The sequence below is a fragment of the Parasteatoda tepidariorum genome, chromosome 9 (assembly GCF_982258835.1).
Source record: "Parasteatoda tepidariorum strain Cologne lab strain chromosome 9, Ptep-v5.0, whole genome shotgun sequence".
In the NCBI taxonomy this organism is placed as follows: Eukaryota; Metazoa; Arthropoda; class Arachnida; order Araneae; family Theridiidae; genus Parasteatoda; species Parasteatoda tepidariorum.
Window position 1 is genome coordinate 40,774,492 of NC_141763.1, and position 137,992 is coordinate 40,912,483.

The 137,992-nt window shown below is 29.5% G+C and overlaps 8 protein-coding genes across 8 annotated transcripts; 5 read left to right on the forward strand and 3 right to left on the reverse strand.

The window, feature by feature from the left end:
• The first annotated feature begins 20,175 nt into the window (after nucleotides 1-20,175).
• Nucleotides 20,176-25,188, forward strand: LOC122269826 (uncharacterized). Its single transcript, XM_043044708.3, has one exon. It carries the CDS (start codon nucleotides 20,176-20,178, stop codon nucleotides 25,186-25,188), a length of 5,013 nt encoding a protein of 1,670 aa, XP_042900642.2.
• Nucleotides 25,189-29,336: 4,148 nt separating this feature from the next.
• On the reverse strand, nucleotides 29,337-31,544 carry LOC147803995 (THAP domain-containing protein 1-like). The gene is made up of 2 exons (XM_087151644.1): nucleotides 31,102-31,544; nucleotides 29,337-29,996 (listed from the first exon to the last, which is right to left on the reverse strand). Exons 1-2 carry the CDS (start codon nucleotides 31,170-31,172, stop codon nucleotides 29,801-29,803), a joined length of 267 nt encoding a protein of 88 aa, XP_087007770.1. The 5' UTR covers nucleotides 31,173-31,544; the 3' UTR covers nucleotides 29,337-29,800.
• Nucleotides 31,545-67,737: 36,193 nt separating this feature from the next.
• Nucleotides 67,738-68,511, forward strand: LOC147803996 (uncharacterized). Its single transcript, XM_087151369.1, has one exon. It carries the CDS (start codon nucleotides 67,738-67,740, stop codon nucleotides 68,509-68,511), a length of 774 nt encoding a protein of 257 aa, XP_087007495.1.
• An 893-nt stretch (nucleotides 68,512-69,404) lies between these two features.
• LOC122273838 (protein FAM200C) lies at nucleotides 69,405-69,722 on the reverse strand. The gene has a single exon (XM_071176913.2). The coding sequence runs from the start codon at nucleotides 69,720-69,722 to the stop codon at nucleotides 69,405-69,407; it is 318 nt and encodes a 105-aa protein (XP_071033014.2).
• Nucleotides 69,723-89,830: 20,108 nt separating this feature from the next.
• Nucleotides 89,831-91,649, reverse strand: LOC107446603 (speckle-type POZ protein-like). Its single transcript, XM_016061287.2, has one exon. It carries the CDS (start codon nucleotides 91,365-91,367, stop codon nucleotides 90,243-90,245), a length of 1,125 nt encoding a protein of 374 aa, XP_015916773.1. The 5' UTR covers nucleotides 91,368-91,649; the 3' UTR covers nucleotides 89,831-90,242.
• An 8,999-nt stretch (nucleotides 91,650-100,648) lies between these two features.
• Nucleotides 100,649-105,541, forward strand: LOC147803997 (uncharacterized). Its single transcript, XM_087151370.1, has 3 exons — nucleotides 100,649-101,085; nucleotides 101,842-101,969; nucleotides 103,389-105,541. Exons 1-3 carry the CDS (start codon nucleotides 100,649-100,651, stop codon nucleotides 105,539-105,541), a joined length of 2,718 nt encoding a protein of 905 aa, XP_087007496.1.
• A 3,918-nt stretch (nucleotides 105,542-109,459) lies between these two features.
• On the forward strand, nucleotides 109,460-111,361 carry LOC107449935 (speckle-type POZ protein). The gene is made up of 2 exons (XM_016065619.4): nucleotides 109,460-109,815; nucleotides 110,062-111,361. The coding sequence occupies exon 2, from the start codon at nucleotides 110,199-110,201 to the stop codon at nucleotides 111,255-111,257; it is 1,059 nt and encodes a 352-aa protein (XP_015921105.3). The 5' UTR covers nucleotides 109,460-109,815; nucleotides 110,062-110,198; the 3' UTR covers nucleotides 111,258-111,361.
• Nucleotides 111,362-115,918: 4,557 nt separating this feature from the next.
• Nucleotides 115,919-120,096, forward strand: LOC147803998 (speckle-type POZ protein-like). Its single transcript, XM_087151645.1, has 2 exons — nucleotides 115,919-116,078; nucleotides 117,656-120,096. The coding sequence occupies exon 2, from the start codon at nucleotides 117,736-117,738 to the stop codon at nucleotides 118,801-118,803; it is 1,068 nt and encodes a 355-aa protein (XP_087007771.1). The 5' UTR covers nucleotides 115,919-116,078; nucleotides 117,656-117,735; the 3' UTR covers nucleotides 118,804-120,096.
• The last annotated feature ends 17,896 nt before the right edge of the window (nucleotides 120,097-137,992 follow it).

A 137,992-nucleotide genomic window follows, 5' to 3' on the forward strand; every position in this document is an offset into this window, starting at 1 on the left:
CAAAAGAGTTAATGGGGACAAAATAAATATCCCACTGTATCTAGTTACCCTCAAAAAATGCGAAAAAAGCAAGGAAATATGGCAAACAGAATTTCTGCTTAACTGCACAACAAAAATAGAAAGATATAAAGGAAGAGGGCAAAGGCCCACGCAGTGCCATCGCTGCCAACAATTTAAACACACTCAAAACGGCTGCAGACACGAACCAAAATGCGTGAAATGTGCAGCAAACCACCTCACTAAGGATTGCAACTTAACCAAAGATGATAAACCAACTTGCGCTAATTGCCAGGGCCCACATGTAGCATGCAATAAAGAATGCCCAGCATATCAAGCAGTAGCAAACAACAAGCAAAACAAAAGCAAAAAAAGAATTCCCCAAAGGAAATCAGTCTTCGAAAGTAAAACCTACGCAGCTGCGGTTATTGAAGAGAAAACCACGAACTCCATCAACGCAGCAGAAGACAAGCTCAAACAAGCTCAAGATGCTATAAATAAACTAACCGCCCTTACTCAAATGGCAAGAGATATCGCAGACTCCCTTATCGGTCTTGATAATAGCTACCAGGAAGCAATAAAATTAAAATATGGAATCAAATAAAAACAATAAATTTATTCCCCTAAAAATTGCGTTTTGGAACGCATGCAGCATCAACAAAAAACTGAGTGAAGTAAAAAATTTCATCTACGACCACGACCTTGATATTCTTGCAGTCAGCGAAACTCATTTAAATAATTTTAATAAATGCAATATTGCAAACTACAAACAATATAGATGTGACCGCACCATCAGTAGAGGAGGAGGAGTAGCGCTATATATCAAAAGATGTTATAACTCCACACAATACAGCCAAAGCAATACAAAAGGCTACGAAGAAGTATCCATTATTTTAACCCTCCAAAATAGCCGACAAATAAAAATAACAAGCTTATATAACCCTCCACTTAACATTATTCAAGATGACACTATCAAAGAATTATTCCCAGCTAACATGGATTCTATAGTGGTTGGAGACCTAAATTCGAAGCATAAAGATTGGGGATGCGATAGCAACAATGACTGTGGAAGGAAATTAAATGAACTTATAAACAAATTTAATCTACACCTCTACGCACCAGACGAACCGACTTATCACAATAACAAATCCATACTAGATATCCTAATCACGAATATTAACACCCCCTTCTCATTAGAAGTATTACATGAACTTAGTAGCGATCACTACCCAGTAATCGCCACAACATGCTTTAACAAAGAAGATAAGATCACCACTAGAAAAAATACGGACTGGTTACTTTACAATAATATTCTCAACCTCTCCTATATTAAGAAAAATATAAATAATACAGAAGATATAGATAATGAAATCAAGAATTTAACAAACGATATCAATAGCGCGTTCGCAGAATCAACAGAAGAAAAGAAAGTACGAGCGGACTACAAATTTATCCCAAAAGATATTAAAGAACAAATCAAAACCAAAAACAGACTTCGAAAAGAATATCAACAAACCAATGATCCCAGCATTAAAACCAATATCAACAGGCTGCAAAAAATTATAAATAAAAAACTCGCAGAACACAGACAGGAAGTATGGAACGAAAAAGTTATTAGTCTTAACACACAAGATAACTCTGTGTGGAATATGATTAAGTCATTAAAAACAAATAAAATCACAAATATGCCACTGAATAGCAGCGGCGGGAAAGTCTACTCCGATAATGAAAAGACAGATATATTTGCTGACGCAATAGAAGAACAATTCTCCCCGAATACCTCTCCAATAGATAAAGAATCTGATAAACAAATCATTACTATATACAACAACTTCATAAATAACAAATGCTATAACAACACTATGAATCCCACAAATGAAGATGAAATTAATAATATCATCAAATTTCTCAAGAGGAAAAAAGCACCGGGCTTTGACCACATAACAAACTCAATGATAAAGAATCTACCTCCCACAAGGATTACTCAACTTAGAGATATTATTAACGCCTGCATCAAAAGTTGCTATTTTCCCAAAAATTGGAAACATGCTAATATTATTCTATTCCCGAAACCGGGGAAAAATCACCTACATGCAGAGAATTATAGACCGATTAGCCTTTTATCCTCGTTATCCAAAATCATGGAAAGAATTCTTCTGAATCGTCTTAATCCCCTACTCGACTTCCTACCAACGGAGCAATATGGTTTTAGGAAAAATCTTTCCACAACAAAACAACTTATTAGGATTATTGAATTTGTTAGTGAGGGATTTTTCAAAAAGCAAGCCACTGCCCTGCTCATGTTGGACGTCGCAAAGGCGTTCGACAGAGTATGGCACATAGGGCTAATTTATAAAATGATAATGCACAAGCTACCAATTGATTACATCCATATTCTCAACGATTATCTCACCGACAGATCTTTTCAAATAAAAATAAATGATTTCTATTCCTCCAGTAGAAAAATACAAGCAGGCGTACCCCAAGGATCAATACTGGGGCCTGTATTATTTCTCATTTACTGCTCAGATTTTCCAATCAAAAAAGGAGACCTAAATTTCCAAACTGCGTTTTACGCGGACGACACTGCTATACTTAGCAGATCGCTCAACATCAACCTTGCTATTAAGAAGCTACAAAATAATATCACAGATGTGGAAAAATGGTGTAGCAAATGGAAGATAAAAATAAATAGCTCTAAATCGAACTTATTAATAATCCGAAAAAACGTTAAGAAGAAAAATATCAGAAACGAAAATATCACACTATTCGATGAAATAGTCCCAAAAGTTGATAAAGCAAACTATCTTGGCATAATAATTAACTCCAAACTTAAATGGAAACTTCATATCACTAATGTCCTCAAAAAAGCGGAAGCAGCATATCAAGCGCTAAAACCGATAATAAACCACGAAAGCAAGCTTGCACTCAACACCAAAAGACATATCTATATTGCGTGCATAAGGCCCATACTATGCTATGCCTCCCCGGCATGGGGAGCATTAACAAATACTGATAAAAAAAGACTCCGAATCTTTGAACATAAAACGATGAGAAGAATGACCGGGGCCCCCTGGTTTGTACGAAACAATACCCTTTATAATGATCTCAATATCCAAAAAATCGATGAATATCTATGTAAATTAAATTCGGCCTTTTTTAAAGGCGCAAAAAATTGCGACACCTGTAATTTTAATAAACTGTTAGATATTGATTTCATCGATAGCAATAAGAATTTTAGCCCAATTACGGCGTTCTTTCTAAGCGACTGCGTGCTTTCCAAGTACTTTAATTAATTTTTAATATTTTCCTGGATGAACTCTGCTCTCTGCACCAATGAAGCCCTTTTGGGGGGAGGCGAGGGAGTGCAGAGGAAATCCAAACCCTTGTATATTTTGTAAATAATTCTTCCCTTCATTGTTTTATTATCCTTCATTGTTTTATCATCTTTACTAATGCTTATATGTACATTGCGATTTTTTATATAACCCAGATAAATTGTTAATTCATGATTTATGCGATTTCGTAATCTTACGATTTTACGACGCTCCCCCCTTCCCTCCTCCTCCTCCCATAGAGATGAAAGAGCAGATAGCCTCATCAGGCTAGGTACTCTGAAAAAATTGATTAGTTCAGTTCAGTTCTTGCTGAAATTTGTCATAATACACGAGTACCGCTATATGAACCATTAAAAGAATAAATTATTTAAAAAAAAATATTTTTATTTTAATAATAGTTTTTACTCGTAGTAGATTATTTTTTACTCGTAGTAGATTATTTTTTAATTAATAAATGTATTCTAAAATTGTAATTAAAGACTATAATGAACCAGATGAATTTAAAGATCCAAATCAACATCCTCTATTGCCTATACATCCCTTTAGATTAATCATAAATGGTTCTTCCAACAGTGGAAAATCAAACTTATTAATCAATTTAATTTATGACTATTTACACTTTGATAGACTTTACATGTGTACAAAAGACATATTTGAATCTAAGTATGAAAAATTACAAGAAAAATACATTCAATTTACAGATGTAGAATTAGAAGATATTCAAAAATGTAAAGGCTTAAAGAATAAAAAAGAAGTTTTGAAAGAATATAAAAAATTTAAAAAAGATCAAGTTTTGTTTTCTTCCAAACTAGAGGATTTTATTACCGTAGATGACTTGGATCCTTCCTATATGAATTTAGTTGTATTTGATGATTGTATATGTGAAAAAGATCAACAATCTATAGAAGAATTTTTTATACGAGGAAGAAAGAAAAATACATCCCTTATCTATATAAGTCAGTACTATTATAAAATACCTATAACCATCAGAAGTAACAGCAATTATTTTATATTTTTCGATATGAAACAAAAAGAAATTAAACAAATAATACGAGAAATAGATGGTCAATTAACAAAAGAAGAATTTAATAAAATGTATAAGAACTGTATCAAAAAACCATATGATTTTTTAGTTTTAGATTTAGTCAATCCTAATATGAGGTACCGAAATAAAGAATTTATGTATATATAAATGGAAGAATATTTAGAGAAAAGAATTTTTATTCACAGAAAAAGTTATAATTACTATCAAAAGATTAGTATCGCACTATCTATGAGTAAGTTTTTATTTAGCGCATCTGGCTTATCTGGTTTTATTTTAATCCCTTTATCAGCTTTGAGTTTAGGAGCTGGTGTTATTGAAGTGGTTGACAGATCTTTAAATATATCCGAAAGAAAAGAAGAATATAAATATACTTACAAATTTTATAAACAACTACTGAATTTGTTTAAAGCTAATACATTAACTGAAGAAGAAATTCATAAAAAAGAGGCTGAATTTATTCAAAGTTTGAAATATTTTCCTTTAGAGAAATACGTTAAAAAAACTCAATTGAATGGCTATAAATACATATAATTTTTTATTGCCTATAAATGACGTGTAAAAGTAATATATTCAAAGTTGGAAAATTAAGTAAAGACGGAAAGTTCAAATTTTGTTGTAAAGAATGTGGTCAAAAAGGATCTGGCTTTATCAATTCAACAATTAATAATTTACCCTTTGAAATGCATTTACCAGGACATCAATTTACAGGACCTGGAACACAATTATTACATGGAAAGAAAAGATTAAACGATGATTTAACATATAAAGAATGGAGTAAGCCCATTAACAGAGTAGATGAAATAGCATATAAACATGATGTTTGTTACCTTAAAAATAAAGATACTAAAACTAGAAATGATGTATGTGATAAAAATATGATAGAAGAGTTAAATACAATTCCAAATCCTACAATCAGGGAAAGGCTAGATAGAGCAGTTGTTAAACCTATTATCAAAGCCAAAAGAACATTTGGTATGGGTATGATTTATTGTTTAAAATGTAAAAATTTTACTAATACTAAAGATGTTTATGAAGAAACTTCTAAAAATGGAAGATTGACGAGGAAAGGTATATGTGAAGTTTGTGGATCTAAAAAAAGTACTTTTTTAAAGAAAACGGGGTCATAAAAACAGTTTATTATGATCCCGAAAAAGGTTATTGTGGTATCAATGAATTAAAAAGAAAAACAGTTTTATCTCAAAAACAAATTACAGATTTTTTACATGAACAAGATGTTTATACTAGATATAAACCAATTATTCGTAAATTTAGAAGAAGGAGATGTTATGTTTCACATATTGATGATCAATGGCAAGCGGATTTATTATTTATAAAAACCATTTAGTAAATATAATAGTGGAGTTAATTATATTTTAACAGTTATTGATATGTTTAGTAAATATGCTTGGGTTATTCCAATAAAAAGAAAAACAGGCGAAGAAGTATCAAATGCTTTCAAGTTAATATTTAAAGAACGAATTCCAGAGAAACTACAAACGGATAAAGGTACGGAATTTATAAATAAAGATACTCAAAAATTATTCAAAGATAATAATATTCATTGGTTTACTACTGAAAATGTTGAAATAAAATGTTCTATTGTTGAAAGATTTAATCAAACAATTAATGGAAAAATAAGAAAATATATGGCAGCAAATAATACAAATAAATACTTAGAAGTACTAGATAAATTAGTTTATAATTATAATAATTCTTATCATCGATCTATTAAAATGACACCCTCACAAGCCAGTCGGACAGAAAATGAAAGTATCGTATACAATAATTTATTTTCTAAAAAAGAAATAAAGAAACCAAAGTTTAAAATAGGCGATAAAGTTAGAATTTCAAAATATAAAGAAACATTTACCAGAGGTTATCATCCTACATTTACAGAAGAAATTTTTATAATATCTGAAATATTGAAAACAGATCCTATAACTTATAGAGTGAAAGATTTAAATGGTGAAGAAATTAAAGGAACTTATTATGAAAAAGAATTAGTAAAATATAATAAGAAAAATGAAACATATAAGATTGAAAAAGTAATAAGAAGGAAAGGAAATAAATTATTAGTGAAATGGGTTGGTTACCCTGAAGAATTTAATAGTTGGATAGATGAAAAAAATATTATTCTAATTTAGGAATCATTTTTAAATCTTTTAATTTTAAATGATTAAATTTAGTATAATATTTTCTTTTATTCTGTTAAATAAATTAATAGTATTCGGATTATATTGAATTTCATGAGCTATTTTTATCTAAATTTTAAATCTCGTGTAGTTTTATTATATAAACCTCTAATAACATAATAATGATAATCAGAATCATTTTTATTCTTTTCTATTATTGTAAACATTGTTTTTCATTTTTTATTTTTAAGTCATTCATTTTAATTTTTATTATATCTAATTTCTTTTGAAGTTTATCATTATCATTAAATTTATTAGCATAATAATTAATTACAACATCGTTTACTTTTTTAGAAAATTCAGGTGAAATCCAACATTGTAATTAAATCCTTAGAAATCCCATTATATTTTAATTCTTCTACCTTTAATTTCATAGTCTCTAGAGGGCCCGAATTCGGGCCTTCTAGGAATTTAGTTAAATATAAAATTAACTCTTTAGATTCTTTGTTTTCTAACCACTTTTTAAATCTTTTACCTCCTGATTTACATAACTTAGAAGCATTGAAATATCCAGTATTTTTATCTATTATTAATTTAAAATCTCCAAACAATCCATAATAATAGCTATCTTTAATTTCGTAACTAAAGAGCTTATAAAGAAGATTATTATCAGATAAAAAAATCACACCACTCTGCGGTTAGAATCCCACGAAGCGGTCAATTTTTATCGCAAAGTGGCATGAAAAAAGTTTCTTCGATTTTCCTCCCGCTGATAAGGTCAGAGAGGAAAGTGTTTTAATTATTATTATGTAAATAAATGGAAAGTCATTATTTCGAAATATTTAATCAGATTAAAAGGAATAGCCATTCAAATTTAAAAATTACATTTGATAAGGAGGAAGAAAAATATTATTATGATACGAAAGACTTTGACCAATATTTAAAACAGAGATACAATTCGAGAATTAGTTTTTTTAAAAAGTTAAAAAGAAAATTGAACTTGATTTTTACAGTTGAAGCAGATGAAATGTTTTTAAACTTTTTAGATTATATGTATTTTAAAAAGAGTTTAAATTATAAATATTTTATGAAAAAGATATGTGATTATTATAATATTCCTAATAATATTAAGTTAGGTAGTCCGAAAAAACAAAACATTTATGATGAAATTTGGAATTCGTTTCTTAAAGAGACAGAAAAGTATTTATAAAAACTCCATTTAATAAATGGAAGATAAATTTTGTTGCGATTGTAAGACTTTGAAATCAGCTGACGAATTTTACAAATATAAAAAATATTTATTTAAAAGATGTATAGATTGTGATCTTAAAAGAAAATATATATATTATGAATGCGATTGTGGTAAAAATTATACTTATTCGCATAAACAAAGACATTTTAGAAGTAATTTTCATATAAAACGTATGAACTCCTTTTTATAAAAGTATTTATAAATTTTCTTCCTTATAAATGAGTAACATGACAAAGGAGTTCAAACACTTGAGTAATGTACTCTCAACTTTCAGTATTAAAAAACTAAAAGAATTGATAACTAAACTTAACATTCCTGTCCTGACTGATAAGAGATTAAAATCAAATATTATTGAATCAGTAGTTTCTTATATCAAAAGTACAGGAAATTATAAATCTGTTTTATCAGATTATTTAGGATTAGATGCTACTAACTATTTAGATCGTAAGAGGAAAATATTTATAAATCATCCAGAAAGAAGAAAGAGAATCAAGAATTTATTTGATTCTTATAATTTAAAATATAAAGATGGTCAATTTATACCAAAAGTAGAAAAAAATATAATAACTGAAACTAATTTAAATGCTTTGTATAGGCCTCAAAAAATAAAAGATAAGGTAAAAGTAGAGGTAAATCTTAAAAATTTCTTTAAACCAGATTATAAAATTATTGAATTCAGAGGTCAATATATTGAAAAATATAAAGTTTATAGAAAACAATATAGAGTGGCAGGATCTAAAATTTTACCTGAACAATATTATAATATTTTAAGAAATATATTTAAAAGGGCTATTGGAAATATTACAGGAAAAGTAGATGTAATTATACATAATCCTAAATTAAATGTACCTTTTCATGATAAAATGATGTCAACTAAAACTGCTTTTAATGAATACATTGATAAATTATCCAACCAAATTGAATATAAAGAACTCGATATAACAGAGTGTATATTTGATTTTAATGTCATCGAATTACCTCATGGTGGTAGACACAAGGCTTTAAAAATGTATTCTGAAACAGATCCAGCAAAAAAGAAAAGTATTTGTCAAATAAAAAATGATGATAATATATGTTTGGCTAGATCAATTGTAACAGCTTTAGCTATCCAAAATCCTGAACTGTTAAGTGATAAATTATGTACTGAAAAATTATCAAGTAATGAAATAATTTATATTAAAAAAGGTCGTGTTTTACAAAAAACATTAGCTATAAAATTACATGATGTATGTAAAATTCCTTTAGAAGTGTGTAGTTTAGAAGAAGTTAAAATATTTGAAAAATGTTTAGACATTCAGATCAATATAGTTTGTAGAGAAAATGGTAATGAAATTATATATAATGGTGATTATAAATCAACATGTATTTTTATATATAAGAATAGAAATCATTTCGATGTCATTACATCAATGACAGGATTTTTAGGTAAGAATAATTATTGTAATTATTGTAAAGTGGGTTATAAACGTTCAAATCAACATAAATGCCCTTTAAAATGTGATAGGTGTTTTGTTGAAGAATCTAATTGTGAAGGAGAGGAAATATTTTGTAAAAAATGTAATCGGAAATTCTTAGGAGAAAATTGTTTTGATAATCATAACAAGAAAAATTCAGAAGGTTTTACTGTTTGCAAATTACTATGGAAATGTCTAAAATGTAAAAGAAATATTAATAGAAATGAAAGGAAAACAGAAGAACATATATGTGGTGAATATCGTTGTAATAATTGTTGGAAATGGGTTATGAAAGGTCATGAGTGTTTCATGAAATATGAAAACAGTAAAGGAGGTGTATGTGAAGATAATTGTGTAAAAAATAAATGTAATAAAATAGATTGGTGTAAGAAATGTTAAACAGGAAAATACTTATTTTTTGATGTTGAAACCAAGCAAGATACAGGAATTCATGAAGTGAATCTAGTTATATGTCATGATTTTGATGGAAATGAAACAGAATTTAAAAATGAAAACGATTTTTGTGAATGGTTATTTAGCGAGGAACACGAAGGATATACAGTTATAGCTCATTATGGAAAAGGATTTGATTTTCAATTTTTAGCTAAATATTGTTTCAAAAAGCATATTAAAGTATTTACAATTTACCAAGGAAATAAACTAACATATATGAATGCTTATGGTTACTATATAAGATTTATTGATTCTATTAATTTTACAATGTGTGCACTTAAAAAATTTCCTAAAACATTTGGTTTAAATGAACTGGCCAAGGGTTATTTTCCTCATTTATTCAACAAACAAAAGAATCAAAATTATATTGGTAAATATCCAGATAAATATTACTATGGTTATAATTATATGGTTGATGAAGACAGGAAAAAATTTGATAAATGGTATGATTCCATTAAACATGAAACTTTTGATTTCCAAAAGGAATTTATAAAATACTGTAGATCTGATGTAGATATTTTAAGAAAAGGTTGTTTAGAATTAAGAAGATTATTCTTAGTAACTGTGAATATAGATCCGTTTAAATATGTAACTTTAGCTGGTCTATGTATGGCCATTTACAGAGATAAATTCTTGAAAGAAAACACAATAGCTATTGACGAAATTGTCATTCAAAAAGATCAGTACAGTAAAAAATCAATAGCTTGGTTAGATTACATATCAAAAAAGGAAAATATTAATATACGCCATGCTTTGAATGGAGGAGAGAAAAAATTACAATTTGGTGAAAAATGTTATAAGGTAGATGGATTTTATAAAAATACAGTATTTCAATTTAATGGATGTTTCTGGCATGGATGTACCAAATGTTTCACTAGAACAAAAGTAAACACGGTTAATCAATTGCTCATGGAAGATTTATATAAACGAACTAAGAAGATCAATAAAAATATAATTGAAGCAGGTTATGAATTGGTAAATATCTGGGAGTGTGATTTTGATAATAATAAGGATATGAAAAATTACATGAAAAAAGAATGGAAGAGAGATTTTATAGAACCTTTAAATCCTAGAGATGCTTTTTATGGTGGAAGATGTGAACCTGCCAAATTAAAATATGAAATGAAAAGTAATGAAAAAGGCAGATATATTGACGTATGTTCTTTATATCCTACTGTAAATTATTTTGATAACTATCCAGAAGGTCATCCAATCAAAATATTTAATCCTAAAAAATACGATGAAAATTGGTATGGATTAATAAAATGTAAAGTACTTCCACCTAGAAAATTATATCATCCAGTATTACCTTATAAAGAAGAAAAATTAATATTTTCATTATGTAGAACTTGTTCTGAAACAATAAAATGTAATCATTTCAAAACCACTTTAGAAAAGAAAAAATGTAAGCAGTGTTATGAGATAAGAAATTCTGAGTGTAAACACACTGATAACGAAAGATGTCTAATAGGAACGTGGACTACCGATGAGATCAGATTAGCTGTTAAAAAAGGATATAAAATATTGAATATATATGAGGTTTGGCATTTTGAAAATAAAGCAAATGAATTGTTTAAAGAATATGTTAAAACGTTTTTAAAGATTAAACTAGAAACATGCGATAAATGGAAAAACAATTTCAAAAATGAAGAAGAATACAGACAAATAGTTAAAGAAAAATTAGATATAGAATTAGATAAAATTGAAGAAAATCCAGGTTTGAGATTCATAGCTAAAATATGTTTAAATTCTTTATGGGGTAAGTTTGGTCAAAGAAATAACATGAAACAAACTGAATATGTGATGGAAATTGAAGATTTTTATAGAATTATTCTAAATGATACTATTAAAGATTTGAATATGAATTTTTTGAATGACGATTGTGTGGAAATGAGTTATAAAATGAAAGATATATTTGAAAAAAATAACTTCAATACTAATATATATATAGCTGCTTTTACAACTAGTTCTGCCAGAATTAGATTATATGAAATGTTAGATAAATTAGGAGATAAAGTACTTTATTATGATACAGATAGTGTAGTATATATAGACGACGGAACCAATAAAATTGAAACGGGATGCATGTTAGGAGAATGGACTGATGAATTGGGAAATGATAAATATATTACATCTTGGATAGCTGGAGCCTCTAAAGATTATGGGTATAAATTAAATGATAAATCTGTATATGGAAAAGTAAAAGGATTTAAAATGTCTTATCAGAGTGAAACCATATTAGACTTTGATAATAGGGCTAAAATAATAACAGGTGAAACAGATTATTTGGATGTAGAAATCAATCAGTTTAAAATCGAAAAAGATAGAAATATTTCAAGTATTAAAACAAATAAACGTTATACCTTTGGATACGATAAACGTAGACTTTTAGATAATTATGATACTGTACCTTTTGGCTTTTAAAAAAATGTTTCTTAATAAATGGATAAGATTACAGTCATCCTAAACATTCAGGGATTTATTTTTCCCAATCGTAAGATTGTAAGAGAGATAGGATGGGTTCATTTAAATTTACCAATCGGTGAGACGTATTTACACCTAATTGTGAATTGAATGATCAAGAATTGAAGATTGTACGTAAATGTACTTCAGAAGTACACGGATTAAGATTTAATAGAAATAAGAATAGTTTATGGATAAATCATCAAGACGTAAAAAATTATATAAATAACCTATATCAACTATATGGTTGCTTATAAAGGAGGTATTTTAGAAAAAGAGATATTAGATGAATTGAATATACCATCTATTGACATTGATGTACCTAAATGTACTAAAATTTTAGGACCTGGATGTTCATTATACAAGTGTATGTATTATAGAAATTATATTACAAAAAATGTTCTTAAATAAATGGAAGAATTTAATGACCTCAAACGATTTCCTGAAACATACAAATTAAATGAACTCGAGATAGGTAAATATAATTTAATATCATTGAGAAAAATAAATACAAAATACGGTGACTCTATTATAGCTAGATTAGAAGTAGACAATGATGAGAAAGATTTTTATCTCTCGAAATGTCATGGTGAATTATCTGATAAAGCTATAAGAAAAATTAATAGTGGAAAATATATTTTTGATTTTAAAGGTAAAAATAAATATTACGATTATGAATTACATGTAAAATAAAAAACGATATTTTCAATAAGGTTTTAATAAAATAAAAATTATTAATATAAAAATAAGAATTTTTAAATATGCTGATATTTCATATAAAAATGTAAAATATAGGCCTATTTTAATTTTTTTTTAATATAAAAAATAGGAAATCAATAGTAGTATATGGAAAGGGCAAAAGTGTCCTGTAGCCCCCCCCATATACTACTTATTTATTTTTTGGTGTAAATGTATTTTGTTTTGAAGACATGTTTAAATACAATTAAATTAGTCTCACAGTGGACTGATCGTTAAGACACGGTTCCCAGCATATCACCGAAGCCAAGCATCACTGGCTACGGTCAGTGTGCGTGTGGGTGACCACTTGGATCAGTCTGCGTAGGGACCGAGGGTGTACGGTATTGGTCCTCGTTAAACTGTGCTACCGTAAAGTGCTTGACTTCGCGCGCAGGTCGTCGAGCTACCGAAGCGGGGGTGCCATCCCCTCCGCAGAGGATCAAAATTGTGATGGCATGTCTTCGGATCATCCTCCGGGATGTTTCCCAGACCGTCGCCAATAGCCCATTGTGCAGCTCTAGTGCGACGTAAATTAACAACAACAACAATTAAATTAAAATTAATATGATGTAAATTAATATAAATATATATAATTAAAAAATTATATATTAAAATTAATATATGTCATTAAAAATTATCTAAAATATAAACAATCAACGCCCCCCCCCCTGCGGGCTGTGGTAAAATTATCAATCGTTGACAGGTCCGCGGTGATAAAAAGGTTGGGGAACACTGCTCTAGGGTCACAGTGCCCTCACTCTGAAACCGGGAAGCGATATTCCACTTTGACTAACTCTGGGGCACTCCAATTGGCACTGTTTGGCGTGCGAATTCTTAACACGCCAAATCAATGAATCTCACGCTTTCTCGAATCGTACGAGATTAAACTTCAACCGCCATTATATATTTTTTTTATACGAGTGCAAGTAGTGTTTGTTTATTTAATGATCGGTGGAACTCGTATGTACAAAAAATTGTTAATTTAAATGAACAATAAAATTACTTGAAGATATATAAATTGTATTTTTCGTATGTTTTAGTTTCACGTTAATTGTTTCATATAACGCAACTTCTTTTTTAATTCAAGTTACGTAAAAATGGAGCAGTAATTAATTATACAACTATATGTTTGTATTTACGTGGCGCAACGCAATTTCATTATATTGATAAATAAACATTTCTACCATTTATGATTTTATCTATAGAATCATATTTCCGCTTAAAACTAAATGTTGAAATTTTTTTTTTATAAATTTGCTGCAAAAATAATTAATATCTAGAAGTTTAGCACTAAACCTAAACAACAATTACCATACCTTTTATAAAAAATTACGGTTAATATATCCATATTTCAATCAGTTGTTGAAAATTATTCTTGATTTCTTTTTTGCAATTTAAAAAATAACTCATCAATTTCAAAAATAAGACCTGAATTAATACGAACAATTTTATCTATGCCAATTATTTAAATACTTACTTAGTCATATTAATAATAAAAAGTAATTAAAATCTAAATAAAAAATTTCTTCAAAATGAGTTAAATGCAATCCAATTTACTGTAATGGTGAATAAGGATAAACTAATACACTTAGCAATAATTTTTATTTTAATTTAATTTAAAACTCAATGCAGAAAAATAACGAATCATTTCGTTATGGTTGCGTTCAGTGTCTTAAATTTTGCCTAGTTTTTATTTTCATTTCCTCCAACGTTTTTTACCAGCAAGAAACAATGGTTGCCCTCGAAAAGAAAACCCAACGATTCTTAGTATAGTCTCACCGTTTTAATATGAAATTATCAACATTTCATTCCAGTTAATATCCTGTAAACAGTCACTAAACATATCTTCCTAAGGGAATTTGCTTAATAACTGATATTTTCTGTTTTGGGCAGTATGGTTCTCATATATTCAAACTTGGTCAGTCACATTTATTAAATCTTTATGTGAAACATAAAATATTGTAATTATACACTAACTAGGGTGCGATCACGTTTAATTTTGTTTAAAGAGTAAAAAATTTTGAACAGAACTTGATTCACAAATGAATATGCTTAATTATATGGTGTAGCATTTAGACAACCACAAAATGTTGAGAGAAATACTAAATATGCTGCAACTCAATGAGTACATTTTATTTTAATGATTATGCACTAAAATTTAAATGAAATGACAATTCTTTTCTTTCATGCACATGCATTTCTTTTAAAAGTGCTTTTTTTAATTGTTTTCATTAATTTAAATTATCTTGAATTTTTAATTATAAAACATTTTTGAAATCATTTATCTTTGATTATGTTCAGTTCAGTGAAACTACAATTTTTTTAAATTTATAAAGTGAAAAAGATATGGTAAATTAGAAATAATAGTAATAATGCAAAAATTATTTTGTATCTTGCTTTTTTGCCTCAAAAACCAAATATATTCGATTTGGTCGAACATAAATACATTTCGATATCAATTGATGTATTTTGAGCAACAAAATCCATGGGTTGCAGTAAAACTTGCAGGTTCTTTTCCAATTTTCATAATGTGAAATAATTTTCACACTAAACCTTTCTTGGTATAAAACAAATTTATTTAAACACCTAATTATGCTACATCACAAACATAAAATTAAGTATATAAAAATAATTGTAAATGACATCGTCAAAAATGCTTCTCTTCTTCCCACCACATTCTAATCCTCTCTACACCACACTAAAACGAGAGAGATTCTTTTTTAATTAATTCTTAAGTTTTGTTCATATCTCGTAGCGCCATCTAGTGGTGGGTAATCTTACAGTTGTATTTATGCATAATAAATTTTAAGTGTTTATTAATTTTTAAATATAAAAGCATATTAAATTAATTAAATTTTAAATATAGTTATGAATTTGATAACCATCTGATTTCCTTTTCCGAATGTAATAATAAATATTTATATATTGTGGGAAAAAATGTGCAAGAATGGAAAAAGAATTAGCATGGTAAAAAGTTGTTTCTAAGAGGTATATTCTCTTACGTTTTTAAAATTTAACATTTATAATAAAGTGGTAATTATACTTAATATCCTTTGGAAAACTTGCAAATAGAATACTTTAATTTAAAAAGCTGTTTAAACTATAATCAATGTATATTATTTTGGCCGAAATAGAATTTACCGAGTCGCAATTGGTTACCAAATATTTGCCTGCATCTTTTCTGCGTGTATCAGGTATTCAACCAAACAATTATTATTTGCATCTTTTATCAACACTAAGCTCATATGGAAGGGGAAAATTAAATAAAAATAAATACGATAGAAACGATAATCAAGTTTAAAAAGACGATGTTCCTTGTTTACAGTGAAGGGCTGCCACAGACTCTTTCGTACATATGCGCTCATAACAATTAAGCAGTTATCGCGCAGTTTGGCGAAGAAGTGCCCCAGAGTTAGTCATAGTGGAATATCGCACCGGGAAGAATAAATGTCAAATTTAAATACTTTTCTTTGGAATCTTCATTGGGGAAAATTTTATGTGTCAAAAGGAGCACACAAACAACAAATTTGAGTAATATATTTCAAAACTTTTCGGTATTTTATTGGCCAAGAAAAAAAAATTTTTTGAAGCAAAGAAAAAAAACTTTGGAAAACTTTTCATTTTTCTGAAAGGAAGACATAATCTAAGGGTAGTGGTGCTATCTAGTGATGATTCAGAAAGTTAAAATATTACAGAAATTGACCGCTGTGCGCTTAGTAATTTTTTTTTGAAAAGAGCGGTTTCGCTGTTATACCACTGTGCGCTATTAAGGGGCCAAAACTCAGTTTGCTCTCTTGACTTATCTACGGGTTGCTCATTTTCCTGTTTACGTTACCCCCATATTTTGGAGAGCGAAACTAAAAAAATATGTTCATTCCAAAAATGTAGTAGAGATCTCCATCCTCTACTTACTGAGCTCACCAGACTACAAACTGTCAGAATAATTATTTTTATCTAGCTTAGTATTAAGGTTTTACACGAAGTTTTAAAAATATGTAACATTCATTTTAAGTCATCTTCGATTTATATACAGTTTGTTCAATGTAAATATGTTGAAAGGTAACTAAAATTCAAGTACTTGCACACTGGTGACGTCATTTCTCAGGCTTATTGCAATTAGCTCTGTAAGCATATTGCAAAGTGAAATCTGCAGCTCACGAAAAGCCAGATTTTTCAAGCTAACCAGGGGAGGTTTTCGTATTTTTCCTCTCCTTGTAACGAGAATGCTGGTTAGTTCCATCAAGAAGTCCTCCAAGAAAGCAAAATTTCTGTCAATACTTACCCAGGAGTTCCCTTGTCTTCTGGATTGGGTTAAAAATTACAAGGCCACGGAGTTGAACAATGGTAACTGTAAACTCTAAAAAGTTGTGTCAACTGCTCAATAAAATTAGTAAGTTTTCAATCAGCTTGTTTTAAAATAGGAAAATTAATTGAAAACAAAATCGCTGTTTTAATTTCAATTGTTATTTTATTTCTTAAAAAAAAGCAGTAAGCATTAAAAAAATTTAAAAAGTTGAAATTTTATTCTCCAAAATATTTGTCTTTTTTAATCAATTTCTTATTCAGTCATATATATATATTTTTAATGATCTTTTAACAGAATATTCAGTAAAATAAAAGTACACATTTATTTTAGAAAATATGGATTATAATAATCCAGATTAAAAATAATAGACTCTATACACTTTAAAATTCTGTATAAAAACTAAAGCAAGAAAAAAATATTTCTTAAAAAATTAAATGAAACAAATATTACTTTCTTACACTATATTTAATTTAATGTCTTAACTTTTGAACAATTTATTAAATAGTGAAAAAATTATATTTGGACATTTTAAGTTTCTTCCATTCCCTTAGGTTTTTACAACTACCTGTATCCTATTAAAAATTAGTTTTATATTTGATGAAAGGCAAACTCTGTATTAAAGTAGTTTCATAAAATCAATTAGTGCCAAATGATTTCGTATCAAATGTAATTATAAGTAAATAGTTTAAAAAAATTACATTTTTTAATGAAAACATAACTACAGGGCGAGTAGCCAAATCTTTGAATCAAAAATAAACACCCCATTTTTCGTGAAATGCACGGGATCCACCAGATATCACTGAAGAAAAAAAAATTATTTGTGAAAAAAAAAGCACTTTTTAAAAACACCAGCTGAAAAAAGCACCTTTAAAAGCTTTTAAAAACGAAATCCCCAAAAAAGCACCTTTAAGTACTTTTTACAAACGCTACGCACCCTGAACTATAAGTATTGTATTTATTTAACAATAGCAATTCAGAATTGTTATTTTTAAAAAAATAGGCATTAAAAACATGACAAATGTAGACAAAATTTATTAGTAAATAAACAAGTTCAAAAGTTGTCAAAAGTCATCCATGCTACAAATGCAAGGAATTTATAGTTTTAGGAAATAAAGCTTTAGCTACAATAAAAACAGGAAATATTATTTGTAAAAGAATAAAACAATCAAGAAAAACATGTATTTTTTAAAAACATAATTGTTTATAGATGCAAATCTTAAAAATAATAGCACCAGGAAGATCCACAAGAATAATGGCAATAGGGTATTCAATAATAATGTGAATAAGCAGTATTAGAATCCTGTCAAAAATGAATACGCATAACTGGTTGCAAATTAACATGTAATTGATGAAAAACAAAAATGCAATCGAAAACGAACGAATCATTAACTTAAATAGACCGGATTGTAAACAACAAAACCTATTTTCTTGCCGAGAAAATAGAGCACTTGAATGAGATTATGAGAAACACTTCAAGTTTCAACAGGAAATGAAAGTACGATTGGTATTTTTTATTCCGTCTTCCTATCAATGCTTCGACAGATTTCGATAGCGTTTTTGCTTCCGTTTTTTTTCTTCCTTAAATATATAAAAACTTTGGGGAATATATTCGTTGTCATTATCGGTCGCGCAAACTACAATCGCCAAGGTGCGAAAAGGATTGTAAATTGGAATTGAAAAAAACAATGATAAATAAATAAAAAACATGTGCACGTCTGAGCAGAGGTCGGATACCAGTACCTCTGAGTTGCTTTTGTTTTTACGCACAGGCAGCTGCCCAGACTAGGCGATTATTCTGCTGCAAATCACGGAAATTTTCCTTACAAACATAAACAGGCAAAGAAATTAATTTAAAACTGTTACGCTGCATCAGGGTGTGTAGCAGTGCCGTAACTTCACCCCTCGGGGCCCTGGGGCAAAAATTTTTGGCGTAGGCCCTTTCAAAAACTTTTAGTACTCCATCTCTAAACGTCATTTTAGCTATTTATGTATTATGTTAGCGAATATGTTTATGAAAACAAGTTATTTGTTCGCATATAAATTGGATTACAAAACATTCCACATGGCAAAATACAAAATTTCAGCGAAATCGATTAATCTTGAGAAATTAAATTTTAAAAAAGTCGTACTTATGAAACTCGATTTCTAAAGAACTAATTAACCAATTACGCTCATATTTTGTATTTTCCATGTGGAATTAGATACTTTAAAATGATATTAAAAAAAAAAACTATATGCCTTAAGATTCAGACGCTTATTGTCCGAAAGTGGACTGTTACAAATTTCTGCCTGACCAGAAGAGGGCGTTGTAATCACTCACTCATATAATTCTGTAAACACTTATGTGGCAGGCAATGGATTGATTTGGAAGGCTCATTGGAGAGCCCCTTTTCGTATCATATATTTTTTATTGTTACTATTATTAAATTTGTTTGTTATTAAATATGGTTTCTTTAATTAATGCACCCATTCACCACTGAATCATTCTGCAACATGGTGCATCGGCCGGGAATATCGCTAAAATAAAAATTGGACTGTACGACAAAAGGGAAGTACAAAAAGGAATTATAATATCGGTGTATAACTACTCCCGATCTTGCAAAACTGGGACATTATTGCAGAATTGGACTATTTCATTATTGGATTTGGTACATTATTTGGATTTGGATTGCAAGGTAGGAGATTTTATCACTTATATATTACTATTTGAAAATGGATAAGATTAATAAACTTATAGAAAAAAGAAGCAGTGTAAGAAGCGGTATAACGAAATTAATTAAAAGAATAAATTTGGAAGAGCAAGCGGAAACTGATACGCCACTTGCAGAACTGCTAGAACTTTTAGAAACTAAAGAACAAATTCTTAAAAAACATGATTCGGATATAGAAGACCTCATTACGGATCCAGAAAAATTTAAAACTGAAATTAAGGTATCAGAAGAGTACGATGAAAAAATTCTTTCAACTAAAATAAAGTTAAAAAGTAAAATTAAAGAAATGAACAAGGAAATAAATCATGTAGCTGAATTAAGTCATAATACTTCTAGTGAAACTGTAGAACACACCTTTTCGGCCCTTAAATTACCTAAATTAGAAATTCCTCGTTTTTCTGGTGATTCCAATTTCACGGAGTTCCTTAACTGCTTTAATAGCGCTATAGGTACAAATGATTACCTTTCTAAAATTGAAAAATTTCAGTACCTAAAATCCCTTCTTTCTCCCCCTGCCTATAATGTTGTTGCTGGATTCGAATTAAACGATAAAAATTACGATTCTTGCATTGAACTATTAAAACAGCGTTATGGTAGAACAGATTTCATTATAAATTCATATATGACTAAATTACTAAATTTGGAGCCGGTTAGAAACGCATCTTATGTTAAAGGTTTGCGTAAACTATATGATGAAATCGAGGTAAACATAAGAAATTTACGCGCTTTAAATGTTACCGAGGGATCGTATGGTCATTTATTAAACCCATTGTTATTGAAATTATTGCCCCAAGAATTAGTTTTAGAATTTCATAGGAAACGTGATAAAAACAAAAATTGTGAAGTTTCGGAAATAATGACATTTTTAAGGAACGAGGTCGAGTCTAGAGAAATTTGTGAATCTGTAATGAGTAGCCCCAAAAATTACGAATCTAAACGTACCCCCTTTCAAAATTATCAAAGCGGACAAACTTATCAAAAGAATTACTCTAGACCTAAAAACGTAGCAACAGCCTCAACTTTGCATACTCAGTCAAAAAATATTTGTATTTTTTGTGGTTTGGTAAATTCGCATGATTCTGTTGATTGTAAAAAATTGGATGTTGAAACAAAAATTGGTAAACTTATGTCTGACGGACGATGTTGGGTTTGTTTCAAAAGAAACCATTACAGTAAATTATGTAGATCTGGAATTGTATGTAAAATATGTAATTCTAAATACCATCACGAATCAGTTTGTAGGAAAACTCTTAAACCACAAAATTATGTAAATAGAGCTAATGAAACAAAAACGAAAGATTCGGAAAACGATACTGACTCAAATAAATATCAGTCTAACTCAAAAATCAATGTAGAGAATATTTCTGTTTCACACAGTAATATATTTTGCAAAGATAAAGCTTTTCTACAAACATGTTCTGTATTAGCTTGTTCGGATAAAAATTCGATTTTGGCAAACGCCATTCTGGATAATGCGTCACATAGGAATTTTATAAGCTCGAAATTAACTAAGGAATTAAAATTAAAACCCGTACGCTATGAAAAATTAGCAATTTATTCTTTCGGCCAAACTAAAGCATGCGAAAAAGAATATCCTGTAATTTCTTTAAAGCTCATAAATAAAAGTAATAGCTCTAAGTGGATCGAAATCGAATGTTTAGTAACACATTTCATTTCGAACTTAACCTTGAACAAGCCAGATGCTCTCTTAATGAATGAGTTAAAAACTAAAGGATATGAACTCGCTGACTCATTTCACACCACGAATTGCGATTTATTGATAGGGAGTGGTATTTTTTGGAGAATTGTTTATAATGAAAGGATGAAATTAAACGAAGATGTAAGTTTAATTAATTCCCATTTCGGATGGTTACTTTCTGGGTATAATAAATTGGGTCATGACTCAGCCGAAAGTTGTGAGAATGTATGCTTAACTATGGACTCTACTTCTATTTTATTTGATCTTAAGCTATTTTGGGAAATAGAAGAGTTTCCGAATGAGAAAATATGTCTTTCTGAAAAGGATAATCTATTGATAAAAAATTTCGAGGATTCTTTGCGATTTAATGGAGAACGTTACGTATGTAAATTAATGTGGAAGGATAATTTAGGCCCCCCTTTGGAAATGGACTCTAATTATGAAGTTGCAAAAAGGCGTTTTGATTCGTTAGAGAATAAATTAAATAAAAATCCCGAGATTTTAGATCAGTATAAACAAATTGTTTCCGAACAAATAAAATGCAATATTGTTGGGAATAGTGTAAATGAAAACTTAAATTCAGGATATTTTATGCCTCATCGTGCAGTAATTAGGAATGACAAAGAAACAAGTCGAGTTCGTATTGTTTACGATTGTAGTAGTAAGGCAAATGACAATAAGAAATCTTTGAATGATTCTCTTGAATCGGGAATTAATCTTTATCCAAATTTATTGGATATAATTCTTAAATTTCGAGAAAATCAAGTCGCATTTTGCGGAGATTTGGAAAAGGCCTATCATATGATAGAAATAGCGGAAGATGATAGAAATTATCTAAAATTTTTATGGTTTTCGGATGAAACAGATAATTCAAAAAGAATACTTCAATTTAATCGCCTTCCTTTCGGATTAACTACGTCATCATTTGTTCTTGCTTGCGTATTAAAATTTCATATTAGGAAATTTAAGGTAGATCAACCGAATTGTTATGAAATGTTGAATTCTCTATACGTAGATGATTTGTATTATGGTGCTAAAACTATTCAGGATGCGTATCAATTATCTTCGTCGGCAATTGAAATATTACGCGCAGCCGGATTTAATTTAAGGAAATTAAAAACTAATTGTATGGAACTAATTGAACTTTGGCGTAAAAACGGATATGAGGAAAACACTGATTTTGGGCAAGGAGCAGGTTTCTTAGGATTAAAGTGGGATCCTATTGAAGATAAAATTAAATTAGATTTAAAGGAGTTAAGGTTTTCCTTGGAATCAGGAACCACCAAAAGACAAGTGTTGAGAATAATTTCTAAAATTTTTGATCCATGTGGATTCATTAGTCCATTTGTAGTTAGAGCTAAAATAATTATGCAGGAAATTTGGGAGCGAGGTCTAAAGTGGGACGAAGACTTACCTAGCGATTTGGTAAAAAAGTGGAAGAAATGGTGTTCTGAAATTGCTGATTTGGACAATTATGTTATAATAGAACGAAAACTATGTTCAACGGCGGATATTAGTGATGTTTCTCTTCACATATTTGTTGACGCAAGTCCTAAGGCTTACGGAGCCGTGGCATACCTTCGTTATACACCAATTGAAGGACATATTGAAGTTAAATTCATTATTTCTAAGTGCAAGGTTGCTCCATTAAAAACTTTGACTTTGGCTAGATTGGAACTGATGGCAGCTCTCGTCGGTGCTAGGTTAGGGAAATATTTACAAAACGTTTTTCCTAATTTCACTCAACAGATATACTATTGGAGTGACTCTAAAATAGTTCTCCACTGGATAAAAGGATCTTCAAAGCTTTGGAAACCATTTGTGTCTAATCGAGTGGCAGAAGTGCAGACACTTACGCTTCCAGAGTGTTGGAACCATTGCAGCGGTGTGGAAAATCCTGCTGATTTCATTACAAGAGGAGAATCTGCTTTTAAAATCGTGTCGAGTTCCCTGTGGTGGTCCGGTCCAGTTTGGTTGTCCCATCCGGTCAACTTGTGGCCTAAAGTAGATTTTTGCAACCAGCCTGATGATAAATATAGTGATGTGGTGAAGAAAGAACAACGAGCTGTTGTGGTGAACGCTTTGACTCAAAACAAGACTTCTGACATTTTTCTTACAAAGTCTATTGATATTAACAAGTACAGCAATCTTACTAGACTTTTGAGAGTAACAGCTTGGGTAAAAAGGTTTGCCCATAATGCCAAGCCAAATTCTTCGAAGTTGAAAGGACCTATTAGTGCTTTTGAACTTCAGAATGCTTTGCATTCCTGGATTAAAACTGTTCATCTCTTGCATTACGAGAGTGAAATCCAACAACTCCTCTCTCAAAATACTTTGAGTAAACATTCACAAATTTTCAATCTCAATTGTAAACTTAATGATGATAATCTTTTATTTTTACAGGGACGTTTGCAGTTCTCAAGCGATGATGTGAAAACAAAACATCCTGTACTACTTCCTTCTAATGATAAATTTGTTGAATTAGTTATATTAGATGCTCATGTTAAAATAGGTCATTTAGGTGTAGATTCTACTTTAACTCACTTAAGGGAACAATATTGGATAATCAAAGGTAAACAATTTGTCAAAAAGGTTTTGAGAAACTGTTTAATATGCAGACGTTATAAGGTAAAACCAGGTACTCAAGTGGTAGCTCCGTTACCACCTGACAGAATTAAAGAACAACCTCCTTTTGATATTTCTGGTGTAGATTTTGCTGGACCTTTTTTTGTTACTGACTCTAATAATAAGTGTTATTTGTTAATTTTTACCTGTGCAGTTACTAGAGCTGTGCATTTAGAGCTAGTTATTAATATGAATACTGATTCTTTTTTATTGGGATTTAGAAGATTTATTTCTCGTAGAGGATTGTGTTCGATTTTGTATTCAGATAATGCAAAAGCCTTTAAAAAGGCAAATAATGAACTGAAAAAATGGTGGAATCAAATTAATGATCCTCAGGTAAAAAATATGTTTGCATCTAAAAATATTGTTTGGAAATTTATTGTAGAAAAAAGTCCATGGTGGGGAGGTTTCTGGGAACGACAGATACGTACTGTTAAAACTTGTTTAAAGAAAATTATTGGTAAATCTTCTCTAACTCTTAAAGAATTAGAAACTGTCTTTTTGGAAATTGAAGCCATTATAAATTCAAGGCCTATTACGTATCTATATAATGAACCCTCAGAACCTTCTCCACTTACACCTTCTCATTTTTTAGTTGGTAAAAGATTAATGTCTTTACCTGTTGTTAAATATAAACCTAATGATTTGATTGTAAATAGAGATTCATTAACTAAAAGGTATAAATACCAACAAACACTATTGGATCATTTCTGGAATCGGTGGAGGAGGGAATATTTACTGCATCTAAGATCTGCTTATATTTCTTCACCACCAGGTAAGATAACATCATTTAAGGTAAATGATATTGTTTTAATCAATGATGAGCGTTATCCCAGAAATATGTGGATGCTGGGAAGAATTTTGGAAGTGTATCAGGGGCGAGATGGGAACATTCGTTCTCTTTTGATAAAAACCCCTAAAGGAGATATAAGACGCTCAGTTCAACTTGTAAGTAATTTAGAAATTAACCCTTAAACAAAATGTTTATTGCAATGTGTAAAATATATATTTTGATTATATGCATATGTTATAATTGATTGTTTTATGTTGTTATCTTTGTTATTGAACATTCATTTAATTATTATTATTGCGAATTTCTGCTAAGGATAAATTTTTTATATTTCAACTAATATTGTTCTTGAAAAACTTTTGTTTTGCAAATTTATGGTAAGTGAACTCAAAAGAGTTCAGGTGGGGAGTGTTACAAATTTCTGCCTGACCAGAAGAGGGCGTTGTAATCACTCACTCATATAATTCTGTAAACACTTATGTGGCAGGCAATGGATTGATTTGGAAGGCTCATTGGAGAGCCCCTTTTCGTATCATATATTTTTTATTGTTACTATTATTAAATTTGTTTGTTATTAAATATGGTTTCTTTAATTAATGCACCCATTCACCACTGAATCATTCTGCAACAGTGGACTGATCGTTAAGAATAGTTCCCAGCAGATCACCGAAGTTAAGCATCACTGACTGCGGTCAGTGTGCGGGTGGGTGACCACTTGGATCAGTCTGCGTAGGGACCGAGGGTGTGCGGTATTGGTCCTCGTTAAACTGTTCTACCATAAAGTGCTCGACCTCGCGTGCTGGTCGCCGGGCTACCGAAGCGGGGGTGCCATCCCCTCTACAGAGGATCAAACCTCAAGGGATGTTTCCCAGACCGTCGCCAATAGTCTATTGTGCAGCACTAGTGCGACGTAAATGATCAACAACATCAAACTATTATGAAGTAAAAAATGATAAATATTTACTAAAATTTATTTTTTGCATGGAATTATCTTTAGATAAAAGAATTTTATAACCGTGTGCAAAAATTTTTCAATTCCCTTAAAAAGCTCTCAATCTGTAGTGAAATACAAAAAAAAAAAAAAAAAAAAAAAAAAAAAAGAAGAAGAAAAAAATATAAAGCATATGGGGGTCCAAACTTTGGATAGCTTACCCGACCCAATTATTGGGGCAATAATTCCCAGATTACAGCTACCTCCTATAGTACGGGGGTTAGAAAATCGAATCTGTTTCCTCTAAATATAATGTTAATCATAAAATGCCAATTTTATAAGCCTGTTGAATTCGGTTACTATTCCGTTAGGAAGGTCTTTTCAAGACAAAACCATTATAAAAATGAAAATTATTTTTTATTTTCAAATCTAAAAGTTTTTGATCGCGTTATGGAAACTGAAAGAAATTATAGACTTTTTTTTTCTATCGGTACATATATCCACATTTTAAAAAGTCCTAATTGAAAAAATGTACAGAAATTTTTTCTCTATACATCGATTAACAAAAAAAAAGTTCTGCCTTACTCCAATATGGACAGGTCCCTAGAAAATATAGCTATATTTTGAAAAGAATTCGTTCTTGAATATTTGGCCTATGTATTCATGACGCCATGTAATCATATGTGGCAAAATTATGACAAAGAGTAATAGTTTTTTTTTGTTGTTTTTTTATGAAAAAAATGAGAAAAAGTCAAAGCATATTTGCTAATTAAAAAAAAAAAATTCCTTTTAATGGTTTGTCATGGCAATGAATTTTAATTGCTACGGATTTCTAAGCTGATGTTCACAGCTTTTTTATTAAATTAAATGCGTATTTTTATTAAATTAAATAAGATTTTTTTTATATAAAATAAAGATTGCATCTCATTTTTTAATAAAAAAATCCGAAAAATTCGAAGTTCCAATTTAAAAAATTTAAGGGTCTTAATAATTTAAAAATTATAAAATAAGGGCAAAATCCATGCACGCAATAAACAGTAATATTATCACATAAAGTACTATACAAGATAAATTTTATATACGAACATAAGAAAAAGCAATTTTTATGTTACCATTCTTATAAAAGAATTCTAACAGTATATAAATATAAAATTTAACTGTATTAAATGAGTTAAATGAATGCAAACATTTACTTACCTCCTTATAAATAAATTTACTTTAGGTTTTCTTGCTTTCCAAAGAAAATGTTTATTAAGAATGGGAATTATTGATATCACGATATATGTTTGAAAAAAAGGAAGTTGCAAATAATTTTAATAACTCTTAATTAAAGTTAAATTTTAATTTCAAAAATTGAACAGAACAAAAGATAACAGAAAATTTATATCTAAATTTAAAATGGTTCATTTAAATGAGTTAAAAATTGGAATTTAACTGCAACGCTTTACGTTTGTCTCAGAAAAAATCTCTTGACAAAATGACCTAAGTATATATGTCATTAAGAGTTATCCCCTTGGATGGACCTTAAAAGCTTACATCTATTTTCCTAGAACATCTAGATAATTGCTAGTTTAAGACAACTTGAGGGACATATAGATGGTACTGTAAATATAGGACATTTTACAAAAGCACAAAAGAGCCCAGGATCATAAAAATGATTAAGGCAATTTAAAGAAGCAAAAGGTTATTTTCCCATGGTGTAAAAGGAGATGGCTATTTTTTGAGGAGTCAGATAACTGTGGGTCAACTCTGTGGGTGGTATGAATGTTTTAACACCTTCATACCACCCACAGTCGAAAGATGCTTTAAAATATATTTGTTAGTCTCAGTGAAGGATGCGAAACAGTGATACTTATTTTAGTTTTCTAAACGCTTGTTATGTTTTTTTATGATGTGCTCCTCTTCTCTTTTCGTGTTTTAATTTTAATTTTTTTTTAATAAATTAAGAGTTGTAATATGTAGAAAAAAATTGAAACAAAGCCGTAGTATTTTTCTTGGCGGGGGGGGGGATTTCTATTTCAATAGCTGGTAAATTGGAAAAAAAAGTAGTTTGTTTTCCTGAAATTCTCAATTCTATTTTACTTTATTGTAGCGAATGTCAAATTTTCAGAAGGGGAAGCGCGCATTATCTTCCATCTATCTCAATTAAATTTCAGAGAAAAATAAAGTTTCGATTTGGAAAATAGCTTTAAAGTCAAAAATAAGAGTTAAATATAAATTTTACTTGACTTTATTCCTGCGAATGTCTGAAATTCAGAAGGGGTGAAGTATATTCTTCACCCCCTCACTTTAATTTAAAATTTTATTTTTGGAAAATAACTTCAAAGTTCTTTAAAAAAAAAAAAAAAAGCAATTTTACTGGACTATATTATTTCAAATGTCTAAATTTCAGAAGATACAAATTTTTTTTTAGCTCCCCTTACTTTAAATCAGAAGAAAATAAGTTTTCTATCCCCTTACCATAATTTAAGAGGAAAATGAAGTTTTCTATTTGGAAAATATCGTCGAGGTTATGAAAACAAAACAATTCTTTTCTTGTAAAATTTCCAACTTAACTTGACTTTATTCTATTAATGTCTAAATTACAGAAGATGAAAAGCAAATTTTTCAACCCCTCACTTTTTTTTCAGAAGAAAATAAAGCTTTCTATTTGGAAAATAGATTCAAAGATGACATTTTTTTAGTTATCAATTTTTATTATTTTTGAGCACTTCGAAATTTCAGAAGGGGCGAAACACTATGTTCGCCCCCTCATTACTATTTCGGAAGAAAATAGAGTGAAAATTGGAAATAAAATATTTTTTCTACTTTTACTTTACTTTTTCCAAAAGTCAAAAAACATATTAATCGCCCATAACAGAATAAAGTTTTCTACTTGATGCAAATCTTCAAAGCTGAGAAAGAATAGCTTTTTTTCCCCTCTAAAATTACCTATTTTAATAGAGTTCGTCTTGGCGAGTAACTAAATATCAGAAGAGGCAAAGCATATAAATGTTAGAGGAATATAAAGTTTTCTATTTCAAAAATAGCTTCAAAATTGAAATTTTTTTTTTTTAAATTACTGATTTTACTTTACTATTTTTGTGTCTAAATTTCAGGAGGGGTGAAACGCATCCCTCTGCCTCCCCCATAGAAACTATTATTTTTTTATTTAATGCTTAAAAAAATTTAAAAAAAAAAAGAAAAAAAAACTTCAGTTTTTTTGTTAGTTATTTTTTCATGCATTTATTAATTTTAGAAGACAAACTTTCCCTTTCATAAATTATATCCCTCAATTGAAGCAGTCATTTTTTGCTAATTGAAATATTGAATTTTAATATTTTAATAATTGAATTTTAATAATTTTAATACTTAAAAATAAATCATTTTATTTATTTTTACATTTTACACAATCAATTTCCATATTTTTTTAGAGTAAGTACTATCAGAGTTTATTAGTCAAGAATAATAATTCTTCACACACAAATATTAATAATATATGTTGGTTATTCGACAGTAAAATATTGCATTAAATGTATTACAAGTGATAAGAATTTAAAAATATACACTTATTTATACACACATTTTAAAGTACACAAAAAACAAAAATTTTAAAAAACGTAACTTTATTGTTAACAATTTTTTCATTCATTTATTAATTTTAGAAGAAAAACTTTCCCTTCATAAATTATATCCCTCTATTGAAGCATTGTCATTATTTGAAAAGAATTGAATTTTAATAGGAGTTGTAAAAAACATTTCATGCATTAGTTAAAAAATTTGAATTAATACTTTAATTTGTCACGATCTTGTAAATGGTTTTTGCAATAATATTGAAAATGATAAATAGCTTAATAATTATTAGAGTAAATTAATATTTAAATTATTTAACAATAAGAGTTTTTGTTCACTAAATTTTTTTTAATCAATGAATCTGTAAGACCATCAAGCAGATTTATTGTTCTATCAATCATATCTTCTGCGAAATGCTCATTACACAATTTACTACACGAAGAAGGTTTCCAATTAACTCGTCTCACAGCTTTGATCCATAACCGTTTACGATTTTCATCTTTAGGAAAACTGCAAATAAAATTCCAACTTAAAAGCATGAGCATAAAAATCGTTAATTACGTAAGTATTTCAAAGAACCGACTCAAAAGATTTATAATTAGCAATTATAAACAACTTTATTAAAATTTTGATAATTACAGTTAATCCAGTCGATAATTTCAAAAAAATAAATGCAGTAGCGCAAATAATCCGTTTTCAGTCTATTATGCTCAACTAAAACCCACGACTCCAATATAGATTACCCACAACTGAAACTTTTAATTTATTTCATTAAACTAAATGCATATCAATTATTAATAAAATGCACGAACTGAAGTAGTTCGCAAAATGAGAGTATGGCAGATTTTTGCCAGTTTCTATAGTTCACTGGATTTTCTATTATAAAATTTATCGAAAGGTTTCCACCAAGGTTATAAAAGTGAAAAAAAGTAACAATTTGGGTGGATTTTTTAAATTATGTTTGTGTGTTAAAAGCTCTCAAAAATTTCATGTCATTCGTCAGTGCAAGAGTGATCATAAATAAAATAGCAGTTGAATAAAAATCAAATTGTTTACAAACTAGACATTACGATCATATTTTTAAATTTCACTTAATAGCAGAGCAACTGTTCGGAATTACAATTGAAAAAGCAACAGTGCTGATTTTTAATGTTTAGATTACGAAATAATGATCAATAACAGTAAATAACAAAAAACACACACAAAGTTATTTGAGAAACTCTTCATGATAGATTAAATTTCATAAAAGCAAAAAATATTGTAGCAAATAAAATAAATACTTTTAACCATTCCCACTAATTCGAATAACACATGATACTATAATTATGCCATATTAATTGTCAATTAAGCAGTATAAAAGTAAACGAAATCACATTATCTCATCTACAATTAGTTTTATAGTTTTGATATTCTATAAGCCACTTAGAAATTCTATTTTGATTCATTTCAATAAAAATTGAAAAGAATCAAGGTTGGGTTTGAAATGAATAGCTAATAGTTAAGAAGAAGAAAAAAAATCTTTAGTCTTCTGACATTAAAGATACAGTTAATTGTAAGAACAGAATTTAAAAATACTAAATTAGAAAATGATTAAGAGAATTGAATTTACACTTACCTATGAAATGTAATTCCAGGCATTTTCTTTGTCCATCGATTCGTACAGCCGTATGCAAAGCAGTTCGTCATTTTTACAAGCAAAATATAATTAAATTCATTGTTTAAAAGGTAAGATAAAGAAAATCGTTAACGAGAAATAGAAAAAAAACGATAAAAATAACATTGATCAGCAAGTTTAACGTGCAGAAGATAGCAGCATTCGAATGTTTTGCATAAACCAATATGGCCGACCGGTTACAGTGAGCGTATTGACAAAACATACCGTAGATTGTAAACGTGGAGATTGCAGGTGGAGTTGGCGATGGATTACGCGTAAATGTGGTGGGAGAACGAAATTACATTAACCTAAGCAGTGTAATTCGATATTTTCTTCTTCTCCTCGACTAGCCATTATGAATAAAAATAACTCATTAATTCCTTTTAGCAGAGGAAATAAAAAAGAAAATAACACCTTTTTATTGTCAGGATCACTTTACAAATACACTGTATTCATATTTTATTAAGCGCTATAATTTATATTTTATAAAACGATCTAGTTTTTTGATAAAACAGATTCAATTTTTTAATTTTTTTTACAAGAATTGTGTTTGCGAAGAATGAAGAATTTATTAATGAACCAATCACAAAAAATAACGTAACATTTTAATACTATGTCTTATTGAAACGCTATTTTGAAGAATTAATTCTATTTAACTTTTATTTTAAGAAAACATAACCTGTTTTATTTTAGTGATATTTTCTATGAAATCAATATTCTCTATAAAAGAATAATGTAAGCTTTTTTATGAAGATTATTTTTTTAGAAATTAACAAAGACATATTATTTACTAGAAAAAAATAGAGTATTCAAAAATGTTATCACGCTTTAAAATAATAGTTTCTTGTAAACGAAATAATCAATATTTTTAAAATAAAGTTTGAAAGCGTTTGTTTCATTACTAGAAGCATTCATTATAAAAAAAATATATATTAAATTACTTTTTTGCATAATTTTATGAAATAACTTTTTTTTGGAATGAGATGAGATTTTAAACTTTGTGAAAAATTGATTTAATTCCTTAATATATATAAAAGTCGGTAAATACTTCATTCATTATGGAGGTCATAGATAACTTGATACCTTTTCAATATAAGAATAATAAATGCAGTTAATAGAAAATGCACAATTTTAAAAATATATTTTATTTACACGCATTGCGTACAGGTTATAATACAACTATCATACGTAACATAAATTTATAGATTCCTAAATACTGTTATATGAGTTTGGTAATTAAAAATATAATTAAAAAATAACATAATTAAAAAAAATTTCAACCTTCAATTAAAAACTTCCTGTTGTCATATATTAATAATAATTATAATTTTTAGCAACTTTTTTGGGCACAAATTTTTAATTCTCGAACTTAATACTATCCTTTATATGAAAATATCAGAAAATTTATAAAAGAAAAACTATATTTTAAAATTGAGACATTGGCGACAACAGAGGTTAGATGTATGTGCTGAGTTTAAATAAATTATATGTTATAAAACTCACATTTAAGATTTAGATCAATTTATTATCAGGTCATAAGAGTGTTTTTTAATAAATAAATGTAGTGATTGTTTGATTTACAATTGTAAGGTACTGGGTGTTTAATGTTAAGTTATACATTTCTTTAGAAATAATATTTGAAATATGCAAAGCAGGGCGGCATTCATTTCAACTTAAAAATCATCAACTTAACTTTCAATAACTATAGATAAATAAAAAACAAAAGTTTGATAAAAACTTTAAAAGAAATACTTTTAGAAAAATTCTTTCTAAATAATATTTAAATAAAACACAATCACTTCGTCTGAGTGATTCTGTAAGAAATTCTAAACTTTACAATTTTACAAGTTAGGTGAAAAGTAAATATCTACAATAGTGGTAGGGAATTAAGGAAATTCTAAATCTAAAGTTTGAGTCCTAGAACGTAAACATCTGATCATTAGATCAAAAGTTAGTTTTAGATTTTTCGTTTATTGCTCACTGTACACTAAAAGGTGATTTTTTTTTTCTTTTGAAATTTTGATTTTAATGCCCTTACTTCAACCTCCTTCGAGTTATGCTTACTTTATAAATTTAATCTCAACTTTATTTTTCTTTTCACTTTTAAACTGTAGAAGACTTTTTCTCCATTTGTAAATTATGAAAAAAGTTATTAATCTGATTGCGTAAACAGTTAATTTATTAAAATTGAACATTCTCAATTAATTCCTTTTAATAGTCATTTATATTATTAATAATAATTATTTGCACAAAATTATAATAGAGGAAAGTTTGATTAGAAATTTAAAAGTTCTTGCTACAATAATTAGGGAATTTCTATTGACAAATTCACGTAATTTTTTTTCCGGAACAAAATGCATTTTTATTTAAAATGGAACAGTACTGACTTAACATTTATACGATAAAACACTCTCTAATCGCTAACACTGATGACAGGAAAAAAATTTCGTTTTTTTTTTCTTTTCCACAAAAAGTTTAGAACTTAAAATGTTGTTCTTTCATTATAAAGCAATAGCATAATATTCTCGTATCATGTAAAACTTGATAACGAAGTTACTTATCTACCGTTTTACAGTTATAAAATGAAATGATTATTGAATTCTACTTGCATTTTAAAATGTCAATGTCTCCATCGTTCAATGAATTTTACGATTATTTTTATAAAACTGTGTATAATGAACATTTCAACTAAAATAATTAGTACAAAATAGCTGCTAATAATTCTCTTAAACATTTATAAATATTATTCATTTATAAATTTCAGCTTTTCGCATTATTGCTAAATAACCTCTACGTCGAAAAATATTTAAGGAATTCCATAATAACTGAAAATTAAATAAAATTTAAAAAAAATTGTAAATGGTTATCGAGCAGAACCATTAAGTTTAATTAATGAATATAGAATTAGTAGCAAAGTCTCTGCTGAACAATAATTTTTTTTTAATCTTTTAAGTAAACAAACTTTATTGTAATAATCATTTCATTATTAAGGATTAGAGGTTATTGTGAAATTATTAATTTTAATAAGTGGATGAGTAGGTAAAGAAGTTCACTACTCGAAATACGCGTATACATTTAATGAAAGTTATGAAAATACAGAAGGGGGCTATGGAGGTAATAATATATAATTTTTTTTATCTTATGTTTATTACGATCTTCTAAAAAACGCTAATAAACAGAATTATGTTAACAAATACAAACGATTATGTCGGAGCTATAACAAAAAAATAAGCTTTATATTTCATTTAATGCAGAAGAATCTAATGAAGATCAGCTTATTTGAAACTCTGAAATGTGACACCCATATATAACTTGGTGAATGATAGATACGTGATACCGAAAACAAAACATAAGCACACAGCTGTTTGGCGATTTGCGAGACGCTCCTTCAACGCCGATAGATATTTTCGCCAACCCCTTTACAATCTACGGTATGTTTTGTCAATACGCTTACAGTGATGGCTTCACTGTTACTTTCTCATGTCAACTCTACCTATACTCTTTACTCAATGGCCTCCCCCTGGTTGGCACGCCACTGGGTCTAACAAAATCAACTACATGCAGCTGTGGCCTTCTCTGCAAAGCGTGTTTGTTCTTTTGAGAAAGGGAAATAATTTTCGAAAAGGTGTTTTGCAGTTTCTTACCCTTCCCTTTATGTTATACTAGTAGGTACGCAATTACAAAAAAGAACATTTTCATCAACTCTATCTTAACACAATTTCTTTCCTACATATAATTAGAGTAATCTATTTTGAAAAAAACATGATGTGGTTTCTTCATTTGGGGCCCCCTTGACCATGGGGGCCCCGGCGTGGTTACGGCCCTGGTGTGTAGCCAGATTTTTTTCAACAAAAGTAAGCATGCTATCAGTACTTTTTAAGCATTCAAAAAACATTTTTAATCACTTTACAAAATCATAATTAGGATCTGCAATAAAAATTATGATCCAGCAATAAAAATTATTTTTTTCTATTGGTTAAAGTTCTTTATAAACATAAAATCAATAAATATCAAAAACATTTTCAAAAACTTTACACAACCATGATAAAATAACTAAATTGTAATAATATCGGAGAGAAAATGGTAAAAATCATGCATTTTTTGTAAATTAGAAAATCGACACAGTAAAGAAAAAAAATCTATTTTTAGAAGATAAAAAAATTAAGCACTTTTTGCCCCGAATAAAAAAAGTACTTTTATGGGCTTTCAAAGAATGTAAATAAAAAATAAGCATCTTTAAGCACTTTTTAAAAATGCTAAGCACCCTGTGCATATTAAACATAAAGCGAGGAATTAAAGATGCCTAAGAAATCCTATGAGTGCAGCATAAATAATAATCTGAAAAAGAACATATATATGTAATACAAAAATTAAATACTTTTGTATTAATAAAAGCATTAAAACTTCATTCGTTTTCATAAAATATCTTTGGTAAAGGATAAGGGTAGAAATTCTATTTTGGGACTTCAAGGCTAAAAACATGCCAATGAATAATAATTAGATTTATACTTCAAAAGAGAAGTTATTTTAAGATCTTTCACTTCCATATATGGAAAGATTAAACGATTTGCTATGAGGCGTAAGAATACATAGAAAAGGCAATATTGACTGGCCTCTTCACAACTTTTAATCATATGGACTCATTAATCATGCTGCTTTGACTGTAAATAACTAAAAAATATCGGTGTGGTTCCACCGTTATTACAAGCCGCTCAGGATTTTTGCTTTGCGGTGGAAACCTGTAAAAGAAAACTCGTGTTTATAAATTTGAATCTTAAGCCTGGCAGTGCTACGCAGTTCTTTAGAGGCCGGCAATGGCAATTTTTCATCCCATTACCCAACGGGGGTGAAAAAGAGAATCGCCGAAGGTTCCCATCCGAGTGACTTGGAAAAAATCCCATCCCTTTACAAGTGTAACCTACGGAAAGTTTAGCTATGCCAATGCTGCTCTGGATTAATCGTCGATGAAGTGTTTTCTCACCCCGGAATGGTTTACGATGGTCTACTTAGATGTTCGACATTCCCTCCCTCCTATCCTACTCAGAACTCAAAGAAAAATAAACTTCAATTTCTCCTTCACTCTCGGTGAATTTATGAATCATTTTCACGAAAAGAAAAAATTATAATTCTTTCCTATCAACTTTTATTTGAAGTTGTGGCTTTCAAGATATGTTTTGGATTAATTCGAACTTTATCCATCTGCGTATCCTTTAAATATTTTTTTTTGAAAACATTTATTTCTTTGATTTTTATTGATTAATTAGATTATGATTTTAAATTTTTTTCTCATATTTGATGTTTTAATTGAAACTATTATTTTTTATACATTGATCGTATTTACAGTTGAAAAAAAATTTTTTTCGTGAGAAATGTTTATTTTTAGTGAATTGGGTTTGATTGGCATAAAAAATGTTCGAGAAATTATTTTCATATATATTGTTTTATGTGTTACAGTTTCTAAGATTTATTGATTAGTAGAATTTAAATTTTTGTTTTACTATAGCGTTTAGGGTGAAGATAAAAATGCCATTAAAATATTCTTATTTTGAATGCAATTGCGGTGTGGTAGAAATTAGAAATTAAATCAAGAAATGATATAACTAATACAAATAGTTTAGAAAATGAATAAAATATTTGTTTTAAGAATTTGAATTAAAATGTGAAACCAGACATTAATGCTTGAGTCCAACGTTATTAATTAGTTCATAGCTCAGAGATTTCCATAAATAAACAAAGTTTCTTATATCTGAGAGTTAATTCCAACAAAAAGAAAGGAAAATGATAAAACACAAATTGAAATGTATTAGTAACTGAAGACACTCAAAATAAATACAAAAAAAAAAAAAAAAAAAAAAATGTAAAATTCTTACTTTTTAAGACTTGGTCAAAACTAAATATTCCTATTAAAAAATGTGAAAACTTAAATGTTACCCAAACAAAAGGACAGTTAACACTTAACAAAATTTGTGAGTTTCCCTTATTACGATAGGCGAAATTTTTAACTCAGTTAAGTTTTTATGCTTGATACTGATTTACCATATGCTTTAGTTGGGTTGTAGACTTGCAAAGAGTTTTGTTTGCTTATTAATTGTGTCGGGTCAGTTGTTACTTAATTTGGTAAGAGCTAATTCAGCTCTGCTAATTCAAAGAATGACAACTTAACTTTGCACATTAGACAGCAAACTTCTAAAAATGTTAAGGTTAAAAATTGTGGAAAAAAAAAAGTTTGATGTTTCAGTAAAAGTAAACATCGAAAAAATAAAAGGTTTGATGTTTCGGCAAAAGTAAACATCGGAAAAAAAAAAAGGGTGAAGGGTAACAAAAAGAAAGGAAAAAATAGGAAAAAGAAAGAATGACCAAGAAACTGATTGATTATGAATTAAAAAAAAAAAAATGTAAGAAAACGAAATTTTGAAATAGTACAGGTATCAAAACTTAGGAAATACCACAACCCACAAATGTTAAAATTAAATCATGAATAATGTCCAAAATAAATGTTTTTACTTTCTTCAAAGGAAGAAGTAATCCCTATATTTTTGAGAGATCCGAATCGCGTGTGGAGATGTTTGGCGAGGAAACTTGAATTTTTTTTTCCTCAACACAGTGAAAAAAAAGAAGAAAAAAAATTATAAACTATTTTTGTTTTATCCAGTCTGGATCTCTCAATTTCACAGTGCTTCATGAAAATCTGTTTTCCTCCATCTTAACGGGGAATACAGAATTTCATCAAGTAAATAACCCCATTAACCATACAGAATCTTAAATTCTGATTAAATGGCACTTGTTGTCCAATTCGTTTTGCATAAAAATTTTGTATATTTTTGTGTGAAAATTTTTGAGAAGTTTTTTAGAATAGTTTAGGAAAGAGGACAGTCATACCAACATAAATTTTATAAATTCATAGTATTCTATATTTTATTTTTTTTTTTTGGCTTACCAAAATTTTTTAAAATTTTTTTTGGGGGGGAGGGGGATGTAATACAAAAATTAAATACTTTTGTATTAATAAAAGCATTAAAACTTCATTCGTTTTCATAAAATATCTTTGGTAAAGGATAAGGGTAGAAATTCTATTTTGAGACTTCAAGGCTAAAAACATGCCAAAGAATAATAATTAGATTTATACTTCAAAAGAGAAGTTATTTTAAGATCTTTCACTTCCATATAAGGAAAGATTAAACGATTTGCTATGAGTAATAAATAATTTGATGAGGCGTAAGAATACATAGAAAAGGCAATATTGACTGGCCTCTTCACAACTTTTAATCATCCTATAAAATGCAGGAGCAATGTTTTTGCGTGTGCTTTTTGTTGTTTGTCATGCTTAAATAAAATCCGTTAGCTTAGACGGGACATGGGTCTCCCCCCATCTCCAGCTTGGAGAGGGCTAAGATGTATGCTTTCACCAACGCTACGAAATAAAAAAGATTATGCACAATATGGACTCGTTAATCATGCTGCTTTGACTGTAAATAACTAAAAAATAACGGTGTGGTTCCACCGTTATTACATATATATATATATATATATATATATATATATATATATATATATATATATATATATATATATATATATATATATATATATATATATATATATATATATATATATATATAAAAAAACTTTTTTACTTATTTTTCTAAGAATATGCAAAATAACTAATATTCTTGGTATTATTTTGGAAAAGGTGATTGAAATTACGTTTAGCTGAAATTGTTGGCTGGAATCCTTATAAAATTATCTATGAATTCGAAGCCTCAATAAAATATTTATTTTTAAAACAACTTCGCTAAAGTTCAAAATATATTTCTGAAGGCAAATTTTGCTAAAAATTAGGATTTTAGTGGGAAAATTCCATTGCATATTAATGAAACTTATAAAAAATTAATGTTTACTAACCTAAAAATGTAATTAATAATGAAATGAAATTAATTATTCAGAACTCAAATACTGAAATAACTGATAAATTTTACACCTAAGCAAATAACTCTTTTAACTGAGTTGATTAAATTATAATTAGTAAAAACTTCCTAAGACCATTTTCAAAATAAACAAGTTTTTAAATTTAATGCTAAAAAAAAATATGATTTGCTTTGTTTTTTTTTAAGTTCAAAATTTTTTTTTCCCAACATGAAATTTCAAGTACAAAAGGAAGGGAATAAAATTGCACTTTTAAAAGAAAAAGTATCTTCTTCGGTTTAGAGTTTCAATAAAATATAGGTAAATAATTTCTAAAAAAATTTTATATTAACAAGAGTTAAAGAAAAAAAAACATTTTTTTTTTTTATTTTTAAATTCTGCTTAGACGAAATTTCCCATCGATCTTCTAGATATTTCATTCATTAATCTTCGAAAAATTAAAAGTCAGGAAAAAAATTATTTTAATAAAGTCTTAAAACTAATGCTTAAGTATCAATTAAATAGGTCTTTCAGATTAGGGGCTTTTGATATGTGTTCTATTACTTCTAGCATGAATTCCCTACATAACTGTGTAAAACAAATACAAAGTCCTACAAATTGTGGGGTGGCTAATGTGTATAACACTAAACAATAATGGAAACATATACAGGCAATACTATATTGATAAACACTATACGTCAATGCAAACTAATAGAAAATTTAGCTATAATGACAAATAAAAAAACACATATCATTGAAAAGTGATAAAAAAATGCTTATAAAGGGAAATTAATAAAATACTATATAAGAATACAAGACTATAAAAAACTGTATACATGTTAATGAAACACTCATAAAATAATGCAAACTGATAGAAAACTACATATGAATGCAAACAAATTAACAATTGAGAGATGTAATTTAAAGAAGCAACAAAAACTAATTTTAATAAATTGAGTTTCGGAACAGAAAAACCATACTTATTTCATTGTTTCTACGGATGTCACAAAATTTCACATAGAAAATCTAAATTTTATAACATTAGTAACCATTGAACAATTCAATAAATAAAATATATTAAGCGTGATACCATGTATATAACATTGTTTAATATAGTAATAGCTAAGCAATAGAAAACAAATTTGTCTGATAAAAATTTTGAATTGAAAATTGATTCTTTTATGATACAAAATATATTTGATTCATAATTGGAGGGATAATCATCTAAATAAATTGCAATAAAAAAGAAAAAAAAAAGAGTTGAGAAAAAAAAAACATATTTCAGTAACATTAAGAACATAATGGGTAATTGATAAATTAAACTACTGAAATAACTGTTTGAACAACAAAATCCAAAAACTAAGGAAAACAAATAACCAAAAATTAAGGAAAATGCTAAATAAAATTAAGAAAGGAATATTGTATTTTCAGTGATTTATGACTGAAAAAAAAGCAGAAATTATATTATGTTTCAAAATTTATAGCAAAAATTAGAAATATTAATATTGCCCAAATTACAAATTTATTACATCGAGTCAAATATTCTTCGAAAATTTGCGACCATATATGAAATAAATTTAATTTGTTAAATAAAATAAGTAAATTTTTTAAATTACATTGTTAACTCTAACCTTGATGATAGTTATTTACTGTTTAAAAAAATATGAGATTAAAATCGATGATTAATCAATACATAAAAAAATACAGTACATTTCAAAAATAATTTTTGACCGCAGTAAAAAAAAAAAAAAAATGTGCTAGCCCAAAAAATACTTTTAAAAAAAATTTCATTTTGGTCTTACTTTTTAATTTGATTTTGACTTATAATTCGAAAAAAAAGGTAACCTCTCTCAAAACATATGATGCCACTACAGGATTACTTATGCATATTTTTATCCATTCTGGTTTTTTATTAACAGCAGAAAAATGTTGTTTAAAAAAATCAACCGCCTTTTCAGACAAAGTTTCATCTCTAAACAAATGGGACATCTCGTATAGTAAATATATTCTGTTGTAATTGTATACCATATTTTTATATACTACATACTATGTTATATTATCAAAATATTAACATACTTTAAGAATATTTATATCAATGGTTAGTATAATATAGCTGTTGTAGGCATAACCAAGATAAAAACTAAAACCTAATACATATTTTAAGTATAATTTCTTTATTTTATAAACACTATAAGTATAAAAAAAATATATACATGAAAAGAATATTGATTTTTATGTTAAAATTAAATTTTCTACTATCATTGTGAATTGTATATATATATTTCATTTTTACCTTTCTACTCAATATTTTATTTCGAGCCAAATGTTACTGCCGGATAATCATAATATCCGGCCTACTAGCCGGATCGATACTGCCTGCCAGATATCCGTTGCATCTCTACTTTTAACAGTAAAAATAGCTTCTTCATACATATACAGGCAAATAATGATAGATACTATACATCAATGCAAACTAACAGAAAATTTAGCTACAAAGACAAATAAGAAACACATATTGAAAATTTCAAACTGATAGAAAACTACATATGAATGCAAGCAAGTCAGAATATTAACAATTGAGAGATGTAAATTAATGAAGCAATAAAAACTAATTTTAATAATTTAGTCTGAGTTTTGGAACAGAAAAACCATACTTATTTCATTGGTTCTACGGATATCACAAAATTTTACATAGATAGTTCATCAATTAGGAGGTATTATTTTACCTTTATAACATTAACCATTGTATTATTCAATAAAAAATATATTAAGCGTTATATAACATTGTTTAAAAAGTAATAGTTATGCAATAGAAAACAAATTAATCTAATAATTGAAAATAATCTAATAATTGACTTGAAAATTTATTCTCTTAAATGATACGAAATATATTTGATTCATAATAGGAGGGATAATCGACTAAATAAATTGCAATAAAAAAAAAGAGTTAAGAAAAAACCTATATTTTATTAAACATCAAGAACATAATGGGTAATTGACAGGGTTTGAAAAAACCCGGGGATTTTTGAAAAAACCCAACCCGCCTGGGTTTTATTGAAAAAACCCGGGGAAAATTGGGTTTTATTTGAAAAAACCCGGGGAATTTGGGTTTTTTCATTTAGTGCTCATAAATTTCACTGTGAAAATATTTTTATTCATTAAATAGAGTTGTATAAGTAAACACTAAAATTTCATCTGACTTTTACCTGTATTAAAATTAAACTGGAATAAATATTTAATGGTCTTCCATGTTTTTATAATACGATTAATAGAAAGCAGGGTTCGCCAAGTGGGCCCACTTTGAAAAAACCCGCCCGGGTTTTATTGGGCGGGCCCACCTTGAAAAAACCCACTTGGAACGATAAGTGGGTTTTTTCAAAAAAACATTTTTTTTTTACTAAAACTTATTGTTTCGCATTTACTTTTATATAATTTATTGTGCAGCATAAATTTGTCAAATAGAGTTGCATGATTTATATGATTAAGTTTTTAATATTAGTAAAGTAAAAGAAACTCGAATCTTCATATAATTTTATAGTAGGTACCTACTATTGAAAACTTCAAGTGGGTTTTTTTCAAAAAGTAATATTTTAATGATATTAAATGAAATAAAAATTTAAATAATATACTCTGGAAAGATCAATTTTTCAAATATTGTTGCATGTTTTATATATTAATAAACAGGTTATTATTATTGATTCATATGTTTAAAAAAATTGAAAAGAAACAATTTTTTTCTTTTTTTTACCACGTGATACATTAACAAATTTAAACAGTTTTATTTTCTGGCTTTAAAAAAAAAAAAAATGCTAAAACTTTTTAAAATTATTTATCTAAAAATGAAATCATTTTCCTAGGGTTAATTACTTGAAAAAAAATGGGACAAGTAACTGATACTCTTTATAATTATACGTAGTTTTAATTTCACTTTCACCTTATTATAAAAACATGTAAGATCATTAAATATTTATTTCAGTTTTTTATTTAACTCAAGTCAGATAAAATTTTAGTTTTTACTGATTATAATTTTATAATAGGTAATATCCATATGTTTAATAAATATAGTAAATAAATGTGTGTAAAAACAAAAAGATTAATAAACTTGTTCCATTTATGTTACTGCATTTATATTTTATAATTCCTAATTTAAAAAATTATGAAACATAATGTACTTAACAATAAAGAAGATTCAAATATGTAGTGATAATGCGTTATTTAAACTTAATATAAAATACATATAACCAGGGTTCCCCAAGTGGGCCCACTTTGAAAAAACTAACTTGGTGTTTTTTTTCACAAATTGTTTTTTTTTTTTAATTTGGTTCAAAAAGAAGTATCTCCTAATACTATTATTGGACACATCATTAAAGTTAACAAATATTTTAGAAATATGCATCAAGCACATGGATGGGCAAATGAAAAAAAACTGCTTGATGACCAAATGATACTAGGTGGAATTCATATTGTGAGCACGTAAAAACTTTTGACAATAATTACCATAAATATGAAGAGATTGTTCTTGAACATCAAAATGAATCTAATAATGATATGTTGGGCTTTACCATAATAAATAATGTTTGGCTTTACCAATAAACTATCAATTGGGAAAAACAGATATCAATTGTTTCTTAAGCTTTAAAAAAGCTTCAATCAGAAAACATTTCAATTTCAGAAGCTGTTTAAACATGAATTAACTTACTATCGTGTGATGAATTAGAACCCCATAAACATTTTGTAAAAAGATTCAATCAGGCTGTTCAGCCACATCATTTATTAGCATATGCATCCTGGATCTCGAAACAAGGGGACAATTTTTAAATGATGAACAAGACCAATTAGCAGAAAACTGTCTTTCTAAGCATCATCCAGAATTTCTGCCACGTGTTATGGCATTCAAAATTTCCGATCCTGAATACTTTCCAAAATCAATGATGCTCGACACTGTTATTCAACAGTTTTCATCAAAAAATAGTGGAAAATTAGGGCAAAAAAAAAAAAAAAAGTAAATAAAATTCATTGCTTCCACAAAGTTTCTGTCAATTCTTTTTTATTTGCACTCAGCACCCTCTGTCTCTATCGAAAGACGCTTTTCAACTTTCGGTTTGGTGCAGAGTAAACTTCGAAATAGATTAGGAATAGATAAAGCTACAAAACTCGTAAAAGTGTATCACCATCTAAGAGAGAAATGTAGACTCTTTGAATCTGTTGTATGATAATAATAATAAGGGAAAAAATGGACCTTTTTTTAAGTTAACTCTTAACATCTGCTGACAATTTTTAACTATTTGGAGAAAGTTTATCACAATTAAAAAACAGTTAAAAATTAAAATATTACTTTTAAGATTTTTTAAATATTAAGATTTCATTTGAATACAATTTATTTTGTTACTTTTAATCATGTTTAAAAATATTGAAAGCAAACAAAAAAATTTTTTTATTAAGTGATACATTAAACAATAATAAACAAATTTAAAGTTTTATTTTCTGATTTTAAAAATAAGCTATAACTTTTCATGTATGCTTTTTAGTGTATGTATTTTAAGATTAATTTGTCTTTTGAAACTATAAAGTTAAAATGTATCTAAAAATGCATATATTTATCTAAATATTTGAAAAAAGGGGCAAGTAACTGATACTCTTTATAATTATACGTAATTTTAATTTCACTTTCTATCAGGGTTTGAAAAAACCCGGGGATTTTTGAAAAAACCCAACCCGCCTGGGTTTTATTGAAAAAACCCGGGGAAAATTGGGTTTTATTTTATTTGGGTTTTTTCATTTAGTGCTCATAAATTTCACTGTGAAAATATTTTTATTCATTAAATAGAGTTGTATAAGTAAACACTAAAATTTCATCTGACTTTTACCTGCATTAAAATTAAACTGGAATAAATATTTAATGGTCTTCCATGTTTTTATAATACGATTAATAGAAAGTGAAATTAAAATTACGTATAATTATAAAGAGTATGAGTTACTTGCCCCTTTTTTCAAATATTTAGATAAATATATGCATTTTTAGATACATTTTAACTTTATAGTTTCAAAAGACAAATTAATCTTAAAATACATACACTAAAAAGCATACATGAAAAGTTATAGCTTATTTTTAAAATCAGAAAATAAAACTTTAAATTTGTTTATTATTGTTTAATGTATCACTTAATAAAAAAATTTTTTTGTTTGCTTTCAATATTTTTAAACATGATTAAAAGTAACAAAATAAATTGTATTCAAATGAAATCTTAATATTTAAAAAATCTTAAAAGTAATATTTTAATTTTTAACTGTTTTTTAATTGTGATAAACTTTCTCCAAATAGTTAAAAATTGTCAGCAGATGTTAAGAGTTAACTTAAAAAAAGGTCCATTTTTTCCCTTATTATTATTATCATACAACAGATTCAAAGAGTCTACATTTCTCTCTTAGATGGTGATACACTTTTACGAGTTTTGTAGCTTTATCTATTCCTTATCTATTTCGAAGTTTACTCTGCACTGCACCAAACCGAAAGTTGAATAGCGTCTTTCGATAGAGACAGAGGATGCTGGTGCTGAGTGCAAATATAAAAGAATTGACAGAAACTTTGTGGAAGCAATGAATTTTATTTACTTATTTTTTTTTTTTTTTTTGCCATAATTTTCCACTATTTTTTGATGAAAACTGTTGAATAACAGTGTCGAGCATCATTGATTTTGGAAAGTATTCAGGATCGGAAATTTTGAATGCCATAACACGTGGCAGAAATTCTGGATGATGCTTAGAAAGACAGTTTTCTGCTAATTGGTCTTGTTCATCATTTAAAAATTGTCCCCCTTGTTTCGAGATCCAGGATGCATATGCTAATAAATGATGTGGCTGAACAGCCTGATTGAATCTTTTTACAAAATGTTTATGGGGTTCTAATTCATCACACGATAGTAAGTTAATTCATATTTAAACAGCTTCTGAAATTGAAATGTTTTCTGATTGAAGCTTTTTTAAAGCTTAAGAAACAATTGATATCTGTTTTTCCCAATTGATAGTTTATTGGTAAAGCCAAACATTATTTATTATGGTAAAGCCCAACATATCATTATTAGATTCATTTTGATGTTCAAGAACAATCTCTTCATATTTATGGTAATTATTGTCAAAAGTTTTTACGTGCTCACAATATGAATTCCACCTAGTATCATTTGGTCATCAAGCAGTTTTTTTTCATTTGCCCATCCATGTGCTTGATGCATATTTCTAAAATATTTGTTAACTTTAATGATGTGTCCAATAATAGTATTAGGAGATACTTCTTTTTGAACCAAATTAAAAAAAAAAAAAAATTTGTGAAAAAAAAACACCAAGTGGGTTTTTTCAAAGTGGGCCCACTTGGGGAACCCTGGTTATATGTATTTTATATTAAGCTTAAATAACGCATTATCACTACATATTTGAATCTTCTTTATTGTTAAGTACATTATGTTTCATAATTTTTTAAATTAGGAATTATAAAATATAAATGCAGTAACATAAATGGAACAAGTTTATTAATCTTTTTGTTTTTACACACATTTATTTACTATATTTATTAAACATATGGATATTACCTATTATAAAATTATAATCAGTAGGGTGACCTGGGGTAATTCCTGATCAAAAAATGCAAACATCTATTTTGTGAAAAAACTATTCAAAATAAAATGTTAATATTTACTGGAAGTTTGACGCTATATGAGATGAGTCCTATGCCACCTTTTTTTGTTTGAAAATCTAATTAGAATTTAAAATATTTTAAATTTTTAGTGATCAGGAATTACCCCTGGTCTTGATCATTTCTGGGGTAATTCCTGATCTCTTCTGGGGTAATTACTGATCACCAGTTTTTATTGTAAAGGGGCTGTTTAAAAATAATTATATAATGGTAATTAACAAATTAGACATCAAGATCAAACAAATAAACCAAAGAGATATATTTAAGTAGCTAATAAAATGATTTATTTAAAAGCAAGAAGAAAGATTAACACTTTAAATTTTCAAAAATCTTTGCATCGTGCAATACATTTTAGGCAATCAGCCAACTCATTCTCATGTTCGGCTGAAATATAAGAGAGTTTCTACATGAGTTACTTTTGCTGGATTTTTTAATTTCATGAAGGGAAAGTGTAAAGTTAAGTAAGGTATGTCAACAGCACTGGCAGCAGCTCTCACACTGAAATTTTAATTTTCAATCATTAAAAGAAATTCACTGATTTTGCTTTCTAGAAGCTTAGTATCCTTTTTAGGCTTATAATTTCTCACCATATTTATACTAGGCTAATTTATAAACTTAAAAATTATTCTACTAACTCTGTACACACATAAAATTAAGATAGAAGCAAGGTAAATCAGAATACAGTCTTGTATACAGTTAAAAGCAAATTTTGTGATGACAGTTAAAATATATTTTATAGTTGTTCCACTTAATAAATATGAACTGTTATTTAAGAAAAGACAATTAGCTATTTATTAGCTATTTTATATACTACAGTCGAACCCCGCTATAGTGAACCTGGGATATAGTGAACACTCGGATGTAGTGAACTTTTTTAGCGGTTCCGTCCGTATTCCTATTTAAATAATGTTATTTTTAATGTTTATAGTGAACAGCTTAGAACTTGGAAACTCGGTTATAGTGGACTCAAATTTCATTTCTTTAAATATCTTTTTCAGTCCTCCATCTTTAAACTTGTAGGTGTTGGGACTGAAAATGAATGCATTCCTATAAAATGTGTCATATTACTCTCCTTTATGCTTATCACTTTTAACTATACTGTAATAATAAATGTCAAACAGATCATTTATCTTATACTCCCCCCTCCCTGATAAGCCTCGCTTTATCTCTTTTCCCCAAGCTTGCTCTACAACTAGTTAACTTGGCCACCTGCTGAATTTTTGGAATTTTCTTATCTGTTCAAACCATATTCTTTACAAATCACCCCTTGACAATCAAGAAGGGGAACAATTTAACTCATTCTACATATTCTTACATATTCTGCTCTCTTCATATTCTTGCATTATCTATTTGAGACAAGATTTTTATTTCAAAAGCAGTGAAAGTGGCAAATTCTCTAAAGAGAAAAGCGTTTTCGATAGAGGACAAAGTTAAAATTGTAAAGCGTATTGATGATGGAACCAATCAATCGACACTGTGTAAGGAATTTTCCTTGTCAAAATCTACAGTTTCAAACATTTGGAAAAATCGAAGTGCAATTCTTGCGGCATACGACAAAAACATGGTTTCATCGAAAAAATTGCGTGGAGCTGAAAGAGAAAACGTAGAAGATGCTTTGTCAAGATGGCTCGAAATCTTGTTCAAAATGTAAAAATCTTGCATTCTTTGCACATTGTAGATAAGAAAATTGATGAACTGAATTTAAAATCCAATTGTGTTCAATCAAAAATCACAAATTTTTTTCATAAAAAGTGAAAATAAAACTAATATTTAGCGACGTAATTACTTTTTCCATCAATTTTTGCTTTATTATCTGTTAATTAGTTAATACTTTTTTAAATAACTTATGCAAAATTGCAAAGTCAATTTTCAATCATTCAACTGTCTTAAGCAAAAAATATTCTTCAAAAAATTTGGATATAGTGAACCATCTTTTATAGTGGACACATTACTGAGTCCGCAGACGGTTCACTATAGCGGGGTTCGACTGTATTTATAAGAAGAAATGACAATGATCAGGAATTACCCCAGTGATCAATAATTACCCCATCTGTAGGGGGCAATATTTGATATAGTTTCCTATAATCAATTATAATGTTTACAGTAGATGTGAAACAATTAAACAAAAGCTTACACTACTTTTATATCAAAGAAAAAGAAAGTAACTCAAAATATTTATTATTAAGAGAAGGAGGGGAATCTTTGCAGAAATGTGCACATTTTGAAGCCCATCTTTGAAATGGAAAATACAGAAAGCAGTTTAAAAGATACTTATTTTGTTAGATTAAACAAAAAACTATTATTAAGTAAATGTAGTTATACTTTAGTAAAGTGTACACGCATTCTTGTCCATGTCTCAAATTTTAAAAAAAAATGTTTTTTTAAAATAAAACTTAGGTGATCATTATTTACCCCAGAAACAGAGTGATCGTGAATTACCCCGGGTCACCCTAAATATTTATAATCAGTAAAAACTAAAATTTTATCTGACTTGAGTTAAATAAAAAACTGAAATAAATATTTAATGGTCTTACATGTTTTTATAATAAGGTGAAAGTGAAATTAAAACTACGTATAATTATAAAGAGTATCAGTTACTTGTTCCATTTTTTTTCAAGTAATTAACCATAGGAAAATGATTTCATTTTTAGACAAATAATTTTAAAAAGTTCTCTGATAAAAAGTTTTAGCATTTTTTTTTTTTTAAAGCCAGAAAATAAAACTGTTTTAATTTGTTAATGTATCACGTGGTAAAAAAAGAAAAAAATTGTTTCTTTTCAATTTTTTTAAACATATGAATCAATAATAATAACCTGTTTATTAATATATAAAGCATGCAACAATATTTGAAAAATTGATCTCTCCAGAGTATATTATTTAAATTTTTATTTCATTTAATATCATTAAAATATTACTTTTTGAAAAAAACCCACTTGAAGTTTTCAATAGTAGGTACCTACTATAAAATTATATGAAGATTCGAGTTTCTTTTACTTTACTAATATTAAAAACTTAATCATATAAATCATGCAACTCTATTTGACAAATTTATGCTGCACAATAAATTATATGAAAGTAAATGCGAAACAATAAGTTTTAGTAAAAAAAAAAAAATGTTTTTTTGAAAAAACCCACTTATCGTTCCAAGTGGGTTTTTTCAAGGTGGGCCCGCCCAATAAAACCCGGGCGGGTTTTTTCAAAGTGGGCCCACTTGGCGAACCCTGGTAATTGTTAAATTAAACTACTGAAATAACTGTTAGAGAAATAAAATTCAAAACTAAGGAAAACAAATAAAACAGCTTCCAAAAATTAAGGAAAATACTATTGTATTTTTGCGATTTATGATGGAAAAAAGGCAGAAATTGTACTATATTTCACAATTTCTAGCAAAAATTAGAAAGATTAATGTTGCCCTAATAAAAAAATATTACAAATTTATTACACTGAATCAAATATTCTTCCAAGATTTGCGACCATACATGAAATAAATTTAATTTTTTTAAATAAAATAAGTAAATCTTTTAAATTATATTATTAACATTAAAACTAACCTTGATGATAGATACTATTTACTTTTTAAAGAATATGAGATTAAAATTGATAATTAATCAATATATGAAGAAAAAAAAACAGTACATTTCAGAAAGAATTTTTGACCATGCTAAAAAAACAAAATTGCTAGTCCTAAAAATATTTAAAAAAAAAAAGTTTTCATTGAAAAACTCTCATTTTGATCTCACTTTTTTTTTTTTAGTTTTGACTTATCACCCAAAAATAAGGTAACCGTTCTCAAAACATCTGAGGCCATTTTGGGACGATCTTCGCATATTTTTAACCATTTTGGCTTTTTACTCACTGCAGAAAAATGCTGTTTAATAAATTTAACCGCATTTCCTTTCAAAGTTTCATCCATAAACAAATAGGACATCTCAAGAAGTTGACATACAGTACCTTCATTTAATTCAGACTCCAGTATGTCTCTACAATCTTTTTTAAGTGCATCAACCGCATACTTATCTGCAAGCACGTACAGATTACGAACCATATCATAACTTTTGTCACCGATTTCACTGCAGTAGAGACATCTTAAAAAATTATCAAAAATAGACGCATCTACATCAGTAATTTGGATGGTTTTCGTATTGGATTCCAAACAATCATTGTCGAACATAGCTTTAAAAATAGGAGAGTGAGTCACAAGCACTAATTTGTGGGCGAGAAAAGAGACACCATCAACAGTAATAGTTACGTCAGCCAATTCTTTCGAATCATAGAGTTTTTTAAAATCAGAGCATAAATTACAACGCCTTTTACGAGGAACATTTATTGCAAGAGTGATGGTCGGTCTTTTATGTAATACGGAATCACAGAAGAACATTTTAAAGGTAAATTCTATTGAAATATAATCATGCTCACGTGAGAACCCAAAGACTTTTGTAGCAATCCTCAAAGTTGCGCCTTTAGTAACAACAGAAAACAGCAAAACTCTGTCATGTTCTACACGTCTTTTCTCCCATGAATGCAAATTCTCCTCTACAGCATCTCCCGTTTCCCCTACAGTATTAATAGAACTGGAATATACAACTCTGAAGTCTTTCGGTAATGCACCATCAAATTTTAAATAGAATTTCCTTACTTCTTTTACGCTATAATTTCCTTCACTCTCATAAAAAACGATACAGCTTGGATTATATACTTGCCCGTAAGGATCAAATACGGGATCTCTTCCCTCAAAAGGCCAAAACTTTTTACTGTACCTATCATTTCCTACTGGTAGTAAAATCTTCTAATTCCCATTTAAATTTATATCTGAATTTCTCGACCATCTTTCACAAATTATCCGTAGAAATAAAACGAGATTGTGTTCACCTTATACTTGTTTGCCGCCAAGGGCACTGTTGCCAGATTTAAAGATTAAAAAGTAGCAAATGTGAGCTCCAAGGCTGTTGCTTGGCTGCCCGATTCTTTAATAAATAGAGGCGTATGATTGGTCGATAATACCATTGCTTTTATCTTATTTTTCAGGTTTACCTAGAATGGCAATTTTAGCATTTTTGTCTGGCACAAATTTACTAATACGCATGCTCGGTTTGATAATTTATTCAAACCAATCGAAGTACTTCGTAGACAAAGAATATAGATGCTAGTATCCCCACCTTTGCTTGTGACTGCTCTGACAAAACGTAAATCACTATGGATGGTGTTTTCTACACTAGGGAACGCTGCAAGCTCGGCACCGCCTACCTTAGCTGAGAGAAATGGCTTGCTGCGGTCTCCTCACAGTAGGAGAAAAGATATTTACTTATCCAACCATAGTTATTAGTTTGAAGCGTCTGGTTCTATTATAACTGAAGTATAGATGCTTATATTAGCATTTTTTTATATTTAAAAATATGATTTAACAGAAGGAGTTCGAAACTAAAATCCTTTGAATTTTATAAGTTTACTATTATTGTTTTAAAATCGTAATAATTAAAAATGGGCATCAATGACAGATTTTTTTAAAGCCATGCAACCGTAAATTTGTTAAAATTTCCGATGAGAATTAAAAATAAAAATCTTTTTCATGAAAATAATTATTCGTAGTATTTATTATGAACTCGACTGTATTATCTATTATATATATATATATATATATATATATATATATATATATATATATATATATATATATATATATATATATATATATATATATATATATATATATATATATATATATATATATATATATCAGTATCAAAATCTCCCAATTCATTACTTAATGTCCGCGTAAGACTATGTACCTTGCTAATTAATTGCCCACAATCAAATGCTCTTCATTTTGTTTTGATTTACAAGGAATATAGATAAAATAATTCATAATTTATGTAAATATTTAAACATTGCTGCCTTTATGAATGTTTTTTTTTTAAGAAAACAATCATATTTTGCGTTGCACGTAAAGGGAAACCACGAAAATATCTTTCAGATTGCTTGACGCTTAAGGAGTTCCAGCGAAATGCTCAGTAATCGTAATGAATTTTTTTTATATAATAAATAATTTTTTTAGCGTCTTTGACAGACAGTCAATTATTTCGGTGAATTTAGCGAGATGCTCTTCATATTTTTTGTAATTTTTAACTCATTCCAAAAATCAAAGTAACGTGCAATTTAAATATCGGCGTAAAACAATGTTTATAAAAGTTATAAAAATAATTTATTTTAACCAAGATTAAGTTGAAATTAAAGTAATAAAATTTTGCGTTACACGCAAAGGAAAACCTAGAAAATGGTTTTTCAGATTGCTTGGCGGTAATAGGATTTCAACTAAATGTTCATCTTTATCTCAATGAAATTATTTTTTTATAAGCAGCCATTTTTTATTATTAATCAGGCCTAGCCGTTGTGGTTCAGAAGATCAGGAGTCTCCTTGAAGTCAGGCTAACCGTGGGATGTTTTCCTCAAAATGTAACGTAAAGGCGGGCTAGTTCCATCAAGAAGTCCAATATGGAGGCAAATTTTTCACAATACTTCATAAAGGACTCTCCCTGTCTTTTGGATATGATTTAAAATTGAATTTACGGAGTTAAACATGAGTAGGCGTAAGCACATAATTAGATCGGCTGTTCGACGACGGTTATAAAATTATGAAATAGATAAGGTATCAACTTGCTGAATATAAACGAAAAGCTCTTCTTTTTAACTCAACCAGTAAAACAAAATAAGCCACAATTTAAGTATCGAATTACAATTATATACTTATGAAAGTTATAAAAATAATCTATTTTATTAAAGTTATAAAAGAAAGTTATAAAAATAATCTATAGTTATAAAATAATCTATTATTGATAATTTATAAAATTAAATTATCAAATTTTGCGTTACATGCTAAAGAAAACTACAAATGCGTTTTTCAGATTGTTTTTATCGGTAATAGGTATTCCAGCTAAATGTTCATTATCTAAAAGAAGTTATTTTTAAATAATCAATAATTTTTTTTCTTCCCATCCTTGATAGATGGCTTAACATCTTTGTGAATATAAGGAAACGTCCTTATTATTTTTAATTCAACCCAGAAATCAAAATTACTCATAAGTTACTTGGAGTACAATCATAATCATTAAAGTTATGAAAATAACTTATTTCAATTAAGGCTAATGTGACGGGTATATATTTAAAGAATATCCAAATTGAAAGTTAAAGTTACATTTTATTTATTACTAATCATTATACATATCAATAAGGAGAAGGAGGACCACACTTACCCATAGCTGCTCGTATTGAGAGGCAATCGGACTGAGGAGACTATTGAGAGGCAAATTCTCTTTCTGACCAACTCCTCTTTTTTTGGAGTTTATTTATATATATTATTTTAAGGGGTTAAACGTGGTCTCGTGTTCTTATCATGCATCCGAAGGTCGACAAATCAATCATCTTGTGACAAATTTCTAGAAAGTTAAAAGTTCAACTGACCATTCGATTGCGAGATGAGAGCACGGGATCTTAATCAACTGTTTAATTAACAAGTTTGACCACGAGAATTGTCACGAGGCAACGTCGTGACACTAAATAGAAATAATCAAATTTTGCGTTACATGCAAGGAAAAACCGCAAAAAAGTCTTTTAGATTGCTGAACGGTAATAGGATTCTAGCTAAATGTTCATTATCGCAATGAATTATTTTTTCAACAATTAATTTTTTTTGTCATCCTTGAGAGACTAATTGTCATATTAGTTGATGTTGTGAAACACTTTTTACTTTTAACACGACCCAGAAATCAAAGTACTTTGCAATTTAAATATCAGAGTAAAATCATGTTTATAAAAGCTTTTGTAGTAACCTATATTGTATTTAAAATTAAATTAAAATTTAGACAAATCAAATGTTGCGTTAAATGCAAAGGAAAACCACGAAAAAATCTTTTAGATAACTGAACAATAATAACATTACAGCTGTATGTTCATTATCGCAATGAATTATTTTTTTAACCATTAATTTTCTTATCATCCTTGACAGACAAATTGTCATCTTAGTGGATGTTGTGAAATACTTTTTTTATATTTTTAGCTTTTAACACGACCCAGATATCAAAGTAACTTGCAATTTAAATATCAGAGTAAAATCATGTTTATAAAAGCTTTTGTAGTAACCTATATATTATTTAAAATTAAATTAAAATTTAGACAAATCAAATGTTGCGTTAAATGCAAGGAAAACCACGAAAAAATCTTTTAGATAACTGAACAATAATAACGTTACAGCTGTATGTTCATTATCGCAATGAATTATTTTTTTAACCATTAATTTTCTTATCATCCTTGACAGACAATTTCTCATCTAAGTGGATGTTGTGAAATACTTTTCTTATATTTTTAACTTTTAACACGACCCAGATATCAAAGTAACTTGCAATTTAAATATCAGAGTAAAATCATGTTTATAAAAGCTTTTGTAGTAACCTATATATTATTTAAAATTAAATTAAAATTTAGACAAATCAAATGTTGCGTTAAATGCAAGGAAAACCACGAAAAAATCTTTTAGATAACTGAACAATATAACGTTACAGCTGCATGTTCAATATCGCAATGAATTATTTTTTTAACCATTAATTTTCTTATCATCCTTGACAGACAAATTGTCATCTTAGTGGATGTTGTGAAATACTTTTCTTATATTCTTAACTTTTAACACGACCCAGATATCAAAGTACTTTGCAATTAAATATCAGAGTAAAATCATGTTTATAAAAGCTTTTGTAGTAACCTATATTGTATTTAAAATTAAATTAAAATTTAGACAAATCAAATGTTGCGTTAAATGCAAAGGAAAACCACGAAAAAATCTTTTAGATAACTGAACAATAATAACATTACAGCTGTATGTTCATTATCGCAATGAATTATTTTTTTAACCATTAATTTTCTTATCATCCTTGACAGACAAATTGTCATCTTAGTGGATGTTGTGAAATACTTTTTTTATATTTTTAGCTTTTAACACGACCCAGATATCAAAGTAACTTGCAATTTAAATATCAGAGTAAAATCATGTTTATAAAAGCTTTTGTAGTAACCTATATATTATTTAAAATTAAATTAAAATTTAGACAAATCAAATGTTGCGTTAAATGTAAGGAAAACCACGAAAAAATCTTTTAGATAACTGAACAATAATAACGTTACAGCTGTATGTTCATTATCGCAATGAATTATTTTTTTAACCATTAATTTTCTTATCATCCTTGACAGACAATTTCTCATCTAAGTGGATGTTGTGAAATACTTTTCTTATATTTTTAACTTTTAACACGACCCAGATATCAAAGTAACTTGCAATTTAAATATCAGAGTAAAATCATGTTTATAAAAGCTTTTGTAGTAACCTATATATTATTTAAAATTAAATTAAAATTTAGACAAATCAAATGTTGCGTTAAATGCAAGGAAAACCACGAAAAAATCTTTTAGATAACTGAACAATAATAACGTTACAGCTGCATGTTCATTATCGCAATGAATTATTTTTTTAACCATTAATTTTCTTATCATCCTTGACAGACAAATTGTCATCTTAGTGGATGTTGTGAAATACTTTTCTTATATTCTTAACTTTTAACACGACCCAGATATCAAATTAACTTGCAATTTAAATATCAGAGTAAAATCATGCTTATAAAAGCTTTTGTAGTAACCTATATATTATTTAAAATTAAATTAAAATTTAGACAAATCAAATGTTGCGTTAAATGCAAAGGAAAACCACGAAAAAGTCTTTTAGATAACTGAACAATAATAACATTACAGCTGTATGTTCATTATCGCAATGAATTATTTTTTTAACCATTAATTTTTTTATCATCCTTGACAGACAATTTCTCATCTAAGTGGATGTTGTGAAGTACTTTTCTTATATTTTTAACTTTTAACACGACCCAGATATCAAAGTACCTTGTTATTGAAATAGAGGAGTAAAATCGTACTTTGAAAAACTTTTTGAATGAAAATAATTAGAATTTCCATTACACACAAATGAAAACCAAGAAAACGCTTTACTACCAAACTAATTGTACGCTAACAGGCTAGCTTGGAATGTTTACTAAAATGTTCTGTATTTTATTTATTTATTTATTTTTTGTAAGTACATAAATTGTGTGTTTTATTTTATTTCAAATATTTGAATTTCAGAATGATATAAAGAATTAAATTTTAAAAACATATTAGTATTTTTTTTTAAATTTTAAAATTTACGAATTATAAATCTTTAAAAAAATCTGGAAAAAAAATGTGTCATAAAATATGCGAATTTCAGATTTTTCTGGCAAAGAGACTGAATGTTATCAATTATTATTAATCATTACAACTTATATAAATCAAATAAAAAAAGAACAAATTATGTACAGCTGCAATAAACAAGCACCGCAGTTCACTAGAGGGCGTGGATATAGAGTACAAACTAGTTACTAGACCAGTGATGTCAACGTTCACCGTGGCGTCCGTTTGGTCGAGTCAAGGGTCGAGTGATTGGGCATGCACATTGGAGTAATTGCTTACTCCCCTACATCACTCCTCCCACATAGTAGTACTATGAAAATTTCATTCATTCATTTCATATGAGTCAGCTGCCCTTGGTATGCTCCAATTTTTAGGTTTTTGTTGATAATTTAATAAATTTAAATATTAAGTGAAACTTTGATATATATATATATATATGAGATTTCATTATTATTTTTAATATTAGATTTAATTATTATTTAATCTGGGTTATAAAATTAATTTGATAGATTTCTTATTTTGAAAAATTTATAATTCAAGAAATCCCGATCTTGTGGTTTTACAACACTGTTATTTTTATTTTAAGATTTAAAACAATTAAGATAATGATCTTAAATTAGCCCATTTTTTCCCTCTTGGAGATCTTTTTTTTTTAAATCCGTGTGGAATTTTAATTACTTTTGCGACTTTGGTGTTGTGATACATTTTATTCCACAAACCTCATATGATATTAAAATTATTGTAGTATATTTTTAACATTAATGTGCAATGTATTATTCTGTTTAACATTTATACTGAGAATACGGGATATTTCTTTTGATCCATATCGCATCTGGTAACAACTGAATCATATGATTTGTTTTTAAATTTCAGGTTTATAACTATTAAAATTATGATTGTTACAACCCACGTGGTTTTTATTTAAAGGTTTAAAACCATTAAGATCTTGAATTAGCCCATTTTTTCCTTCCTCGTGTTTTTTCTTTTATCCATGTGGAATTTTAATCACTTCTACACCTTTGGTGTTCTAATACATTTTATTCCACAAATCTCGTATGACTTTAAAATTATTGTAGTACATTTTTAATATTAATGTGCAATGTATAATTCAGTTTAAAATTTATACTGAAAATAGGGGATATTTCTGTTAATCCATGTGGTAACAACACAATATATGATAGTGTTTTTATTTATTTATTATCTGAAGTTTAGAATTATATATTAAAATTATGATACCCCATGTGGCTTTTATTTTAAGACCCGGATATAGGAGGAGGGAACTTCATGAGAAGAATTGCTGATTATTGACAATATTTTTGGTTGCTATATTTTTATTATAGTAAGAACTAAAGGTAACTAGGCCCAGAGTTAAATGTCAAGAAAACTTGACATTAGCACTTTAGGCATTTGTCTATATCTATGGGATGTCGCGATACTAAGTTTAATTAAGAGATAATTTTGTTTCAGTTTTCTTATCGACGGTAGACATCTCCATTTTGCGCTGTAGATGTGTTCTTTTTTCATTTTTTTTTTTTTTTACACTACATGCAAATTTTGCTTTTCAATTTTAGTTTACTGGACTACCGTGTTGCTGTGAATGCAGGGGTAAAATTGTTTTATATGGAGTTGTTTAGAAGGAAAAAATGGAGGCCTGATTAATAATTTTATTGAGTAAATGTGTCAATTTCGTAATTAATACAATTACCATTAAAATTGTTTGTCGGTCTATATTCAAAATGGGAAAGTTCTGGACACTGGTATATTTCTGGAGACTGGTATTAGTTCTGGTTTATTTTAACGCTGAGGCAGCTTTAATGGTTGGAAATTTCTTTGAACAATGAACACTTATGGGTAAGCAACTTAGTATATTTTGTTTAGATATTAATTATGATACGTTGAAAGTTATTATCTCATTGCCCAGATTGTAATTTTGTTAATTGTGAAATTTTGTTTCAAATATTGATGTTTTTTTGCGATGTAATGGGACATATATTTCAAATTTAAGGTCCCACTTTTTAACACTATCACAATACGGTCTTCATTTATTGATCAATTTTTAGCAGTTTTTTTTCGGCCGCCAATGAGCTATAAGTAGGGCTGCAGGTTTGTCGCGACGCGAATTTCCGCGAAATTGTCATCTTTTTTCCTAAAATCCGCGAATTTCTCAATATGTTTTGACTTGCGCGAAAATTGCTTAAAATTTGATTTTTTTAAATTTATTATTTTTATTAAACAGAATTTTCTATTTTCCTGAACCTTAAATTGAACTTGTAAAATTGATTAGATATTTAGGGGAGTGAATCAATAGCAAAATGACATGAAAATAGTTCAGAGATAAGAGATAATCACAATCTCGTCAACTAAGGTGGTCTTTCTACACCAAAGGAGGGTAATTACCTTCCTGAAGTCAGTAAGAATACAAAAGAAATTGGAATCACAAAAGAAGGAAAATGTTATAAATCAAATCTTAGACAGAAAAATTGTTATACATGCTATTGGTCTGGGCAATGAAATTTCTACTGCTTTTCTACATATCCAGTTAATTTTTCCTAGACGACTTCTTGTGATTTCTTAAATATGGATCAGTTTCTGGATGAAGGGGGGGGGGACTAGTAATTAGTATGGACTTGTATCTAGTAGTTTGAATGTAGAATGTTTGAGTTTTCACAGCAATTACTTCTTACAAAGCGACGGTCAAGGAATTGCGCGTTGGTCAAGGAAAATTGATCGAGTTTTGGAAATCAAAGACCGAAAGCTCCTAATTTGGCAAAAGTGGCAATTCGAATTTTGTCGGTGCCTAAAAACAGCTTTGACGCAGAAAGATCGTTTTCTGAGTATAAAAATGTATTAAGTGATGAAAGACGAAGGATAAATGAGAATAATTTGACAATGTACAATACTTTGTACCAAAATTCTGTTCATTTAAATAAAAATATTAATATTGCTTGAAATTCAAAGAAATACTTTTGTTGTGTATTTTTAAGCTTTTTTTATTATTCGCGCAATTTCTGTCTTTTGCATCATTTATATAATAAATTTTTTTATGTTTAGAATTTGTGTAATTATCAAAATTTCCCGCGATTTTTCCGCGAATTTGGGGTCTTTTTTCCCGCGACAAACTTGCAGCCCTAGCTATAAGCAACATATACGCTGTAAAGTCTAAAAATATTTTAAAAATAATTGGCTAGCAAAAGCATGAATAAAAGTAAAAATATTAAAAAAATAACGGGCTAGCAAAAGCATGAATAAAATAAAATAAACATATAAAGAGATAAAAAAAAAGCAGACGTTAAAATTCGGAGATTTTTTGTAGAACAACAGAGTTGTTGATTTTTTAGAGATCAGTTTTTGTTGTGGAATTTGTGGTTTCATATAGCTCGTTACGGGTTTATCTAGTTTGTTTCATAATATTTTATCTATCCCGTTACGGGTGAGTTTTCATATATCCCGTTACGGGCACTTTTTCTAGTTTGTTTTAAAAGATTTAACTATCCCGTTACGGGTACTTTATATTTGTTACTGTATTTGTTGTGATGTGAAATAAATGTTCTTTTAATAAAACTAAGAGCTGTTTCTTAATATAGCTTGATACGTTACAACGCAAATATTCTTTGCATTGATTGTCGACTTTGTAATCTCAAATTTATGTTGCTTACATATTCTGGAACAGGAAAATGGCACAATTCTTTAAACAAAACATCTGCATTTTCGAGTAACTTTACCCAGTAGTTTTTGATCATTTTTGAAAAGGAATATGTGTAGCATATGCGCCCCGTTTCGTCAATTATTTGGTATAACTATAGCAACAGTAACAAATAATCGAGAATCAATCACGATTATTGTACGATAATCATTTATAATTGTTGTAACCAGTGCTAGAAATGAGGCTTATAAACATTGTGTTTTCGTTATTGTGCCAAAAGTGAGGTTTATAGTGATATTATCATTTAACACTTAACTACAGGCACTTAATATTTTAACACAAGTACACGAGTGGCGTATCAGAAAAATAAATCGATGCAGATAAAATAAATAACATGTCAAGTGTGAAAGGATTATTACCCAACCAGGAACTTTATGTGTCTTTCAAAGTTTCACATCATGACATGCACAACACAAATCACATCATGACATACTAAATGAAGACAGCGATGGAAGGACTAAGGCTGTATATTTTTGACTGATAACCTATGATTTGTCATTATCTTTTACTATATGTCAAAATATTTGCTTTGAGAATGAAATTATCGCGGCCAATCCTGCTTAGCGGAGAAGCTCCACTAGAAGGAGATTAATGCATTTGCGCCATCTTCCGTGAGTGTAGCATCGTCGTTAAGTGAAAGCATCGAATAAGTGGGCGTTTTCGCCAAGTGAAGTTTAAATAGTGTTTTTGTTTACTTCAGATAGCAGAATAATGTGTATATAAATAAGTTACTACAAATTATTATTATTTTGAAAGTGAAAGTGGGCGTCTTCGCCAAAAGTTTCTTCGAATTGTGTTTGTGTACATTTTCGACAACAGCAAAACGAAACTGCAAAGTGTTATTATTTCATCGCCATTGGATTATACCTATCATTATGTGAACAGTTACTTCATTATAATTTATTATATGCAGTGCATGTAATTCATCAACTTTATTATTTTCTTATCACGAAGTTTGTGAACAGTGTTTTCAAATTGTGTAAATAGCATCAACAGTAAACGTACTTGGAGAACAACAGGTAGATGAAAAAACTTTATTTCAATTCTACTTTATTATTTTCGTAAACAAGTGCTTTACTCATAACTCATTATGGATAACAGAAACAGTGAACCGCCCCCCTGGGCAACCGAAATGATCAATCTACTAAACCAGCAACTAACACAACAGCGAAAGGACATGGAAGACATGAAAGAAATGTTCCAAATAGAAATGAATAAACTACAGGAAACCATAGATAAACTCCAAGCTGAAAATGAAAATCTGAAATCAACTAATAAACACTTATCCAAAGTTAGTAAACAAAATGCCGAAACACCCATCCAGATACCAGATAATACAGCCAAAGAAACAACATTATCTACAAGAAAAAGCAAAAAGAAGACAGCAAATAAAAACAAAAGTGAACAACAACCATCAAACAACCCAATTCAACCGCCAAAGCAGAAAAGAAATCATTCATCCAGCTCTGAAGACGAAGATATAACAAATAACAAGAAACTTAACACTGCAAAGATCATCTCAAAAGATGGAGCCACCAAACCTCTACAGCCAGAAAACATCATCCCACAGGCAAGTACCAGCAAGAACTACGGACCTGAGAGAAGCGGATACAACGACAAAAATGACGTCACCGACGAGGAAGAGATGGAAGGAGGAGCTGAATTCCAATACCAAAAGAGTGGGAGAAGAGGAATTCCGCCAATAATAATCAAAGACCCAAAAATCAACTGGATAAATCTAAAATCAACCTTACAAAAAGAAAAAATAACAGGATTCGAGGGAAAGTACACTGGAGAATCACTAAAACTACATTTTTTTGAAATAGACAACAGGCGTAAAGCAATAGACCTACTCGACCAGATGCAAGTAAAATATCACACATTTCAACTTAATACTGAAAAACCACTGAAAATAGTTATCAAAGGCGTTCCAGTAGAAATAACATCTGAACAAGTAAGATTAAACCTAGAAGAATACGGATATTATGCTAAAGAGGTCAAACAGATGAAAAGATACACAGAAGACGGACCAATCAACCTGCCACTCCATATCATAACCCTGGATAAAACCGAACAAAACAAAGCAATATATCACATGACTAGATTTATGGACTTAGTTGTAACAGTATCAAGCTACAGAGGACGGAGGGACTACACACAATGCCATAGATGCCAACAGTTTAATCACGTACAAGCCTCATGCAGACACACCCCCAAATGCCTAAAATGCGGAAAAGAGCACCTTACTTACCTATGCCAAAAGACAAGAGACACCCCAGCCACCTGCGCAAACTGTGGAGGACCTCATCCGGCCAACTATAAGCAATGCACCAAACATCCCATAAACCAATCAACCCGAAGAAATGAAAATCAACCCATGTTCTCCCCGTCCAATGTCAAATTCAGTTCATATGCAGATAAGTTGAAATCTAACAACCAAGCAATAAACACAGCAGAAATAAAAGAAGCAAAATCAATATTAGAAGAATTAAGAACCATAGTCAGATTCTTAAGAGAAGACCAGGGATTAAATATATTCAAAAAAGTACAAAGCATAGTATACCAAGAAGAAGAACAGGATGAATACTAAAATGAAAAATAAATTAATACTCAACATGATAAACTGGAATGCCAATGGAATCTTAGAAAAACAACATGAATTTAAAAACTTTATCCTTGAATACAATCCGGACATAATAATAATCACAGAAACCCATCTAAATCCAACTTTCAACTTCACAATAGCCAACTACCGAACATACAGATGCGACCGAAACTACCGAGGGGGAGGAGTTGCAATACTAGCAAAAAACAGTCTCACAACAACAACATATAACCAAACAAGTGACAGAGGATATGAACAGATTTCAATACTTCTAAATCACCACAACCAAGACATCAAAATAACTGGCATTTATAATCCACCTCAAAACAAGCTTACAGATCAAGATATTCAACAACTTTTTCCATCAAGCAGACCAACAATAGTAGCTGGAGATTTCAATAGTAAACACACAATCTGGGGATGTAACAAAACCAATTATAATGGAACCCATCTAAGAAATCATGTTTTAAAAAATAACCTAACAGTCATTGCTCCAACCACCCCAACATATATTTCAAACTACAACAACACCTGTGATATCCTAGACTTTGCCATATCCAATATTCAAGCTCCAATAGTTGCATACACCCACAACCAGCTATCCTCTGATCACTTGCCTGTCCAATTTCTAGTCGGCCTACCCACTCAACATTTTGAAAAACCAAAATTAAAAACAAACTGGACTCAATATCAGAATATCCTCAAAGCAAACAATAATAACCCACCTGACCTAGTAGATGAGACTGCAATAGAAAACTATATTCATCAACTTCAACAAGAAATTTTAGCAGCATACGAAACAGCAACTATAGAAACCACCAAAATAGCTCACCATTATAAACTTCCGGCAGAAATTAAAATCATCATCAGAAAAAGAAATCATCTCAGAAAACAATACCAAAGAACAGCAGACCCTGAGTATCTACAAGAAATGAAAAAACTCAACAAACAGATTAAAAAGCTCAGCAAAACTCATAAAAATCAACTATGGAAAAATAAACTAGCCTCACTATGCACAACAGACAACTCAATATGGAAAATAGCTAAATCTCTCAAAACTAAACCACAAATCAATAGGCCCATCAAAGGGCCAACAAGTCTCATCTACGATATCAAAGGAAAAGCCGAAATCTTCGCCGACTCACTACAAAACCAGTTCTCTCCAAACTCAAACTCTGATACAAACCACCATAACACAATAGTGGAAGCAGTTAATAAATTTTATGAAGACCATCCAAATAACGAAACCATCCAACCAGCTGAAAACTATGAAATCATCAATATAATCCGAAAATTAAAAAATAAAAAAGCACCTGGAGAGGACGGCATCAGAAATATAATGATCAAACTACTCCCCCCCAACTATATTAATAAAATCACTCATATCATCAACAGCTGCCTCATCCTAAACTACTTCCCTAGCATCTGGAAAAACGCATCAGTAATACTCATTCTCAAAGGAAACAAAAACCCAAGCTGCCCTGAGAACTATCGACCAATAAGCCTACTGAACATCATCGGAAAAATCTACGAAAAAATAATATACAATAGAATTAAACCTCTTTTAACAATATTACCAGACGAACAATATGGATTCCGTGAAAAACTCGACACAACAAAACAGCTACTTAGAATAATCGACTACATTGGCAGAGCACTCATTAACAAAGAAGCAATAGTTTTCCTCATGATAGACATCTCGAAGGCATTTGACAAAGTATGGCATACCGGAACAATCTACAAACTCATCCAATTAAACTTTCCTCCCGGCATCATTAAATTACTATCCTGCTACTTAACCAATAGAACCTTTCAAGTCAACCTACAAAATCAAAAATCAACTCAAAGAAAAATCACAGCTGGAGTCCCCCAGGGCAGCATACTGGGTCCGATACTATACATTCTATATACACACGACTTCCCCATAAACAAAGCAGACTACAATAGTATCACAGCCTATTATGCAGACGACACAGGAATTATAATTAAATCAAGAAATCCAAATCAAGCTTTACTTAAACTACAGGATCAACTAATAGAAGTCGAAAACTGGTGCAACCAATGGAAAATCAAAGTAAATGCAGAGAAATCACAACTCCTCATAATCCAAAAAAGAAGAATCAAAATCCAACAAAATTACAAACCCAAACTCTTTAATACCCCTATTCCAATAGTCAAGAAAGCAAAATATCTCGGTTTAATCATCAATAGCAAACTCTCCTGGTCAGATCATGTTAAACAAATCACCGACAAAGCAATGGCAGCAGCATATTCTATACAACCACTCATCCAAAATTCCAACGTCTCATTAAATCTCAGAAAACTGCTCTATACAAGCATGATCCGACCTATCCTCACCTATGCCTCTCCTGCCTGGGCAACAATTCCAGATCACTTAATGAAAAAACTTAATCAAACCCAGAATAAACTCCTCAGAAAAATCACCCGTGCCCGCTGGTTTATCCGAAATAAAAATATCCACCAAGACCTCAAAATCCCTCCTCTCTCTGAATATATCAACAAATTAAACGCAGATTTTTACAAAAAAGCCGAAGAATGCACAACAGCCAATTTCAACCAGATCCTCTCATTCGAAAACTACAAAAAAGATTCTCACCTCAGACCAATAGCAGCTTTTTATACATCAGATGCCTCCTTTCATCATTACCAACAAAAATAGTAATATATCATCACAGCCTCATTGGTAGAGTATCCGCCTACCACCACACTGATCCCAGGTTCGACCCCAGCCGACATCACTTTTCCAATAAATCTCCAGAATCATCCGAAAATCAACCTGCATCGTCTTCTTCATCCAGTATTACAACAAAGCATTTCTCACTGTAAAAAATCATCAAAGTCTTCAATCCATCATCTTGATTCCTCATCAACTTCCTCAATTCTTCATCCAGATTATTCTTCATCATGTGTCCAGATTCCTCATCAACTTCCTTCATCTAGATTATCCAGAATCCTGAAAACCAACAGTAGCAAGTGCTGCCACCTAGTAACTCCAGTGCAGTATATTATCTAAATAAACTCAGAACTTTCAAATAGAACTCTAATAAAAATTATATTATATTACAAAATACTACAATAGAATTTTCAAATATGTAAATAATCAATCTGTAAACTCTAAATCATCAACTGTAAATTTATATATTTTATTTTTTGTTTTTTGTTTTTGCCACCACAATGTAGCAAAATTTCAAAATGTTTTTAAACACAATGTATATATGTCATGATGTATGGGATAGGGGCCGCTGCGCGGCCCAGGTGCCCAGTTCTTTTTAAATAAAGCGAAGCGAAGCGAAATTATCGCTTTTAACATAAAATGATAATTCTTAATTCATTACTTTTCCCTTTCTTTATTTTTTTTGCTATCAAATTTTAAAAATAGACATTTCCAACAGCTATACCCATTTCTTGATAACGAATACCGAATAATTTTTTAGACTGTGTTGTGATAAAATCAAAAGAGTAATCTTAATCTTTTTAAAGGTTTATGGTTCTCTTGTTGGCAACACCAACCAACTTAGTGCTGTTATACATTCTTCTCTCTGCTCTGTGCAGTTGTTATATGTTCATGTCCTTTTAATTAAATAGTAACCAAGTATTTCTTTAGCTGTGTGATATTTTATTTTATACTTAGTTGTAAACTTAATTTTAACAGGTTATGGGCCCAGCGATTAATCTGTTAGTATAGTATAAGCTTTCTTAGTGAACTGATATCGGTCTTAGGCCTAACTTAGTGATAAGCGTTGACGGTATTTTGTTGAGTTTTGATTATGGAGTTTAAAACTCATATAGAAAAATTAAAAGGTTCAGTGAACTGGTCTAAGTGGAAACGACAAATTAAATTGTTGTTACGTCATAATGAAGTGTTGGACATCGTAAATGGAAGTAGGAAATTAACTGAAAATCTAAGTGAAAGTGCCACAAGTGAGGAAAGAACTGCATATGAAAAGCAAGTAAGAAGTTTTTCCAAAGATAATGCTTTGGCGCAGTTAATTTTAGTTGGTAATATGGATGATAGCAATGTAGTGCAGCGCCATCTAGATCAAGGCGTGCAACAAAAACTTTAACTGCAATTTTCTTAGGAGATATAAACTTTCACTTCCACTTCTACTCTCTCTGTGATCAATGATACAAAAAAAAACACATGTGTACGATCAACTATGCTTTTTAAGCATGTACAAATAATGTGAATATATTTATGTAGTGATTTACAATGTTGCATTTATTTATTATTGTTTATCGGATGCAGCATACCAAAACACCTCAGTGGTGACCCATGGATATTTGGATACTCAACATACCTTCCAAACGCAAGTAAGTGGAGTTAGTCTTTCTGTCTGATTTTCTGTCATACGGGCTTGAAATTTTTCAATATCATTATTTAATTAGATAGTTTTAATATTCCATTCGTTTTTATTTAACGTAATGTCTACGGAAAATAGTCCTTTGCCGGTAGAAATACCGGAAGTGCATGCGGTAGGAATTAAGTTACCCGCCTTTTGGGAGAAAGCTCCAGAATTATGGTTCGTAAACGTTGAAGCACAATTTTCCGTTTCACGAATAGTTTGTGACCGCACAAAATATTTTCACATCATTTCAACCTTAAATTCGGAAACACTATCACATGTTAGTGATATTGTATTAAATCCACCAGCAGAGGATAAGTATAGCGCCCTCAAAACTCGCCTAATTTCGGAATTTTCTGATTCGGAGCAGAAAAGGATCAAAGCTTTACTTTCAGAGCTCGTATTGGGAGATGACAAACCATCACACTTACTGCGCAATCTCGCAGACAAAAAATTATCGGACGAATTTTTAAAAACGCTATGGATTCAGCGTCTCCCTGAATCAGCTCAAGCAATCATTAGCATTTCTGAGGGTAACCTAGATAAGCTGAGTTTAATGGCTGACAAGATTTTAGATATTTCCCCCAATACATCTAAAGAGGTACACGCAGTCAAAAATGACGTATCCGAAATTGCAAAATTGAAAGGACAAATAGCCGCACTTACTGAACAAGTTAGCCGACTTACGGCAGCTAACGAACGTCAACCGCGCTATCGCTCGCGCCATTTTTCGCAAGGTAGATATCGTTCGCAAACTTCGCGTCGTGAGCAAACTGAGCTATGTTGGTATCATCAAAAATTTGGAAATAAAGCAAAGAAATGTAATCAACCATGTAAATTTTCGGAAAACTAATGAAGAAATCACATGTGGCGCAATGTGATTTCCGGAATCAGGGCTCTAGTCGTCTTTTTATACATGATCCGAAAACTCGACGTCATTATTTAATAGACAGCGGAAGCGATGTTTGCGTGCTGCCGTATTCGTCAAACCTAACATTTAATTCCTCACCCTCTATGGTTTTATATTCAGCTAATAATTCGCCTATCAAAACATATGGCACCAAAGTAATTTCTCTAGATTTAAATTTACGCCGCGATTTCAAATGGACGTTTATAATAGCTAATGTTAGCAAACCTATAATCGGTGCAGATTTTCTAAAACATTTTGGTTTATTGATAGATTTAAAAAATTCTTGCTTAAGAGATTCTATAACTAACTTAAAAAATCAAGGATCTATTATTCGTTATTCTGGAAAAAGCGTGACATTGATTTCTAAAGACATGGCATTTCATGAAATTTTAAATAAGTACAAAGAAATTTTACAACCACATCCAGGTTCAAATAAACCAAAACATAACACTGTTCATAAAATTATAACGAGAGGTCAACCTGTTTTCGCACGACCACGACGTCTTAATCCTAAACAATTAGTAATCGCAAAGAAGGAATTTCAAATTATGATGGAGCGGGGTATTTGTCGCCCCAGTAAATCTAATTGGTCGAATCCTTTGCACATGGTGCCAAAACCGAATGGAGATTTTCGACCAACGGGTGACTATAGGGCAGTGTTTCTCAACCTTTTTGGCACAATGGACCACTTTAAAAATTTTAAGTATGTCACGGACCCCTCTGTGAAAAAAACATTGCTTAAACATCATTTATTACAAAATATATTCTGTTTTATTATTTAATTATTTTAATATTTTTATTTCAATAGTATAAAAAACTTGAAGAAATAAAAATTTTTAATGTGAAGGCTGTTGCTGCTTTTCCTTGATTAACAGATTGAATTGAGGGATGGTTTTCGACAAAGCAACGCGCATATCATGTTCGACTTTCAGTCGATTTCGATGTTTTGTTTTTATTGTGACAAGTGTGGAAAATCCTGCTTCGCAAGGATATACTGTAGCAAACGGAATAATGGCTGCCATAGCTCGCTTTGCAAGCAATGGGTAGGCTTCTCTTAAAGAAGACCAAAACTCTCCAAGAGTTTTTGAATCGAAATCCATTTTTAACAAGGAATTTGCTTTCAAATCAATTATCTCATCTTTGGCAAGGTTCATGTCATCGATACAGTCAATATCACAAAGAAAAGGATTACGAATCCACAACTCATCTTTTATATTTATTCCATCCCAATTGAAATATTTTTCAAATGAAACTTGAAGTACTTCCAGGTGTTCACAGATTTCATTTTTCAAGTTATTCAATAACAAACTATCTTGCTGAGATCCATTTTCAAAAAGCACTTCGTCCAACATTTGAAAGGTTGCATACATCCCATTTTGAATTCTAATTTTCCAAACTGACATTTTCAATAAAAATGCCTGTAGTTTCTCAGTGGCATCCATAATTGTTGTATCAGGCCCTTGAATTGAAAGACATATATCGTTCATGTGGTTAAAAATGTCTGCCAGGTAAGCCAATTTCCATATAAAATCTTTTTCTCAAAATATTCGAAGAGTGAGTTATCTTTTTCTTCTAAAAAAAGTGATACTTCTGTCTTCATGAAAATTCGTTTCAAAACCTGCCCTCGTGACAGCCAGCGCACTTCCGTGTGGTACAGAAGTACCTCATGTTCTGCGTTCATTTCTTGACACAGTGTTTTAAAAAGACAATGATTAAGAGCTCTACTTCTAATAAAATTCACAGTTTTAATAACTATTGACAATACTTCTTTTAAGCTGGTTGGAAGAGTTTTTGTAGCCAGTGCATGTCTATGTAAAAAAACAATATGTAACAATAACATTAGGAGCCTCTTTTTTTACAAAATGGGCAAAACCAGATTTATTGCCAAGCATCGCAGGTGCTCTATCCGTACAAAGTGAATGAAGTTTTTGTTTCCAGTCGAAGTCGTGTTCGAAAAAGAAAACATTTAAAATCGCTAAAACATCAACTGCCTTTGTAGTTTGCAAAAGAGGCTCACAAAATAAGAGTTCTTCTTTGATAGTATCAGCATACACGTAACGAACAAAAACAAGAAGTTGACTACAATTCGAGATGTCTGTAGTTTCATCCAGTTGCATACTAAAGGGAAATGGCGATGCTTTCATTTCATCGATGATGTTTCAAGATATTGCAAGAAATTTCAACTATTCTTGAATGTAACACATCCTTGGACAATGGAATAGCCTCAAGTTTTTTTCTCTGTTCCAGTCCACAAACTAATTCAACCATTTCCAGCGTACATGGCTTAATTAATGTCTCTCTAGTATGCGGTTTCTTACTTTTGGCAATATGATATACAACTCTGAAAGATGCCTCACCAAAGGTTTTTGTGGAATACCAAATCCAAGTTTGGTTAATGTTCCAGATTTCGAAAACTGGGCTTTCTTCTTTGTAAAAAATTCTAGATCTTTAGATGCATTTTCAGGATGAAGAGATTTGAGATGCTCTAATTTTTCAATTAAATCCAACTATTTTAGATGGCTGTTGTTGTTCATTTACGTCGCACTAGAGCTGCACAATTAGCTATTGGCGACGGTCTGGGAAACACCCCTAAGACATGCCATCGCAATTTTGATCCTCTGCAGAGGGGATGGCACCCCCGCTTCGGTAGCCCGACGACCTGCACGCGAAGTCGAGCACTTTACGGTAGAACAGTTTAACGAGGACCCATACCGCACACCCTCGGTCCCTACGCAGACTGATCCAAGTGGTCACCCACCCGCACACTGACCTTAGCCAGTGATGCCTGACTTCGGTGATCTGCTGGGAACCGTGTCTTAACGATCAGTCCACTGCGGGACCTATTTTAGATGGTGTAAAGCTATCTGTATAAAAAATTGCACCCTAATATCGCTTAATAAAAATGTGGATTTGAAATAAAGTATTTTTATAATGTTGAATTTCAATGGTACCCACTGAAACATTGTTAATACTTGACGAAATTTTCTAGCTCGGAATATTTAAGATTTTTTAGTTTAATAAAAAAAAGTGTATGGTATTGCTTATAAATGATGCGTTATAAATACAAAATAACTTCGTTTTTTCATTTTTATAACTATATTAATCTTAATTTTAATGTATACTTCAAGTTATTTTCGAAGATTTAATTTCATCTTAAGTGAAGGAAATGTTGGATCAATTTTTGATGTAGAATAGATATTTTTTGATTTTAAAATGTAAGTCAGCTTAAGTTATTGATAATTTTTATTTATTTATTCTAGCATGAATTCAAAGCATGTAATTGTCTTCAGCATAGCAGTAGCCTCTTACAAAACTTGTGATCCCAGCAAAACTTTAAATTCATTCTTTCAACAAAAAATTTAAAGTTAAATACATATGTATATATATATTCCAGCAGATTTTATTAACTTTACTTTAATTGCCTTAATCTATGTTATAAGAGTATTTAAAATCAAGCATATGCATTTATTTAGTTCTTTATTACTGAAATAGGAATAATATTTTATAAATGCATATAAAAATAATTTTTCGCCATAGCAAACTATTTACTCAAAGAATAAAAATATTGAGAAAAAATATCAACATTACTGTTTATTTTTTAATAAATAATAAAGAATGTGCATAAGAATTTCTTTCCATTTTATATAAGTTAATTTTTGTTCTTTAGCTTTAGTGAAACAAAAACTTCCAGCTTGTAACGATGATGGACTGATATTTTTCAATTGACTAGATTTATGAAAATACTGATTTCTTTTAATGCAATTACGAATTATAAAATCATCCATCCCTTTATCAAAATCACAGAGGGCGCTAAGGATGAAGAAGGTCCGGGTTACCACTGCTGGCTAAATATTGATGCAAACATTTTAAAAATTAGGATCAGTCGGCGGACCCCCAAAATATGACCCATGGACCCCCAAGGGGTCCATGAACCACAGGTTAAGAAACACTGCTATAGGGCATTAAATCGCCTAACTCAAAAAGACAGATATCCATTATCGCATATACAAGACTTCTCTCAGAATTTACATAGTAAACAAATTTTTTCTAAAATTGACTTAACTCGTGCGTATAACCAAATTCCGGTTCACCCGGATGACGTCCCAAAAACCGCAATTACAACACCCTTTGGACTCTTCGAATTTTTATATATGCCATTTGAGCTTTCTTGTGCGGCGCAAACTTTCCAAAGGTTTATGAACGAAGTCTTATATGGTTTTGATTTTGCTTTTGCTTATTTGGACGACATATTAATTTTTAGTACTTCAAAAAAAGAACATTGTGAGCATTTGGAAATGGTCTGTAAAAGGCTTTCGGAATATGGCATACGAGTAAATATTGCTAAGTGTGTGCTTGGATCGAAAGAACTATCATTCTTAGGATATTTGATTAACAGTGAGGGTATTAAACCGCTTCCCGAAAGAATCAAACCTATTTTAAATTTTAAGCTACCGAGCACGGTAAAGGAATTAAGACGATATTTAGGTCCTTTAAAATACTATCGTCGAAATATACCTCAAGCAGCTAGCACACAGGCCTTATTATGCAATTATCTAAAAGGCAGTAAAAAGTCTGATAAATCAGTTATTCAGTGGACAGAGGATTCCATAAAAGCTTTCGAGGATTCAAAGCAACAGATCGCTAACGCAACTTTACTCTTTCACCCTGATCCTAACGCACAATTAGCATTACATGTTGATGCGTCAGACTTCGCGATAGGCGCAGTCTTGCATCAAGTCACTAAAACTGGTTTACAGCCTTTAAGTTTTTTCTCTAGAAAACTAACGGAAACCGAAAAGAAATATTCAGCCTATGATCGCGAACTTTTGGCAGCATATAGAGCAATAAAGCATTTTCGTTATATGGTCGAAGCTCGAACCTTTACGTTATACACGGATCATAAGCCACTCGAATTTGCTTTTATGCAGAAAAACGAAAAATGCACTCCGAGGCAGCTGCGCCAATTAGATTACATTGGCCAATTTACCACAGATATACGCCATATTAAAGGGATAGAAAATATTCCAGTCGATATGCTGTCACGTATTGAAGCAATATCATGCCCATCGCCAATCGATTTTAAAAAAATAGCACAAGAGCAGCAGCGATCCCGAACTTCAAACAATATTAACAGACCAGAATTCTTCACAAAAACTTAACAAATTAATGTTGCCAGATAGTGAGGTGGAATTATATTGCGATATCGCTACAGGAAAAATCCGCCCATATATTCCTAAATCTCAACGTAAAATTGTTTTTAATGCATTACATAATTTAGCCCACCCGGGAACTAAAAGTACAGTAAAATTAGTTACCGATCGTTTTGTTTGGTCTAATATAAATTCTGACTGTTCTAAATGGTCACAAGCATGTATACCGTGCCAGAGGTCTAAGATTTCCAAACATACAAAAAGTGAGGTTAAACGGATCCCTGTAGAAAATAAGCGTTTTTACCACATACATTTAGATTTAATCGGACCGCTACCCCCATCAGAAAATTATACATATTGCCTAACAATAATAGATAGGTTCACTCGGTGGGTAGAACTTGAGCCATTAAAAAACATCGAAGCTGAAACAGTCGCATCAGCTATTTATAAGGTATGGATTTCCCGTTTCGGAGTTCCAGAAATCATTACTACAGATCAGGGCCGACAATTTGAGTCTAGGCTTTTTCGAGCACTTGCAATTTTTTTGGGATGTAAACATGTACATGCATGTGCCTTTCACCCCCAATCTAATGGGTTAATTGAAAATTTTCATCGCACATTAAAATCAGCCATAAAAGCCCATTTGACAGATCGTTGGACGGATAGATTGCCTACTATACTCCTTGGCTTAAGAGCAACATATAAACCAGAATTACATGCTACCTCTAGTGAACTGGTGTATGGCCAATGTCTTAGGCTACCTGGTGAAATTTTTACTAAATCACCAAATGATGTCAACACACCAGAATTCATCAAAGCGCTCAAAGAGTACTTTGCTAGTATAAATCCATCTCCAACATCGAATCATGGTAGGAGACAATTATTCATTCCACAGAAGCTGAATACCTGTTCGCAAGTTTTCTTGAGATATGATGCTGTTAGAGCTCCGTTAAGACCACCTTATGATGGACCTTATCCAGTCTTATCCAGAACTGAGAAATTTTTCAAAATCTTGAAAAATGGCAAGGAACTGGTAGTAACAGTGGATAGACTAAAACCAGCATTTATCTTATCTGCAGAGGACATGACAGAACCTCAGAGATCAAAGGAACCAGAGCCGTTGCCACCAGCAATCAGCAACACACCTCCACCAGCAAACCAGCTAGTCCCGAACAGCAGGTCTCCACCAGTAGAACAACCAATCGTGGTCAGCAGGTCATCCAGATCCGGCCGACGAATCAAACTTCCAGTGAGATTTGCCTAACGCTGCTGCTGGGAAGGGGGATGCCTTCATGTGCTTTGGTGAAAGTAACACAAACAATGAAGTTTGGTTGGCAGATAGTGGAGCTACTGCTCATATGACAAAATATAAAGATTATTTTGTGGACTTTAAACAGTTTGGTGTACCAAAGAAAGTGTACATTGGAAACAATGATGCCATATTCGCCTATGGTGAAGGTACTATCAACGTTGAAATGAAAATCTGTGGTAATTGAGAACGAAATCATTTAGCTTCTGTGTGGTATGTTCCTGATATTTGTAAAAATCTTTTTCTATTGGACAAATTATAGCCAAGGGTTTTGAGCTTAAAGCAACAAGAACTGAATGCGTTTTTATTCGAAATGGAAATGTGCGGTTAAAGGGCGTCTGCACAGCTAATGGCCTATATGCTTTGAAACTGAGAGTCCGAGCACTGCTGTCTCTGCAAATGTATGCATTGCTACAAGAAATGACTTGCAATTGTGGCACCAAAGGTTGTGTCATCAGAATAAAGCGCATGTTAAAGAGACTCTTAATAGACATGATATAAAAATTACATGTAAAAATGAACTGTGTGAAGGATGTTGCTTTGGAAAACAATGCAGGAAGCCATTTGGAACTAGAGAACGCTCAACAAAAGCAGGAGAGTTGATACATGCTGATGTACTTGGACCCATGCATGAGAAATCTCTTGGTAATTCAAAATATTTTGTTTGTTTTAAAGATGATTTTTCAAAATATCGCAGAGTGTACTTCTTACAAGCTAAAAATGAAGTAACCAAGAGCTTTCAAAACTTCATGAATGAAGCCAAAAATGTAGGGCATAAAATCCAAGAATTCTTGAGTGATGGAGGAACAGAGTTTCAGAATTATGAAGTGAAGAACATTCTTGAAAGTGAAGGAGTGACCTCTCGCATATCTATGCCTTATACACCGGAGCAGAATGGTGCTGCTGAACGTGAGAATCGTACACTTGTGGAAAGTGAGAGCAGTATGCTACATTCAAAGAATCTTCCCTTAAAACTGTGGGCTGAGGCTGTAAACACAGTTGTATATGTTTTAAATAGGACTGGATCTTCATCAGTCAAGTCGAAAAGTCCCTATGAACTATGGTTTGACAAGAAAGTTCCTAGTATCAATCATCTAAAAGTTTTCGGAACAGAATGTTTTGTTCATGTACTTAAGCCAAACAGAAAGAAATGGGATAGTAAGAGTATCAAGGGTATATTTGTTGGTTATTGCGGTGAAAAAGATGGTTATAGCATATATATTAAAGAACAAGACAAAATTATACTAAGTAGAAATGTTATTTTTCGAAATGAAGAGGTAGTCTCAGTGGGTACTAATTATTCTTCTGTTGAAGATACTCAACAATTTGTAGAGGTAAGCAAACTTAAAGAAGATCTTGCTCCTGAAAATATTGAAGGAGTTAGTAACATTATAGATAATGAAAGCATCGCTGAAGGAACTGTTAATAACTCCATTAGTGAAGGCAACATTGAAATCAATATTGATGAAGTTACAGATGAAAACAATGACTCTACTTATCTGAGAGACAGAAATAAATTGAAAAAGCCTTCTAAGTTGAGAGATTTTGTTCTTTTAGCTGAACTAGCAGAGCCAGAAACTTATAAAGAAGCCATGTCTTCTGAGAATTCTGAAAAATGGCGATGTGCTGTGGAAGAAGAAATGAATTCGCTTCTGAAGAACAAGACATGGGAACTTGTTGATCTGCCACATGAAAGAAAAGCCATTGGTAGTAGGTGGGTTTTTAAAGTAAAGATGAATGCAGATGGGTCTGTACAACGTTTCAAGGCTCGTTTAGTAAAAGGATTCAGCCAAAAATATGGTGTTGATTTTTCAGAAACGTTTAGTCCTGTTGTTCGATGGGAAACAATAAGAGCAGTTTTAGGAGTTGCTTCGAGTAAGAGACTGAAACTTTCACAGTTTGATGTAAAGACGGCATTTCTTTATGGAGAATTAGCAGAAGAGATCTATATGAGTCAACCAGATGGGTTTAATGATGGAACTAATAAAGTTTGTAAGTCGCTCAAAAGTATTTATGGGCTTAAACAAGCCTCAAGGTGTTGGAATGAGCGTTTCAAAATATTTGCTGAAAGCTGTGGTTTGCAACTATCTTCTGCAGATCCTTGTTTGTTTTATAATGAAAGTAAAACACTTATTTTAATTGTCTATGTTGATGATGGTATCATAGCCACCAAAGAAGAAGAGATAGCTAATGAGTTTCTTAACAAACTTAAAGCAGAATTTTGCGTAACTGTTGAAGCTGCTGCTCCTTATTTGGGTATGCAAATTGAATATCTTCATGGTGGTAACGTTTTTATACACGAGGAAACTTATTGTAAAAAAATTCTGAATCGCTTTAATATGTTAGAATCCAATCCAGTTAGTGTACCAATAGAAAAAGGCTTCATTACAAATGAAGATTCACCATGTCTTCCTGATAATGTGCCTTACCGTGAAGCTATAGGAAGCTTAATGTTTTTGGCTATGGTCACAAGACCTGATATCGCCTATGTGGTAGGAGTCCTGTCACAAGTACTGGATAAACCAAAACAACAACACTGGAATTTAGTGAAGAGAACCTTTAAATACCTTAATGGTTCTACAAAGTGGGGGATAATGTTTAAAGCTGATTTAAAATGTAATATCCAGTGCTTTAGCGACTCAGACTATACAGGTGATCCCCTTAGTAGAAAGTCTACTTAAGGAATGGTTTTCATATGTTCATGTCCTTTTAATTAAATAGTAACCAAGTATTTCTTTAGCTGTGTGATATTTTATTTCATACTTAGTAGTACACTTAATTTTAACAGACTGCCTAAAGAAAAGAATCCAACAATTTGGAAGTAATTAAAACAATCTTTCCACAATTGACAATTTTTTTTTTTTTTTTTTTTTTTTTTGGTTTTTCGCGAAAGAGCAGATTTGTAACATTCTAACATTGACTGCTTCAATTATACTAAATTTCTCAAAAATAAATGCCTACTTTGTTAAGTAAAAATTAAAAAGGTCTATAAGTTATTTTGTGCAGCTGTTGTTGAACCCAGGATCATAATTTAGTCGGAGGTACTACATCAGCACTGTGGTCGGTGCAAACCAGATGCTGAATTTGCATCGCCCAGATTCGAACCCGGTTCACCTCATTGAGGGCGACCGCTCTATCCCCTGACCCATCATGACTCCCTACAAACTATATATTATTTTATATCCGTCGTTGAACAGCCGACCCAATTTTAGGTTTACTACTACTAATGTTCATCTCCGTAGCCTTGTAATTTTGAACCCAATCCAGAAGACAAAGGAACTCCTGGATCAAATATAGGGAGAAATTTGCCTTCATGGAGGACTTTGTAATGGAACTAACCAGCATTTACGTTACATGGAGAGGAAGACCACGGGAACCTCCCGCGGTTAGCCTCACGGCTAGGGGACTCTAACACATGATCCGTCTACCATTGAGAATATTTCACGTCAACACTGTGGTCGGGTGCAAGCCGGATGCGGAATTCGCATCGACCAGCCATCGCCGGGATCGAACCCCGGTTCACCTCATTGGAAGACGAACGCTCTATCCCCTGAGGCATCGCGTCTCACCTTACAAACTATAGCTTTCATTTACAAAACAGAATGGCTCAATGAATTTTAAAAGTAAGTTCTCAAAATTAAACAGGTGAGAAATAGCATTAAGAGACGCCAGTTGATAAATCGTAAGCAAAACGATACTTTAATCACAGTATACTTTATTCCATTGTACTTTTGTGCATTAAAAATTAAGACGTAATTTTTTTAAAAGAAATTAAAATATTAACTACCATTATCTATGACAATGGGGAAAAAATTTCTTCTGTTGCATGAAATTTTTTAATTGATCATAGATATTTTCGAGTCGTTGATTACAAATCTGCAATCGACTTCCCTCTAACAAGCTATAGTTTTTATGCAATTGAATAACAACATTCTTAACTAGGATTTTTTTAAATTCCCTCTTGTAAATACCAAGTAACCCCATTTCTATGTTACGTAGGAAGTGGTAGGATGAAGACAATAATACATTTTAGTTTTTGATGAAATACCATTTTTTTTTTGTCCCAAGTATTATTGTCAAAGGAGGATACAAGTGTGCATGTATGTATATAAAAATATATGCATTTTTAAAAATCTTGTACATTCAGACAAAAAATAACAAAACTAAAAATTTCCCTAGCATAACTTTTGCTTAAATTACATAGCATTTATTGAGTGGTACGGGTTTTTAATTATTAATTATCGAGGTGGGGCGGGAGGAAGTGTCACCCACTCCCCTATAGTCGGAGCCTTTGATAATTGTTGAATATCTGTAGTATAGTAGTTGAAAGTTTAGTTAGTTGTAAAATTGGTGTAATTATCTCAAGAAAATGGCTTCTACAAAACACTTCTAAGATATTGCAAACGCACAGTGTTTAAAAGTTGAAACGTACACTTTTACAGTCGTTATAACTCAGAACGAAAAAGAATTAACTTCTTGAAATAATGCACACAAAAGAAAAAAAAAAAAAAGATATCCCTTTTTTGTTAGACTTAGATTCTTTACTATCGAAATATAGAGCACAGTCCCGATATTTTAATTAAAAAAAGGGGTTGAAAGCATGGAACCCCTATTTTTCACTTTTTACGTATGTCATATATCGGGACTTTTTTCTTTTTGCAGTAAGGGTGCGTAGGCAAATTTTTCAGCTTAAATTTAGCACCTTTCAAGTACTCAAAAAATATTTTAAAAGCAGTTAAAAAAATATTTTAATAAGATTAGGATATGAGTACTAATGGATTTTTTTCTTCTTCGTATTGTTGCAAGTTTTTCATAAATACATTAAAAAAATGAAAAATAATTTCCAAAGACTTTACATGATCATGATAAAAAATAACTAGTAACTGACAAAAAAAAAAAAAAACTCTACTCTTGATTATATTAGATACCATAAAAGCAATTTATACGCAATTTTAAAAATATTCAATATTAAATGGCTCATTTAATTTTTAAATTAATTCGAACTTTTATATTATAACTAATTTTTTATGACTAAGAGTTATTTATAAATTAATATTATTGATCATACCGAATTTAAAAAGATAAAGAATTAAGCTAACTAAGATAACACTAATAAAGTCATATTACAAATGTAAATTAGTGAATGGGCCCTAAAAATGTTTATCATTATTTGTTACTTGGTTCAGTACTTCTTCAATGAAATGATTAAAAAAATATAAATAATTTTGAAATGTAAATACCATGAGTATTAAAGCTACACATTTTTGTCAGATGCAAATTATTACATAGTCCTTACTTTATTAATATTTAATAAGTGATAACTGAATTTTTTATTTCAATTGTTTGCAAATCAAATTATTATGAGATGAATTTAAGTTTTTTGGAATGACAAACCTGAATTTTTTTACATAACCAAACATAAGTTTTTTGCTGCATTTAAAATATTAATGGCCCCCTTACACGCGAAAACGCCATTAGCTTGCCAGCCAAGACGATGGCGTCACCAACGATGATACTAACAAAAGAAATAAAATTTTCTACCGCTATGAGGGGAAATTTTGACACTGTGTATAGTTGGTTCCTGTAATCAGCGAAAATTCGGAAGATATTTCATTTCGATTTCAGAGGGTGGAAAATGAAGCCTAAAATTGAGAATCTCTTGTAAATTGCAGCAGAGTTGCACATAAGAGGTCAAAAATCCTTCTCACTAAATCAAGCTTATTGTACGCCATGCGGACCCGCAAGTATTTCATCAAACATATATAAAATGAATGACGGTTTCATATGCTACGGACAGATTGGAGTTGAATTAATTGTGAAAACTTTTAATAGAACATTATCTTCTTGAATAATTCGTGGCGAAAACCAACATGATCGAGGAAGAATATCTAATTTAGGATAAGGGAAAGTTAAGCACCTTTTAAAAACACCCAATAAAAAAAGCACCTTTATGGGCTTTGAAAAATTGAAAATAAGCACCTTTAAGCACTTTTTTAAAAAGCTACGCACACCCTGCTACTCACATTTATAAAACACGTATATTCAAAGACATGGGCTCCCATATGTTTGAATTTAGGGGGGGGGGGCTAATAAAAGAAAACGCAAATAGCTTAATGAATTAAAAAATTAATGAAAGTGAAATATACCGGTGATACCTGATTGCGCTAATGATTTTCTGAAATATGGTGGACTGCGCTGCTAACTTCTTATCCCCCTTTAATAAAGGTTGGCGGCTGGTTATATTGACCATCCCTCCTACTTCATTCATGCAGTAAAACAATTTCTGATAAAAGCATCGTCTCGCCAATATTGTTCGTAAGAAGCTAGTGTGTTGAGGGTGGAGGGGGATTTGTCAATAAGTTTTCCTCCATCTTTTAGTAATTTTTATTTAAAAGGAATTTTTTTATATGTTTGTGAATTTTAATACTTCTGTAATTTTAAAATAAAAACTTTATTTAAGCTATGAAAAAAAAATTCTAGTTCATTTTAAGGTGACGTATGGCTTTCAAAGTTTCGAAAATCGGTCAAAAGTTGAATTAGACCTATGCAATTGTTTCAAGAATATTGGTTAAAAAGTTAAAGAATATATACATTTGTTGCTAACATGTCGTCTTAAATTGGTTAAAAAATAAAAGTTCAGGGTGTAGTATCAAGTTTTAATTAAGTTTAAAAAACCTTACTTTAATATTTAATAATTTGAATTTATTTAATATATTTAATAATTTAAAAAAAAAAATTTGCATGCAATTTTTGAATATATTTAATAATTTGAATTTTAAACCAGTTTCACCCAATCTATCTTAACCAAACTTCTGCATATTATTTTTAAAAACATATTTGAGCATAAAATGACTCTGATCAGAAGTCATGGTTGGCAATCATTATTTTTTTTACTCCAAAATCGCACACATTTGATTTAAAATGGGTTTTTTTAAATTCGAATAAAATTAATTGGATTTTTTAAAATTTACCATCCAAAGCATCTGATACAATATTTTAATAATACTATTGCTTAAAAATGGAAGTAAAATAGTTAATATTTCTTACTAAAAATGGATAAAATTATTATTATATTATTACATACTAATCACAGCCTTAAGAAAAAAAAATCAGAGTTATATTTCTCAGATTCAACTTGGTGATAATTGCTAAAATTGTCAATTAGACATGATGACAATTTGTCAACTAGACGTCTAATGAAAAGTAAATTAGTTTAGATAAGAAAACATTACTGAAAAAAAAATTACGTCATTCTGGTTTGAGAAAGTCTTGATACACTCTAACTGTATATTCAATAAGATATAAAAGCTTTTCATTTTAATTAGCAAAAAACTAAATGGACATAATTGAAATATGTTTTTTGAAAATTATTTTAAGCATATTAAAAGGAAAATTACTATTTAAAGGTTACATATCACTCTTATTTAAGTGTAGTCTATTTTGGAACATAATAATTACATGAATATCCCTTTCGATATTTCTTAGTAAAAAATTCAAATCAAATTTCTTAGTAAAATAACATTTTAAATTATATATTTTTTCAATTAATATTATTTAATAATTTTGCTGAAATTACTGATTTATTTTCTTAAAAAAATAATCACTATTTACATCAATGCATTTTATAATGAAAGGGATAACATAGTGATTTCAATGCATATGCAGTTTATTATTCCGTAATAAAAAAAATAGCTTCCTTAATAAACATACATTATCAATTAAATCAGGCTTTTTAAAAATTCACACATTTAAGAATGTATTTATTAACTATACTGTATGAAAATATGTAAAACTTAAATTAATATTTTTTTAAGAAATTAATTCATAATTAATGTTATAAAAATTATGTTTGTTTAAGTTAATGTTTTTTTTAAATTAAACTGATTTAAATTAGTGATTTATTTTTAAAAAATTGAAAAAATTTAATCAGGATTTAATTCATGACTAAAATGAAGTGATTTATGCCAACCCTGACAGAAGCAATCAGAAACTTAAAAATCTAGTATATTTTTTTTTAAATTTAATTTATGTGTTTTTAAAGAAAAACCTTAAAATGAAGTTGAATTATTTCGTGCATTTCGAAACGATTTTTAACAAATTCTTTCTGTTTTGCTTACAGTAACATCGTAGTAAGAATTTGATTTTCAATATATATATTAAAAATCATGTTCTTTTTATCTACTAAGTTGATAATCGAGTCAATAATATAAGCTTTACTCTATAGTTATGTGCAATACAAATATGATCTTATATCGAGTTTTGCTGTTAATTTAAAATTTAAAAAAAGAAGAAAATATTGGAAACAATTTTTTTAACACAATTCTATTATTTTTCTTCATTCACTTAATAAAAATCCTAATATGTCTCATAAAATAAAATAGCTTCAAAAACAACAACTTTTCTAAAGTTTTGTTAGGAAAAGCAAAACTTAAAATACTGAGTGTAACTTTTCAACTTATGAGTGTCGAGTCGACATAGTCTCAGTTAATTTTCCAAGTACATGTTTTTCATAAAAGGCGCTGCAAGAATTTCTTATAAATTATTTTTTTAAAAATAAAAGAATAAAAGCTGGTAACTTATTTGATATTTTTATATTATTAGACTTTTTATTTTTATTTTCAGAGTTAATAAGAAAATCTTGCAACAAATTTTAAGATAAAATTTAATAAAATGCCATAATATCAGAAAAATTAACTGAAAATATATTAACTCGATTTTCCCAAGTTGCCCTCAATATTCTAATTTTCACTTCATCGAATAAAACTATAGAAGAGCTGTTTTGTAAAATTTTTAAAAATTATTTCATTCTTACTCTGAAGATATCTCGTGATTGTTAAACTGTTTCTGAATTTAACTACAAAACACTGAGTACTATATTTAAACAAAATAATGCGTTTAAATTTGTCCTAATCAAATTTTTTATTCACAATAAATCGAAAGTTGAAAAGGGAATAACACAATGTTCTCAAATGCATAAGTTCACCCGTTCTATAATTACATTTGTAAATTAACTTACCCATAAAGATAATAAAATTGTAATGATAAATGCAATACTATCAGTAAATGTATTATATTCTAATTGTAAATCTAATCCTGTTTGAAATAACTCGAATTTAATAAATTGGACTAATATATTTTGATATATTTCTTGGCCAAGTAGAAGCTTTTCGCCAAGTTAGTGCTTGATTTTTTTAAATTGCACCCCTCTGACAGAGAGATCTACCTACAAACGTTATCAACTAGCAGCGCAATCAGCATACTGCTAGGGGTGGGGGTTATAATAGAGGCAATTACTGAGCGCAGTCCACCATTGCCCGAAATATACATGATTTATCAAATACGCACATGTTTCATTATTCATGAAATAATGAAACATTATTATGTTTCATTATTTCATGAATATATAATAATCATATAATGAAAAATATTATTATGTTTCATTATTTCATGAATACATAATAATCATATAATGAAAAATATTATTATGTTTCATTATTTTCCAGGGGGGGACCGGACGCCTATGTTCAAAGATATTATAACATCATGAACAGCTAGCCGATCCCGGAATTGTTTCCCCTCTGGAATACAGAGTCTCCCACAAAATTCTTAGAACTCCAAGCAGGTATTGAAGGGGTAGAAAAACTGGTTTTTTAAAGAGGCTAGAGATGAGTAGACGGACCGTATGCCGTTTGAGGGATTTTGAGGGGTATGCCGTTTGTCTCTGATTATTATTAATGTAGTGTTCCAGGGAAAGATATTATAATTTTTCTTGAACTTCAGAACTGCATACATAATTGAATATCGATTGTAATTCAGAAATTTCTAATAAAAAGATTTATTTCAGATAAAAGTGGTATTTCTGAATCTCAAAAAGTAATAAAATTGTTACAATATAAGAATTTTTGAAAATTATTTAGTTACTTTATTTAATAACATTGTAAGATCTAAAATAATTGAATTTTTACATAATTTCAAATATGAGAAGTGGAAGATATATTGGTAAAATATTTTCCAAATTATAAATAAAATTGAAAAAAAAAAAAATATTTTCAATCTTTTTTTTTTTTTTTTTGTTAGATCTATTCGACCTATTTCTTTCTAATTTTGCCATTTTCAAACGACATAGTTTCAAATTATGAAAAAAAATTTCATAGTTTAGAATTCTAATGCTTTTCGACCATTATTAAATGAAATAATAAAAGAAAAAGATAACAAATAATTAAAAAAATAATTCTCGTATGACTTCTGTTTGGATATACAATTTTTATATTTGTGTGCAAAAGTTTTAAACTTCTTTAAACTAAGTTTTCAAGATAGGGAAAAATATTTAAAAAGTGAAAATCACATTAAGGGGCCAAAACTTTGTTCGCTCTCTTGGCTTATCTACTGGTTCCTCATTTTCCAGATTACATTACCCCCACATTTTGGAGGGTGAAACTAAAAAAATATTTTCATTCCGAAAATGTAGTATTAGAGATCTCCATCCCCTACTTACTGAGCTCACCAACCTCCAAAACTGCCAGAATTATTATTTTACTCTAGCTTAGTACTAAGTGATTACATGAAGTTCAAACAATATGTAACATATTCATTTTAACAAACCTTCGATTTATATACAGTTTCTTCAATTTAAATATGTTGAAATGCAACCAAAATTCAAGAACTTGCACACTGGTGACGTCATTTCTCAGGCTGATTGCAATAAGCTTTGTAAGCATATTGCAAAGTGAAGTCGGCAGCTTACGAAAAACCGGATTTTTCAGACTAACCATGACAGGTTTTTGTGGTTTTCCTCTACATGTAACTCGAATGCGGGTTAGTTCCATCAAAAAGTCCTCCAAGAAAGCAAAATTTCTTCCAATATTTACCAAGGAGTTCCTTTGTCTTCTGGATTCCGGTTAAAAATTACAAGGGTACGGAGTTGAACAATGGTAACCGTAAACTCTAAAAAATTGTGTCAGCTGCTCAATAAAATTTGTAAGTTTTTTCCATCCATTTGTAAGTTTGTGTTTTAAGAAAGGAAAATTAATGGAAAACAAAATTGTTATTTTAATTTCAATTCAATTTCAATTGTTATTTTATTAGTTTTTTAAAAAAAGCATTAAACATTAAAAAAACATAAACAGTCGAAATTTTATTCTGCAAAATATTAGTTTTTAAATAAACATTTTTTTAATCAATTTCCTATTCAGTCATAATTTTTATATATATATATTAAATGGTTTTTTCACAGAATGTTCCGTAAAATAAAAGTACACATTATTTTTCTGGATATAAATGTACACATTTGTTTTGGAAAATATGGATTGTATTAATTCAGATTCAACATAAATAGTAATAGATTCTATACTTTTTAAAAATTCTGTATGAAACTAAAGCATGAAAAAAAAAATTTTTTTTTAAATGAAATGAAGCAAATTTTACTTTCTTACACTAGATTTAATGTAACGTCTTAAATTTGAACAATTAATTAAATACTTAAAAAATTATATTTGTTCATTTTTAGTTTCTTCTATTTCTTCAGGTTTTTACCACTTCCTGTGTCCTAGAAAAAATTGGTTTCATATTTGATAAAAAGCAAACTCTGTATTAAAGTAGTTTCATAAAATCAATTAGTGCCAAATGACTTTGTATCAAATGTAATTATAAGTTGTAAATAAAAGTTAATAGTTAAAATAGTAAAAGAACTACATTTTTGAATGAAAACATAACTATAAATATTGTATTTATTTAACAATAAATAACAATTCAATTATTTAATAGATATTAAAAACTAGACAGACAAACTAGGCAGTGGTAGACTAAATTTATTAGTAAATTAACAAGTTCAAAAGTTATCAAAAAACTTTCATGTTACAAATACAAGGAATTACATAGTTTTAGGAAATGAAGCTTCAGCTAAAATCAAAACAGGAAACATTATTTGTAGAAGAATAAAACAATCAAGAAAAACTTGTATTTCTTAAAAACATAAATTGTTTATGGATGCAAATCTTAAAAATAATAGCAATAGGAAGATCCACAAGAATAATGGCAATAGGGTGTTCTATAATAATGTATAATGCCTATGATGAAGATACAGTTTTAGAATCTTGTCAAAAATGAACACGCATATCTGGTTGCAAATTAATATGTAAATGATGAAAAACAAAAACGCAATCGAAATCTAAAGAATCATTAACTGAAATAGACGGAACTGTTAACAACAAAACCTGTTTTCATGCGGAGAAAATAGAGAGGACTCAAATGAAAGTATTAAAAAGATTTTCGAGTTTCAACAGAAAATCCAACTAGCATTGGTGTTTTTTATTCTGCCATGCTTGTGCAACAGATTTCAATAGCGAATTTGTTTTAGTTTTTTTTTCTCCTTAAATTTATATATAAGCTTTGGGGAATATATTCGTATCGTTATCTGTAGCGCAAACTACAATCGCCAAGGTGCCAAATGGATTGGCAATTTTGAAAAATTAATAAAAAAGAAAAAACATGTACACGTCTGCGCGTGGGTAGAGAGATTCCAGTACCTGTGAGTTGGTCTCCATTTCTGTTGTTTTTAAATGTGGACCGCTGCCCATAAGTTGTCCCGACTTGGCTGGCGTTTATTCTGCCGCAAATCACAATACGGAAATTTAATATTCCTTACAAAAATAACCTGAATTGAGCAAACAGGCAAAGAAAATCAATTTAAAATTTGTAAGCTGCATCAAGGTGCGAAGCCAGATTTTAAACAAAAAATAAGCACCTTTTAAGTACTTTTAAAGCACTCGAAAAATATTTTTCATCACTTTACAAAATAATCATAATTAGGATGTTTGCAGTAATAAAAAATATTTTTCTATATCGATTTAAGATCTTAATTTATAATCATAAAATCAATTAAATTCAAAAATGATAAAATAACAAGATTCTGATAAATATTGCAGAGAAAATTGTGAAAAAGAAGCGTCCTTTATAATTTACACGACAATCGGCATGGCAAAGAAAAAAATATCTCATTTCAAAAGAGATAAAATTAAGCACTTTCTACGAATAATCAAGGGACCTTTAAAGGCTTTAAAAAACGTAAATCAAAAATAAGCACCCTTAAGCACTTTTTCAAAAACGCTACGAACCCTGCGCATATTAAGCATATAGACAGAAATTAAAGAAGAGATCTTCAAAGGAATCCTATGGGTGCACCATGCATAATAATCTCAAATATATGTATACATATAATTTTTTTACTTATTTTTCTAAGAATATGCAAATATACTCTTGGTATTATTTTGGAATAGTTGATTGAAACTATCTTGTTTGGCTGAAACTGCTGGCTGGAATCCTTATAAAATTATCTTTTATTCGGAACATCAATAAAATCTTAATTTTTCTTAAGTTCAAAAAATATTTCTGATAGCAAATTCTGCCTTATTAATAGCTTTCGGCAGGAAACTCCATTACATATTAATATAATTTGTAAAATAATTAATGTTTATTAAGCTAAAATTGTAATCATTTATACTGAAATGAAATTAATTATTCAGAACTCAAATACAGAAATAACTAATACATTTTACACTTAAGTAAATTACTCATCTGAGTTGATAAACTTATTATTTGTAAAAACTTGCGTTCCTAAGATCATTCTCAAAATAAGCCAGTTTTTTTCATTTAATGCTAAAAATATCATGATTTTTAATTAAAATTTCTAAATTTACTTTATTTTTAAAATGAAACTTAGAGTGCAAAAGGAAGTTAATAAAATTGAAATAAACAGAAAAAAATAGTTTTTTCAACTTAGAGTTTCCATAAAATATAGGTAAATAATTTCCAAAAAATTTTATATTGACAAAAAGTTTTTTTTTTTTTTTAAAAGCTTTTTTTTATTAGGCTTAGATGAAATTTCCCATTGATCTTCTAGATATTTCTTTTATCAATCTTTGAAAAATTAAAAATTAGGAAAAATTTTTTATTTTAAATTAAGCCTCAAAACTAATGCTTATGTATCAATTAAATTGGTGTTCCAGATTAGGGGCTTTTGATACATACCCTACATACCTCTGTAAAACAAACATGAAGTTCTACAAATAGTGGCTAATGTATATAACACTAGACAATAATGGAAACATATACAGGCAATACTATATTGATAAACACTATACATCAATGCAAACTAATAGAAAATTTAGTTATAAAGACAAATAAAAAAACACATATCATTAAAAAGTGATAAAAAATGCTTATAAAGGGAAATTAATAAAATATTATATAAGAATACAAGACTATAAAAAACTGTAAACAAAAACATGTTGATGAAACATTCGTAAAATAATGAAAACTGATAGAATATGAATGCAAACAAGTTAGAATATAAACAATTGAGAGAGGTTTTATTGTTTCTACGAATATCACAAAATTTTACATTTATAATTTAGTTTATCAATTAGGAGGAATTATTTATTTATTTTATTAATCAATAAATAAAATATTTTAAGTGTGTGATACCGTGGGTATAATAACGTTTAAAAAGTAATACTTAAGCAATAGAAACAAAATTTATCTAATACAAATTTTTAATTGAAAATTCTTTTATGATACGAAATCATGTTAAATATATTTGATTTCTTATTGGATAATCATTTAAATAAATTGCAATAAAAATAAGGAGTTAAGAAAAACTTAATTCTTCAGTAATCATCAAGAACATAATGGGAAATTGCTAAAATAATTTCTTGAAATAACTATTTGAACAATAAAATCTAATATTTGTAATATATACTTTATAAACTTTCAAAAACTAAGGGAAATGCATTATTAAATTAAGAAGGGATATTCTATTTTAAATTATTTAAGATGGAAAAAAGGCATATATTTTGCGATTTCCAGCAAAAATTAGTACCAAATAATATTGCTTAAATAAAAAATATTACTAACTTAATACACTCAATCAAGTATTCTTCCAAAATTTGTGACCATATATTAAATAAATTTAATAATTTGTCAAATAAAATAAGCACATATTTCAATTACATTATTAGCTCAAAAATTAACCTAGATGATAGTTATTCACTTTTTAAACAATATGGGATTGAAATCGATGATTAATCAACAAATAAGAAAATACAATACATTTCAAAAATAATTATTGACCAAGCTAAAATTTTAAATGTGTTATCCGGAAAAATATTTAAAAAAAAAAACTTTTAAGCAATCAGCATTAATTAAAATCAATTTAACAATTAAAGAAAGTTATATAAATATGGAGATGGTCGTACTTTTGATTTTGACTGATCCAAAAACGAGGTAACTATTCTCAGAACATCTGATGCCATTTCGGGATGATCTTTGCATATTTTTATCCATTCTGGTTTTTTACTCACAACAGAAAAATGTTGTTTAATAAATTTAACCGCCTTTTCTTTCAAAGTTTCATCCTTAAACAAATGGGATATCTCCAGAAGTTGACAAACTGTACCTTCATTTAATTCAGATTCCAGTATGTCCCTACAATCTTCTTTAAGACCATCAACCGCATACTTATCTGCAAGCATGTACAGATTACGAACCATATCATAACTTTTGTCACCGATTTCACTGCAATAGAGATATTTTAAAAAATTATCAAAAAATGAAGCATCTGCATCGGTGATTTGGATGTTATTCGTATTGGCTTCCAAGCAATCATGGTCCAACATAGCTGCAAAAACAGAAGAGCGGGTCACAAGCACTAATTTGTGGGCGAGAAGAGTGACACCATCAACAGTAATAGTTACGTCAGACATTTTTTTCGAATCGTACAGGTTTTTAAAATCAGAGCATAGATTACATCGTTTAATACGTGGAACATTTATTGGAGGTGTGATTGTTGGTTTTGGTGCATAATTGATAAAGAACATTTTAAAGTGAAATTTCATTGCAATAAAATCATGCTCACGTGGGAATCCGATGACTTTATCAGCAACCCTCAAAGTTGCGCCTTTAGTCACAACAGTACACAACTGCATTCCGCTATTAGCAGAATGTGTTTCATTACGTGAATATTCAATCCATGGCCCTGAAACGGATCGAATTACAATATTAAATTGAACTGTCAAGTCTTCCGGCTTCATGCCATCAATATGTAAAAGGAATTGACATGTTTCTTTTTCGCTAGAATATCCTACACTCGTATAACTAATTCTAAAGCTGGGATTAATAACATACCCAACGGAATTAAATACTGGACCATTTTTCTCAAAAGGCCGAAACATATCACCGTACCTATTATGCCTTCTGGTAGTAAAATCTTCTATTTCCCAGTGAAAATCATAATTGATAATCGAAGTATCACTGCACCTTTCATTTCTGGTACCTCGCCCAGTCATGATTCACAAATTATCTGACGTCAATATAGCAAAACCGAACCGAAACCGACAGAATTCCCAAGCTTCAAGTGATTTGCCACGTGGTATAAAAACAGCCAATTAAATTGACGAGGCAAGGTCAAAGCTCTGAAAGAGAGAATGTTGGGGGGAAATAAATTTAAGTTTTATGTAAAGCTCTTTTTCAATGTTGTTTGTTTTTAATAAATTGATGTATGTAGCATACAAATAAAAAGCAGACGATTTAAACTGATAAAAAACGGAAATAAATTTTTTACCGTGTAATTATTATACAACAATAAAGGAGAATCATGAAATATAAAAATAAATGCAAATGTATATTCCAACAGTTTAAAACTTCTAAGAATTTTATCCTGCATTTCCTTGTTTTAGTTCAATAAATTTCATCATAGAAATTATTTGAGCACCAAACTGTCTAGGTTTTTTTTTCCAATTAAGCAAAAAGAAGACCTTTCTTGATAAATTTAGATTGCACGAATCTAATATCAAAACCTAATCAAATTAAGATTCGAAATAAAGAAATATCTTTTTTGTTTATTTAACGAGAGTTTCTTTTTCATTTCTTTTATCGATATACCTTTATGGGTTTTTTTCGGCTCTAAAATCGAATTTCATAGTATCAATTAACTAGCTTTTGCTTGCTATTCTTATTGAACAAGTAAATCGCATGATATACAAAAGAGTTTCAGATCTTCAGGTGTCATCAGTATTACGAACTAGCCACTCCCTCTATCGGAGATCCACCGAAGCAGTAATAAAATGTAACCGTAACTCTTTACGCTTAGAACTGTTCTATGTTTATATATTCAGGCGAGGAGAAGTCCAAAGGAGCAACCGCTCCGATTCAAATTCATTATGCAAATTCCCCTGTAATTTTTCTGTAAATAGTCTTTTTTTTTTTAACAATCAGTATGTTTATTAAATTTTTATTGGTACTTATCCGCGTCGGCGGGCTGCTGCAACAAATCGATAACCACAATACCTAAATTAGGTTTAGGTATTGCCAATGAGCCCAAACAAATATCAACATAAATAACTTTTGCTCTTATGATCGGATTTTCACGAACTAAAGCGTTAAACTTAATAATGTAAATTGTTGGCAAATAGGGCAATATAGGTATAAGTTTCAGTCTTTCAAGTGTTAATAAATACTAAATTTTTATACGAAATTTCGGTCGGACCATCAACAGTCCCGGGGCTCAAGATAATTTCGTAATAGGAAATATTAGGGGACCGGAAAGTAATTTAATCTTCAAAATTTCTCAAATGTTACTTTTTCACTTAAATTCTAATATTTCTAAATTTACTATAGTTAACATGCATAATTACATTTTCCATAGTTAACATGTGTACCCTGTCAGTGGGGTAAGATCAGCTGACTTTTTTGTCATACAAAAATAGAGTTATAAAAAAAGTCGCACATTTATGACCTTACAAGAAAGTCATATATTGTACACTAATTAAACAATGCATATCTTGATTAAATCTAAGTTTCTAAGTTAAATAGTTTAGCTTCGAACAGGCCATCGAATCTAAGCAGCCCGGTCTCACCTCACTTTCCCTACCTTATTTTTGCGTTATTTTCGATTCTGTTAGTTTGAGATAAAAAGCATAAAGCTGAAAGAGGTATTTTTGTTTTCTCTAAATTTTGTTTTGTATTAAATCGTATCTTCTATATTTATTTTTATAATAATTTTAATAATAAATACAGTTATAATTATAAATAATAGTTTTCAATAATAAATACAATTATAATAAGTACAATTATAACTACTCAGATTTAATTTTAACACAACTGCAATTAAAATAATAGGCCCAAAATAGCTATTTAAGCAAGCAAACAAATAGTAAAAATAAAAATTAAGCTCATCGAGCATGATTAAATGATCGAATCAAATTCAACCGTAGTGACGCGCGTAGATGTATCTTAGAGGGGAAATTCCCTTTCACCTCGAATCACCCCTGTTACCTGGAATTTTGAGGATATTGGTACAACATGTATTTCTCTAAGCAAAATAACTTTTTTTAATACCAGATTGTTTTTCTTTTTAAACGTATGTATTTTATATAAGATTACACATGCCTTTTTCAAGAAAGTTCATTAGTATTTAACTTGCAAATTCTTTATTTAATAATTCTTTACACTCCTTTTGATCTAATATGCAATAATAAACTAAGAGATGAAACAATTCATTCAAAATTAAAATAATATAAAAGAAAAATAACATAAAAGAAAAATAATATTATAGAAAAAGTATTCGACTTTTTGAACAGGAACACCTCCAACCCCTGTTCGCTCCGCTCAGCAACACCGTGGTTGCTAAGCATTCTTATTTCTTTTTTTCCATATAAGTCGATATTTTTCAAATGATCCACGCGAGCCGTGTTGGCTCAGGGAATAGAGCATTCGCTTTCTAATGAGGTGAACCGGGTTCGAATCTCAGCAATGGCTGGTCGATACAAATTCCGCTCTCGGCTAGCGCCGCTCACAGAGCTGACGTGAAATATCCCCAGTGATAAACGGATTATGGGTTAGAGTCCCCTTGCCGTCAGGCTAACAGCGGGAAGTTTACGGGATTTTTCCTCTCCATGTAACGTAAATGCGGGTTAGTTCCGTAAAATATAGTAAATGCTGGTTTCGTAAAAAGTTCTCCATGAAGGCAAATTTCTACCAATACTTGATCCAGGAGTTCCCTTGTCTTCTGGAATGAGTTTAAATTTACAAGCCTACGGAGTTGAACATTAGTATTCGTAAACCCTAAATTGGGTCGTCTGTTAAACGACGGTTATAAAATAAAATATAAAACCACTTCTTTTGTTTTCTAGATGGTGCTCTTAACAAAAACATTTAGTATGCATTAAATGAATTTAAGTTAAACCTACTTTTATTAACGTTCCATCAGTCTCGTTTTTTCTTTATTTTTCATGTTTTTTTGTTTTTTGTAACTCTTGACAAGTTAATGGTTAGATTGTTAATTTTCCTTAAGAAATGTATGCAGTTGTCGATCGATTAATTTATCGATTTAAAGTTTCGAGTGGAGGACCTCAGGTCGTATGTTGATAATATAATTGTCGTTCCTTGATGAACGCCCTTTTTATATTTTTTGGAATCCTCGGAAATAGTTACGGCAGACATTTGTTTTTTGAATCGTATAGGTTTTTAAAACCAGAGCGTAAATTACAACGTCGTTTCCGTGGAAAATTTACTGCAGGAGTGATGGTCGGTTTTCGTGTAACAGGATCGATAAAGTACATTTTAAAGTGAAATTTTATTGCAATACGCGAGAATCCGATGACTTTATCAGCAACTCTAACTCATGATCCGTCTACCTCTAAGGATATTTTACGTCAGCTCTGCGGTCGGTGCAAGTTGCGGAATTCGCATCGATCAGCCATCGCTGGGATTCGAACTCGGTTCACCTCATTGGAAGGCGAACGATCTATCCCCTGAGCCATCATGGCGTCATAATTGCTGACTATTCCAACCACCAATATAATGCCGGGATAGTTTGGAAGGTAGGGCTTTGGGCGAATGTTTAAGGGGTTCGTGAGTTCGATCCCCACCGACCGCTGACTCTCCATCTCCGTGTAGTAAATAGTGGCTGGTGCACGTTGAATCTGTCAACTCAAAAAGTCCTTCATGTTCCCATAACAAATCAAACCTCTGGTGGTTCTCAATTGAAGATTGATCGTTTTCTTGTTCAAGTCAAAATTACAATCGGTGGATGTATGTTTGAGTCCGCCCTTTAAACGGGTTGTGACGTAAGTGAGACTGAAGTCGTATTCTTGATCATAGATGTCGCTACTGAAAGACAAAAAATGTACAGTCCGCAAAAAAAAAAAAACGAATCACCCTGAATAACTTTCGTTCTAATGATCGGATTTTCACGAACTAAGTGTCAATCTTAATGTTTCCTGGGGGTGACCTCAAATATGTTAATTAATTAGTGCTAACTATTAATTAAGTTACGAAATCAGACACAAAAACGTACTTTCTCTGAATAAACATATAATTTTTTTTACATATTTGGAATCTAGACCCTTGAATTAGGGGGGGGGGGGGGGTAGACAAAATTTTAAAAAAATTGGGTGGTAAATTGGGCCGCAATAAATGTTTATATATTTGGCGATAGTCCAGAAAACCGCCAAAAAAAGTCGCCTGCGCAAATAAATATTTTAAGATAACCCATTGACTAATTCAAAAGAGGAGTGCTTAATTTTACTAGGTTGCTACGCAACCAAACTCTGATAGTAAAAAAATTTAAATAATGTCCAGTGATTGCTCAGAGGGGCTTAATTTATTGTTAATAGAAAATATCTCGAAGTTTCCAGGCCATAAACAATTTTTTAGGGGATTTCTGTCCGAAAAGCAAAAAAAATATTATTTTAATCTCCTTTGAAAAGTAAATTTGAATCGATTTATAAATTATTTATGATAGTTTTTAGAATTTGAATACATGAACTTTTTATCTGATATTGTTTAGATTACACTGTTTTTACTATATTTATTCGAGGATTTTATACTAAAATAAAATGAGCATAACTTATTATAGCTATTACAAAATTTTAGGGATAATCATTTTTACAGTTTTAATCGAGTCTTCTAGGCAAGAAAATTTGAAGAAAAAAAAAAGTGCTTGAAAAATAAAATGTAGATTGTATAATAATTCTAATGCACATTCACAAGGCTTTCTATAATTTACGATATTTCTTTTTTCTATAACTCAAGGAATTGCTGAATGTTTAGTGGCATTTTAAAAAGATTGAAATATGTTATGTTTAAGAATAAGGTATTGAAATAATATGTTGCAAATTGTAGGATTCATTGCTTAAAAAATCGCTTCATTCTACTAGATATTTAGGTTACATCGTTTCCTTTGGATAAAGATGATTAGCAAATAGCATCCTCATGTTTCGATACATTCTGAAACTTATACGTTCGCAAAATCACCATAAAATGTCGCACAGCATATTCTTCAATTACGATAAGCTACATTTACCAACAAATACTGCTACTATGGTTATTTTTGCTTTCTTATATATATCTGATGATCTCTTTTTAAACAGAGCTCGTAAGATCCTTAAGATACTGAAATGGGGGCACAAAAACTTAAGAGATAAAATATTTAATTTCATTAACTCAAAATATCTGGTGTCAAAATGTTAATTTTTAAGTTAAATATAACTTTTACAATATTGATGTTCTTACATTTTTAAAGACCATATGAATCCTGATAAAATATTAAAATGCATATGTTTACTTTAACTAGTGTAAAATCCTTATCAAAATAATGATCAAGACCCAAATGTAAAACAGTATAATTGACGATAAAAACTCAACTGGCTTCAAAACATATGAAGAGGGAAGTAAAAGTCGACATGTTTCGAGTTTTCAAATATAATCGCCCATTCTCAAGACTTGTCAGGCTTGGATAACTTGTGACTTTTATTATTGGACGCTCAAAACATGTCTATTTTTATTATCATCTATTATTTTTTTAAATCAATGAAGTTTTTATATTTTCGATTCAGTTTCTTGGGATTATCCATTTAGTTACACAACATATTAAATTATTTCACTCGATATTAAAATAAGTTTTACATATGTTATAGGCACAGGTTCTTAGATTGAAAAAATAATAATTCACTACTCTGTAAAAAAATTAATGCAGTAAAAAAAAATTTTTTTTTTGCTGCAAGCCTTAACATTTTAGTTTAGGGTCATAAAAAAATTCCGTTTACAATTGAAATTTCAAAAGTCGAATGTGAAAATGGAATGTCCCCTAGTACCAGGAATCGAAATTAAATAGTAACAAGGACAACTTTTTTTAAACAAGTTAGCGTTTCCGTCCTACTCGAAGTTGTTTGAAAAGGTATTTTTTATATATCGATTCCAAAGTTTATTCTACATATATTTCAGGGTACACTTTCGGAGTATTTCGATCGAGTTTATTTTTACACCCTTATTTGCTTAAAATTATTAAATAATTTACTTAAAATAAATTATTCAAGCTGCATGATTTAATGCATTTATAGTATAATAATAAACGGAGCTTCCGACGCATATCCTTAACCTTATTACCGCTATCATTAAATAAATGGAATAAGCTTAGATAAATGATAAAAGTTAATTTTTCCCTCGTGTAATTTTCAAGGAATAATATGTTTCGATCAAACAGATTTCATTCTGGAAATAGCGAAATTATTGAGTAGGTCCCTTGGAGCAATATCATTCTTATCCTCTTTTGACGAAATATAGGAAAAATTAGTTTTCACAGTTTCTGTAAAAAGTATGTTAGCCTACTTGCCACGTTTTTTTTTAAAATTTTTTTTATTAAAATAAGGTCGGAAATTGTGTATTGTGTGCACAGCTTCGGAATCCTTACAAATTTCAATTTTTAGTATTTCCTGATTAACAAAATAAGGCATTTTCCTGATAACAAATTATACTACAATTATATCTTGGAAATCATGCTAAAGTAAAAAATTAAACTAAATAGTTTAGTATATTATCATAAAAAAAAATCTACTTGGTATCATAAAGAGTAAAAGATATAATGAAATAATTAGTGAATCACACGTGGTCGGATAATTAAAAATTTAATTTCACAACTAAGATAGTAGGACGACATTTAAGATACTGAGATATTTTAAGACACTAAAAAAATTGGCTACGTATTCCACAGCTTTTTATGTTCGGTATCTTTATCCTCTTTGTAGTGACTTATAAAACATCAACACTATTTTAGATAATCTAAATTGAAGTCACAAGAAACAAAAAAAAAAGACAATCAATAATTTATATCCTTTTTTCAAAAAAATAGTATGCTAAGTAAATAATCAGCTGTTTTGCATTAAATAATTTTAAACAGCTGAATGTTTTTAATTTCTTAACAAGGTTTTATTCTTATCTAGCAGACAATAATTCTTTAAAAAAAACTTGACTATAATTTGAAAAGGAAACCTAAATTAAAGAAAATCTAAATTAAAGTTCTAAAAAAATTATTAGTATATTAATGCAGAAATAATAAACGTAAAATGGAAAAGAATAAGAATTTTAAAATGTTAAAATTTTATTAAATAGTTGGTAAAATAGTTCTGCGATACACTTCCGGAAATTTCTTTTAAGATTAGGATGATATAGGGTAAACCAACAAATAAAGGAGCATTTCATAGATATTTCTTAGAAATAAGATTTTAAACGTTTTAATTTAGATTGATTGGTAAGAGTAGCTTACTACCTAACAATAGGAAGTCCTTTAACAATGCATTTAGTTATCTGGTCTTTGAGTCTTCTCTGGAAAAAGTTTTGAATTTGTTAGTATCTGTTCAACGCCTTGTTTCTTTGACAAAATTATAAGGTCAGTGTTTGTTGTTATCCGTTTAAACTACAATTAATTGCATATAATAATGCTTTTTCTTTTCATTGTGAAAAAAAGAATTCAAAATATGGTCATTGAAGTTACGTTTTATTTATTTTAAGCATCATAGCATAAGCAAGTACTGAAATTAGGGGGTGTTTATTAACTGGATTACAGAACGATGAAAAACCAATGTATAAACAAGTGTTCCTTTACTGGGATTTTTTCAAGTTAATGAAAATAAAAGAAAAATTTTAATTTTCTTGTACCTTTTGTCATATTATAAATCAAAATTATGTTAAAAATAAAAAAAAAAACAACTTCTAACCGGTGAAGGAACAGGCATGTTCCTTCACTGAGAATAGATTTCCCAGTGAATGAATAGTTTGTGTGAAATATGATTTTACTTGGATAATTAGTAGTTCAGCGACATAGAGGACTCCTAAAATTCAGTTAAATGTTGTATGAATAGTTCCTATAACTATTTCATTTAAATATGCAAATTTTATTGCTAAATTTATTTAAAGAATTATAATAATAATTAATTTATTATTTATCTTTATATGATTAGTTATTACATTATACCTTAGACTCCTTAATAAACTATGTTTATTAACTAAATATAACAACTAAATATAATAATAAAAGCTTGAATGGAATCTTTGCAGGATTTTGTGCCAATAATTAGCTAAATTATTATTCTATTGCCGTCTTTAATGTCCTAACGGGAACTGGTAGGAAAAATCCATTTAAAGACAATTATCTAGGTGAAAAATGGGTGAAGTTTTTTTAAGGTGACATCCACCGATAACTCAGTGCAATGCGAAGATAATTTCAAAAGGCAAATCTTCCCCTAGAGAATAATATTCGAAATACTGGTTTTAAGAACTTCAGAGAATCTTTAGGAGGGAAGTAGCCCTGGCATCCTTTTATAAAGTGATTGCATTTACAATGCGAATGAAACAAGAGTTGAATACTGCCCTTAAACGGGAAAAATCTGCGGCCTTAAAAATTAAAAGGATTTATATTCTAAAGTACCTAGGAAAGAAAAAGTACCTCCATTGGTAGTTTTTCCTTACAGAAGAATTCGTAGAGATATTACAGAATCAGTCCCTGCTACATATTTCATTGGAAAAAGCTATTCATGAAATTAAACGATGACCGCAGCAACATTTTACAAATATATTGCGAATGTTTCTACCCATGGCTAATTAAAAATGCAATCAAATTCCTCATTTTGCTTCTTCTGGATAGGTATAAATCTCATATCAATTTGAAACGGAGCAAGTTTTGTTCCTCAAAACAAATTTTCTGGTTTAGTTTTCTACGTAATTTTTGGAAATCTCGTTAGATCTTGAAAACAAAAGAATTGTAAAACAATATGTCTAGAAAATTTTACATCCATTTTTAAATAAGATTTGAGGCATCAAATGATGAAGTTAAAATGCTTTTATGAAATGCGATATTTTTTCATTCGATGTAGAAAACGTTGACTGTATCAAATGCATGCAAAACAGACACCAAGAGTTAATGAGCAAGACAACTTATCAACAAAACACATGTGAAACAGATTAACTTTAAGGCCAACAGATGGCGCTCAGACTGAACACATATAATGAATATTAATGTTTTTATTTTGTTTTTAGTTTGATTTCCATAGCTTCGTTAAAGAAGATCGTTTTGTGTAATGTCCGTCCTGTCATTAAATTTGTTATATTGTTAGAATTCGTTTTCTTTTAAACACAAGCGAAGAAGATTTGCAGTAGCGAAGTCTGGTAAATAGACAAGATCCAGGTAGGAAAGAATAATTGAACTTATTTCTATTCTATTTCTTCATGGTGCCGATAACACCGAGACTATTACTGTTTATTGCTTGTTGTTTATAAGAATTCGAAAACGAAAATGACGGACGAAGCGAAACTAAAAACGAGAAGAGGCGGTTTAAGAACAAGTGCCACTAAACTCATGACTAAAATTGACGAAGCTTTAGAAAATTTGAATTTAGAATATTTAGAAGTAGCACTTGTACAGCTAAACGAAAAAGAAAAACAAATAATTGAACTAGATAAACTCATTATTGATAAAATCGAAGACTGTAAACAAATAACAGCAGAAGTTGAATCAACCGAAGAATGTAGGGATAAAATTATTCTCTATAAGTTTAAAATTGAGAAAATTCTCAAAAAAACTGCAATCGAAAAAGAAACTGTTAGCGTCGAAAGCTCAAATACAACTGTTAGTGACTTATTCCAAAATTCAGAAGCTCAAATTAAAATTAAGTTACCTAAGATTTACATTGAAAAATTTGATGGCAATCCTGAGAACTTTCAAGAATTTTGGTCTCAGTTTAAGAACGCGATTCATAATAATCAAAATTTGAATAAAATCGACAAATTCACATACTTAAAAAGTTTACTGAAATCGAAAGCACAAACCGCGATACAGGGTTTGACATTGTCTGAGAAAAACTACGATATTGCAATTAATATTCTTGAAGAGCGATACGGAAAAAAAGAAATTTTGATTAGATCACATATTAATAATTTATTAAATTTGTCGCCTATTCGTAACACTTCTAACTTAATAGCGCTCCGCGAATTATACGATACGTGTGAAATTCAAATACGTAGTTTAGAATCACTTGGCATCGAACTTGAAAGTTACGGTAATTTACTTTTCCCAATTATAACTAAATTAATACCTGATAGTTTAATTTTAAATTATAATCGCGAATATAAAAACGAAACAGATTCATGGAACGTAACAAAATTGTTAGAGTATTTAAAATCCGAAATCGAAATAAGAGAAAGAACATTTTCATTTCAGAAAAAAGAGTCTAATTCTTTTCAAGGTTATTCTAAAAATAGAAATGAAAGAGAATTTTCTGGTTTTGAAAATAATAAATTCCCAAAATTGAGATACGATAGGAATGTGAGTGCTGCTGCTTTAAATGTTATTAGCAATGAAAATAAATGTGTATTCTGTTCTAATGATCATAAAAATGCTGAATGTAAATTAAGTGTTGCCGAAAAGAAACAATGTTTATTACGTCAAGGTAGGTGTTTTAATTGTCTAGAAAAATTTCATATTGTCAGGCGATGTGTTAAGAAACCTGCTTGTACTATTTGTAGTAAAAAACATAATGAAAACATATGCGATAAACTTTTAGAATCAAAACCCGAAGTCTCCCCAAATGAAACTATTGTGTCTTCTGTTGCAGAAAGTAAAAATTCGAGCAGTAATATTTTACTCCAAACCGCGACGGTATTAGCCGAAAATAAAAACAAACGAGCTGAAATACGTATCTTATTTGATTTAGGTAGTCAAAAATCATTTATCGAATCGGATCTTGCTAATCAGTTAAAATTAAAAACGATAGGGAAAGAAACTATAAAAATATATCCTTTTGGTTCGATAGAACCCCAGAAAGAAACAATAGATCGTGTTTTAGTAAATTTAAAAAGTATTCATGATCCTACGAAAAAGATACAATTAGAAGCGTTAACTACCCACGCTATTAGCAATGCAGTTATTCATCGGCCAGAGAGAGAAATAAGAAATTTATGCTGCGCAAACAATTTTACACTCGCAGATGAATCACCGTGGGAACGAAGTGAAAGTTCTCCTTGTGTCAGACTACTGATTGGCGCCGACAATTATTGGAATATTATTTCTGGTAATATATGCAGAATTCCACATACTTCTCTGGTTGCAATGGATAGTCTTTTCGGATGGGTCTTGAGTGGTTCGTCTTATTTAGAAAACAAAACAAAAAGTGAAAGCGAAATAAAAATGATGAAAGTAGTCGTAGATTCTTCGCGTGAAGAAAATTCAGATTTAATTCTGCAAAAGTTTTGGAAATTAGACGTATTGGGTATCGAAAACGAAAAAAGGGATTTGTCTAAAAATGATGGGGAATTTATCTTACAGGATTTTGAGAAAAATATAAAATTTCAAAACAATAGATACGTGGTAAAATTACCGTGGAATGAAAATGCTGAACATTTAGAAAATAATTATAAAATCGCGAAATACCGCTTAGAAAGTTTAGTTAAGAGATTTGATAAAGATAAGGAATATTACGATCGGTATAGGGATGTATTATCGAAACAGATTTGCGAGGGGATAGTGGAACCCGTTGAAATGAATGAAAAGGGTGAAACGAATATGGATAGAGAATATTATATGCCTCATCGTGCCGTCATACGTGATGATAAAACTAGAACGAAGTTAAGAATAGTTTATGACGCCTCATCACACTCGCAAAATAAATTATCATTGAACGATTGTTTACATTCCGGACCGAATCTGAATCCCGACTCTTTAAGATTACTTTTAGATTTCCGAAGCAAATCATTCGCTTTAACTGCCGATATAGAGCAAAGTTTTTTGCAGATATTGTTAGATGAAAGAGATAGAAATGCAGTTAAATTCTTATGGTTCGAGAATAATTTTGAAAGTGAAGAGAAGTTAAGAATTAAAATTTTTCGAATGACGCGTGTATTATTTGGTGCTACTCCAAGTCCATTTTTATTAGCTGCAACTCTCAAATATCATATAAGAAAGTACGAACGTAAATATCCGTTAGCATATAAAATTTTAAATTCTAAATTGTATGTTGATGATTTGATTTTTGGATTAGATAACGAAAATCAATGTCTTTTAATTTATAAGGAAATAAAAGAAATTTTACGTGAAGGTGGATTTAATATGCGTAAATGGAAAACAAATTCGGAATCTCTTCAGATAAAACTAGATCAGTCCGAAAATTGTAACGAAAATATAAATGAATTTTCTAAGGTGTTAGGTTACGTTTGGAATTCGAAAGATGATACGCTAAAATTAGAATGCAAGTTTGCTGAATTAAGTAACAAATTTAATCCTTTAACTAAAAGATTAATTTTAAAAATTGCATCGAAAATATTTGATCCTCTTGGATTTATTAGTCCCTTTACGCTGAGACCAAAGATTCTTCTTCAGGATATTTGGGAACAAAAATTCAAGTGGGATGATCCTCTACCATTAAATATAACGAAAGACTGGAACAAATGGTGTGATGAATTAAAAGACTCAAATAACTTTGAAATACCTAGATTTTATCTGAAAAATGCTGAAGAAAAGGGAAATTTTCAATTTCATTGTTTCGTTGACTCGAGCAAACGAGCGTATGGTGCAGTCCTATATATTCGATATACAGACTATGATGGACATTTTCGAACATCGTTAATTTGCTCTAAATCCAGAGTTGCTCCTCTTCGAAAGTTGACACTTCCGAGACTTGAATTACTCTCAGCTGTAATTGGAAGTCGATTATTTGAATATGTAAAGAACAGCCTTTCATCTGTGACAGACTATTCCGTTCGATTCTGGACAGATTCGATGATAGTACTTCACTGGATTCGTGGAAAATCTAAAAGGCTGAAAACATTTGTCCAAAATCGTGTGACTGAAATTTGTTCAAAAACTGACACTTCTTCATGGTCGCACTGTCCTGGTTACGAAAATCCATCAGATCTGCTAACTCGTGGCGAATCCTTAGGAAATCTGCTTAACAAAGAATTGTGGTGGAAGGGCCCCCAATGGCTGATAAAAAGTGAAGATAATTGGCCTAAGGAAAATCAAGAGCTTGCAACTATCGATAATGAAGAGATTGACACGTCAGTAGTTCTTTCAATAGATTCAGAGATGGAGAAAATTATTAATATTGAAAGATTTGGAAGTTTAACGAAAATTTTACGTATCACTGCGTGGATAAGAAGATTTATCTTTAATCTTAAAAATAGAGAAAACAGAAAAACCGGAACTATTAGTTGCGAAGAATTACAATCAGCAGAAGAATATTGGATAAAGACAACTCAAGAAGAGCATTTTGGAGAAGAAGTGAAGGCACTAAAAAGCGGAGAAGACATATCTTCGAAGTCAATATTGAAAAACTTTTTTATTTCGTTAGACGAAAATAACATCATTCGCTTACAGAGCAGACTTCGATATGCTGAAATTAGTCACAACGAAGTATCTCCGATGCTACTGCCTAGTAGAAGTCACTTTACGAATCTTGTAATTCGCAGAAGTCATGAAAAGAGCAAGAGTTTCAAAAGGAGTTTCAAAAGAGCAAAAATTGAGATAAATTTATTGTGGAAATTTTTAAAGGACAAAGAAATTCAGAATTATTTTGCCACTAAAAACGTAGAATGGAATTTCATCGTTGAAAGAGCTGCCTGGTGGGGCGGATTTTGGGAAAGACTGATAAAATCTACAAAAATTTGCCTTAGAAAAATATTGGGAAAAACATCTTTAACGTTTCCGGAATTAGAGACCATAATTATTGAAGTTGAAGCAATTATAAATTCCAGACCTTTGACCTTAGTCTACAGTGATATTGAGGAACCTGAGCCGCTAACACCTGGACATTTCCTCATAGGCAGAAGGCTTGTTGCTCTCCCACCTCCCACAGCTTCGACTCAATCAACTTCTAGCAAATCCAATCTAGAACAAGGATGGAAGCAAAAAAATTCCCTCTTAGAAAGAATATGGAAAAAATGGAAATCTTCGTATCTTCTAGAACTAAGAACAGCCCACCAGTTAAAGAGACAGAAAGAAAATGTTCTACCAACCAAAGACTCAACCGTCCTAGTGTACGACGAGAAACTTCCTCGACTCATGTGGAAAATGGGGATTGTCACCTGTGTCCATCCTGGACGTGATGGAAAGACTCGATCGTGCACAATTAGACTTTCTAATGGAACTAATTTAAAAAGACCTGTTCAACTACTATATCCTTGTGAACTTGGCTAAGACTCAAAAGGACCGAAAACTGTTTGTCCAATGGTCCTTTGGGGCCGGAGGATGAAACAGATTAACTTTAAGGCCAACAGATGGCGCTCAGACTGAACACATATAATGAATATTAATGTTTTTATTTTGTTTTTAGTTTGATTTCCATAGCTTCGTTAAAGAAGATCGTTTTGTGTAATGTCCGTCCTGTCATTAAATTTGTTATATTGTTAGAATTCGTTTTCTTTTAAACACAAGCGAAGAAGATTTGCAGTAGCGAAGTCTGGTAAATAGACAAGATCCAGGTAGGAAAGAATAATTGAACTTATTTCTATTCTATTTCTTCAACATGCTTCGAGAGTAACGATGCGCTATTTCTTCAGAAGCTTGAGAAGGAAATCTCACAAGTTATGTTGCAAATTTTTAAAGGAACATTGGCAGAAAAGTTTAATCTCCCAAATATCCTATAGCTTGCGCTTTTCTCAATATTGAAGAATTTATTTCAAAAAGAACAATTGTATAATCAAATTTTGGCTCTGAAGCTGAGACAACTAACATTAATAATGAAAGTATCTTGAAAACCGATTTTGAGATAAGTCCTCTTGAGGCATTGTTAGTTGCAAAAACGATTGGTTTCATAAGTAACTACTAGATATAAGTCAATGAGAGATGGGTTTTACTCAAACTTCGAAACTCCTTTTTCTCATTTATTATCCAGTGAGGAATTCTGGAAATGGAACTGGAAAATCAAAAGAAATTTCGAAGATACATTTACATTGGCCAAAAATTTGGAAAAAAGAGGAAGGTTAAATCAAAAGAAAAAGAAATAAATTACTCATGACGAAGAGAAAAAAAATACTTAAAAAGATTTAAAAAAAAAAGCTTAAAAAATATGAGGAAAAGATTAAACAAAAAAATGATCGAATTATAATAATAATAAAAACATCATCAGATTACACAATGATAAACATTCATAATTTAGAACGGACTATTAAACTGTGAGAAAAAAATGAAAAACATTTTTTTAAAATTATGTATTCAAACATATTTTACTTTCCATTCCATGACTGAAAAAAAAGTAAAATTTTCCACATTAACTATGGTTATGTGTCGTAATTCCAAGAAAAATCTTGTTTTTAGACATTTGTGTGGCCTATGGATTCCTAACGAGCATCAAACATTATCAAAATTAAGTGTTCATTCTCTGGAAAATTTAGTGTTTATTCACTGGTAAGAACTGTTCCTTCACTTGGTCATCTTACTACTTATTATTTAAACCATCAAAAGCTTAAAACAATATTATGTAAGTTATCTAACTTTTTTTACATAATTTGCATTTAATAAAACAAACATGTCGAAACCATCATTTAGCTAAAATTACAAATTTTGAAATTTTTATGAATTTTTTTTAAAGGCAAGCTAAGCTTAAGTGTTCCTTCATTGTTTAGTTTACCCTATAAGATGTTGAGAAATTTGCGATGTTGTGAGAGATGTTTAAAAATGTTGACTACGTATTTTTATTAATATTTATAAAATATATATTCAAGAAATTGATAAATATATTATTCCAAATCTATGCATACGTATGTATATTATTGAAATTGTATCAGTTATTGAAAAACAAAATAAAAAAAATAAAAAATAATCACATTAAATAAGCACAATCTGGTGTATTCTATCAGAAGCACGCTTTTTTAAAACTAGACATTTGTTGAATAAAGTGTTTTTTATTCAAAATTCTTTACTAAATTGCAAATAAATTATTAAATGACTAAAAAAGAAACATCGTATTTTATAGTGTGAAAGAAATAAAAATAAAAAGATTAGCAAACGATTATTAGCGAAAAAAATATGAATGAAATTTTACGCTACGCGCGCGAAGTCAAGTTCCTCCCAAGTTTATCACATTTTAATATTAATCGCCCCAATTAGTTATTTCTTTATTGTCGCCAAATTATTTTTTTAAAAATAATTAATTTTAATTTTTCTCAGCTTCTAATAAATAAAAACAGTTGAAACTTCAGATTTTCCAATTGAAAAATATGTTGATTAAAATGGTATAAAAAAATTCATACCTTATAATTCAATATTTTTTCATCCACACTTTAATTAAATAATAAAAAATAATAAATAATTATTAAAAATTATTTTTTGCATGAAATTATCTTTGGGTAAATGAGTTTTATGAGTGGGTGCAATTTTTCTTGAATTGCTTCATTAGTTTTGAAAATATGACTGAAAACGCAAAAAGCGAAATTAACATTAAGGGGTACGAACTTTGAATCGCTCTCCTGACCAAACTATGGGGACCACATTTCCCAGATTGCGGCTACCCCTATATTTTGAAGATAAGAAATCCAAATATGTAAAAAAAATGCATGTTTATTCAGAGAAAGTACGTTTTTGTGTCTGATTTCGTAACTTAATTAATAGTTAGCACTAATTAATTAGCATATTTGAGGTCACCCCCAGGAACCATTAAGATTGACTTTTAGTTCGTGAAAATCCGATCATTAGAACGAAAGTTATTCAGGGTGATTCGTTTTTTTTTTTTGCGGACTGTACTCTCTGTTGTTGTTGTAGTTAATTTACGTCGCACTAGAGCTGTTGTACTCTCTGCCTTAAATTAGCTTGGTTTCACAAAGCAGGCGGCTCGCCGGTATTAGCAAGTGGCATTAGAAACAACAAAATGCTTTCCTCTAAATTACTGTTATAACAAAACTGCAGTGTCAAAAGCTTAAGAACTTAGAAACTTAACTAATGAAGGTATTTCGCAAGAAGTAAGATGAAAAAAATTAAGGTTTGATTATTAGCTCGAGACTTAACAAATGGTGAACTTGAAAATAAAATGTACCATACGGTTTGATCTACAACCAGCTCCAATGTAACTATTAAGTTGAAACTAGACGTATTGAAAGGGCACTTTTCATTTATAAACTCAACTCTAGTTTTTCTTTCAAATTTTAAATTTTTTTTTTCTAAAACTATTGCAATTTTAAGTGCTATATTAGCGTATTTTTACACTTTTTTTGCTTTGAAAATGTTGATTTGTAGTTTTTGTATAAAATTTATTCCTTTAAATTGATTCAATATCAAAAGTAACAAAAAATTTAATAAATAAAATAATAGGAAAAATAAGAGATTTGAAGTTGCCGGATGGAAATTTTAAATTTTACAAAAATTTATTATTGATTAATTTACTAGAGATTGATAAATTACTATACATTGATAAATTTATCATAGATTAATTTACAAAAATTTTAAAAACTCAAGAGAGATAAAAGCTTTTTCCAATTCGAAATGTTTTAATTATATGAGATTACCATTTTACATCATTATCGAATAAAATTACTTATCATTTATATTTCCTCATTTTGCTACATATTATTTATGTATTCCTAAATGCAAATATATTTTTACATTGATTATTTTTCTAATTCACGTAATCGTTATTTTCGCTGCGATTAATGTGTCAGAAAATATTTTCACATAAAATTATAATAATTATACGTTTTACAAACAAATCTTTTTTTTTTTTTTAAAGAAAAAAGAAAGAATAATAAAAAAAATTTACTTTTAAGAGGAAGAAATGATGAGGAATCGAAGCAACCACAGGTGAAACTTCCTAATGTGACATTTAATATATAAGATAAAACTAAATAAAATAAAACAAACCACATGATTAATTTTTACGACTATCGATTATGTTTGATTAATATCTCTAAGTTTAGCCCTGAACTTTCTAAATATTGCCTTACCTGCAATAAACTATCGCTAATACTTTGTAATCGATTAATAACATTGAAAGTACCTTCTTAGTTACTTTCAAAAGCGTTACTATTTTATTCTTTTCTTTAATATTTTTTAAGAACGCGTGGTTTTTTTTTTCTCAACGAACAGAACAAAAGAGACATTCTATATAAAGTATTCACCAATAATGATATTCAAAAGCTTTGGGATTTAATTAGAGAAAAAAAAAATCGTTAGAATAAATATCAACCTGTGGAAATTCACATTTCTGTTTATCATCTTTCTCTTATACGTCATTATATTCAAAAATAAATAAATAAAAATATCTCAGTATTTTTATTTTCTACCAAGCACATTTTACTTTTATTCACGGATTTAACGAAGTCCTTAATGCTGTTTTAAAGGGTAAACAGTAATTGCTAAATCGATAAATATATATATTTTAAACAAGTAGTTAAAATATATGACGTGAAATAGGATATTAAAAAGTTGACTAAAACCACTTGACTTTGAAAAATGTGACAACAATACACTCAAACGCTTGTGTTGCGAACAACACTAAAACAACTTCATAATCTATGAGTTGCATCTACCAGATGCGGGTTTGTTGTTAGTTTAAAAATAATTCAAGTTCATTTAACAAAAAACAACGTTTATTAAAGGAAGAACGATAACAAGATCGCGAGCCATTGACGCTCGTGACATTTCATTAGGTGATCAAGAACAATAATGATGATGTCATAACTTTAGTGACTACATGCAGCGCCACTTACAAACTCCGTTCTCAACAGCTTGTTGCTGTTACTACGATAAGTTTATCTGTTGTTAAGATAAACAGACACATCAGCTTAAAACAAATAAAGGATCGTTATTGTCTCAGTTGTAAGCTTATCTAGTCGCGGATAGTTTATGTGAATACTTTTAGAACATGGCTTCGAATCAAACTATAGTGGAAACTAATACTACTGTTGTGAAATATAAATATGAATGGAAGATAAATAATTTTTTAAAATATTATGATGTACTTCGCGGTCCAGAGTTTTCGCCGCTGAAATCTGTTCCTTTGAAATTTGTTGTCGAATTAGAGCCACACATACGAAGAGATGACGGATATTATGATTACAATTTTAATATCATTAAGCTATCAAAAGAAGAAATACCGAAATCTTGCCGAGTTGAATTCGCAATTAATATTAAGAATGGTTATAGTACTACCATAGTTGCTGCGAACACTATAAACCAAAGTATTACTGTTTTCGATTGGAATTCCATCAATCTCTTCATTGCCAAATTAAAAAATACGACTTTGCATGTGAAGGATCAAAAAATTGGTGTATATGATGTTCCTTTCACTTTTGATTGCACTTTCACATTTTTTGGTTTTGACGAAACCACAGTTTCCAATGCAGACCCTATTTTGCAAACGCCACTCGAAAAGTACAGTAATATTTGCTCTAGATTTAAAGCTCTTTATGAGTCAAAGGCAAAGTGTGACGTAATCTTTGAAATTGGAACAGACACTCTAAAAGCTCACCAGTGTGTTCTCATGGCTCAATCTCCAGTTTTCAAAACGATGTTGGAAAGCGATTTGACTGAATCAAAATCCAAATGCATCCAAATCACTGACTTCGATGCTCGTGAATTTGACTGCTTTTTGAAATACCTTTATTGTGGAAATGCAGACTTTAAAAATTTGGATATTATACCACATCTTTTTGCTCTGGCAGATAAATACGAAGTTTCCAGTCTAATGAAGGATTGCAGTGCGATACTAGCTACCAGCTTAACAGTGGAAACAGTTTTTCAAGTTATTATAGACGCCTATTTGCATAGCAGTGAGTCATTGAAGGAAAAATGCATAAAATTTATTCATGATAATTTTTCTCTCGTTAAAAACAAACCTGAATGGGGAAAAATGGAAAAAGATTATCCTGAGCTTACATATGAAATTCTGAAATCTCTTCTTACTCAAATGAGTGTGAAATAAAATTGAAGTGATAAGCTCGCTATAGAATTTTCTTCTGTTAAAATTTGTTCTAGATAATTTTTCGCTTGTAGAAAATAAACCTGAATGGAAAAAATTGAAAAAAATTATTCTGAGCTTGCATATGAAATTTTCAACTCTATCCTTACTCGAATGAGTGTAAAATAAAATTGAGAAGAAGACTATGGTAAAAAATTTTCTATCGTTAAAAAATAATATATGACTAAAAATTTTAATGTTAACTTTATGACTAATATGTTAACTATATGACTAAAAATGTTAACTATTTCAGTAGTTTTTTTTAACAAAAGGTTTCTAAATTTTACAGAAAATATTTACATAGTAAATAAGATAAATAATTAGTAATTTGTTTTATGTAGAATTTTGATTTAAATGGAACTCAATTTTAATTTCAATACTTTAAAATCATAAATATAACAGTGCACTGTAAAAAAATTCGGATAAAATTACGGTAAAAAGTATCGGCTCACTCAGGCTGCCAATACTTTTTACCTTAAAATCAATTTTGTACCGTAAAACTTAACGGAACAAAAATAATTTTTGCAGTAATATTTACTTTAAAATTATTGAATACTGTATTATTACTGTAAAAATTAATTTACAAAAATTTTATGGTAAAAGTGAATTTTACGGTGAAATGGATTTTATGGTCGCTGCTGCCCTCAGAAGGAAATAAATTTTTATCGTAATTAGATCTGACATTTTTTACAGTATAGAAAACGTTGATAATTTTATTTTATGTAAATTTCTGCATATAATGTTAATATAATATAAAACATTGGTAATTGACTTTGACAATAATTAGCACTTTAAAATTATCAAAATAATTGTAAAACACGTTGGTACTTTTTTTGAGTAAAATTCTGAATTTGATTGATTTCAAATATAAAATATTTTAAAATCATGACAGTATAAAAGGTTTGTTACTTTTTAGTGTAGAACTTAGAATTTAATATTATTGTAGAAAACGTTGTTCACTATATTTAGAATAAAAATTGTGAATTCAATTGAAATATGACACTTTGAATTCATAAAAATAACTGCAGAAAACATTTATATTTTGTACAGAATTTTCTACGTAAATCAAAATTACCTTAAAATCTTGAATACATTATATTATAATCTTGAATATATACGGTAAAAAGCATTGTTAATTTTTTGTGCAAAATTCTGTATTCAATATAACTGGGAAAATGGTAGAGGTTTATGTGTAGAAATTCCGAATTTAATATCCGAATTCCGAATTTAATAATATTTAATAAAATATGAAATCCTTTAAAATTAACAAATATTATTAGTAAAATAATTGTAATAAAATGTTGGTAAAATATAGGTGTTAGATACTGCCGAAAACGTTGGTAACTTTTCTGTGAAAAATTTGAATTCCAATATAATTGCAAGTAACTATTGAAAAAAGATCTGATTTGAACTGAAGTAAGTTATGAAATACTTTCAATTCATAAAAATAATAATCGAAAACATGAATTGAACACAAATATGAAATGTTTTAAAACTGTAACAAACGTTGATAACTTTTTCCGCCAAATTCCGCAATGAAACTCAAAAATAAAAAAATTTTTACTATCGTATATGTGTTTGGAGCTGGATAACTTAATAGAACTTAAATATGAAATATTTTTTATTTCATAAATCTTTTTGAAAGCTGGTAACTTTTTGCGTAAATTTCTGAATTCAATGGTACTTAAACATAAAATATTTTCAAAGTATAAAAATAACTGCAGCAAACGTTGGTAACTTTTTTTCTTCGAAAAATTCTGAAATCAAAGGAATTGAAATATAAAATATTTTAAAATCATGAATATAACTATTTTTTGTGTAAAATTCGGAAGTGAATTGAACTAAAAAGAGATGAATTATTTCAAAATCATAAATTTAACTGTTGTTGTCGCCTGTTTAGGCAGAGGGGGTGCGATTGTTCTTGTTTTCCAGTGGCGCCATCTATAGCCAAGAAATTGACTTCTGCCACACCGTGCGTAGTACGTTAGTAACTTTTCTGTGTAAAATCCTGAATTCAATTAAATTCAAATAGGAAATATTTGACAATCATAAATATAGTATAGAAAAAAAATGGCACCCATTTTGTATAAAATTCTGAATTCAATGGGACTCAGTTACTCTGCAAACATGGGAAGGAAACATACCCAGAGAGCAAAATAAGGTTTATTTCCACTCAGAAAAAACCTTTTAATGCAAACCTAAAAACCTTATTAATGCGGTTTACGTGTAAACCTTCTAACCTTAAAATAAGATCTGTGACAATCTGCTCTATTCTACGCACATTACCCTCATCCAAAACCTTGGGGAAAAAATTTTGAAATAAAAACCTTAAATCAAGGTTGACTTAGGGATTTCAAGGGTGAAAAAATCCTTTAATAAAACTAATCTCAGGGTGAAAATAATCTTAAATCTAGGTCATCATAAGGTTTCTTTTCGCAGGGTATCTTCAGCTAAAATCCACCTTATCTGAAAATTTTAATGGACAATGCAATTTGATCCTATCGCTAGTGTGACGTCATTATGAACCCATAGTGGTAATACTTTTTTTTTTTTAAAAAAAAGGTTTAAACAATTTTTTTTAATCCTTTTGGGATGAAAGGTTGTAAACTGCAATATTTTTGCTTTATTTGAAAAAAGGTTTTTAGTACAAACATTTTCGTGACAATAAAACGAAAATTCCGATACAAGGTTGTCGTAAGGTTAAATGTTTTCTGGGATATGCAATAAAGTGTTTTCAAGAGAATCTTAACCGTGATTAACATGCACATTTTTTACCAAAAATGATTAAAAATTTGCATTTTATTATACTGATTATTTTTTTCATAAAGTTCGTTCTTGTCATTTCCATTGAAAAAGCAGTTTACATCCGGTTATTAGTAAGTAAAAGGAAAGCAGGACTTTTTTTATTCTAACTTTTATTTATATTTTTAGGAAAATTCTTGATGACAACCATATGATTTTTCGGTGGTAAATTTATAAAAATCTACACTTTATTTTCAGTTATTAATCAAGTCTGAACTTATTGAACCTATAGAATTTATAGGCAAAAAAATAAAACTATGTTTATTGACTTCTTTTGATAAATTGCTTCTCAAAATTAATTATTTTTCTTCTTTTTTTTTTTTGCATTTTATTTATAATTTCTATACAATTTTTAAATCAATAATCATTTGTGACATTCAAATTCCACATTAGACATTTTTTTTAATGAAAAAGTATCGAGGAAATTTTTAATTTATTTGTTGTAAGTTGCAGTTGTAGTAAATTGTGATTTTTAACTTTTGTGCAATTTTTTATCACAGCAAAAACAATCTCACAGAAGCAAATAAACTTCTTAACAAAACTTGTACCAAAAAGAAAAATAAGCATATTTTAAAAAAAATTCATTCATTTTTTGATTAGTAGTACACAGCGTTACGAAAAATTTAGAAAGCGAAAGTAAACAAAGCGGCGTGCTATTTGGCGCAATACAGCTGTCTACTTGGCGCCGGAATAATGACAAATAGCGCCTATCAGACAAGCAAAAACTCTTATTTTTAGAGGGCTGTTTGTTTCGCCGTGGTGTCTTTTTGTAAGTGTTTCATGAGTAATATGGAAAATAAAGCGATGGATTTAAGTCCTCCTAAAAAACGACAGAAGAAATCTTACATAAGTAAAGCTGAGAAAGAAATAATATTGAACATTTATAAAACGGAAGTGCATTCAAAATAAATATCAATTCAAACGACGAGGATTCATTTTTACTTTTTAATGATATAATTATTCGTTATTATCCATGATTAATTGATCATTAATACAGTAATTCTTAAAATTTTGTTCTTTTCTGAGTAGTTTAATATAATTATTTTCGTTATCGGTACAGTTGTTAATTAAGTACAGAAATTCAAATGTTACGTAAAATTAAATAATTTTGACACTTGATTCTATTTTTTCAAAAACCTATTGAATTCGAGGTTTACAAACTGCTTTTTTTTATAGGTTAAGTGGGTATATTTTTCTTAACAAAAGATTTTGTAAGACATATAAAAAAGTTCCAAGTTTCTTTTAGTGTAATTATTTTCGTAATACTTCCCTTAGAAAAATAAAGATAATTAACAATTTAAAAATACAAATAAATGCAGTTCCTTCTAATATATTTTTAAATCAATCGGTGAAACATAAAACTATTTTAAATATTATTTAACTTCTAATAAATTTTAAAAAAAATTGTAATTATGAAAATAAAAGAGTATTTTTTTAAAATTTTTTAACATAACTTTCAATTCTATACGACTTTTACGATGGAATTATAAAAGTTATGTTTTTCATAGATATTTATGCAAAATATATTAAAACTAATTTAATCAAAACTTAAAGAAATATAAATATATATTAAAACTATTCTTAAAATAAAATTATGTGTTTACTGAAACACTTAAAAACGTATTTTCATGAAAATATTTTAATTTTGCACTTTCTTATCTAATTTTAAGGTATCAAAAACCAAACATCGTTTTTCTATAAAAGCAAAAGCTCTGTCGATTCAAATGAAATCGCCCATTCAGCGAAGAAACCGTTAAAGTGGCAAACGTTGGCGATCAAACAGCAACCCTTTTGTTTACTTCCACTCTCAGTTCTCGTTGAACGGACTTTTTTTTTTATAGGCACTTCTTTACTTTCCTCCCTTACGCAGACTCAGTTCAAACTTGTTCTTTACCTCCCCCCATTTCAAAAGTGAGTTCGTCTATTCTTTGAAGTTTACTTTGAGAAATAAAAGCAGCTGTCATACGGGTTTCTTTCAGTCCAGTGTTGCCAGATTGGGCTACAAGTAGCGGATTGGGCTACTTTTAAAACTCCCCGCTACACAAAATCGAATTTGGGCTACCCGCTACTTTTTGGGCTACTCATTATTTTTCAAAAGCTACAAATCTTAAAAATGCGCTACTTAGAGAATTTCATGCTACTTATCTCACAGAAATACTTTTATAAAAAAAAAAAAATTCCTTTCCTATTATAAAATGAGAGATTCTTTAAAGTCTGCAGTTTCTGTATCTTTTTTAAAAATATTTTTTTCTGAAAACGCTTGAGCTTTAGTTTTGGATTCTTGTTTTTTTTTACCGCGCAGAGTTCAGAATCTCTCCATATTTATGCTTCAAATCACAGACTCGTGAAAACGCAACGTGACCTGTAATCTGAGCTAAAACGAAATATTGAATTTGGAGAAATTATGAACGCAGCTCATTGAAATTTAAGTCCCTCAGTGGACTGATCGTTAAGACACGGTTCCCAGCAGATCATTGAAGTCAAACATCACTGGCTGAACCGCGATGGCTCAGGGGAGAGAGTGTTCGCCTTCCAATGAGATGAACCGGGGCTCGATCCCGGCCATGGCTGGTCGATACGAATTCCGCATCCTGCTTGCACCGACCACAGAGCTGACGTGAAATATCCTCAGTGGTAGACGGATCATGGGTTTGAGTCCTCTTGCAGTGAGGCTGTCCGTGAGAGTTCTCGTGGTATTCCTCTCCATGTAACGCAAATGCCGGTTAGTTCCATCAAAAAGTCCTCTACGAAGTCAAAATTTCTCCCAATACTTGATCCAGGAGTTCAATTGTCTTCTGGATCGAATTCAAAATTACAAGGTTACGGAGTTGAACATTAGTAGCCGCAAACCCAATAAAATGGGTCGGCTGTTCAACGACGGTTATAAAAAAATAATTAAAACATCACTGACTGCTGTCAGTGTGAGGATGGGTGAACACGTGAATCAGTCTGCGTAGGAACCGAGGTCGTGTGGTATGGGTCCTCGTTAAACTGTTCTACCGTAAAGTGCTCGACTTCGCGTGCAGGTCGTCGGGCTACTGAGGCGCGGGGTGCCATGACCTCTGCAGGGGATCAAAATTGTGATGGCATGTCTTTGGATCATCGGATGTTTCCCAGCCGTCGCCAATCGTAAATGAACTACAACTACAACATTGAAATTTAACTTATTTTTTTAATTAGTAGAATATATATATATATATATATATATATATATATATATATTCTACTAACATATCACTTATTCTTTTTTTTTTTTCTTTTTAATAAAATGTTGTTTGTTATTTTTTTTACTTATTATTTCCCACCCCCTTTTTTTCATATGTCTATAATTTTTCTTTGTTTTATTCTTCATTTTGAACTTATATATATATATATATATATATATATATATATATATATATATATATATATATATATATATATATATATATATATATATATATATATATATATATATAAAACGTAGTTTTTTCGGGCTACAAAATGTTTGAATCCGCTACTTTTGAAGCTCACATTCGCTACTTTTTAATCTTAAGTTCTGGCAACACTGTTTCAGTCAGTTAAATCCACAGAGCAGTAAAAAACACGGAAGAAACCTGCGCAATTTCATATTTAGTTATTTTTCTTTGGCTTAACTGTCATGGCCTCGCACAAAACCATGGTGGAAACAAACACTTCCGTTTCTGAATATGAATACATATGGAAGATAAAGAACTTTTTGAAATACTACGATGTTATTCGCTCGGTAGAATTTTCGCCGTTGAAATCTATTCCTTTGACACTTGCTTTTGAATTAAAACCACGTTTAGACAACGAAAGCAAGAGTTATCTTGATTATGAGATAAATTTGATTAAGTTATCGAAAGAGGAAGTACCTAAGACCTGCAGATTTACTATCGTTGCAAAAATTAGCAGTGGTTCTAATAATGATACTACTATGACTGTATTATCAACAGTTGGTACACCAAGAACTGTTTACGATTTAGACGATTCTACTCACCTTTTTACAGGTATGCTGCATACTACTAATTATAAATTGTATGTAAATCCTACTAGTATTGATGTTGCTTCGGACGTAACATTTCTGTTTACTTTAACTTTTTTTGGCCATAATATAACTACCATAGCAACTGCAGATCCCGTTTTAAAATTGCCAGACGAAAAGCACTGCAATGTTTGCCGGGCTCTTAAAACTCTGTACGAGTCTAAGACAAATACCGATATGAGTTTTAAAATCGGCGAAAACACTATAAAAGCACATTGGTGCATTCTAGTGGCTCGATCACCTGTTTTCAAAAGAATGTTCGAGAACAATTTGATTGAATCTAAGTCCAGATGCATTCAAATCACTGATTTTGATGCCCGTACATTTGATTGTTTTTTGAAATACCTCTATTGTGGCGATATGGACGATAAAAGTTTGGATATAGTGATGAATCTCTTAGCTCTGGGCGATAAATACAGTGTTGAAGGTCTGGTGAAAGAGTGTGGGGATATACTAGCTGACAGCTTAACTGTTGAAACTGTTTGCAGAATTATTGTGCTTTCTTATTTGCATAGTGAGAAAACACTCAAGGAGAAATGTATGCTGTTTTTAAATCATAATTTTTCGGTTATTAAGAAGAAATCTGAATGGTTGGAACTTATAAACGATTATCCTAAACTGGCTTCAGAAATTTTTAGCTCAATGACTGCCTATTTGGAATAAGTGTAAGATAAAGCAATATACTTTACTCACATTTTATTTTCTAACGTATACATTATTTCTTGTGTTTGCATAAATTAAGTATCTCTAATTATTATTGTTCTATTGTAATATTATTTAAAAACTTATTTCTTTTCTGAAAAATTTTTTGGAAGAAAAAAAAAACTGAAATTTAAGAAATTCGGTTATGATCTTCAGAACTCTTTTTTAATCAACGAAAAATTTAAAAAAACATTCACTAATTGCAATTTTTCAATTAATATCATCTCATGGTTATGGAAAATTTTAAAACACTCACTTACTGTAATTTTTTCATTAATATTTCATGATTGTGGAAAATTTTAAAACACTCACTGATTGTAATTTTCCATTAATATCTCATGATTGTGAAAAATTTTAAAAAACACTCACTGATTGTAATTTTTCCATTAATATCTCATGATTATGGAAAATTTTAAAAAACACTCACTGATTGTAATTTTTCCATTAATATCTCATGATTATGGAAAATTTTAAAAAGCACTCACTGATTGTAATTTTTCCATTTATATCTCATGATTATGGAAAATTTTAAAAAACACTCACTGATTGTAATTTTTCCATTAATATCTCATGATTATGGAAAATTTTAAAAAACACTCACTGATTGTAATTTTTCCATTAATATCTCATGATTATGGAAAATTTTAAAAAACGCTCACTGATTGTAATTTTTCCATTAATATTTCATGATTATGGAAAATTTTAAAAAACGCTCACTGATTGTAATTTTTCCATTAATATTTCATGATTATGGAAAATTTTAAGAAACACTCACTGATTGTAATTTTTCCATTAATGTCTCATGATTATGGAAAATTTTAAAAAACACTCACTGATTGTAATTTTTTCATTAATATTTCATGATTATGGAAAATTTTAAAAAACGCTCACTGATTGTAATTTTTTCATTAATATCTCATGATTGTGGAAAATTTTAAAACATTCACTATTTGCAACTTTTCCTGTAATATCTCATGATAATGTAAAATGGTTCAGAAAATTTATTTGTAATTATTTTTGATTAAAAGCTACAAATGTTAATATCTCATAATAAAAATAAAGTTATGTAAGCTTATGCGATTAACACTTTTCCTTGTATTGAATTGTTCAACATAAAGCACTAATTTGTGTTAATTTTTTCTCCATTGATATAATTATGGCTCATTTTGAAATTGAAACTTCTGTAACTTTTCTCACTTTGGAGCGTTATGTACTTGATTGTATATCATAGAATAAAATATTGATTTGAGATTATTCTTCGTTAAATATTATAATGTGTCATTCTTAAAATGAAGTTTAGTAAATTTAGTCGTTTGACAGGCTATAATATTGCAAGTAATTGTGTAATTAAATTAAACTTTGATTTGTAATTTTTTTCGTTCGCTAATATTTCACAGGGAAAATTAAACTTTGTAGGCCTAACGCTTATGTCTCATAGAGAAAATGAAGTTATGTGTGATTATCTCTTATCTTTGAACAATTTTCTTGTCATTTTGCTATTGATTCTCACCCCTAAATATCTAATCAGTTTTACATGTTCAATTTAAGGCTTCCGGATAGTAAAAAATTCTGTTAAATAAAAATAATGAATTAAAAATGAAAAAAAAATTCTAATTTAAAGCTATTTTCGCGCAAATCAAAACATATTGAGAAATTCTCGGATTTTAGAAAAAAAAGAGATGACAATTTCGTTGAAATCACAGCGGAAATTCGCGCCGCGATATATATTACGACGGAGCTTTTGAAAAACAGCCTTAAAACTCCTCGCTGCTTCGTTAGGCAATCAAACAAGTTTTGGTGTTCTTAACTGAGTGTGATTCATTCTATCCTTAAATATGACAATTTTCGAGAGTGTTTTTTCCCTCCCTAAAATGCGAATTTGAAATCTCCAATTTCCATTTTTGTCTTCAATTTTGAATTAAGATTCTAAAAATACATAATGAGGATTTTATGGTATTTAGAGATCTCATGGTAAAGCAATGACAAGCCACAAGTGATCCAAAAGCATTCGTAAGGGAAAGAAAAAGGGAGCTTATTTCGCATTATATCTGTAAGACTATTTCATTTACCCATTTTTTCTTTTAAAAACTAACAGGAAAATTTTTTTTTTAAGTTTTGACAATCAGAATCGTGTTATGCATCTTTCTCTTTAAAATATTGATACATATTAAACTCTTCTTTCTCCTGAAAATTGAGTAAGATTGGGTTAAATTAATTAATACATAATTGCGTGGGTAAATTTAATTAATATATCATTGTGCAGATTGCCTGTAAGCAAATGCTATACTTTTCATGCGAATTTTTACCGCTCAAATTTCTAATTAAAGCTGTTCAATTCTTCTATATATCTTATTATTTACTACTTTTTGGTTCATAATATCGTTGAATTTTAATAATTACTGTTTAAGATTTTGATTATGATTAGAAGAAATAAAAAGTTTTTCCTACAAAATTATTGCTTAACCTAAATAAAACTTTAATTAAATTAAAAAATATCGCTATATATGGTGTAATATAGCTATTTTGGATGATGTATCGCCCAGCACTAATGATAGCACTGTTTAACTAGATTCGAAACGAGGTCCATTAACAAGAAGAATATTTTACAGCAAATTTGAACATATACTAACAATATAAAACAAGAAAAATAGTTTGTGAAATTTAAGAGGATTTATCTTGAAGAAAATATTTAAAAATAATATTCCGAAAAAAAAAACACTTTAAAAAAAAATGGTTTCATTTATTGACATTAATAAATGAGGTCATTGAGATTCAAAATATCAGAAATTTTAGCAAGCTTATTTCGATGAAATAAAAATCGTTTATGTGTGTTCATTTATATATAGCAGGGGTGTCCAACTGGCGGCCTGGGGGCCGCATCAGCCCCGCGGAGCCTTTTTATGTGGCCCGCGAACTAAAAAATATTTGTTGTAATTTTTTTGCGGACAATTTTCGTAAGAAATCTATATGGGTTTAAAATACTTTTTTCATTAATAAAAACCTAATTTCTTCGTTTCTGTGAAATTTAACAAATCAACGGTGCAAAAAAATTTATTTCTCAGGTTTTGCATCCAAGAAATTATTTATTAAAATACAAAAATAATTGTGTATGTTGCTCTTTTTTATTTCATTTTTTTTGTATTTTGTGAATATAAATTAGCATGTGCAAACAGAAATTTTTGAAGATATTCTCCGATTTAACTTTTTGAAACCACTCATTTAAGACGAAAATATTTACAGACACATTTGTTAATTTTAAATGTAAATATCTATTCTCTGGTGGTTGCGGCAGACAAACAATTAGATGTCTGTTGCACACTAATTGTTTAATACATAGGCGCACATTAAAGTTATTGTAGTCCGAATTTTTATAATTTTTAAAAATTATATTAATAACAATGAAATATTTTTAAAAATTTACTTCTTATTTAAATTTGCAATTTAATACTTTTGTTTTGTGAAACTTTGTAAGAATCTGACAGTAATATTTAATATTCCTTCAAACATAAATGAGTCCTACGTAAAATTTTGACGAAGTTGCGGCCCGCCATTTGATTTGTGTTTTTTATTGTGGCCCCCGGCCTCATGCAAGTTGGAAACCCCTGATATATAGAATTATTCATTTGAATGTAAAAGTACTTTTTTTAATGAATTTTTTGAAGCATTTGGATGTTATTTCGTTGAGTTTGATAGATGGGAACAAAATCGGTGCTTTCGTCGAAATCCACTCATGTTTCTAATATGCCATGAGCCAGAGATATTCCAAGAAGTTTATTTTCTTATTATGGGCGAAAGTATCTGTATATGTCTTCCTTCTTTTAATTTAGTCTTACAATGAATAATTCTAATGTCCTTGACGAAAACCACAACTTCCTTTTACATCTACGGCACCCATGTGGCTGGAAGGGAATTTTCCCTTGACCATGAACTTTTCTTCAAATGACTTTTGTACTTAAAAATAAGAAACATTTTAGGCAGTCTTCCTTTTTCTGCAAGTAGAAGTAGTTTTATTCTTTTTACTAAAATTATCATTATGTTTTTATTAAATATTTAAGTGAAATTAAATTAAGTGAATTTTTCGTTTCAAAATTTCTTACCTTGGGTGTTGCATTTATGTGGTTTTCGATTTAAAATTTTTTGTTTTTTTTTTTAAAACTCTTTTATTCCCCCCCCCCACCTCCAATTTGTTAGATAATATCCAAGACATGGCTCCATGAGAGGACTCTACAACCACGTGAGAAATCATTCATGGCAAACTGTCTTAATTCTCTCAAAAATTTAAAGTATTGAAAAAGTGAATTCAGGTAAACTTAGTAAGCCATGAAATTTTAAATGCTAAAAAAAATTTTTTTTTCAAAATAAAAAAGTGACGATATAACTTAGGTTTAGACTGGGGGGGGGGCAGTTTTCTTTAAATAGTTTGTTTGCATTTTTATATTTTGATTTTTTTTAAACATTTAAAACTTCGTGGTTTCCTCTAGGTTCACCCGAACTCACAATTCTCTATGCTTGGATTAAAACAGAAATCTCTATGAACAATTTTTTCTCTCGGTATAGCGTCCTTTCAAGACAATGATTACCACATTCGTGGGGTCCCTACTCAGAAAAACGTTTATTAGAAATCGAAATCGTAGAATCAGAAAAATAAAACGTATATACTTTCTTAGACGTTTTAATTAAGCTCGGTTTTTTTAAAGCTCATCTTGTCACTTTTGGGCATCCTAAATTTATACATGATTGATAAAAAACATTTAAAAACAAAAAAAAATCTCATAATCTTTATAAAAATTTTAGCGAAATCGTAAAAGGACACTTAGTGTTTATGTTTATGTTTCTACGACACAAAACAAGTGAGAGAAAAAAAATCTTAGAGTTAAAAAAAAAGTTTTTAAATAATCATTAAGAATTCCGCCTCTTCTTATAGAGCCAAATTTTAGTCTATATGTATATGTACCGTAGAGTTAAGAGAAATTCCAAGGAAATTTCAAGAGTTCGAAATGAAAACACCAAATGCAGTACAGCTTAGGAAATTTTTTTGCAATAACTTATAAAAGGCAAAACTCATACACTTAGTATTTAATCGTTAAGATAGCTTCTTATGAATAGTTATTTTTGTTATTGCTGATGAAAATGCTCTAAATTTTGGCGAGTTGACTTTTATTTTATTATATAGCGGTAAAAAAAAATTCTAAAAGAAAAAGGACTTCGTTTTGTAATTAGGGGGTTTTAAAAATAAAAATGCTTACAATTTCAGAGTTTAGTTTCTAAGAAAGATATTTAAACTGAAAATCTTAGCATAGCAAACAATGAGAGAATTACGAATACATTTCATAAATTTTACAAAAGAAAGGACGATGAAGATTTTGTTTTTATAATCTTTAGAGTTATTATAATTAATTTTATGTCAGAACAATTTGGTAATCGTTATTCCTGCTCGCTCCGCTTACAGAATGCCCCTGATGGCTTCTCAATTATCTTTGTTTTATTTCTTTAAAAGTCGAGTTCTGTTAAAAATAAAAAATATAATAAAATCATTGTGATTCTTTGAAAGAACAATTTGTTAATCGTAAGAAAATAAAAGATTACCTGAGCTTAGAAAAATAATCGAAACATTGTACTTGTAAAAAAGAATACTTAAGACTTAGGAACACAGAATGTTAGAAATGAATTATAAGAAGAAATGAACGAGAAGTGATTTTACTCGCAAAGCGATATACAGATGCTCCGTAAAGGCCGCTCTTAATGGGCACTTTTAGAGTTCTAATCAAGAATGAAACACAAAAGAACAGAAAGGGAAAGGACAAGTCAAAGCAGCTTTAATTGAACGTTGAAACTTGAAGGTATTTCCAATAATGTGCTTTAACTCTTCCTGAAATCAAATCTGTTTTGCTGTTTATTGTTAGCAATTGTTAACTAATGTGTGTGTTTTTTTTTTGTTTTCATTTTCAATAAGAATTCTATAAATACCTATTAAGGACAGTCTTCGCTGAACATCCAGTGTAACGATAACTTTGTATTGATAACCATCTGTATAACGATAACTTTATAAAACCTCAGATTGGAAACTCTTGATTTACGTTGTGATTTCTCTTACCTTGTAATTTCTCTTGAATTACGTTTCTTTTTATATTTTGATAAAAACTTAATATTAAGATGTATATCAGGCATTATCTAATATCAGTCTTTGTTTAGTACTTCCGATAGCAACTTATGTACATAACTAATAAAATAAAGACCCCCAGAGAGATAAATCAATTTTCCTACAACATAGTTTAAATAGTCATTAATTAGAAAAAAAAGGGTAAATCTTTCTACAAAAGCACTTAAATTTGCAATATCTCTCGAACAAATTTGAATTTCGAAAGAAAAAAAAAATTTATTTGTAAAAACCTTCTTTTAACAAGACAGTTTTCAACTCTGTAGATTCATTTCTGCAGATTGCTGTGCGTCCCGCATGGTAATTTTTGCTACAAATTTTGACAGTTAACATTTCTCGAAACAGTTATCGAATGTCAAATTTTATTTTTTATGTCATTTTATTTCCAGAGCATTTTCCCACATTCCTTCGCTATGTCAAGTTTCTGAGTTTTATTATAACTTTCAAGCAGCAAAATATTGACAGATAAAAAGTGGAGTGCGTCTTGAAACATAAAAATTCTGAAAGGATTCTAAACTATTGTCATAACTACTGTAAAAATTGGTGGCGACATTCTGAGTGCTGGAGGCTGATACCTGAAAGAAAGAAAAAGCATTTATGAAAACACAAATGAGAACGTTTAACGTATTTATGCCAACCCACAGATTTGAGTGCTGGGATAGCCTGGTTGGTTGAACACTGGTACCATGTCCAAGAGTTTGTGGGTTCGATCCCCGCCGGCCGAAGGCTCCCCGTGTAGTAAATGGTGACTGATGCACGTCAAATCTGTCGAGTCGCAAAGTCCTCCATGTTCCTATAGCAAATCAATACTACTGGGGGTACTGATCCAAGAGTTTCCTTGCCTTCTGGATTGGTTCAAAATTACAAGGCTACGGAGTCGAACATTAGAAGTCGTAAAACCTTAATTCAGCAAATGAGGAAGAGGGTGCGTTTCTTGTTTTTCAGTGGCGCCATCTATGGCCAAGAATACGACTTCAGCCACACATACGTTACAGCCCGTTTATAGGGCAGACCCATTCACACGCAAATCTTAATTTTCACCTGAACCAGTGATAGATGCCAATTCAGCACCCAAAGAGGTATTGATTTGTTATGGGAACATGGAGGACTTTGTGTCCTGAAATATTTAACGTGCACCAGCCATCATTTACTACATGGGGAGTCTTCAGCCGGCGGGGATCGAACTTACGACCTCTTGGACATGGGCCCAACGCCCTACCAACCAGACTATCCCGGCTTATTACCAATTGTGTATATATTTTTTATAGAAGGATTATTAATTATTTTAAAAACATTAAATGATTGAAATTGTATTAATTATTTAGTAAATATACTGATTTTTTAAAAAAATGGACTGAAAATATATTAATTAGTTTGAAATTATTTTGAATATATATTTGCATTGAGTATGAATTTCGTTTTTATCGTGTTATAAATATTAGTCTTAAAATTGAATTTTATGTAAAAAAGCTGTATTAACAGGTCTGGAGCGGTTAATTCATAATTTGATTATAGTGTGTGCATAAATGGAAAATAAATGAGTTGAAATCTAATTTTCGTTAAAAAAAATAAATAAATAAATAAAAAAAAACAAAAAAAAGCACGAGAAATCACGAAAATAAAGATGTGAATGGTTCTTAAGGAAACATACTTCTTTTTTTTTTATTTGATGCGAAATATTGATGCAATATTTCATAAATGCATATATGGCAGTACTTTTACTTTATTTACTTGTACCGCCGGTACAAGTAAAAAGTACGTACTTTTACTTGTACTTCGTTACTTTCTAAATTTAGTACTTTTACTTGTGCTTTCGTTACTTTTTTAGGGAAAAAGTACAAGTATTTGTAACGGAAATGTCGAATGAAATCGTTACTTTTTTCTAAAACTAGGTAAGTTTTCTTAAAAAAAAAAAAGAAAGAAAAAAAGCTGTGAATGCAATATATATGCATTCACAGCTAACTTCGTGTTTAAATACCTTCTGTTTCAACTTATATTGCACATTCAATTATTTTTTACTAGCTCAAAGATCACAAAGCTATCTCAAACCCCGTGTTTGCTTTGTTTATGTTTGTGCTTTTAAGACGCGTTTCTATAGAGTAAAACAATTTTAAATCAATGGTAATTTAAATAAAGCCAAGATAAAAATAATAAGTTAAAAATTAAAATCAATAGATAAAATTTCTTTTTCGTGCAAATCCATAAAAAGTTTGATATTAAAATTATATTTGATTTTAAAATTATATTATACGATTATATTATAAAATTATATTATAAAATTATAATATAATATTCTTCCGAATTTAAAAATAAATTAATGTCCATAACTTTCAAAATTAAAAATAATTAAATAAATAACAAAAATTTTGCAAAAACATTAAAGAACATAAGAATATTATTCAATAAAATTTTAGGTTACTTTGAATTTTCGATTTCCTAGAAATGTACTTTTAAATCGTTACTTTTTTTGTTTAGTACTTGTACTTTTACTTGTACTTTTTACTCGTTACTTTTTAAAATACGAACTTTTTACTTCTTACTCGTTACTTTTCTTAAAAATACTTGTACTTTTACTCGTTACTGTTTAAAAGTAACGTTGCCATATATGCATAAATGTATATCCTTTTCATTATTCATTCAATATATATTTTAAATACATTTTTTATTTTTACTTCTATTTCTTCATGGGACTATCCCAATGGTCTGAGTTGCCTTTGCTTTAGCGTCGCGTTGGTCTGTTTGTCTTTTCTCATTCTTCCGTTCCATTTATAGTCTGTTCTTTGTATTCATCATTCATTGCTAAAAAATATAAAATCAAGAACCACATAAATGCAGACTGTTTAATAATTATTTAGAATTACATATTTCGAGTTATTGATATTAGGGGACCGATCAAATATTTCGTAAGCATATTTTTAATAATTTCAGACTCTTCCTCCCCCCCCCCTTGTCATCAAAAATGAGCAAATTAGAAACCCCTCCCATATTAATGTAAGAAGGTTGCAATTACACCCCAACCCTGATTTTTTGCTTGAGCTTTAGCTTTTACTGTAGTTATTTAATTTAAGGATTAAATAAATTCAAATGAAAGATGTAAACTTAACGAAAAAAATATCTTTTGCTGTATTTTATAACATTTTGAGTTCAATATTCTTTAGGAATCTTTTGCTTACTTTTTTTGTGTTCAAATCTTATGACCCCTGAAAGTCTTTTAAGAAAATTTTTCTTTCCATGTACTACTTTTGTTCCGAATTTGAAAATTTCCACTTGCGCTTTTTCTGGTTACTTTTTCTTTTTTTTGATTTTTAAGAAAATTTTGAAAATAAGGGGATTTTAATGCCTTACGTAATAATTGCTCATACCCTTTCTCTCCTATGTCAGCAAAAGTAAGTAAATAACAACCCCGGTAGATGCTTACGTAATATTTAAACGGCTGTTATCGATAAAGCCTAACGTTTTTACTTGTGTTCTATTTTTATATATTTTTTAAAATGTCTATTAATTTTTAAATATAATTCTACTGAGTTTTACATAAAAAAGGAAATAGCCATTTTCGCAAATATGCCGTGATCCCCTCTTCGAATGTGGCAGTGGTGTTTTTCAATTGTTTTTTAATCAATGGCCAGATTTATTAATTAACTGAATTATTATATTATTTATCATTTAATTAATTGCTAAATTAATCTAAATTTCTCCCTGTTTTTATACGTCCCATGAGGTGAGCTCGGAGCATGACATTGAGTCAAAACGACCGTTATTAGGAATTTTTTTTCTTCAATAGCCACCTGGAGAATAACCCAAGTTATACAGGCACCTAACGGGCAGATTTGTCAGCCACTTTTTCAGGGCACTTTATTAGGTGGGCCAACGCTGCCCCCCCCCCGTCAGTAAAGGTAGGTACTTTATGTACGTCGCACTAGAGCTGCACAATGGGCTATTGGCGACGGAAACATCCCTGAGTATGATCCGAAGACATGCCATCACAATTTTGATCCTCTCCAGATGGGATGACACCCCCGCTTCGGTAGCCCGACGACCTTCACGCGAAGTCGGGCACTTTACTGTAGAACAGTTAAGCAAGGACCTATACCGTACACCCTAGGTCCCTACGCAGACTAATCCAAGTGGTCACCCACCCGCACACTGACCGCAGCCAGTGACGCTTGACTTCAGTGATCTGCTGGGGACCGTGTCTTAACGATCAGTCCACTGCGGGACCAGCAAAGACAGATAGTACAGAGAATGAAGGAACATCCATGTCTTGCCCGGGATTCGAACTCAGAACCTTTCTGTTGTTAAGCCAGTTCCTTGATTTCTACACAGACCGGTCAGCTCAGGAATATTTTGAAATATATGTTTATTACTAAGAATACTTTAACTCAAAAAATTAAAGCTTAGCACAATTCGTCGCTTTGAAACTAAACCGTTGTAACTAAAAAAAAAAAAAAAAAAAATAATCGAAAAATGAGTTATTTTGGTCGTTTTGTGTAAAAAAAGGCACCCTTTTAGAGAAACAACCTGTTATCTTCATAGTTCCATAAAGTTAATTTAGAGAACAGATAAATCGTCATTGCATTGCCGCGATTAGCATTATAGCGGAAAGTTTGAAATCGCTCTCCTGATAAACTTGCTTTTGTGAGTTACCACGGTTTAGTTTCAAAGCGACGATTTTTAAAAAAATAAATGTGTCTGATGATATTTTACAGGATTTGCTAACGAATTAATATTTGTGATAGAACAATTTAGAATTTTGTACATCCTACCGGCTTTGGCGTCGCTTTATTAATTCACATTACATTTCGAATAAAAAAGTAAGAATTTTTGTTATTTTAACAATCGATTTTAAATTTTGCGAATTATACATAATATGAAAGAAATTAATTAAGTCTGGTTTTGTCTAATGAACTGTAATCTGTTTTAACTAAAATTCAATTATTCATATTCTGAGTAAAGTTTCTTTTTCTTTTTAGAATTTATTTTCAGCTTCCAATAAGTAAAAAAAAAAAAATTCATAGACATTGCATTTATTATTTTTTTTTTGCATTCAGTTGGAGATTTAGTTTCCTTTCTTTGACCTTGCTCGGGTAATTTGATTGGTCGTTGTCTGTTCTGAGACCAACCACTCATCATGTTATCGAATTAAGTTTATTCATCTGTGTGATTTGTTGATACTTCCTGCTTAGACTTCTTACGGATTGAAATATCCTCAGTGGAATTCGTTTAATCAATTTGAAATAATATGGCTGTTACTATCAAAAGAGAGAAACTTTTTCCTATCGGGAGCTGTTCTTTTAACTGGGTAATAGAAGGATCTTCTCGATTTTTATCATACGACGAAAATACGGAATACAGAAGTAAAGCATTTTATATTCACGAACTAATTCCTTCACAGTTTTGCCTCTCAGCTAGATTTAACCGTTCTAACGGCCTACATTGTACGTTTTATTTAGATAAGTTTCAGAAAGGTGATGTTAACCCCCGTAACTGGAAAGTTAATTTTAATATTACAATTCACACTACTTCAGATAAATATGCAGAACTGATTGATGAAGATTACCACGCTTATAAGGATTCTTCCTGTCGGTCTTCATCGGCAGATAGGGGTTTTCGTCTTTTTGGTGCACGCATATATCGAGGATCTCTAATTATCTCAGGCAAGACGATACCATTTAAAGATTATTATCTGAAATTAAAATGTAACTTCAAGCTCTAATGATTCTGCTGCTTTTCCTTCAACTGTAAGCCCACAACCAGAAGAAACGAAAATGAAAATTTGCTCTGAGTCTAAAGAATTAAGTGACACAACCATTTCTATTGGAAGGCATAGAATTGAAGCCCGCCGAATAATTCTCAAGCAGCAAATTTCAAGAATCCAAAGGCGGACATAATAAAGTAACTGATCCGGACACGCGTACATCTGATTGTTTTTTAAAATACTTTTATTGTGGGAAAATCGATGAGGTGAACTTTGATGCAGCGTATTATCTATATAAAATTGCCGATAAATATGATGCTGTTGATTTGAAACAAGAATGTAGGGATATGATATTTTAAGGGGTTAATGTAACAAAGGAGACTGACTGTTAGTGATATACTTGAGCTTGCTGATTTTTATGAAGATGAGTCATTGAAAGAAAAAGCTGTGGAATTCTTGAAGAATAACCTTTCCGTATTGACGATTAAATTTCAAATGAGGATTTAAAAAAAAAAAAAAATTGATTCAGTATTTCTATTATCGAGTTCATTTTTTAATTCAGAAAAAGTTTTTTTTTTTTATTGCTGTCAGAAATTCAATATAAAAAATTATATCATTAAGTAAAATTTTTTTTTCGTTTTCAAAATATTCTGTCTTCAGTTAAACTTCTAGTATTTGATATTTTACTTTTGTGAAGGGGTGATTTAAAATATTACTTATTACTCCAGTGATTTATGTGCAATTTGCGTTTATTTAGTTTTAAGATTTTCATTTTTATGCTTGCATACTTTATTTAGTTTTTCAAATTTGATTTTAAGTTAAAATTATTTTATGTTTACTTGATAGAAAAAGCTGTGGATTTCCGAAATGATGGTTAAAATTATACAGCAAAAATCCTGACCTTGCTCCAAAAATATATTTTTTACTTACATCCATTTTGAATAAAGATAGGTAAGTTCAAACGAGAATTTAGGTTATCGAGTTATCTGTAATCCTAATTTAAATCAGAAAAAGTTATAATTTTTTGTCATTGTTCGCAGAAATTTAATGTTATGAGAAGTTTCATCTTTCATTATTTTTATTTTTCCTTCTTAGTTTCGTTTCCAAAATCACTCTATTTCTATTAAAACGAGTGTTTAAAATCATTTTATTTATGTGATGTGTGAAATATTATGCTGGTGTGATTTTTTTAATAAGGGAAAGGTTATGTAAAATATTATTTATGTGAAATATTGCTTATTACTTTAAGGAATATGCAATTTACGTTCTTTTAACACTAATTCCTTTTGAAAATATTCCTACTTTTAATTACTAATAAAAGTTATTCCAAAATTTTAATTTTTATGCATGTTTACTTTATTATACTTTGTTTTTTCAGGTTTGATTTAAACAAAAATTTTCATTTTTTATTTACTTTTATTGCTTTCATAATACTTAGTGTAAGTCCGAATAATATTAATAAGATCATTGTTGATAAGAAGTACAGAATTGAATTTAAATAATCAGATTTTTATGGTTAGGTTATATCATAATAAATATCTAAATAACTTTTACTTTATTCTCTTAATTATGTAGTTAATTTTGTTAAACATTTATGAAACATTAAACCTGGTACTAAGCGAAATTTTTAAAATATTAATGTTTGCCACTTTTAATAAATTATATTCTACGTTCCTTAAATTTTGGCTTCTACTAAAATTGGTATTTATATTTACATATTTGTATTAATTTTATTTATGTTTTAATTTATAATTTAAAAATTAACATTTACTTTGCATTTTATTTGCATGCATATCTATCTTGTTTTATTATTAATTTACATTTATCTTTCAAAAGCTAATAAAAAATTAACGCAAAATGTAGAAATATTTTGTTTAAATTCTCATTATTGCATACTTTGTCCCTCATAGCATTTTTATATTCGTATAAATTTTAAATGTAAATAATATTATTTGTTAGTTTTAGTTTTGAAATGTTTATTAAGTTGTCCATTTTAATGCATATTTCAATCTTGTTTTATAATTAGTTTACATTTATTTTTCAAACTTGTCCATTTTAATGTATATTTCAATCCTGTTTCATTATCAGTTTACATTTATCTTTCAAAAGCTAATAAAAAATTTACGCAAAATGTAGAAATTTTTTGTTTAAATTCTCATTATTCCATACTTAGTCCCTCAAAGCATTTTCATATTTGTATTAATTTTGAATGTAAATAATATTTGTTAGTTTTAGTTTTGAAGTGTTAATTAAGTTGTGCATTTTAATGCATATTTCAATCTTTTATAAATTTATATATTACTTTCAAAAGTTAATGAAAAATTTACACTAAATGTAGAATATTTTTTGTCAAAATTCTCATAAATGCACGTTTGTCTCTCATTGTATTTTTATCTTAGTATAAATTTGAAATGTAAATGATATTCGTTAATTTTAGTTTTGAAATGCTTATTAAATTGTCATTTGAGCATGGTTTACAATTATTTTTGCGAAACAGACAGGTGCAATTATTTATCAAATCAATTTCATTAAATTTATAATTACAATATAGAATTTAATAAAAAATACTATGGTTTTGTAAACAATTCATTACGTTATTGTGTATTTACAGTTTTTACTAAATATAATAAATATGCGTTTTTCTTCCTAATTAACTGTTTAGTTTATATTTTAGTGTAAATGGGAGGAAAATATTTTACAGTTCCAAGAGTAGAATATCTCTTTTATAGGTATTGATTATTGTTGAATAGTGTATTCATCTGTTTTTATCCATATTACGTATTGATATAATCTAATTCTTTTTATTACTTTGGAATTGAAAACAGCATATTTGAATAACAATTTATTAGTAATTTATAAAGAATTAAATACTCGTTTCTTAATTTTATATTGCGTTTAAAATCGACTTTAAAATTAACTTCCCACCTTTTTAAACTATCTTTTTTCTTTTGAGTTATGCCAGGTTATTATTTAATAAAATTATGTAAGTAACTGTTTACGTCATTTTTATTCTATTCTGTATTATGATAAAATTTTTATGCAAATTGATTAGATAGATATTTGTATTTGTACCATAAGTTATGCATTATGTAAGTATTTTTCTGATTAAGCCTTGAAGTAATTACAAGGGTCTGTCCAGATATTTTGTAAAAGGTTCTGTTTTTGTAAAATTGTGAAAAAAATACTCATAATTTGTGAATATAAAATAAGCGTTTAGTCGCATTCTGTCAACCAGGATCCTGCTTTTGTAAATTTGTGCAAATAGGGTTATTGCAAAAATTGCTAAAAACCTTTTCAAGAAGTTCTTAAATTGTAAATAGATACAAGATTTTGCTCAACAATTGCTGCTATTAAACTAGAGATGCAACATACAAATATTTGGTATTTAGCCTATACTACTCAACACAGAATATTCATTTCGGACGAATAATGGAAACAAAACCACTCACATTTCTAATAATTTCAATTGACATATTTTAACTAACACAACTTAGTTATGTATCACTTTTAATGTGTTACGTATTAAATATATTAAAACAATTCTTAAATTTATAATAATTTATTTAAAAAATTAGCAAAAATTAATTTTTATTTACACAATATTCTATTAATTAATTTTACGAATAAATAAAAATTGAGCAATAATTTATTTACAAAAAAAAAATCATTTAATATCAATAACAATGTGTATACGATGTTTGTAAAAGTAGAAATGTTTTCTTAGAATACTGCATTTGGAGTTTAAACTTAGAGAAACTTGGAAAACTTAGTTCGTTTCGAACCGTGTCCCCCCACCCTGGATTCGATTAACAAAACAATAATGAAGATAAACAATTTTGTGAAGGGTTCGATTAAAAGATAAATTATTTTGTGAAGGGTCCTTTTTTATTAAAAGATATATAGAACTCAAGAACTAATTTACCAATTTCGTGCAAAATATTAAAATTCGCTTAAAAAGTTTTGAAGAAAAATTTTATTGCAAACATAAATTTAACATTAGTAGGTCCAAATTTAGGATTGCGCTCTCCTTACCAAACTATGGGACCATATTTTGTAGATTACAGCTACCTCTTATAATTTGTAGGTTATAAATCCGAATCTATTCAGTAAAAAATTTGTGTTTTTAGAGACGTTTTTGTGTCTGATTTCGTAACTTAAAATATTGTTACCACTAATTAATCTCACTAATTAGAAATATTTCAGACCTTGAACGTAAAGATCTGGTCATTAAATATAAAGTTATTCAGGGTGGTGTGGTCCATTTTTCCCGTACAGTGCACAATTCATTTGTAAGACTTGGTTCAGTATTTATAAGCTACATTTTCAACTTCTTTTATAGAACATTGTGGGAAACACTCAATTGTTATGCAACAGGGTGCGTAGCGTTTTTAGAAAGTGCTTAAAGGTGCTTATTTTCGTTTTTTAAAAGCCCTTAAAGGTGCTTTTTTCGTTGGGTGTTTTTATAAAGGTTTGTGTGTTTTATAAAGGTTTGTTTGTTCATTGGGTGTTTTTATAATCTTCCCTTTTTCAAAATGAGATTTTTCATTTTCTATGTTGCGTCGCCAATAGCCCATTGTGCAGCTCTAGTATGACGAAATGAACAACAACCTTTTCTATGTTAATTTTCGCTTCGAATTATGCAATTAAACACAGTTCACTTTGTTCTATTCAACGTTTTCATAATTAATTCAACCCCAATCTATTTCGGTGTATAGTCTATGAAAACGCCATTCGTTTTACATGATTCAAAATTATACATGATTTTGACAATTTTCAAATAAAATGCCAAAGGTTTTTTTTTTTTTTTTGACATGACGGTTAAAACAAGATAAAACCGTCGATTATCAAAAACTATCCAACCCTGCCTAATCATGATATTTTTTAAAGTGCTTAAAAATATTTTTTGAGTGCTTCAAAGGTGCTTATTTTTTGTTGAATAATTTGGCTACGCACCCTGTATAAGTAAGATGCTTTGGATGAAATAATAATTATAAAAACTCGTTTAAAGTTCGCATTTTGAAACAAATTTAAGGAATAGGTTGAGTTTAAAATGTGACATTAGTAAAAATTGCAATTTATAAGTTAGAAGGACCATATGTTGTTGCCGCACTGAACAGCGTTAATCCTTATATCGTTAAGGGTCGAATTTTAATTTTCCAATGTACTGTCGTTTAACATTACAAATAGAGCTAAATTTTGCAATAGTATTATTTTACGTTGTTCAATATTTTTATTTCTCAAATGAAATAAATCAACGTTCTCAGTTATAAGGTAAAAAATAACCATTGTTATGTAAATAACATTCTTGATATTATCTTTTTGATATGCTACCAATAATGTATTTTCATATCAATATGTATTGTCTGAAACTAAGCGATATAACATACGTTCGTATCTTTTTTTTCTTATAACTATACAATCAGGTGCTGGATGGGTCCATGTCCAAGGGGTCGTGAGTTCGGTCCCCGCCAGCTGAAGACTCCGTGTAGTAAATAGTGACTGGTGCACGTTAAATTTGTTTAGTCACTAAGTCCCCCATGTTCCCATAACAAAAACCGCTGGGGGTGCTGATCAAGGAGTACCCTTGTCTTCTGGATTGGTTCAAAATTACAAGGCTGCGGAGTTGAACATTAGTAGTCGTAAACCTGAAATTCGGTCGGCTGTTCAACGACGGTTATAATATAAAATAAAAGAATTACAGAATCATAAACTTCTAAGTCACTCAAAAAGAAAAAAAATTGTCACTAAAGTTAATAATAAAAAATACTTTTACAACATACAAAAATTAATGTAAGTTTTGTTTTCTCTCTGGCTTTTTTAAAAAAAAATTAAAACGACTTTTATTAGTTTAAAAATGCAAGGAATTTTCAACAACGCATTCAATTTACATGTGTTGGATAAAAATTTAAGAAAAAATTAAAATAATAAAATTAATCGTACTATTGTTTATTTATTAAAAAAACACACTTCAAGTATACAGTATTTCATTCTTTTCGAAAATAAAAGCAGCTTAAATCATAATTAAAAATAGGATTTTTGAGATAATGATAACAAATTTGTAAAATTATGAAAAATAGGATAGAAAAACCTAACAAAAAAAACACCTAAATTGAAAAAAAAAAAGGTTTTAAAAAAAATGGCTTTCAAAAATTCGAATTTTTTTATTTTATTTTAGATACTAATGTTGGATTTACTTATGACCGAATATTAAATAAATAAATGTAAGCTTTATTTCAAATTTTAAAAATTAAACACAATTAAGGTTTATTAGGTTAAAAATAATGAAATTCTATCAAATTATTGCCAGTTGATAGAATTAAAAAAAATGAAGCAAACAAATTTTTTATAACGAAAAATGAAAAAAATAATTTTTAAAAAAAAATCGAAACCGCGATTTCTGATTCAGTTTTTTCCTTGCCATATAACATCACGATTCGAAACGATGACCATCTTCGTAGCTAGGTGAAATCAACATCGTCTTCATGAGAGCTAAATTATTTTATAGGATATTTCGCGAGAAACGAAAACCGCTATATTGGCGTGACGATACAAGTTTTAAATCGATATTTCGCGATGTATCGATTTACGACCTAGTCCTATTGATTCAGATTGATCGATCCTAGATTGATTCACTATAATGATGAAGATAAACCTAAGTGTGCTATCGTTATCCAACGACCTGTATCAACCAGCTTCTGGCGTTATTCTTACGTGTTGTTGAACTTGTTTTAGTATCGGAAAGTACCAAAAAATGAATATACGTAATTTACGAAATTTTTTTTCGTTTTTTGACGAAACCGTTTCCTGGGAAATACTCTGAAAGAAAATTTTTTTAAATTGAGAGATCCATTCTCTTCACTTATTTTGGGGTTATAAATTGTGATAAAAGCTTTAAGATTAATGCAATTTATTGGGAATAAATGAATACTCCTCATTGTTAGGAATAGAATCCGCGACCTTGTTAGAACGCTAACCCCTGTACCATTCCGTCATTCAGTGGAAAAGTTTTGAAATAAAAAAAAAATTTTTTTTTGACCAACTTTGAATTTGGCGCGGTGCGATGCTTAAGAATGGCAAGTAATTACATTTATGAGGATAGTTAAGCATTTTCTTTTATAATACTTTGACTGTGGTGGATTTTATCGCTTACTTTAAACTTTTAATTAAAATTTAGAAATTAGAAAACCTTTACGAATGCTGGATGGAAAAAATCAAGTTTATTTTCTTCTTTCAGTAAGAAAATTATTTTTCGAGTTTCGTTTTGAATATATATTTGAAATTGTTCAAAATAAAATTAT

What these genes read in the sequence shown, in the direction of transcription:
- LOC107449935 (XM_016065619.4), top strand. Translation starts at nt 110,199, where the DNA reads ATGGCTTCGAATCAAACTATAGTGGAAACTAATACTACTGTTGTGAAA.
- LOC122269826 (XM_043044708.3), top strand. Translation starts at nt 20,176, where the DNA reads ATGAACAAGGAAATAAATCATGTAGCTGAATTAAGTCATAATACTTCT.
- LOC147803997 (XM_087151370.1), top strand. Translation starts at nt 100,649, where the DNA reads ATGACGGACGAAGCGAAACTAAAAACGAGAAGAGGCGGTTTAAGAACA. An exon ending in GAGAACTTTCAAGAATTTTG is followed by an intron (nt 101,086 to 101,841) that starts GTCTCAGTTTAA and finishes TCATATTGTCAG; the next exon opens with GCGATGTGTTAAGAAACCTG. An exon ending in TGTGTCTTCTGTTGCAGAAA is followed by an intron (nt 101,970 to 103,388) that starts GTAAAAATTCGA and finishes TTTTTGGATTAG; the next exon opens with ATAACGAAAATCAATGTCTT.
- LOC147803998 (XM_087151645.1), top strand. Translation starts at nt 117,736, where the DNA reads ATGGCCTCGCACAAAACCATGGTGGAAACAAACACTTCCGTTTCTGAA.
- LOC122273838 (XM_071176913.2), bottom strand. Translation starts at nt 69,722, where the DNA reads ATGAACCTTGCCAAAGATGAGATAATTGATTTGAAAGCAAATTCCTTG.
- LOC147803995 (XM_087151644.1), bottom strand. Translation starts at nt 31,172, where the DNA reads ATGACGAACTGCTTTGCATACGGCTGTACGAATCGATGGACAAAGAAA. An exon ending in CCTGGAATTACATTTCATAG is followed by an intron (nt 29,997 to 31,101) that starts GTAAGTGTAAAT and finishes TTTTATTTGCAG; the next exon opens with TTTTCCTAAAGATGAAAATC.
- LOC147803996 (XM_087151369.1), top strand. Translation starts at nt 67,738, where the DNA reads ATGTCTACGGAAAATAGTCCTTTGCCGGTAGAAATACCGGAAGTGCAT.
- LOC107446603 (XM_016061287.2), bottom strand. Translation starts at nt 91,367, where the DNA reads ATGACTGGGCGAGGTACCAGAAATGAAAGGTGCAGTGATACTTCGATT.